Source organism: Gymnodraco acuticeps, unplaced genomic scaffold (assembly GCF_902827175.1).
Source record: "Gymnodraco acuticeps unplaced genomic scaffold, fGymAcu1.1, whole genome shotgun sequence".
NCBI classification, from domain to species: Eukaryota; Metazoa; Chordata; class Actinopteri; order Perciformes; family Bathydraconidae; genus Gymnodraco; species Gymnodraco acuticeps.
The window spans coordinates 304,644-408,213 of record NW_022989892.1 but is presented as its reverse complement, the minus strand read 5'-3'; the positions used below and the strand labels follow the sequence as shown (position 1 = coordinate 408,213).

The following is a 103,570-nucleotide window of genomic DNA, read 5'->3' as shown; positions in this document are numbered from 1 at the left end:
CCTACATGTTGCAGAAAATGCACGTAGGCTACTAGCACATTTATATTGCCTTAAATTGCAGTATAATTTAAGGAGCTTTTTGCTATTTTCTATTTTTAATTTTTCAAATGTCGTTCCACTTTGAAGCTACTAATGCACCCCCACTTATTCCAAAGAAACCCTCGGTCAATTTGGTCCTCAATTTGGCCCGACTGCTGATGAGGAAAACTTTGATCTGACGCAAATGGGAGAAACAAAGATTTGTCAAATATATGCGGGCTGTTGAATGTTAAAATAAGGACAGACAAATTAGAGAACAATCCCTGGTGTGTTACTAAAGTGTTCTGCTCATCATGCAGAGCGTATGAAAGTGCACAAATGTAAATCCGGGGAATATTACAGCCTCATCTCCTGTGCAATTTCACTGTTGCCGACCAGCAGGTAAGCCAGAGCCATGGATTGCAGACTTATTTCTTTGTCATTTGTTCTGAAAAATACGGAAATGGACAGTAGTGCAAAAATGTTGTACAGGTAGACTATCAATTGTGGTATTGGCTTTATGTTTTCCTTTAATCTTCTCTACCTTCCTTTCAATTTTCCATTCCTGTCCTTCACTGGTAAAACTTTGATTGACATACGCAATTAAGTAGAGTCTCCCGTTTATGAATGATTGATTTCCAATGGTAATTGTTCCCCTCTGCAAGTTGCTCGAGGTACAGCAGGCGGTGTGTGTGTGTGTGTGTGGGGGGGAAAGCTTTTAGTCAATACTGAACTATTTGACTGCAAAACAGAATAAGTTAAGCACTTTGAGGGAAAACTGTAATGAAAAGTGAATCAACGGCAATAACACTTTGGAGCACAATTCGGCGTAAAATTGCAAACTTAAATAGCTGCTTTATCTTTTGAAGGACTTACATTCTGTCATGCTTCAGGGGATTGTATAATGTTCCTCACCAGCAAAAGCAGCAGTTTATTAAAATGTGCCACCCAGATGTTCAGAAAGCATCATTTCCTTCATTGCCTCAGTGTTGTGTGTAATTATAACAGTTTTCTCATCTCATGGTGGTTTAAGGACTGCACAGAAGCATTGTTATTTTTCATTTTTATTACCAAGAATACAAAAAAATACCTACATTCACATACCACTTACTGCAGCATGACTGACCACATAGATTTCAAGTAAACGCCACCCAATCAAATTATCAAAATGTTCCTCTACTTCATTCCCAGTTTGCAAAATCCATTTTCTTATCTTTTGGTGTGTGTGATTTCTTTTATGTTTCATCCAAAACGTCTTTTTTGTACATTTGGCACTTAATGCAGATTATAAATGTCTTTGAAGTCCACAGAATTGGAGGATTAAGCCACTTTTGTGTGGTGGCAGAAAAGCAATACAGGACACATCAAGCCTTGTTGTCAGAAATGAAAGTGAAAGCCTCGTTTGAGAATAATGTTGCTTTCCCCGCCTGCTGGGAAAAATCCAGATCCAAAAAAATGGCTTCCTTAACATCCTCATGAATGTATTACTGCTTTATGTTTGGGGAAAGACCAGAGTTACAATACAAAAACAATAATACGATAAACATATCAACCCGAATGGGATTACAGCATCTCCATTTCCTGTGCATGTCATGTGACATTTAGAGAAACGTGTCATCACACAGAATGAAAAACCTTTACATCATGTATGTTACAACATATACGTGATCTTTTGAAGACTCCTTCACATAGCGGCCGTACAAGTACAGTGTTGGTTTGAAGTACCCAAATAAGTTAGCAAAAAATATAAATACAGCACATGGAACAAAGGAATAAATTAAGACCTGCCGCAGATGAAACAAATAAAGATGTATCTCCAATTGCAGGCTTTTGTTTTTCATTTCCCCCCTCAGAGTTATCCTGCCAACTTCAGCTTTTCTGAGTTTTTACTCCTGTGTTGCTGTGAGTAAGGTCTCTCTTGTTTTCATCTCTGGCATAAACCACTCCTCACTTTGAACCAAAGACGGCTCTGACTTTGGGGGGGGGGGGGTCAGGAGGGGGGTTAGCTGTGCTTTGAAGCTGCTCCTCTGTGGGCCTCACAAGGCTGCCATCCAGCCTCAGTCTCTGGGGGAGATTTAAAAGCAGCTCACACTGCTGCTGCGGGCTCTCAGGCCTTCAAGGCTGTGGAGAATCCAGGCAGGAATTCAAGTGCTACAGTAACTGTCATGGATGTGGATGTGAGAGCACACCTGGCTTTATTGTGCACGTGTTTGTGGCACTTCTCTGATGTTGTTGTGTCGGTGTAACTTTTCTCGGAGTTAAAAGGCAATGGTTCTGATGTTCTACCACATCTGAGGAGTGTTCGTCTCCAGCACGCCGTACATCTCGGCAAGTTTTTTAAAGCGTGGCCCCCAGTCGTTGAGATAGTCGTACTCGTGGTCCGTGTTGGACGTCCCCGACTGGAGCGAGCTGAGCGACTCTGCCACCGAACCCTCGCCCTCGTAGGCGTAGGTCTGCAGGGAGTCGTAAGGCGGGGCGCACGCGTCCATGTCGGCGTCCAGGAGCTTGGCCAGCACGTACCCGTGGACGCTGCTGTCCCCCCCGCCCATGACGCACGCCTGAGGGACGTAGCGCGACAGACTCTCGATCTCCGGCAGCATGTCCTGCCTCATCTTGCCCGGGTGGTGGTGCGCCTCTCGTGGGTTCCACATGGCGGCGATGTCGAAGGCCTCGGTGTCCTCCTCGCCGCCACCTTCGTCGTCGTAGCGCACGATGTTCTCGTGGACGTTCTCCTCCTCGTCACACAAGAAGGGCTTCTTACGGTGTGTGCGCAGTGAGAGCATGAGCAGGATCATCACTGGGGAAAGGAAGAAATAAGGAGTTAGCACACAGATGTCACGGAAGATCTTGTGGGTTCACAATTGCACAATGCATTATCATTGATACAACAACCAAAAAAAAAGCATCAATAATATATACTTTCTTTGATTTCAGGAATTTAAGATGAAGCATTGAGTTAAATAAAAATATCATAAACATTTTAATGAAAAACATGTTTGATAAGACATTGCTGGGATAAAAAGTAGGTTTACAAGATTTTAAGTTTCATCCCATCATTCCTCAATGGAGTCACTGCTTGTACAAATGAAGTTTCATGTATGTTTTGACTTTGTAAAAAAGCTTCATTACATGTCCAGCATGAAAAAACATGAATCCAAAATCCATTTTACATTTTTTTGTAGTGTCAAAATGAAAAGCACTGTCTGAGGGCGAGCCTCAGGGCAGCAGTATGTTACAATCCCTGCAGCACTTTGTTTTCCAGTACATGTTTCACTTGTTTTAACCACATAAAAAAACACGATGAAAAAGGGGACTGTGGCAGACTCAATAAACTCCTGCCTTCAAACACAACATTAAAGAGAAAATAATCTCCGTTTGAAAAATGGCGATACCAGAGGAGCTTTAAAAGCCCAGTGTGACATCATCTGCAGGATTAAATATAGCTTCCTTTTTTGCATCCTGCCAAACGTCTTGTGTTCATTAGCACCAGCTGCCCCTTTACTCACCGCCACTGTGAGCTCATTGTTTTAAAGACATAATAATTCAGATTTTATCATTTCCTTTTAAGCTGAAAGATTTAATGCTGTCAGTGAAGTATATTAAGTGACGATTCATTATTTTTATTTGAGTGTGTAGTTGGCTCATTTGGTCGGTGATAAACTTTTACAATCCTCCTTGTCATTTGTTAAATATTTGAATATTTTCAAATTGTGTCCCTCTGTAATAAATAATTGTGGATTTAAATAATAAGTGAGACACTTCCAGCTGTGTCGGATCTACAGGACATCCCCTGCTCTATACAAGACGACTCTGCGGGAGATGTTTTCCAAAATCAGTGCTTCTTCTTATGATTTGAATCGAAACATTGGAAGCTTTATCTTTTTATTTTTGAGTTATGGAAACAATTTCAAATAGGGAAAACAAGGTTCTTAGGACTCAATTATATTAAATTAGTACGATTTATTTGAGCATTTATGTGTTACTTTGTTGGATTTGCCTATTGTGGCATTTTACATTAATTATTCATTTAATTTATTTGAATGTCTTCACTTCTATACATGTTTTCACGGTTAACATTTTTACAAAACCAAAGTAAATCTGCTAATGTCATCTTCATATGACAGACCTTCTATACATGTTTTCACGGTTCAAATGAATAGAATCCAGTGTGATCTTCACATGACAGACTGGCTGCTCTCTGCACTTCCTCTCAGTGTGACTCACCCAGCAAGACGAAGATGCAGGCGAGGATGGCGATGAGCGCCCCCCTGCTGAGGCTGGCCGGCAGGATGTAGGCCTCGGCGGTGCAGGACAGGACGTTTCCGTCGTGGTCGCAGCTGCACACGCGGATGGTCAGCGTGCTCGTGCTACTCTGCACCGGCTGCTCCCCGTCAGAGATGAAGATGGGCAGGTAGAAGACGGTCTGGTCCTGGTGAGACCAGCCCCCCCGCCGCGTCAGGATCCACGCCGTGTTGTCTGGAAAGAGACAAAGAGGTCAGGCAAGGGGTGAGATTACAGGGTTAAAGTTTAGAACTGTGGACAAGCAGAGTCAAGAGGGGTGGGGGTGATGGTGAGAACTCAAGATTTGAGTTGATTTGATCTTATTCGGAGACAGATTGTGTTATCTAAGAATACTTTTAAATCCTGTCTACGGAAATCATCATAAATTCAAATACATTCATAAATCAGAGCAGGGAGTCGATCCTAGACCATATTGGAATCAATTCTCGTGTAGTCAGTCAAATTTGAAAGAAAAGTCCTGTATTGTAGCAACAGGATGATTTTCCACCAGAACAAGCTTTCAGAGTTACTGGTGGTGCAAGGGCATGCTCTTCTACAAGGAGACATCTGTGAGAACTGATGATCTTTTGATGCCACAAAGCAGCGCTATAAATCACACAAGATGGATTTCCTGTCCTCCTTTAACCTGAATGGGTCACGCAGCTGTACAACAGAACACGTGTCTGTGTACCTTGGTTGTCTCTGAGGGTGAAGTTAGGGTTGTTAGCGGCCTCTGGAGCCAGGCTGTAGTAGAAGCGTTGCCCCCCCAGCGGCTCATCGTGATCCACCGCCGTCACCGTCTGGACCAGCTGGATTCATCAAAGAGACACAGTTAGATTACAATTTATAATACATCTTCCTCTTTTTACACTGACATTTTGTCTAATTAGCAGTATTAGCAAAATGTAAAATTTGACGCTTAATTACTTTTGAATACTGTTGGGAGTGTAATCTATTACATTGAATCATATTTTTGAAAATTAGTATACATGCAGTGGTGGAAAATAACCAAGTACATATTTTTTCACTTATTCTCTAAAAATGTCAGATCTATTAAATATATACTTTGAGTTGCTAGTTATTTAACTGATTTCAGATGATCAATACTATAATAATCAACATTTATGATGTGTTATAAGGCTTAAAAAATATAAATATAAAGCTAACCAGTAGTATATACAATAATTCAAATGAAGTATTTAATAGTATAAAGCTCTGTATTTTCACATGTTTAAAATGTACCTCAAACTTGATATCTGGAGAAAATACACTTATTTTCTTTTCCAGCACTTATCAGATGTATCATTGTTCACGCTGTGATATCTCATGTTCTGTACCTGTCCCGCTTTAGCGTTCTCACACACATAAGCCTCCAAGTAGTGCGTCAGCGTGGGAGGATTATCGTTGACATCGAGGACCCTCACAGCCACCGACACACTGGAGATCTTTGTGGGGTTATCTGCAGGAACACACACACACACACACACACTGGTCAGACGCTGTAAGATGCCTTGATGAACTCAGATAAACGACTCTTTTAAGGATCCTGCTGAGCTCGGTGCGCGTCTCCCTTAATCTTCAACTCATTTACAGTGAGCCCGTGGCGCATTAGGCCTCTCACGCTTAGATTACAATTCTATTATTTCCATTACCAATCAGCAATTTGCATATCCTAACCAGCTGTGTAATAAGCAGGAGAATCGCAATTAGTGGGCAGTAACTACTTTCTCAGGTTTCATCACATGATCGATCAATCAATGGCGTGACTTTGGCTCTGGAGGTCGAAGTGGGATATGGCCCGGTGTGTGTTTTCATACTGTATATACATGTGTGTGTTTGAGGGTCAAATATAAGCAATTCAATATCCAGCTCGAGTGAAAGTCAAAATCTGCTGATGTTTTATTAGAGGGAAATTAAATGTGAAAATCTATTTGAGTTAAAGTGCAGAACAAAGCAGTTTGATTAAAGTGTGAATATTGACCGAGCTGAAAATGAGTCCAAATGAACTTGCACCAAGAATGTGAAAATGATGACGTAAAGTAAACTCAATCCTTTTAGAATAACTTCATTTATTGTTCAAATATGCTTACGCCATCCCTTCCTTCCTGTGCCCTCTCTTTCCCTCTTTGTCTCTGTCACATCTTTAATTAACAAAAAAGTTATTTAATTAGTCATTAATTGAATTAAGATCTCCTCTAAGGTGTGTCGAGACAAACAAAGCAAAGGGAGGGTGAAGGTGAGTCTTCCAGCTGTGTCAAATCCACAGGACAACTTCTTCTCTACAGTCTGCGGGAGTTGTTTTCCAAAATCACTGCTTCTTGGTTACAATATGTACCCAACTGTTCATCCTGCCCCAATGAATCTCCTTCTTATCAACTAACTTGTGTCTGAAACTGAAATGACACACTAACAAACACGGTTCTGGGTTTTGCATGGGGAAGCTTGTGTGTGTGTGTGTGTTTGACGTACTCATCTCCATGGCGAGGACGGTGATGTTGTGCCAGCCGATCTCCTCTCGGTCCAGCGAGCGCACCGTCATCAGAGAGCCAGTAGTGAGTTCCACGTAGAAGAACTTCTCGGGGTCGCTCGACTTGTCGATGGAATACCTGATGACACAAAATGACACGTGTCATGTGAAGAGCAGTCTTGTGGTGTTTCTGCAAGCTAGTAATCCTATCTTAGTGGGGGCGAGGCATGCACACACACACTCCAGCATGTGCACCGTGTGTGTATCTGTGAGATAAGACGTCAGGCAGGCATCTTCTGAAGGCACATGAAGAAGAATAGGCTCCAGATAAGGCTTAATCAGAGTATCTGCCACACTGACGGCAGGGAACACACTCCTGCAGCCGCTGCTCATCTCCTGCCACTGTAGGCTAATTTCCAATACATAGTTCTTTCTGAGAGCGACATCCAACACACACACACACACACACACACACACACACACACACACACACGGAATACATATGTCGCTGCTTCACACCAAAACAAAAGCGAGTGGGTTGATTGATACGGAAAGCAATTGTCAGCAACTTTTTTTCAAAGTAACAAAAACAAAATTGGCATCATTGTGAATATTTGTAGACAATTGAGGAAGAAATACTTTTGATGCTCAATGCAATGGGCATATTGCACTATTTCTATTCGAAAAAGTCATATGTTTATGACAAATGCACTTGTTAAAGAACCCATTGCTATTACAATTAATGACTCAGCAAATCGTGAGCACTTTCTCGGATGTAGGTTGTGTTTCCTGGCCTGGATCTCTGCTCACTTCTCACCCCCAGTCCCCACACCTGCTATCCTTAAATCACCCACTAGATGCCCTCACTCCGGCTAGTCACCTGACGTCCCCTCCCACCTGCACACCTGTTCCCCTCATCAGTCCTTTAAAAAACCCTCCCTTTCCCGCACACTTCCGGTTTCCCATGTGATGATGCCTACAGCTGCTGCTAACCTGCTACATGCTCAAGTGCATGGTGAATGCTGTCTTCAGTGAGCTGTGTGAGGCTGACCCTGGATCAGATGGAGGAGGACTTCCCAGAGAGACATTCAGACTGGTAGGGAAAACTACACACTCACTGTGATGGTTGTGTGAGCATTGTGTGTTTGTGCGCTACATGATGTGCTGCTCTCTAATGTTTGCTGCTGGGTTCATATTGTTTCTACTTTGATGTGTTCTTTGCATTGCTTAATTCAGTTTTTGCTTGTGGCTTGTGGTGTCCTGTTGTTGTTTATTGTGGGTTGTACTTGTTTGTATTTAGTTGTCTGAGTTTCTGGTCAATTTTGGTGAGCTACACTGAGGAGCATGGTTGTGTAACACAGTACATTTTAATGGACTTATTTCAGAATTTCATTGTCATTTTTACACAAGTAATTTTCCTTGTGTTGAAGTTTCATTAGAATAACTAATTTTACTCCAGTACAATATCATGGTGCTTGTTTCATGGTGTAATCGTTCTAATTCTGTCTTTTGATCAAAACATTATCATGTTTTTGGTTTTCTTGCTGAATGGGAATACTCTTAAACATAATTAAATCACTAAGATTCACCTTATGGATTTAAGGGACCTTTTTATACAGGATTTCAGTAAACTAAACTACCTTTTTTAAACGACAATTCACCATTAATCGTCATTTATCATATAAGACAAGTATATTTGGCAGGCGAGTGTGTGTTCATATATGCAGGGTTGTTTGCAGTGTGTGTTTCAGACTGTGTGCCGACAGGGAAAAGTCATGACTGGCTCATAGTCGGCTGGCAAGGATCTCCCTGAAGGATCTCTGTTAATATCACTCCTCCTCCTCTGTGTGCATATGGATGTGTCAAACAGCAGTGAAAGTGTGTGTGTGGTCTAGCATTACTATACTTGTGGGGACCTAAATCTGTTTACATAGTCACGTGTGGGGACTGACTTCCCTTATGGGGACAAATTGGAGGTCCCCATGAGGGGAATCATTAATTTTAGGGTGAAGACTTGGTTAGGGTAAGGGTTAGGGTTAGGCATGTGTTGGTTATGGTTAAGGTTAGGATAAGTCTCCAGGAAATGCATGTAAGTCAATGTAATGTCCCCTGAAGTGATGTATACATGGTGTGTGTGTGTGTGTGTGCAGATGCAGATATATCTGCCAGTCATGCTGTAAAGGACAGAAAGATATCAAATGGAAATGAGACAGACGGAGGCTGGAGGTCACCTGCTGCTTGTTGTTCTTATCTGTCATCTCATGTTGCTGCTGCGGTATCTCAGCTCTTTACTGGCACCCTGATCTGATCCCTCAGCTATCTGTCTCTAACTCTCCTCATGCTCCAAACAAATCTATTTCCACTAATTCTCACCCAGAGTACACTGCCAGCTCTGGGGAATTAGCTGCATCAATGTTAGGATTTTCTCTCTTCAGAAAATGAGAGAGTTGACAGTTAATTGTCATCAGCAGAGCTCTGTGAGCATCAAAGAGTTTAGAGCAATTATACATTATAATTGCAGACCTGTCATTTGTCTAATTAAACGGCATCCTTTTCTATTATTACACTCAGGGTAGTTCTTGTGTTTACATTTGTTTTCACACTATTCTTTGTATTTTATGGTACATGTGTGTACTGCTTCTTTGAAATACAGTGATATATAAGATGTATTGACTCTGTAGGGGCGTACAATAGGGATAGGCAAATGTATTTCCTTCTTTAAACATTTGCAGAGCAGATTTTAAATCCAGCATTGTTTGCATCCATGTAGTGTCTGACACCATGTCATCTACATCCATTCCCATTGCACTACTTTACCCCTATTTGAGTCTGTAAAGTGGACAGCTGGGACGGGGGGGGGGGGCTTGTGAAACACGCATTTACCGCCGCAGTCGTTGATTCCTCCACATGATTAATAGCCTAATTAAAGTCTTTATGTCTAATTAGTCTATGAGAGGTGCAGTCTGGACAGTAAACCCACAATGCAACATCTGCTCTGTGTGCCACAAACATACTCTCATAATAATGGAGAGGAGTGGAAGAGATCAGCTTCTCGTGCCTCTGTGTGTGGAGTCATTTACTGGACGTTGAAACGTGTTATTACAATTGTAATGTGTGTCCTCTATCCTATCAGCTGTGTTGATATGGAGCTTGCAAACACATGTTGATAAATGAGGAATGAGATATGTTAAGATGCTGCCCTCTGCTGGTGACTATATAACATCACAGGTACAATCAGTAACAGAAGTTTAATACACACTTGTTGCAAGAACACCCTCTGCGGCTAAATTCTAATAAAAGATTGTACTCACCATTTCTTTAACTTGCATTACAGACTTTTCCATCATGCATTAGGATAAGTGCAGGAAAACATCCACAGTTTTGGCACTTGAATACCCCTATTGACTTTTTATATTTTGTTGTTAGACTTTTGATTAGAAATATTACTGAACACAACCGTATCATTTACATGTTTTGAAAAAGGCAGACCTATTATGCAAATGTTAGGGTTCATATCAGTATTTTGTTCCTCTACTGGGACATGTCTCCATGCTTTAATGTTCAAAAATCTCTTTATTCTTCTCGTACTGCCTGTGCAGTGTTTTCACCCTCTGTCTGAAACCAGAGCCCAGTCTGCTCTGATTAGTTAGCTGGTCGGGTTGTGATTTGTCAACTGTTTAGAGATGTACCGCCCCTTAGTATATCACCTCAAATGTGATGGAACCTTGAGATTTGAGCCTTTGCAGACCATTTACATGCACACAAACCTATGTAACACACGGGTATGGGGGAACCCACAAAGCAAAAATAGGGCCTCTTTAAAACTTAGGAGCATTCCCACACCTGACATGATTTGTGCTGGATTCATCTCTTTGTAGTTTCTTAGTATTATAGACTGTAGACTCAAACAACATGCACATAGTTGGCATTTCACTGCACTGGCTTGAAAGCAACAGAACAGTCGTAAATCAACGAGTGAAGCTGTGGAAACACATGCAGGTCGGTGTTGTTCTCATCCTCCTCACCTCACAGTGTTGTTGGCAGCGTCGGGGTCTCTAGCTGAAATGGTCTTCACCAACGTGCCGATCTCTGTGTCCTCTGACAGCTCCACGTAGTACTCAGGGGATTCAAACTGCGGGGGCTCGTCCACGTCCTCCACGCTCACGTGCACGATGGTGACGTCCTTGAAGGGCCCGCGGTGGCGCAGTGAGGGGTCCAGGTGGGTGTTGGCGCCCTCCACCTTCAGAGTGTAACTAGGTTTGCCCTCAAAGTTCAGTGGCTGGAAAGGGAGCACACGGAAAGGAACATGAAAAATGAGATTTGTCAATATAGATTATTTGAAATGATCTATATCATCTACCTTTGACTTGTAAAACAGCGCAACATTGATTTATTCATGCCTCTACCTTTTTCACTGTGATGATGCCAAAAAGGTTGGTGGGGTCGGTGCTGATGTCAAACTGGTCCCTTCCATCTCCATCAATGATGCTGTACACCATCTCTGCGTTCAGCCCAATGTCCCTGTCCTTGGCCCAGATACGCCCTACCACTGACCCCACGGGGGCGGCCTCTGGGATGCTCATCTGGTACAGCCCTGAAGAAAGAAATAATCATCCTTTTATATATGTTCTATCCTCTAGAGCAGTGGTTCTCAAATGGGGGTACGCGGACCCCTAGGGGTACGTTGGAGTTCTACAGGGGGTACGTGAGATTTATTTTATGTTAATGAAAAAAACCACAAACTTAATGCATTTAAACAAACTACTAATAGTAGATTAACTACTTTATTCAAAGTTTACAGTAATTCTGGATAATAAACGGGGTGCTCTCTTTTCCTCTCCCTCTCCTGACAGCCCGTCAGTCTCGTGCAGCTCGCTGAACCTGTAATAAGTGACCCGACAGTAAAGAATACATATATTTCTTATAACTAGTTTAGCTAGTTCCAGAGTAGATAAACTAGCTAAGTGTGTTCTAACTCTTAGTGTATTTTGCTCCACTCAACGATCCGTCACAGCGGCGGAGCTGTGATCATGCAGAGCTGCGTGTTCTCCGTCAGCAGCAGCTGATCTGATCTATGATCTCTCTCTAGCGTCCGGTTAGACTTCACTCGCGTTTATGTCCAAATCTATCAGATCTAGCTAGTTCTAGCTATTTATATGACTGCCTGTTTATCAAAAGACCTAAACAATAAGCGTTGCTTGGCAACAGCTTGTGGCTTCAAAGTATAGCGCAGCATTATGCATATGTTTATATGAGGGGTCAAAATCCCATGCTCATAACATTTTCTCTTCATTCCCCACGCTCCAAAATAAATAAATATACTAATTGTAGGGAAAGTAACGAAGTTTGGAGTTACACATATTTCAAAACGCAAAGTGTAATAACTGCCGTTGCCTCCCTGTCAGAATGACAAAGCTCCTCAGTGAAGCACAAGCCCATGTTTCACTACATTGTAAGAACAACTTATTAAAAAGATCAGTTCAATGCAACTAATGTCGTCTTAGTGTTATTGCATGATATTAAAATTGGTTTGCCATGAATTTAGTGATGGATTGTTAAAATATTTAAATGTAGCATTGAAGTGTTTCTCAGTTACAATGTTGTTGTTTTAATAAATCAGACACTGATGGTGCAGCACTGTACTGTACCTCTTTTATATAGGCTTTTCTTCCCTAACAAATCGTTTTTGCGCTGATCAGGGGGTACTTGGCTGAAATGTTTTTCCGAAGGGGGTACATTATTGAAAAAAGTTTGAGAACCACTGCTCTAGAGGGAGCCAAACCTCTTCCACCACCTTGCTCTCCACTCAAAATCACTTCCCAGACAGCCTGAAATAAATGGCTCCATAAATGCCTCACAATTGGGTTATATACTGTCTCGTGGGCTGCCTTCAATTTTCATCTACCGTTTAACCTCAAAGAAGAGGTGACAGCTGCACAATTTGTGGCGCTCCCTGCAGTCCGAAGTAAATGCCTCCACATTGTGGTTGACAGAGGGGAATCCCTGAAGCTCAGTGGCGGCGCCAGAGTATTTTTGTTGGGTAATCTATGGTAGGGCTAACCCATACAGTGGTGGGGCTCAAGTCAGTATTTGTAATGCTATATCGCACCCCTTGACAGTGAAACGCCAAGCGTGAGGCTTTTATTAGCTTTTATTAGTCTCCTTTTATCAGCTAAATTACATCGAGAGCAACAGGTGTGAGTTAAACAATACAATAGCCTATTCTGCTAATTCCACGTTGTTACAACATGCTACGCAGCGGCAGAAACAAGAAAAGTTGGCATATAGAATTACACTACAGGCGTCAAAAAATGCTTTCAACGCTTCGCCCATTCATTTGAATGGGGTGACGTAGGATATTTTCAAACTTCGCCGAACTGCATTGTGGGTAGCATGGCAAGGCGTTGCAAGCATCGCGAGCGTCTATCGGCGTCAAAAGTTGAACAATGTTCAACTTTTGAGGCTCGATGCTTGCTCGAAGCTGGCGTCAGCCAATCAAATCCCGTTTTTGCAATTCCCGCCAGTACAAGCGCTAGCCAATCAAACCGCGTGCAAGCTGGGAGAGCCAGACCGCAGTTCATTTCCTCATATTCCAAACGAGAAATTACGGTAGCAAATCACCCGGTTCTTTACGACCAGAACTATTTACCGGGATACAAACCGGAGGAACCAGGCATGGAGGGAGGTGGCAGAGACAGTGGGTGAAACTGGTAGGTTTTCGCCTGTTTGGGGATTTTATATCCAGTTTACTTCGTTTTAACATTGCTATTGCTTTGTATGTCGGGGGCGGGAGATTCATGTGATTGGTTATTGGTCGCGTTGCTCGCAAAAAATCGCCAAGCCTCAGACACGCCCAGCTTCAAGATTTTTTGATGCCTGTAGTGTAGTGCCGTGAGGGAGAGAGAGAGAGAGAGACACAGGTAAACAGAGAGAGACTGACACTGACACAGCACACAACAGGTGGCCTGTGTCTCTATAGTCATACAAAACACTTTACACTATTACAAAATATATTCAAAACTCACTATTCACTCTTCAGGTGGGTCGTGTGACTCTGGCACCTTTTCGACTTTTTGAATGCGAGGGCGTTTAAGAACAAATCTATCCATCCGAAATATACAATTAATCCTAGAAGTTCTGCTGTCTGTCTGCAATTTACTCGGCGCGAGTTTGGGGACTTTTCACTGTGAACGTGACGTATCAGTAATACATGACGCAGCAGACCCAACGTTTCGTTACTCTGATTGGCTGTAGGTCTATTCAACATTTTGATCTGACCGCGGCCGTGCTGATTTCCACACCTTTAGTGTATAAAACTCCCCCACTACTTAGACTATTCCTTGCACCCCTCTAGCATAACCCCGAATGGTCTCAACCGTAGATTTTCGCAATCCGTGTTCTCAACATGCTTACTTTAACATCATTTTTCATGGTAGGGCTAAGCCATTTCTTGGTATGGCTGTAGCCCAGAGTCCTGCATCGGGTCGGGTACCCGCGGGTACCCGACGGGGTGACCCGCAAAAAAGGTGATTCGCAGGTGGTATTTTTTCAAACGCTTTTTTCCGGGTTCGGTTCTGGGTAAAACAAAGATGATGCGGGTAGGGTCGCGGGTGTTGCATAATAAATATATTAAAATAATGATAATTTAGTTTAATGTTTAAATCCTCAGACCTCTCCCCCGCGGGACCGCGCATAATCATAACCTCTGCAGCGCATCAATCTGCTGCTGTGCGCACCACATTCGAAATGGCTGAGGTGAAGCTCTCTAGCGGAGAATACAGCATTTTCAATAACACTTCCTCAAGAGCGAAATCCAACGTCTGGGAGGCTTCTGGTGTCATCCTAGATGGAAAAAATAACCAACATCCCACGCTTTTTGAGACAATCAGAAAATCAGACCCGTGCAGGACTCTGCTGTAGCCTACCCCAGCCATACCCTGGCGCCGCCACTGCTGAAGCTCTTCACAGCCGATCAAAGTTCCATCGAAGTGATGGCGCTAATTGGTGGGGGACTAATGATGGGAATGGGCAGCGGGTGTTTCCCTTTGTCTAGGAGTGGAGCCACCCGTCGGCCAGGAAGAGATGACTGCGGACAGCTAGACAACCCCTGACCTCCGGGGGACGTTAACGAGAGGAGCAGAAATTGGGATAATCAAAGAGACAGCATGGGGCGACTGGTGGCTGAGCGAGGGAGTGGGGGTGTAGGCCAGGGGGTAAATGGTCAGGGACTGGTGACCAAAAGTGGACCGAGGGAGAAGGGCTGAGGGGCTAACGGCTTGAGATAAATGGTGGATAGATACTGTATGTGAAGGAGCCAATTGTCATCTACACAGAACCATGTTTGTTTCTTTGGATTTAGGCGTGGATTAGACAAACTGCAGTCTCGTGTTTTTCTTGCTTGGATGTGTGCCCCACTGCTGCCCTACATGTAGCTGAAACACACTGACAAGTCAAACCACAAGTCGAGTTTAGCCCTGAGACAAAACGGCGTGGTGTTTTTGAAATTAAAGCCAACTCCAGGGTCATGTGAGGCATTTCTTTGGTTTGTGGTGCAATTCAGACTCATGTTAATGAAGTACGCTCTCTGTACTGTATAGTAAACAACACAGGACTCTCTGTACACTCACACATTTGACATTTGAAGGGAATACTCGTGATCATTTTAACCAAGCTGCATTAAAAACAAACCCTGTATGTTCAAAATACCCTACTCTACCTATAAAAAGTGCCATTTGCTTTCTCATAGACTTTGTGCAAAAGGCTAATTAAAGGATTCCTTACATATACAAAAAGCTGCTAACTTGAGCTGTATAATTTGTACTTTAATCAGATTTAGTTAGAGATACATTTTTCAGCTCTGTGATGCATTTAGTCACTTGACTTCTATTGTGATATATCATTCTACATTATAGTCTTACATCCCTGGCTGCACTGTTTCTCCTCTGCTGTGAGAAACTTTTTACATTTCAGCTGTAAGAGTATCAGGAGGGATTAGCCGGGGGGGGGGGGGGGGGGGGGGTTCACGTAAAGCGGGGAGTGAACCAGGGGCAGAGGTGAGAGTGATAAGACAGAACTGCTCTTACTCTGGTCAAACATGGGTGGGTTGTCGTTGATGTCGCCGAGCGTAACGTTGACCGTGGTGGTGCCGGCGAGCCCCCCCAGCTGGCCCCCCATGTCTTTGGCCTGGATGACCACGGTGTAGTTCTCCCTGGTCTCCCTGTCCATGTCTGCCAGGGACACACGGACCACGCCTGAGGGGAAGGAGAGGTTAAGAAAAGGACAAGCAGAGACACATGAGGTGAAGGAAAGGTCACCCGCAGAGAGCTGGTGACTCAGATTAGGGTCATGTGTCCGAGTGATGGTGTCCTGGAATGTCAGCGCTCTCAGTGGAGCAGACAAGAGGCTGCATGAGGGATTTGTAATGAAACTTGTCTGATTTTTAAGTAATTATTATAATCATAGGGTTTCTGGTTTTAAAACACGTTTAAAAAAAAATGGGATTGTGAATCTGTTCCTACAATAAGTCATAAATGTAGACTTAAGTGGTAAAATATACTTATTGATTACTCTTGACGATTATTATATGGAATGTCATATCTGTTATATATGTTTGGATCTCAATCCTAGTCCCGATTTTCCGAATGTCAAGCATTTTATCACACTTTTAGCCTATTTTGTTTACAATTTTGATATATGGTATTATTGGAGGTTATTATCTTACTCTATTAAACTTCTTTCATTTTCTTTAGGGATACAATCATTGCAATTACCTATAATATAGCAACATTTCTGCAGGTAAAAACCTCCATTATATATATGAAATCATGTTAACATGGTTTTACATGAAATATGTGACTGAACTGAAACCAACCACACAATGAAGGATGGCAGTGTGGGTTTGTGCTGTATTTGTTGAGTTTTACATTGTGTTGGCCCCGATAAAAGCCTCAGTGCTGTGCTTACAGCAGCCTCAGGCGGGCTGATTGATAGCTGTAGAGCCACTTGTGTTTCAGTGATGGATGAACCTCCAGCAGCAGCGGTCTGCTGACGGCAACACAACCCCATACTGACATGGAAATAAGGCAGCTGTGGTAAAAAATTGCCCCTGCTTTTGAGAAATAACGGATTTATGGAAGTGTTAGTTTGAGTTATTAACATTATTACCATGTGTTGCGTAGAGATACTTTATTTTTATTGCCACCTTGCTGTTGATATGATATAACTCAACATGGCACTGTTTTCTAAATGATTTGCAGCATTACAAAGTTTATTTGGTTTGTAGTAAACAGACATGTAAAGTCATGGTCGAGTTTTTCTATTTTGAAGGGATTAAACGTGTGAGCATCGTTTTATTTTTGTGAGTGGCTTCCATTCTCATTTTGTCTTCACTTCTATCAGACAGTCACACTTTGAGTTCAGCACATCTCTTGCTGTTGAGTGCTAGTAATATGAGTTATTGCAAGTTGCAACAAAGCCTGTTTCAGACAAGTGTTGGATGGTCTCGTAGCAACGAAAGGAGCCACGCTGTGAGCTGCCATCATTCAGAGCCGCTCGGTAGAGGGGCTTCAAGTGTGGACCGCTAAAAGCAGCCGCCTGTGCAATTACTGGAACAAGTTGGGGAATCATCAGCCGCTATCAGTAGGAGTAAATCCTGAATGTCGGTGGTAGTTTGTCAACTTTATCAGGTCATCTAACATCATTCATGCTCATTAAAAATTCATGAGGAGCTCATGAAATAGTGAAAGAGTAAAGTTTGAAATCCATCAGCCTCTACATGTAATGGATCAAAAACGCTTGTTGCTGTGGTTACGGGAGGCAGCGTGTGGAAAGTCGTACCGGTTTTAGCGTCCACAGAGAAGTAGGGCTGGCCCTCCACGATGCTGTAGACCACCCGAGCACTGTTGCCATACGTGGGGTCGTCGGCGTCCGTTGCAGTCAGCTGGATCACAGATGTTCCTGGGCGAACAAAATGAGGTTACACCAATATCAACATTTACATCAAGATAAATCATTATGGGAGTTTTCCATGTGTGGCTGGAGCTCTCCATGAATTAACAATGCTTCAAAGTAACCACAAAAAGTGTATGAATAGTAGATGGAGAGGCAGCGTTGTTTTGTTCCTCGCTGCAGTTACTCCCTTTTTAAAAACTAAAAGCAGGCGTGCATGGGCAGCAGTTTTGTTTCCGTCTCCATTCATCTGCCTCCCTGCTGCTTACCTATATTGGACATCTCGGGCACAGTCGCCTGGTAGGGCCCATCCAGAAACCTGGGCTCGTTGTCGTTGATGTCCTGGATCTTCACGATGAACTGGGACTCGGGCTCCAGAGGTCTGTCCGTCAGGCGGTTGCGGGCCTGGGCGCGGAGGAGGTACTGGGACTTCACCTCCCGGTCCAGCCTCTGGAGGGCGTGGATGTCCCCCGTGCTGTCGTCGATGGTGAAGGTGGTGCCCGCGCCCTCGCCCGACAGGATGTACTTAATGGAGCCGTCGCCTTTATCCATATCTGAGTGGAGCTGAGAGTGGGACAAAAATGTTTTACTCCACAAGGCATATTCTAAGGGACAGGGTTATTAGTCTTGAATATCATGACAATATCTACAAAGTATATGTGTCACCACAAGTTGACACAAATTAATACATGTGGCGCAGTACCAAAGTATTACAAAATGAGTTTGAGGACATTTAATTAGGGCGCGTCCCCTAATTATAGAACAATGCAGCAACACAGTGATCCGAAACATAAAAGACAACTAGTGGAAAGTTCTTGTCTGTCAAAGTCATATGATCCAGATCCAACTGAACATGTGTTTGGTTGCGATACAGGCCTCAATGTGATAATGCTACTTTTCTGATTTTAGAATTGTAAATATTGTATTTTAGGGAAGTAAGACAAAGAAAAGACATTCAAGCAAATCATTTTGGGCTCTGGCAATTTGGGATGTGCATTTAAAAAAAAATAAAATATATATATATATTTTCTGATACTCTACAGACTAAATCTATCAATTAACTAGAAAAAGTACTGCCATTGGGGGAGTATGTATAATACAGGCTAGATGGGGATATGATACAATGGGAATATGAAGACTGACCCCTAGATTCCACCGGGTCCGTCTGTGGCGTGTTACGGCCGCGCCGCGGCGTCCGCAGGGATCGCGGCCAATCTAGTCAATGGGTGCTATTCCACCAGACGCGCCGCGTTACGGCTCAGAAGCGTCCCAGAAGCGTCTCGCCGCTGGGCTCCGCTCGAAATAGTATTGAAGTCTATTTTTCGACCGTAGTCTTTCAAGTAGGTGGAGAAATGCCAGCGTTCTCCTCCGGTTTACAGGCACTGTGTACATTATATATAATATATATATATATATATATATATATAGAATAGCCTAATTATGATGATGAATGCATTTTTTTAACACTAAAATATAGCAACACATCTTTGATTCATGTCGTTTATAACTGGGATATTACAATTATTATGAACTGTGTCTCAGCAGGAAACCGATGGACTGTCCACTCCAGGTAGGGAATGAGTCCTTACCCCAAGTGAAGGAGTTCAAGTATCTCGGGGTCTTGTTCTCGAGTGAGGGAACAATGGAGCGTGAGATGGGCCGGAGAATCGGAGCAGCGGGAGCGGTACTGCAGTCGCTTTACCGCACCGTTGTGACGAAAAGGGAGCTGAGCCAGAAGGCAAAGCTCTCGGTCTTCCGGGCCATTTTCGTTCCTACCCTCACCTATGGTCATGAAGGATGGGTCATGACCGAAAGAACGAGATCGCGGATACAAGCGGCCGAGATGGGTTTTCTCCGCAGGGTGGCTGGTGTCTCCCTTAGGGATAAGGTGAGAAGTTCGGTCATCAGGGAGGGACTCGGAGTTGAGCCGCTCCTCCTTCGCGTCGAAAGGAGCCAGTTGAGGTGGTTCGGGCACCTAGTTAGGATGCCACCTGGGCGCCTCCCTAGGGAGGTGTTCCAGGCACGTCCAGCTGGGAAGAGACCAAGGGGTAGACCTAGGACCAGGTGGAGGGATTATATCTCTTCGCTGGCCTGGGAGCGCCTTGGGATCCCCCAGTCAGAGCTGGTTGATGTCGCCAGGGAAAAGAAAGTTTGGGGCTCTCTGCTGGAACTGCTACCCCCGCGACCCGACCACGGATAAGCGGGAGAAGATGGATGGATGGATGGATGAACTGTGTCTGTACAAAGTAGCCTGTCCAGTAAATATGCCCAAATCAACAAAAACTGCGAGCCGGCAGGCAAGACGCTCCGCTTCTGAAATGCTTCTGAAACGCGCCCGGTAGGGTATGACGCCGGAGGAGGCCGGACCAAAACCGCGCCGCAGACGGACCCGGTGGAATCTAGGGGTGAGTCACCATTTTAAATTTAATTACATTTAATTCAAGTTCACAGTGCTGGAGTAGAGAGCCAAAACAAAGAACACAACAGAGTGATCATGGGGCATATACTTTCTATTTAGCCGTTCATATGCATTTAATAATCAATTCATGTTTACAATTTGTTTTCTATTCAGTCTTGATGCGCAGAAGTACATTACTTAACCATGATTCCTAATTGAACCAGTGGGTAAATTAGCTTCAGACCCCCAATGGTAGTATGTGGTTATATGTGTCTTAGCTGTAATGTAATCACAGTTTACAGCATGCTTGTTGCCATGGGCCCTGCAGGGCAATCAGCAGCCTTTTGTGGCCTGTAAGTGCAAATGGCTGCCTGTTGATGTGCAATCACTCCTTACTTTCTACTTAAAGTGTGCCTGCGTATGATGAGTACTCACAGCCACCACGCTCACAGATTAAATGCCCCTATTGACGTCTGTCTGCTTTACAATCAACAGGCAACGCACGCAACATAAACCCCCCACTGACTCTTAAAATACACTTTTAAAGATCTAGCCCTCGTTTTGGCCACTAATGCATAGCTAGTGGCCAAAGTTAGTGGAAAGAATCAATACACTTTTCAAACCTTGCTTTTCTGCAACTTTTCCGGATAGAAAACCAAAAAATAACAAGTGGAGTTGAGTGGAAACACAAGTGTTGTGAGACTGCAAAACGTTTGCAGCTACACACCACTCATTGTTGTCATTGTGGTGATAGCCTCAGCAATCTTCACAATACCTATCATTCCCCGAGCAGCCAGACTATACAATTCCTCCTATCTCTTCGGACAACGTGCCCACCTGCGCTCATTCCTTCAAAATGCGGCGCATCCTAGCTCGGTCCAGGATACATTTTTTAATCAACACCCCATTGTAAGTTTCAGCCCCGTGTCTCGGGGTGATTTATCTCGGGCCGCTGCCTTTCCTCCGCCTCATCTGCCTTCTCTGCACTGATCCTTCCTCTTTACTCCAAACCTATGAAAAGAGTTTGACACTCAGGCTATCAATTACCTGCTGCGTCTCAGCTCCGGCCCAAAGCCCAAACCTCCGACATCCCCACAGCTCTGAATACTAAGCTCCTCAACAGTGGAGGGGTAAGGCTGAGAAAAAACCTCTCCAGCACATGTTTCTCCTGCTTTGTCATATTCTATAATGCCTTTCTGCCCTGAGTGGCTCTCTGGGAAATACCCCGGCCTGTCAGTGTCACTTATTTCATTCCGTTTGGAAAAATGAGGGTGGGCGGCTTTAAAGAGAAATGGTGAAGAAACGGTAAATGGGGAAAGAAGAGGTAAGGTGAAAATGATTATGCTACGGAGACTGTAAGCAGATACAGTCCTTTATGCTACAGTGCGTGCAGAAATCTCTCAGGACTTGTTATTCTGCTATCTGGTTGGAGCACTTGACTTTTTGGAATCCATGTTTTTAGGCGGTGGAAAGGAAGTTATTCCAGAACACTAATTAGGGAGGGTTGCTTCATTTCCAAAGGGGAACTTTTTGAAGATGTTTGGTGCAGGGTTTTAAATGTCGATGAGGAACACATAACCTATTCAAACAATTGGAAGATCAGGGCAAGGTATTTTCAAGAATTTAGGAATAGAAAACTAACGCCTCCATATATAAGCACTGAGAGATGTTAAAAGCAATGCTCTGACACCATGCAAGTGAACAGAGACTTTTTCGAAGGGGTTACATCGGCATTTTTTGTGATGTCATGGCAATTTGTGTTGTAAGATTGTTGTCTCACTACTGATGATGACCAACCTTACAACTATTGATCAAATGTTCAATTAACTTTAGCGACTGAGTGATCAAAGTGCTCCTTTGTGAGTATTTCTTGTCTGCTCCTTTCAGAGCATGTCAGTGGATTGCAGGCGAGGAAGGGGGGGCGGGGGGACTGAGTGAAGCCTCGGTTCGACTCAATTAACTCAATAACTGCTGTTTGGCTGTGGTTCAAAGTGGACAGAGGAGAGACTGTCTTCGTATGGACGCAGTGCAGCCAGGGATTACATTGAGAATTTTATTTTTGCCTCTGCCTACCCATGATGTTCTGTTTTGCATTCATGCACTCCACCGAGCAGCAGATGAGCTCCAGGCGGCTGAGCTCTCCTATAGATCTGTTAGTTTGCCCTGTTTGAAATGTACTGGTTGAATCTCTTTGAAACACCTACACCAAAGCACCCTGTACACCAAGTGGACAGAAAAGATTCTCCCCTACCAGGCGAAGAAACCTCTATGCTTTACTTTTCTCCAGGTTATACCTTTAAGTTTACCTTGCACTGCAGATGGACTTTGAGATGAACGATAAACCATCTAGTCAAGTTACTGGTTTGTATTCGGACATTTTAGCATTTTGTATGGAGTTACTGGAATCTTTGGGCGTGCTTACTGTAGGTGAGTGTAGCACGATCAAAAGAGGTGACTGCTTGTCAAAAACAATGGCGGCCCCCAAAGATGTTAGCATAAACTGCAAAAACATATTAGAACAAGTGTCTCTTCATTTAAGCAGGGCAAAGCATGGCACTGAGGGCTTTTCTCCAAGGAAATACCTTCCCCCTTCGGCCAGAGTTTGATTGTTAGATGGGTTATTCATTCAACTGCCAAGTCATTTTTTAAAGTGCCTGCCCTTTACAAACAGTTCTCAATGACTGCTTCTCTTATTGTTCTGTGTTACAAACCATCTGGTGTGCCGGGTCACCTTTTCATGTGTGTATTTATGGCGCATGTTCTTACAGTTCAGCATGTAGGCAACACTGACCTTTCCAATATAAAGTGGTTCCAGACCGGTGTACTCCTCCAGGACAAAAAACTGGTTCCACACCCAGCCTCTCTTCACCCTCTGCAGCAGTGCTGAGCTGCCTGCGTTTTCCTCCTCGGCAGGTCGACCCAGAATGCTGTGGGGCAGAAGGGTCAACATGCAGAGGGCCACAGGGAGCAAGGTGCTGGCAACTGCTGGAAGATGAAATCGCTCTCCCATTGTTAGGCGCGGAGTAGTATTTCAAAAGACCTTTTCCTTTTTCTTCACGAGTGCAGTTGCCTTCTGGGTCTTTCCGGCTACTGTTGCTTTCCTGGAAGAGAAAAGACAAGAACAGATCAGTCTCGGATTTATTTCCTTTTGGACAACGTCATTCTTTTGTCGTAAACTGAGCCCCAGTCTGTGTTGCACTGTTGGATACCTGCGGATGACACATTTTCGTTGTCCTTTCTCCTGCTTCCAGATTAGCACTGAGTTTTTGTTGAGTTACAATGAGCCTTATCACAGCTGAATGTGATGCAAGGTTGAGGAGGTAATATGAGAGATGAAGAAGTGGGGACAACACGTACCCAACAAAACATCGATGTCATGCTGCCACTATAACAAGCCTTCTCACATCAGGTAGTAAATAAACTCTTAGAAGAACTGGTGATGTCAAGGGTGTATGCAACAGTAACGTTTCCAGTGAGGCTTTGGGGGTAATTTGAGGTTTTACAGGAAGTTACATGCTCAAACTTTTACCATTGGAACAATAGTTGGGTATCTTGAACCCTAACCCTAACCCTAAACACACAACAGCTCAACTAAATGAAATACTGTGGGTTAATTAAGTGTTTTTGAACTTCGGAGACAGCAAGGGAAGTCGTTTCCACACGGTTAAGAAGTTAGCGCAACAGTAAACACATAGACAGTGTTAAATATTAACTCGCCCTGAGTACGAATATTTACCAAAAGTTAGTTGTAATGAACGTGCATACCATTTCCTGTTGCTACATTTCCAGAAACGTTCAACAAACTTTTAAATAGAAACATAACTAAAAGCACTTTTTGGAGGCTGCAGGAAAATGATTGCGCACTTTGCAACCACCAGCCTCAGCCCCTCTTCCCCCTCCAGCTTGGGACAATCAGGCCTTTCACATTGAGAAACAAAAAGTGAAACCACAGTCTATGCCTTCCTTCCTCCTCTTCCTGTCATGAGTTTGCGAGCTCCTTCACACCTCCTGTAAAAGGCCCGGGGGTGTGATGTTCTCAGATTGTAGTGTTTCTGTTAACACCCCTGCGCAGCTTTACTCACATCATGTTCTACAAGTTCCCTTCAGCACTACACAGCTCTCATTACGAGTGTACTGTGTTTTTTTTGTCTCTCCATCTCAGGTTTCTGAAAGCCCCTATGGCATTGCCTGAATGTCAGATTTCTTTTTTTAATACAAACATCATAGGAGTCTTTAAGACGTACGGGTTGAATTCCATACATTTAGTTCAGGAAAGGTGACGCATCGATTGAAGCTAATCAATACCTTTTCATATGCAGTGCATGGCACCTACGCTGCCTATTTCCAGCTTGTTTTCATGTATTAGGAGGACGCACGCATCTGCCTGCCTTTCCAGTGTTAACGAGCTCGGGGGGAAATAGGCGGATTTATGGTGAAAAGGCAGAGAAAGGGGGGATAATGAAAAGAAAAGCCAGGGGGCTGTTAGCAGGGGGAGGTGGAAAGTTCGGGAAGAAAAAGAGACTGTTTGACTCATGGGCTGACTTCATTATGTTTTGTAAGAGAGAGTGCATTGTGCTGCTGTGGACACTCTCTGAATCGTCAAACTCAGTTAATCATTGTTGCAAAAGGCACAAAAGGCAGGGAAGGGTGGAGGGCGGGGCTGCATTGTCAGCGGGAGGCTGGGCCAAGTGTGTGTGTGCAGGCATGCATGTGTCTGTGTGTGTGTGTGTTCCTGGGCCTCTTCTGCTACTTGGCAGGACGGGTGACACTTGACCCCGCTGCACCCCTCTTTTCTGCCTATTCAAGCCGCCTGGTTGCGATTATGAAGTGAAATTAGCTCCCTGTTCTTCGCTCACAAATCCCCGGCCTCTCCTCTCAGCTCCTCCCCTCAAAGGTCACAGCTTGCACCCGAGCATTTTGCTCCATTTTGTCATCCCCAATGAGGTGACATGCTACGTAATTGTTCTGGCAAAACACTTCACACATCTTTCTTATGGCCTTTCGCTTGTTTAAAAAAAAAAAGCAGCTGGTGTTTGTTAGCAAGCTGCGAACCAGGCGATGGGAAGATGGAGGGATGAGGTGGAGGAGACATCATATGACACAGCTTAAGGCCAAGGTATTTTCCCACTGGGCTGCAAATCTGTCTTTGAATACAAAGACGGATTTTGACCAATGTATTACACTTCGGATTTGTTGGCGTGAAAGAAGATTAGATCAAAAGAGAAAAATAAACGTTCGATTTTTACGTTGTTTTGAAAAAAGCCTTAAGGGAAATGTGTTTTTGGAGAGGAAGAGGGACATTGAGTGCCAGTGGAAGAGACAGTGACTGTCAGAGGGAGCAGCTTGTATGACCAAATGATGGAGCATATTGTTGAATCGTCTAACTCCAAGTCCACCTGCTGCTCCAACAAACTGACAACTGACTACATCAAACTGCGAGAGGAAAAAATGTATAGCAACTGCTATTTTTTCTTTCAAAGAGAACAGATCTAGGCGGTCTTTCGTCCCGCAAGCCATCAAACTCCTGAATAAATGATGGCTAGGACGCATTGTTTACCCAGCTGGTCTGGCCCTGTCCCCCCTATTTCGCAAATGAGGGCCGATATCTGGTTTTCTTATGTCTGTTGGTTTTAATCTGGGTCTATGTTGTTGTCAGTGATGTATTGTCTTATCTTTTTTAAATGCCTGTGTGATGTGCTGCAACCCATTTTCCCCTCAAATAAACAAATACTATACTATAGTACGACTGACACATCACCACTGATGCACAACAACTCCCCCCTGTAGAGATTAATGAGAATATTACTGTTTGATCACTTATTACCACTCTTGGATGTATGCTGGACTGAAATGTGTTAAAAGTTGGAAAAAAACTTTGGCTTTGTCAAACTTTTTTCCTATTTCAAAAGTAATGAAAATGTTCGCTATTTGCTCAGATAATTAGACGCCCATGCATCTGAGGAGCTTTATTTAATACATTTTAAAAGTGCTTTTTCTGGTTGATGTGAAAGTAAACTTTAGGTTCAGGCATGCTTACATTTTCTATAATTTTATAGACCAAATGAATTATTGATGAGGGAAAATGGTGAATATAATCGTTAGTTCCAGTGCTAATGTTATCGAAACCCCCAAACAGGTCCCATTCAGTGAGTGGGGTTACCGAGGGCCAACTCAGTGTGTGGTACATTACTATGGGATGGTGCTATGTGGAGCATTATTAAGTGTTAATTTCACAGTGGCCATGTCTGTGCCCCACTCACCTCGGCTCTTAAAGGAGGCCTCCCAGACTGTGGAAAAGGTCCTTAAAGACTGGGTGGACCCATGAAAAAGGTTACACCCACCCCGGCAGGGCAAAACGTCACGGGCAATTTGTTAAACACAATTGATTATGCACGCTGGAAGCCACCGAGAAGGCCCTGTATATTTCTGACCCAGACCAGAAGCTGCATAGATTTGTATTTTTAAGCGCCGGCATGAGAAAGTGTCTCTCAATAAGCCGAGCACAATAAGCCGAGCTGGTGCTGTTACAAAATGTAGAAGCGTTTTCTTAAATACAGCTGCTTCCCGGGTGCTGAGCGTGACGTGCCACATTTCTCACCCGACCGTGGTTTTTTACATTTCTAAATGTTTATTTACTTATTTATATGTAATTAAAGTCTGCTGCAGCACAAACTTTGAATAAGCTGTCCCTGCAGTATCCCGTCGGGTATATAAAGCTAGAATAAAATGACCAGGTTTTCTAAAGCAAAAGGTCTATATTCATTGGGCGCCTGCAGCAGAGACCCAGTTTCCTCAGCCGGCTCTCGGGGACCGATGGCAGCCTTCAAAGGCTCTGTCGGGCTCAGGGAGGTGTATTCTGGCCAAACTCTCAAGATCACACTTGTGTGTGGGTGGTGTGTGTGTGTGTGTGTGTGTGTGTGTGTGTGTGTGTGTGTGTGTGTGTGTGTGTGTGTGTGTGTGTGTGTGTGTGTGTGTGTGTGTGTGTGTGTGTGTGTGTGTGTGTGTGTGTGTGTGTGTGTGTGTGTGTGTGTGTGTGTGTGTGTGTGTGTGTGTGTGTGTGTGTGTGTGTGTGTGTGTGTGTGTGTGTGTGTGTGTGTGTGTGTGTGTGTGTGTGTGTGTGGTGTGTGTGTGTGTGTGTGTGTGTGTGTGTGTGTGTGTGTGTGTGTGTGTGTGTGTGTGTGTGTGTGTGTGTGTGTGTGTGTGTGTGTGTGTGTGTGTGTGTGTGTGTGTGTGTATTCCTATTCCTTCCTCCAACGCTGTCCCCCCTCAGGACAGAGACGCCGGCATGGGGCAGGCTTTGAACCTGCTTCTGTCGTGCTCTCTAATTGTGGGGGGGCTCCACGGGCCTCGTGTAGCTGTGTTCGCCTGCGCCGTGACAAGCGCCTCCCTCCCCGCGGCTTGTTTTACTGTAAGGTGTTTTTAATTACTCCTCCCTCCTTTCATTCTATATCTGCCTTTTGTGTTCTTCAGAAGTTTACTCAGCCCTGATATTTGAACCCTACATTTCATCCAGGCTTCTTTTTTTGTGTGCTCTTGTATCATTCAAACTTTCTTATTTAGTTCCCCTTTAATCCTTTCTCTGCTCCCTCTCTGCACATTCAGTTCATTCATCGCTCGTTGGATGCCATAAAAAGGAGCCTTGTCATTTAGGGAGACATTAAATCACACAAACTGGCATTCATCCCAGCCACTGGTGCATGGAAATGATGTCACCATGCACAAGCGTCATCTGGAAAAGTTTGCAATCAGTGTCACCCTGCCACAATTAAACAGCGGTGTCTTGCGGATGGATCCTTTCAAATTAATATCGAACACCATAATCTCCTTTTTTAATTGCAGGGGGTTTTGTCTAGAAGATTTGGATACTTATCCACCACATGGCTGCAGCAGGAGAATCTCTTCCTCAATAAGACCATTTCCTGGATTACCATTATCTTAACCATGGGCACCATCACAGAATCCTGAAAGGTGTGGTTAATATGCAGGACTGTACCCAACCCTAATTGTTCAGAGGATCCATCACTTCTTTTTTCTGACACTGATAATGGCCAGAAGCGCACACGCCAATCTAGTGTCTTATCTGGAGCTTACAAGACAGGCGATATCTTAATGGGTTTTATAGGAGGGGAAGAAAAAATGAATGTTCTCATCTTGAGAGACTAGAACCTTGGCTCGGGCTGAGGGATGAGGTCTGAATGCCAAACAGAGGTCCGTTAAAAGCAGGTAGGCATTCCTCTGCTCCAGCATGACTTGTTTGAAGTAGCGACAGTGCAGACGTGCTGAGAATTGGAGTCACGCTTTGAGTCAGAGCTTCACAAAAGTTTTTTTTTTAATGTGCCACTAAACCCCCTCCCAACAGAGGAGAGGCTCTCTAAATATTCACCGTGACCTACTTCTGACAGCCAGACATGCGATATGTTTGTTCCTGTAAACATTGTTTTTCAATTAACACAAAAACTATCAATTCGGGGCACTAATGAAACAGTGCTCCCGACCTCGTGTCATATTCATCGCAGCACTCCTTCTCCACTAAGAGCTTCAACGCTCAGTTACCGCCAACAAATCCCCAGTCACCCTTAAATCATCCTCACTGTTTACATCTTGGAAGTATTATTTCTCAATGGCTGTTTTTCAAAACCCACCGGTTGAAAGTCAATGATTATTTTCCTTGTGGCAATAAATTCCATGGCTTACCTTTTACTCCTTTTTCTCAGTCCTTCGTTTTTCTTCTTCTCTTCTCGTTTTCTTTTCCCTGCACGCTCTTAAATGTCCCTTGTAAAAGTTGTGAACACTCCTGCCTGCAGTGCATCTGTTTCCCAAAAGTCACCTTGAGTCCATGCTCCCTCTCAGTGTCCTCTTTGTAAAGTTCCCCCTCACTATCTATATAAGTATATTTCTTCTTCTGCTGCCTCTACACTGTCACCACTGCTTCCTGCCTCTCATTGCTGTCTGCACACTCTCATCCCTGGTGTTGGCTTTCTGGAGACCCAATCGTACTGAAGGACCAATTGTCCCTCTCTTTACAATCAGTGGACGGCCTCCCCCACGTCTCTAGTATAATCCAGCTACAACTTCAAGCATGGGAAGGACTGAAAGGAGGTGGAGAAAGGAGAAGAAGAGGAGGGGAGAGCAAGAGTCGTAGTGGGGTAAATTGACAGCGGGGAAAGGGGTTAAATTACAGCACGAGGGGGGTGGAAATCAAAGATGGGGAGAGGAATCAGGCAAGCGAAGGGATGGAGGAATGAGAAGCCATGAGGTGGTGGGGAATTCTCCTGTAAAGGCATTCCATCTTAGGGAATTTGCAAGTGAAAAAAGCGAGGGTGGAAAACTCAGGGGTGTGTGACGGCTTGGAGTGTGTGTGGAAATTGAGGGTCCTTGGATCACTGACCAGCGAAGTAGAAAACGAGTGTGTGCGGTGGGGTGGATGGGGGGGAAATCGCCTTCTCTCTGACGGCGGCCAACCTGCCCTAATGCATTTTAATGAGTCGGTGTTGTACACGGCTGGACATGTAGAGGGATTTATGGGCATACAAGATTAAGCTTTAAACTGCATTATATTCCGCTGCTGGCCCAGTCAGAGTCAAAGCAATTAGTTTTTCAAATTGGCAAAAAAGATCCGGAGAAATTTGGCGCACGCCAAAACACAAAGCTCGGCGAAAGATTAGTCATGGTCACGGAGATCTGATCCCTGTTTAGTGCGGAGCGAGAAAATAGCAGTGTTTCATTTAAGCAATCATGGAATTAATGCAGCAAAAAGAGGTTTTCAGAGTGGAGTCTCTTGCATATTTTCCTCATGAGGAGAAAGTGAAATCATATTGTAGGTGTACTCAACCACGTTCAAACAGAAATGAGAATATATTACACCGAAGAAAAAGTGTTCCAGGCTGCTGCTCGAGTTCTTATTTTGTTTATCTTTTCATTACATAGTCTAAGCTGTTTACATACTATATTTATAGACGGAATAAAGTGAGGGAAATATCGGCAACAGTAGTAAACTTTTGTTTCCCAACGCCAATTTGGAGGACTTTGACTCTCCTTAATCTTTGACTGATCCTTAATCTTCCTGACAGAGTAATTTGGTTTGTTGTCCGGCTCTAAAAATACAGATGAAGGCTGTTGTCAGCCAGATGGTCAAAAGGTTGTACTTCTCCATCGGTTCAATATGTTATTTCTCTCTCCCACTCTGTCCCTTTCAATATGTCTACTTTCTCATTTGGCAGGTCATTATTCTTACCACTGCCGCCCCTCCTTCCCAACTGCCTTCCCCGTGGTCTTTGTCTCTTTGAAGACCTGACTGGTTAGCGCCCCAACCAATCTGTCAGCAAATGCTTGACTGGACCCCCAGAAAAAAAAAGACAGGGGCTCCCCCCCTTTGTCGGGGCGGGCCGCGGAAAAGGATGGCATTCAGACCCATTGAACAGCACCTTCCATCACTGTGGCAGAGCTGAGGATAATAATTGGCAGAACAAATTGAGGCTATAGGGCTTATGGAGGGGCCTTTTGCCTGTTTAAAAGTCTGTTATGGTGGTAGACGTCTGGAAAACAGGTCCCTTTGGGTCCCTTCACAAAGGCCCAGATCCGCCGTAGAAATAGATTGGATACAGTTATTTTCTTCATGTTGCTGGACTTTGGTTTTGTGATAAAATGCAGGATGTTATAGGGACACGGTGCTTTCACGCATCCGATCAAGTACGCCTACTCAAGGTTTAGGGTTGTAGGTTTGTAAAGCCGTGACGTGTTCGGTCACCTCAGAGTACCTTGTACCGACACAGCAGACTGTTCACGGCTTTCATTAGGCTAACAGATTTCATGGATATTAGAGTTACATTTCCTCTCTGGACAAGTATCTTCTCAATTACCATTTCATTACCACTTCATTAATCAGTCTTACATTATCGTCTTATTCGCTAATTTTTCCCTTAAGCAATACTTTTTTGACTTAAGTGTCTGCTTGCTCTTAATCAAGTATATCGATGCAAATTGAAGGTGGAGGTAAATAATAAAATAAATAAGCAGAGGTAAGCAGGCATTTAATTAAATATTTTTTATATTATAAGACCTTTTGATTTGCATGACTTAGAAAACACAACATTTCAATTTGTTGCAATAACTCCAACTCCAGTACTGCAACAAAAGTTTCTCATTGGTCTGGTTTTATAACAAGCTAAGTAGAACGCGGTCCCACAGAGACATCTCAAAGGTCTGTGAAAGCTGAATAAACACTCCTGACTCTCTCTCCCAAGATTGAAAGTTAAAAATGCTCTTAAAAGTGCTGTGCCTCTGATAGACAATTAAACATAATGACAACAGTTATGGGCACCGGACTTGATGAAAAATGCAGCCCAGGAAGGTAATCCCCTTTTTCTCCGTCTGCCCTTCCTTACCCTCACTCATCATGTAACAGCCTTCAGACGGAACAACCTAAACAAAAATGTCAGTCAGTCTCATGGAGTGTATCACTTTGTCACCACAACCACCGCTAGGGGAAAGCATGAAAGAGGGTTAGGTTTCAGAAGAAGGAGATGAGAGAGCGCCGGAGAGAAGGAGCAAAGCCTCCATGTCATCTAAGATAAGAGGAGCAGCTCTCTTCCCTTCTGCACCAGATTAAAAACGGCATGGGGCAGAACAAGCCTGAGTACAAAGAGCTCCTCTGTGTCTTTGGGGTGTGCAGTCAAGCCTTTTCATGTCAGATTTTTGGCTACAGGTCGAAACAAAGACACATTAGATGTAGGAATGTATTTGTGGTGGGAGATGTACACGTACAAGCAGGATTTGTATACAACTGAAGAAGTAACCTTTACAGCAATTGGTAGAAAAGACAAACGTGAGATGTTTGGTCTGAATTGTGAGAGATCAGAATTGGCACAGGGTCAGAAGAGTGAACTGTGACATTAACCACCTGGCACCATATGGCTTCCTGTTGTAGTACGCTCTTATCTCCGACAAGCTGTGTCTTTCAAGATCCCATATTTCCTGGTGACCTTTTTCACTGTTCCCCCCCTCGCGTGTCTGAGCTACGGCACTTCGCCAGGGTTTTGACTTTCACTCCGTTGGTTCAACTTTGCCATCCGTGCACAGACGCTCCACCGTGACAAGAGGCGGCATTCTGTTGGGATAAAAGGCTCCCCGGGCTGTTTGATGTGGTATTCCAGCGGGGATAGGCAGGGACTTGGCCTTGATGAGCTGACAGGAGCCAAGGAAGACGTGGGGCCTCTGAGCAGCGGGACCACAAACCTCAGGCCTCCGTTGATATTTACCCCTCCCTTTTCTGTCATTCCCCATAACCCCTCCTTTCCGCTCCGTCCCTGTCTGTGCTGCTGAATGCGAAATGAAAGTAACTTTTGAAGTAGCAATTAAGGGGGAGGTGCACATGTGCTGCGACTGATGCCAGATACAAACACAAATGCACACAGAACATGAAACGCCTGAATTATGAATGACCTGTCTGCGATTTGATTCCAGCTTAATTATTTACATATAGCCAACTAAAATAATTGTATAAAATGAAACCTGTTTCTACAAATGAAGTTTTATCCCATTCCGTAGTATTTAAACTCACACAGTGGCAGCTTTTTTAAAACTAAATCAAACAAATACATGGTTCAAAAGGGCTGCATGCCCCGTAGTGAATGCACGCATCTCATATCAGCAGGTTCGGTTGACTCTTCTTCTCTAACCCCCCCCCCCCCCCCCCCCTTTTTCAGAGTCACTAAAACAAGTAGGGCGAGTGTGCACGCTCCATTACACATTTGGTATGCGTGGGGTGTATGCAGAGGCAACCACGTCGAACCAGAAACAAATACACACAGGATAATTGTCTCCTTTGTCGGTTCCTGTGTGTTTGTAGTTCCACACTGATCCAGTGATCAGAGGAAGAAACAGTTCAGCGGGGGTTTAAACAACACCGTCCGCCACTCGCCTTCAAATAAACCTGGCTTATCACAGTGGAAAAAACAGTGGTTCCTTTCAAAGCTACGTGCGGGCAAAAGTTTTCTTTTCCAACTCAATTCAAACAGAGGAAAGGAATATGAGTTATGGCCTGAGAGAGGATGCTGTATTTGTTTCATTAAAGTTGTCTCCTAACTTTTGCGACACTCTACATTAAGCTGTTGCCCTCTTGGCCAATTACTCTTTAACTACTGGTGCATGAAGAAATGTAATTAGGATGGTTATATAGTCCTTCCTCCACCTGCAGTCGGACACACAATGTTTGCAACAGCATGCTCCGATGAATTGTGAGGAGAAAATATATTTTTTTCCTGTCACCTGGCAACTAAAAGCCTCAAAGGACCTGTTAATCTCAAAGGTCTTAGATCAACAAAACCTTTGCTTTGCAGATAGTTTTATTCGAACAAATCCACTATCTGGGGCTCAAAAAAAAGTATTTGACTGTATCCTTTTAAACCCTTTTTACCAAAGAACAAAATCTTGAACACGGTCCAAAGAACTTCCTCCTCTGTTCACTTAGGAGATATTGTAAAGGCTCTCTTGTTGCTGACTTCACAATGTACGGCAGATAAAAGGGGTCTATGTTTATATCATGTGTGGCTTTGTAAGCACTAGCCTGTCTCTGTGCGACCTTATGCGAGTGTACACCAGGACAAACAAGAGAGCATAAGCATTAAACATCCCGTTTGAACACAAGATGATCAGGAACAAGACAGATGTAGAGAAAAAAGAAAAAAAACAGAATGCTGGCATAGAATATAACTCAAACCAATCAGTTATGTCGAAGAAACGTACCAATGTTGCAATTGTTCCGACAGCCCAGCCATTATCCCTAAATCCCAATTTTTTAGAAAATGTGTCCCATAGGACCAAAAACCCATTTGCCCGTTATTCCAAAAACAAATGCCCATTGTTCCCTGCAACAAACCCAGGGCAAATGATTGTGCAAAGTTACAACACATACTCTGCCTCTGATTGGTTTACCCATAGTTCTACCCCCACACTTACCGATCTCCTTCCTTGTGCCAAACTTATCAACAAAGGCAGGAAGTTCTAACCAATTAGAGGCAGAGTTCTTCAAACCACATCACACAGTCATGGTTACACATCTTTGGAAGTCCAAAGAACTTCTATTGAGACTTTCAGTATCTTTAACAACGTCGAAAGCTATATGAGTTGCTGAGATATCATTGTCTGGACTACTCTTATCCTTAGACTTTTGTGGCAAAAAAAAAACGCTTTTGTCCTTTGAAATCGGAAATATATTTCAGATGTAGGTTTCTTGGGAACACTTATGCAGATTTCTTACATTTGCACTGATGTCTTGTACACAATGTGCCTCTTATTTTCTTCCAAATGATTCATGATTTGTATTTCATGATAGTCAGAATGGTGGAACTTTAAATCACATTTCTTGCACTTTTGATGCCTGAGAAGGAATTCATAGCCACAGTTTGTTTTTTACTTTAACACACTTTCAAGTGCATTGATAACTCCTTATGTTGTTTCTTAGCAAATCAAGAGCTGATTGTATTGTTACACTGCTATTGGAGGGACATAAGTAGATGCAGTGAAGAAAGAGGCAATACAATGCTTTTTTCAGGGTGAAATCTGGCATCTGTTTTCCTCGCTGATTTAATAATGTTCCTATTAACACACTGGGGTTGCAACACAGGGGACTTATTTGAAATCATCTCACTGTCTGACTGCTCTGATGACTCTACCGCTGTGTTCAGTCCCACAGAGCGGTGACTGCTGCTGAAATCCGGAGGCGTCTGAGAAATGTCGCCATTAGTTATTTCTAAAAGAGAGTCATTTGTGTGCCGGGTAGACGGGCTGACAGAAACAATCCCAATAATGTGAAGACATTTGACGAAAGTAAAAGGAATCAGGCCGACTCTCCTAATGTCAGAATGAATTGCCATCACTGCCGCAGAGGCTCTGAATGAGGTTTTGAAGATGTGACACTTCTGGGTCTGATTTGGGCAAATTGAATCAGAATTCATTTCCCATGCACAAAAGGGGATAATGTGATACCTCCACATTCCCCGAATTGACATCTGCAATAAAGTAGAGATGCTGTAGCCAGGAAGTCAGAGTGACATGAAATATTAGGAGCACCATATCTGTTTGTCGGAGTACTTCAGTTCAGAACTGGAAAGAGTGACCAAGTGCATTCATGCAGTGCTTGTTGCAAGAACATCCCACTTTTTACTTCCTAATATGGGTACAATTGTTAAAGAAAACAAGGTCAGCAAGTAGTTTGTGTTAAACTCCATTACATTTATATTCTGCAACAGAGCCATGGTAATATTCTAATTGAAAATGTTTCGTTTTTGATGATCTTAGTTGGGTTTAGTTCTCACCTTTCTGCAGTGATATGGAAGTGTACTCCAGGGTATGCTCAGGAAACAATGTGGGACAGGACCAGTTAATCCAAATTTGTACCCAAAATGTTCTGTTTTTGTTTTAAAAATGTGGTTATCAAGACATTGTAGATGTTGGTTTAAAACCTGTTGCACAATTTTTCTCGTTGGACGTCTTCAAAGCAATGTCGTCCCCATGATAGGTAATTATTTTGTGAATTCATAAATTCGAAAAATAAGTTTTGCAACAGACCTGAAACTGTGAAATACTAGTTTGTTGGTCTTCTACATAGTGAAGAACCATCTGTGGCAGTAGATTTTAATTGGACAAATCCTAAACACATTTCCCAGATGGACACACTATAACAGGTAAGAGCAGATAGAACTATTCAATAAAACAAACTGGAAAAAAATCATTACCACCAGTCCTCTGAAACTCTTCAGTTCTTTGGCTCTTCCCACTGAGCTTTAACTCAATCAATGAGATTATTTCCGCCACCAGAGCAGCTCTGTCTCCTTGTAGCCAAAACTGGAATGTGCTCACAGGTTCAATTCCCTCTACAGCCTGCAGACGTCCATCAACAGCCATGTGCACTGTCAAAGCGTCCTTGAGCGAGACTCCAAATCCCAACCTGTTCAGTCATGCAATATGATTCACCACAATCTTTGCAGGATTTCATTATTTCCACCGCTGATATTATGAAGATTAAAAAAACAAAAAAACACTGAAGCTGTAGTGCTGTTCCCTCTCAAAGGAAACAAGGGAGATTTGGGCTGAGTGGATCTGAGGACAGCTGAACCTGCGCTAGTATCTTTGTGTACAGAGTAGGCCAGACTAAGCTCTGCGGCGTGATTCAAGGCGACGCACCAGCAGAGACGAGGAGGAGCAATTGACAGAGCTTTTGTTACATCTTTAATTACAGACCTTGTGTTTGTCTTGTTCAAAGGACGGGCCTTTGGGAGAGGCAGCTCTCTGAGTCTGCTCTGCTCCTGTTTCTGCCAAATGAATGGCCCGACCTCACATCTCCCCAGGATTTATCCTCATCCAACAAAATGCATGGATGGAGAGGAAGTGTTGAATTTTTATTAGCGTGTACACCTGCTTCAGTGCATTTTGCAAGAAACAAACCTGTCATCCTTCACATGCGGAGAGTGAGGATGTCTGCGAAAGGCAAGCGCTGCACGCAGAGTACATGAAGCGTGAAGTGTACCTGGGAAGCGAGGAAGGAGAAGGCGCTCCGTTCGATGCCCGTTGCTTTAACATACCCTCCCCCCCTCCTTCTCAGCAGTGTGCACAGATATGCCTGGCAGGTACAGGTATGGGCTCTGCGCTGCTGCCGCTGCTGCCACTGAGATCAACGGCTGTGTCAAAGGAGATGATCCACGGCTAATATGCAGCTGTCTGACCTTATTACCTTTAGTGGCAGGGCCAGGCTGCTGCATCCCCAGAGAGCTCCTCGGATTCTTCAAAGTGCTCCTCAGGCGCACACTGCACTCTGCAGGCCTCTGTGAATTGACAGCGAGAAATTGACACCATGGATTTGAGCTGAGTCGATCCGGGTTGATGTTGGTGAGCTGATGTGTGGCATGCCAATCGGCCTCTCAGCCTTCATTAAAAGGTTAGCCTTTTAGCAGTTGTCGAAGCAGGCAATTGCTAAATTCGTTAGCTTTGTTAGCTTGTGAGATTAAAACAAAATGTCCAGGGAAAATATGTTCTAGCTAAAAAAAGTGAATGGTGATTGAGGTACAAGATTATTTCAACAAAATCACTCTATAAAGGTTTAGTTAGCCAAATGGACCTGTTTAAACAAACACATTAGCTGTATTACCTCTAGTGGCATATAGCCAGGGAGATAATTGGTGGTATTTTGGTGTCACAGAATAAAAAAATGAAAACAAATAAATCAACAGCAGCTCAATTCATGGATTAACCTGCTGGATAGGCCAGGAGCATGACTTATTTTATACTGAAACAATGCCTGATCCAAGGATTATAGTAATTTAACCATACCAAAATGATGCCAAACTCAAGGTTTATTAGCCTGCCAGAGAAATAAGAAATGCGGAGTATAGGTGGAATACAAATATCTGATATAGTAAAGAAACATTTTCCGTCTTTCTGTCTTTCTCTCTCTGCTAGATCTTGTTACGCTGAAAATTGGCTACATGCTAAGAAGCATTGTCACACGTCCAACACTGATGGCTCAAAAGGTGTCGGTGTCGAGATCTTGTTACGGGAGGTATGATCTATTCATAACAGCCTGTCCTATAGTGAGCGGCTCGGGTAGATTTCTGCTGCTGGTGACAGATAAGTGGGTGGCTGCCTTTGAGCAGGAGTCAGCTCACATCCAGCTCTGAGTTAGAGAGGGACTCAAGTGTAGCTCCACAGAAGTGTAAAGTTCGATTTTGGGGGACCAGATTGTAATAGATTACTACAAATGTAATGCTCTTATTTTCTTCTTACAATATATCAGAAAGTGTGTTTCAATATCCTGTACTTGCTCACACACATTTTAATGGTTATTTGACGGACATCTATCTACTCCTCTCTGAAACTGCTCATGTTTCATGTGTGCAACCTAATTCTAAAATGTTCTTCAGGTTAAAGTACTACACATGCTTCTCTATTGTTTTTCCACATGTGTGTGTAACTACTTACAGTAATATTAGAGCTGTAAGTGCTGTCATAAGGCTTCAGTGCAACTGACATGGTTTTCCCGTGGCAAGATATTACTGTGGCTCGCCAACGTGCACTGATTTATGGCGCAACATTATAAGTTATACATCATTTTTCTATATCATTATGTGGCAAATGTTACGAACATCATATAAAGAACACACTGATAAAGAAATACACTTTGTTTTGTTGAAGTCAAATGTGTAAAACAAAAGTTTGAATGAATACAATGTTCTGACCAACTTGAAATATAAATGCATTTACACATAAACTATAATCCACTATTAATTGTTAAAACAAGTGTTATTGATGATATCCATATTACATGTTTGTATAGTGGTCACTTTAGAAATTCTGAAATTACACATCTTTTTCAACTCTAATTATTCTACCAATTCTGTAATGAGAAAGATTTAAGAATGAATGAGGGCGAACGTGAGAGCTAATAAAGTTCTCTATGAAGAATTAGTAAAGGTGTTGATGAAGAAATGCCATGGAAACCAGCTAATTATTGGATAGATAGAGAACTGGTGTCAGAGCCAGAGGGTTGCAGATTCGTAACCAGCCAGTGAATTCTCAGTCGTAAACGGATGATAAAAAAACATCCTCGAGGTCTTCTGAAGCAGCTTTCATTCCTGATGCTATAAAGCAGCCAGCAGGAGAGAACTGTACTTGTGATGGCCATCTTCCAGATATTTGTGTACTGTGAACTGCAAAGAAATGGCAAGCAATGTTCCCGTAACTTTCCCAAAAATAGTACAGGTGGAAAAAAGGCTAAAGGACAGTAGTGATTGATGAAATGGTGAATTATGCCCCGTAAGCAAAAGTCCTAAAAGCAACAAGTCATAAACTGAGAAAAATAGAAACAAAATGAGAATAATACAATACAAATCTCAGATTTAAAAGAGTAGCAGGAACCAGAACACGATGAAAACAGGCTACCATAATATGAACAGAAGATTTTGAGTTTTAGCTAAAGGTGATTGGACATTCTCTAATTCCTTGGTTTTAGTTTAATCTTATGCCGGCTCTGAGAGTAATAAGCAATTACCGTGTGTTTATCCCCACAACTCACAGACAACTAATCTGCACTCAACAGCCAGGGCCAAACATAATGAAATTAATTGTGAGCATTAAGGCTATGCAACTGGCAGAGAAAGGTAGAAATGTAATGATCCACTTTGAGACAGAAACCTGCCCGAGTTTCCCGTCTCATTGTGAGACTCTAACTATTATGCTTTTTCTCTTTCTTGCTCTGTAGTTCTTTCTCGATGGGAACATCACCCGCTGGTGTTGCTGCAAAAAAGAAAAAAGTATTCCAGCTTTGATCCACATCCACCTCCATCATTTTATGGCTGGCATACAATTGACAAGAAACTCAAAAAGATTGTATTTATGTTTGATTACTTCCAGCTAATTATTTTTGACCTGGTTTTAGGGAAATAAGATTATAAAACTCAATTTAAAAATAAATGATTCGTCCATAATGGGATTATAATGTGCTGTCCTGCAAGCAGGCTATGCTACATTGCACTGATGGGGTAATCTATCATCAGATGGAGAGTAGCCATTGAAATGCAGTTTAAGTTGCAGAAGAATAATGAAGAAACCATGTGAAGGGAGTTTAGAATAATACTAGTTTCGCTTATTTTAAGTATTTATCATTTGTGACTTAAAATCCATCCGAATAAGGTGCATAACACATTTGGTTTGCTAATTTACTCTCATATTAAAGCAATATACAAGGCCTTCTTGCTATTGAACAGAGTGAATTAAAGTGCAGCAAACCTTAAACGGACGTTGACAGAAAGAAAACATTTCAATTAAGTTGTTTATCTCCTGACCAGAGTTCAATTTGAAATGTTTTTGTAGCAATTTTCACTTAAAATCACCAACATAAGCCATTAATCACAGCCCTGACATATTGTGCCATTTTGTAGTTATTTTGGCAATTGTTGAGTCCATGTTGTGTCCACCCATAGACTGTATTGAAAATATTGTATAAAATATAAGTCTTTTTGATGTCACCCATAGGTTGATGAAGAGTTATGTGACACTCAAAGTTGGCAGATTTAGCCGTTGCGATATAGATCAGCAGCTGGCAGCAAAATCATTCAACCTTTAAAAACCCAAATTGTCCTCAATTAAATAGTAAATAGGGTCAAACCGATGAAAATCGAAGATGTTTGAATTAAAAGTGTATCTGCTGTAGCTTCTGTGTCTTGTTAACAGGAGCTTGTTTTTTTCCTCCACCACATCCCTGGTGGCCGTGGTCAGTTAACACCAGCAGGACAAACCCTCTCCTGTTACCGCCAGTCCCTGGAGCGTTTGGCCTGGTTGTCATGGGAGACAGGATGTAGCAGCCTTGTATTACAGCGGGTAGCGATTGTGCTGAAACATGACTCTGCCTTCAATGGCCATTGTTCTCATTCCTCACACCTTGCTCTGGTGGGAGAGAAGCGCCTCGGGGAGGTGGATTCCACTTTCACCTGTGCGCTTGTTCTCAGGGATATAACTAGTGCCTGTTCGGCCTGAAACGAACATCTCCCACTCACATTCACTCGTACTCTACACCTGCTCACACACACACTCGCAAATCACACACTTCTCTGATCTCTCCACATCTACCTTTGGGCCATCGTGATCTTTGCAGAAAACACGCATATTTCACACCTGTCTGACGAGAATTCTGACGCTAACTCATTTGCAGAGGCTCCAACCTCCGTCTTCCTCAAAAGGCCTGTTTTGAGGCGATGTGGAGCGTGGCGGCCTGTTTGACCCTGATGGATGAAATCTGGGCTGGTTTGGGGTGTTAATGGTCTCTCTGACAGCGTGAGGACACTAAGCAGCGCTAATGGCCCTTTTTCACTGGTTTACTTTGCATTAACACAAAAAACACACATGCTCACTCCACAGTCATGTTAAATCATTTTCCAGGGCTTACAGTTATTGACTGGGGGTCAAAGTGTAAAGAGGGTCTCAACATGAAATGTATGAATAAGGACCGGCACACACACATATTGGAGTGTGTGTGTGTGTCAATGGCATGGTGAGTCAGCTGTGTAACTGCACATAATCAGATGCAAGCCTGGTATTGACTTGTGCATAAATAAAGAGAAAGGGCAGGCGTCTTTTGAAATAAACCGAGAATGCAGTTTCCCATTAACTTGCTTGTGTGAATGCATCTCCACACAAGGATACAAAAGCTCACTGCTCTTTGCTTTCCCCCTCAGAGGACAGGGAGAAGCGAGGAGAGAGAGTGAGTAGGTGATTGAATTAATTATGTTTTATCACCTTTTAGCCGATTGAAGTCTACCCTACTCCCTTCAGACAGCTTGTGTTTGTGTCTTCGCGGCGCCAAATGGATCGGGCCTGTCACCCAGTGCAGCACTGCCATCTCTGTTGTCAGAGACTTGGACTTTTGGATCTGAGCGCTCAGGCTGTGTTGTCAGTTGGTGTCTCTGCTGTGTTTGTGTTTTTGTTTTTTTCCATCTTCCATTTCTTTGTCTGTTTCTCAGTAATTCATCTCCATCAAAAAAGGAGCCCTGGGGCCTGCAGTGCATTTCTCACACAGTGAATGATGGGAAGGATTTCTAAAGCCCTGCATGTCTGTCAAGAAAGGTGTGTTGCTACTAGTGTTGTTTACCGAATCAGGTGTGAGTCAATACTGTATGACCAAAAAAAACCATCATTATTTGTATTGAATATTCTATAATTAGCATAAGTGTTCAAAGCCCAAACTGACATCCTCAAGTTGCTATAATATCCAAAACCCCAATATTTTTAAGTTATAATGATGTAAAACTTAGAATATTGCATTTAGCATCACTGTACTTTCACCCTATATCAGTGCATTGTATTCTCACCTACATGACTTGCATCCATCCACCTCCCTGTGTATGTGTTCTCTGTGGCACTGTGATAAACACATGTCGAGACTTCTGTGCGTCAATACGATCGATCGGCTGATGGATCACGCCTGGAGATAAATTACACACTGCCGACAATTAGCTAAACAGGCATTGATCCGTGAACAGCTAACCAGAGAGAAGGGGAGCCTAAGTCAACAAAACCTGACTCGTGAGTGCACAGATTGCAAAACAGAGAGGAAGAAAAGCTGTAAAAAAAAAGTTTCATAGATTTATTGTAGGGGAAGCAGGAAGCCACCCTCGTAGATGACATCTTCCTAACACATGTGACACATCCCAGGTCCCAAACAACAGAATTCCTCGGTTGCTCTGCATGCTAAGGTTTGACATATGGGTTCCCGCAAGATATTGTTTACAAAGAGCTGCTGGGAGCTGGTGTCTGCATGCTGCATAATTCAAACCGAGGATATTTCTCCTTTTGCATACTGCTCAGAGGATTTGCCTCTTTCATGTGGCTCACTGCACTTTTGCAAATACAGGCTTTACAGTAATTACCTACACACCTACAGCATGTGCATAGCTTTGACTCCAAGGCTATTTAGTTATTATTTTAAAATGACAGACTATGCTTGATTTTCTTAGTGTGATGTCTGTAGGCATATGTATGACACTTTTCCTCTCCTTGTTCAGACAGGAATGCAATTACTAAAGACTGTGGTCATGGAAACGGTCTGATTAGTAAATTAATATGCAGTACAAACTTTACACTATTAGTCGGAAGCATGAAATCTGGACACACCATGACTTAAAGTTCCTGAAAGCTATGATTTTGATAGTGTTTTAACCATAGTTTTAACCCAACAACCTCCCAAGTGTCATCATGTTTTGATTCAAATGTTGCTACATACTGATTGGTGCACTCATGCATGGGACATGACCAGACCCCGCCCACTTGAAACCTGCTTGAAACCATGAGAAAAGTACAGACACAAATCTCTTGTGTGGAATCCCATTGAAAGAAGATATTTTATGGACTTGCTGTTGTTATTTCTCCTGTTTGTTACACATAACTTTTCATACAAGAGCTGTTGACTGTTGTAAAAGTCATTCGTCCCCTGAGGATGTTCTTCATTCACATTATTTCGTGCTGCCCACCTATCCGCCTGTGCGTGGCACTCGTAATCACAGTAAAGCGAACCCTCCTGGGTATTATTATGACAATGACATTTGCCAATGGAAGGGCATGCAATCACAATAGATGTTTCCATTGCAGTAAAAATGATTTATAGCAGCTCTCATGGAAATGATGATCCAGAGAGGGCATGTTAGCGAAGGAGGATAATAGCACCCCCGTGCACGGCGGCCGACCCATCCACCATGGAGTGTGGAGCTCAGCCTTGACTGGCTCACAAACCCGGCTCCCCCCCCCGGATGACTGAGCCTCTTGGCCTTCACAAAGTCTATTTCTCCCTCAGATAAACGCTGCTATAAATAAAATAGTACAAAGCCAATCACCTCACTGTTTAAAGAGACGTGCCACCTTCCCACACACGGGACCGTTTGTTTGATCTAATCTGTAGTTTGGTCTGGGACCGTTGGTCTGCTGTTGGCCTGACTGACTGTTGGAGCCTGCTGCTGCTGTGTTTGTTAGGAGACCGAGGCCAGGCTGTGGGTGGCATTTGCCATCGGAGGATATTCAGTGCTGTAGACCAGATGGCCGTCAACCTCGTGTTGATCTTGGAGCGGGGTCTTGCCAAGACCGCTTTCCCCCCACAGCGAAATAAGAAGAATCGAGATGTTAAACATGCGCCCTTCCCCGAGCTGCTGGCCTCAGTGTACCGCAGAGGGATTACGTTTGTATCTGGCGGGGCAGCAGGAGCTGGTACAGGCTGTAATAGAGCCCAAAGGGAATAAGGCTGGCACAGTGATAGGATTCAACAAAATGACAACCACAGGCCCAAGGGTGCCATCTACTTTCTTCATATTATTGAAGAATATTTTTTTTACTCGCTTCTTGTTCGTGGCAAGTTCACTTCTTTCTCTTACAGCATATACTTCTACATCCTCTTTTAGTTTTATGTCTTAATAGGTCAACATCTTAAAAAGAGTTACCTACAATGCAACCTGTTGTCTCTGGCTAAAATATTGGCATTATTTGAAGGTATTCACTTTTTTGCTAGATGAGAGGATCAATACCACTCATATTTGTCCAGTAAAACATGCGATCTTTTCATTTAACCCTCAGCAATAGTGAAGCACACTTGTTTAATTTTGAACCTACTTAAACTTTTCCTTCATAGATCATGGAGAAAAGACTCTTGCTAAAGAAAGACATCTGGTCCAAGTAAACGACATAATCCTGGAAGGTCAGCCATGAGTATTATCTTATCTCCGAAACGTCTGGCAAAATTATCTTTAAATTCCACACAAGCTCCAGCCTATGAGGGGCTTTACTCTCCTCCCTGAGGCTCTGCCTTGGCTAACCGGTGCTGCAAATAATTTTCATTGAAATGTAGCTAAATACAGCCGGAAAGGTCACTAGATTACTCATGTCCCATGCTTATTTGCATATCTGTTACGCAATCAAAACCGCCTCAAAACTCACCTCTTCAACTCTGTATCCATAAGCCCCCCCCCCTCAACCAACTTCCTCCTGACTGCTTTTCTGTTTTGTTTTGTTTCTTTGTGGCTTTGTTTTTGTTTTGTTTGTCTCCCCTCCCTCCCAAATGTAAAGCGTCTTTGGGTTCAAGAAAAGCGCTATAGAAATAAAATGTATTATTATAATTATTAATCATAATCTAATTATAAAAAGGATGGACTGGCTGTTAGTATTTTCCAAGCCTTCATCATCTCTACAGTATATTCAAATCGAGTTAGAGGTGGAACTGAGGATCTAGAACATTGAATAAACACTTGAAGTTATAAAAACAGAATGGGAAAACCTTGAATTTGGAAGTGTTGTCCTGATTTGGGACCGTCAACAATTCTGAATATGTTTGTATGGAGTAGTAGAAGTAAACACGTGTCTTACAAATCCTTTGTTTGGGAAGGATACAACCCAAACACGTGGTAGCTCAGCTCACCGTCTGCAACTTCCTGCCAACATCCATTAATTAAAAACTTTTGGAAACTTTCGAAAGAAGAATGTGTTTACGCCACAATGAGCAAGTCTCAGAAAAAAAGTTGTTAAACTAACAATGTGTAACTGAACACCTGGGAGGAAAAAAATGAAAGCGAAGCACCGTAACAATACATCTGCCTCTTCAGATCCTCCACTGCTGTCCAACCGTGATTACATCTTGACTCCTAATTTACTCCTCTGTCTAGCTCCCTCTCCACACTACTGCATTGAACGCCATTTCACTTCCAAAAAGTTAGTTTGGTGTGTCACTGAGCCTCCTGAATTAGACACGAGTACGCTGCTTTGCCCTCCAATTGCGATCCTTCACCGTAACTCCAGAGCCTATCGTCCTGCCCGCTCCAAGTACCCCTCATTACATGTAATTCCCCCTGCTCCTGGCGACAGAGCCCGTGTGAAGCCGTGGCTGTAGGATGCACTCTAATGTTGACCTGCGCATCTTAACGCCAGGTATTTCCCATCCCTGAGAGGCGCGGCTGTGCTCCTCTGATGCTGCGTCTAATCTATCTGGTCATTTGAAGCTTACTCTGCTGCAGAGGAGCAGAATCTCCCATCTCCTGCCTCCTGTCATGTCTCATGCGAGGTGGGGAGGGAGAATATTGGGTCGCAATCCCTTCTCAGCATGTCTGAAATGGAGTAAGGCTGAGGGGATGGCGAATGGATAAAAACAGCTCAGGAGCAGAATGCTGCGATAAATTCTCTGATCCTCGTCTGTGGGGTGTTTCACTGGCAGACGTGCCTCATCTCTAATTTAGCTTTGGACATCCATTCAGGATGCTTCTTGCATCGTGACACTGAAGGTAATAAAGATCAATAAGAATAGGCCGACAGAAGGTTAAAATACATATGATTACAACATGTATATCTATTCTCCTAATGCATAAGGATAATATTTCATTTAATTTAACAAATATGTTTGTTTAATTAGTTTAATTGATGCATTTTTGGAAGATGAATACTACTACTACTACTACTACTACTACTACTACTACTACTACTACTACTACTACTACTACTACTACTACTACTACTACTACTACTACTACTACTACTACTACTACTACTACTACTACTACTACTACTACTACTACTACTACTACTACTACTACTACTACTACTACTACTACTACTACTACTACTACTACTACTACTAATTATAAAAAGTCATACAAATTCAATTAATATTGCTCAATTCTATCTAAAATATATGAAATAATCTATTCAGGAAAATGATAAAAGACAAATTAAAGAATGTATTAATCTAATTGATTAATTATTATTATTATGTGACGCAGCATCCACACGGCGGCGTACGTTGAAGCTTGCCGGCGGGCGTGTCTGAAACTCGACCAACAACCAATCACATGAATCTCCCGCCCCGGACACACAAGCACGCGGTTTGATTGGCTAGAGCTTGTACTGGGATTTGATTGGCTGACGCTTCCGTCGAAGCTTCAAAAGTTGAACATTTCTCAACTTTTGAAGCGAGCAACGCGAAGCACAATGCAGTTCGGCAAAGCGTGACGGCACCCCATTCAAAGCGAATGGGCAGAAGCGTTGAAGCTTCAACGCACGCCGCCGTGTGGACGGGCCGTGAGAATCTTCCTCCTCGGTCCATCCCTCTGTACCCATGTCTCTCTCAGTGAGATCTGCAGACGTTGACTCCTAGACTTTAAGCTTTTCACATTTCCTCCACATCTCACTGCTGCTGGTCTAAAGATCAGCATTTGAGTGAAATGCGCACTTGTAGTGATTGTTCCCGCTTTGCAAACGTACGTCAAACTTCTCTTAATATTTAGCTTCCTCTCTGTACTTGTGAACTCCTCCCCTCTCCCATCCAACATGTGCATACATCAGCACAAAGCACAGTGTTTCTGAAGCTGGTTTTGTTGTTGTTGTTCTCCGTGGAGGAAAAAGATGAAGAGGCAGAGCAGATGTCAGGATTGATAGCAAGCTTATCTAAACATCATTGATTTCACACGTTCTTACCGGGGCCAGCACAGGTTGGTTTCCTCCTCCAATGCCAAAGCATTTCACAGAGTAGCCAGGAAACTTGTCAGAGTGGATAATACTGATAAGAAGACACAAAAAAGCTGTCCGCCCACACCTTTCCCACTACCCTTCAATACATTTTTAAAAAGACGAGAGAAGGTTACTTTCCACTTTTGAAGCAGGACTCATCGGCGTGCATGTGAAAAGGAAAATAAGTGAACATGGAGCAGAGGAACAAAATATAATTGGCGTCCAGCTCTAAAACCCTGTGTGGACTGCACTCCTGCTTCTGTTAGTGTTTGACCTCCCCATTTAAGATGCTCCATCTAGGTACGTGTATACCTACTGAAGCGTGAAAGCCGTCTGAGGCAGCGTGTTAGACAGACAAAAGAGAGAGGGGTGCAAACAAGGAAAACGAAAAAGGATAATGGAAGGAGATGCACCGAAGGAGACCTGTTAAAAACTAAACCCATTTCAAAAAACTGTTCAATTTAGCAGCAATTTAACTCTTTCTCAAAACAAGAACATATCCTTCCATCCGGATTTGATAAGATTACTGAATGCTACATGAGATAATACCACTTTGTTTCAAGAAAACAACTGTAGCTGCATTTCAAATCCCCTGGCAGATTGTTTTACTCATTCTTAAGTGATGCAGTCTTTGTTTTCTGATTTCACAAAATGATCCTCGATTAAAGCAACAAGTACTTTGCTAGGTGCTGAGATGTATGGCTCCTGACAGCCACATTGTTCAAATGTAACATTGGAGGCAGCTGCAATGTGCTGCAAAGGGTATAAACAGTTCCTTTTATGTAATTTCAGGCCATTTTGTATGAAACCCTCCAAGTCACTGATGTTTTATGGAAGTTATCAAATGTCTTTCCTGTTTAAAATGCTGCTAGTGCCAACACGGAAGAATAAATAAAAGGGCGTTTAAAAGATATGAATAGAATGGGCATTGCACCATGAGGTGAATATGTCAGGTATGTTTTTGCACATTTGTATTGATCGCTAAGGTAAGTTATCCCCTCCTGAAAAAAAAATCACGGTTTTGTTTTATGGAGTGCAGAACGTAGTGAACCAACGCGCACCAGAGCACAAAGCCATCATCTAAATTTGGCTCTGTTTAGACAAAAGTCAAATGGCCTCTGAGTGTATCTGTGCCTCCTCACCTCACACCCAATAACTCTCCCCTCTGGAGGTCCGGCTAAATCCCCCCCCCCCCCCCTCACCCTATTGGTTATTTATCATTCCTCTGCTCAGATGATGTATTCAGCACGGGAGCGCTCGTAGCCAAATGCCAAGGATTGCCTCTGCCTGACTGTTGTGTTTACTTGCTGCTCCCGTACCCCCTGTGACACATCCCCGTCTCTAAAGTGCAGCTTTGATGGCACATTTGTTCAACATGACAATGCGGGTTCTCTGCCCCGAGGCAAGCTAAAAGAAGCCTGTACACGCATCACCCCGTGCAGGCGCACCAGTGTTTGCACACACATGCATTTATGATTACTTAGCTTCAGGTGTCCGCTGGCTGAGCTGCTGTTATCCTGCTCATTCAGGTGATTTGTACAGGAACACAAGAACGATGAGTGTTCTTATTTGACTTCCTCCAAGGTCATTACATCTATGAATAGTTTATAGTGTTCACATATTATAGATACAAAAACTCACCTGTCAACATGAGCGCCCTGTTTATTAAATATTGCCTTCCTGATGCAGCACAACATGTCTCTCAGCATTCCCCGTTTATTATGGGGTTGAAGCAAGATTCACCAACATTTCTCCTCCGAAATGCACCCAGGACTCCGAATCCATTAGTGGTTATCACCTCAATCACACCAGGGAAAGAGAGGCAATCTTCTGAGCAGGGGGGGGGGGTGTGCGTGAGGAGGACACAGCTTGGTAGGGGGGGGGGGGCGAGCTCTCACAGGGTTAAGAGAGGCAGGACATGCTCCACAGAGAGAGTCACTCAGCCTTATTGTGTGGACTAAATCAGAAACTATTGCCGGCCCATCCATCTCTCTCAGCTGGCACTATAGGTGGAGTTACTTTAGTGTGATTGTGCGTGCCTTCGTGTGCGATTGTGTTGTTGTGTGGAAGTGGGAAGAAAGAACAGGGAAAGGAAGGGGGGGGGGGTGGTGAGGAAGAGTCTTAAAAGCCTTAAGCTTTGCTTCCTGTCTCCTGCAATCCACCGCTCCCAATGAATCACCATCACTGCTGTTTTAGCCCGATTACTTTTCTTCCACTGCTCCACAACTTATTTAATTTCTACATGAGGCACCAGCGAGAACCATTTTATGCTTCTCTTCACAGGGAAAAATAACAAATAACCAGGAAATTAGACAATCTTGTTGTTACAATTTCTTTTTTTGTTACAATTTGCTGGAGCATACAACTAATATTAACTTCAGATGCATGAACACTGTTGTTTCTTTGTGAGTAACACTTCACTATTTAGATCAGTTTAAGCATTTAGCTGTGGTGACATTTTACGCATGTTGACATTTGCACCGTTTTTGGATTGTTGACCCTTTCACAGGCTTTTAAATGGACACTGCATTGGTCAAATCTGCAGCCTTTTCACTTTTCTCCAACCTTTACACCACCTTGCCACCGGCTGTTAATTTCGCCTAATCTGCAGGCAGGTCAGGAAAGCACAGAGTTATGACTGATTGCTCACTGGACCTTAATTTCCTTTCAGTGGTGGTGGAGACACGTCAATTATAAACTTAAATAGCCTAACTTTAAAAAGTGACCACCACTTCAGTTGATTGCATGAGCTTTCCATTGTTTTTAAGAGACGTTCCCGGTGTATTATAATTGCCTCTGTAATATGCAGAGCCTTTTATCCCGCTCATAAAAGCCAGCCACATTAATCACGGTTGTATTGGTGTTGGTGAGCTATACGAGATGATTGGGACAATAAGTGGTGCGTGTCTTTGAGAGATGCGAGCCTCGGAACGTGTCAGCCAAACTAAGTTCCCAACCATTAAATGTTATGACACTGTACTCCCATTAACATTCTGGATATTAATCATATCAGAGGCCTTGGAGGACGGGAAAGAGACGAGTGCCAAACTATTCTGTGAAGTTCATTCTTCGGTGTCACTCTCGCTTCTCCGGTAATTGTGGAGCAGGTCATATATGGAAAAAGGAGAAGGGAGGAATAAATAGATTCCTCGAAAACATGGCAGGTTTAATTTGTTAGCTTGGATACAAATTGGCTGGTGAGGAAAACAAACGACGGTTACAGGGGCTGATGGTACCAATTCGACAGGGGAAGATTGAGGAGCTGTTCTAGAGATAGCTCACGTCTCCATAAATCATGTTGACAATTGACTTGAACTGCAAGAGGAGGAGGTCTCTCATAAAGCCAGCCTGAGCAGCCCTGATATAGGACGTCTCCCTCCCACATCCCAGAAATAGAACGACAGCTTGATGCATCGAGGATGGCCTCTGATGGCTGACTAAAACACTCTCTCCACACTCATTTAAAGTGCTAATCTGATTTCTTTTTAATTCAATTTTGGCGCCACCTTCGGTATTTGTTACTATCGCCGTTGTGTTCCTTTCCAACAATCACTTATCAAACCGTGTTGGCGTGATCCATTCGGTTTCCTGTTGATGAAGATTACGTTTATGCAGAGAGGGATCTTTTTTGTCCGCGATGCACTACTGCAAATATATGAAACGCTAATTCATCACCTGTAAACAACCTGACTCCAGCGAGGGAGATTAATAACTCTTATTTACTGGCTTTAAGTTTAATCTTTTTCTATTTACATACAAAAAAACGACTTGTGTGTTGCTCTTTAACATGCAGTGCTTCAATTTTTACTGACAACCTCCTCCTTTTGAGTTTGAATGAGCTTAATGTAAGTTGCTTTTGGAAAAATCTGTAAAACTGAGTTTGAACCTCGGATTAAAGAAGTCTACTAAATCTGGATGGACAGTCGGATTGCAATACATAATACCACTGGATGTTGGCAGTTTAATAGGGAAAGCCTTATGTCAATGTAACAAACATTAGTGCAACACTAGCAAAAGCATTAGCTAACTCGATAATGCTAACGGTGTAATTGTACCTTTATATTAAAAACTACCTTCAAGTGTTTCGGCATTTAATAAGCTAAGGATGTATGACTCAAACTGCATTTCCTGGATCACGTTTCATCCTTTAACAAGCACATTGGTTTGATCACGATTTAACAAACTTCTTGCAAAGTAATTACGGTTCACTCACCACACCTATTACCCCTGGATATGAAGCTTTGCCAGCTTATGATAAGCAAAACTAAATATGTTCTCCTGGCTATTAGGAGTTCCTTCCTCTTACTCTACGGTGTAATCTCTCTCATCTCACTGCCTCTCATCTTTCGAACACACCTCTGGTTGTAGTGCAGATTTATTTACAATACTGTACATGCAATATGAGCCATGACCTGTTGATAGGATCAGAAAATGTGATGAGATAACTAAAAGTAGAACTTTGATATGCAGCATGACTATTACAGGAAGCAGTAATGTGATTACAGAGCTCTCTAATCCATTACTTTCAATGGAATTGTCTACATACATGCCGAACATGTCGTATCACTTCTCACTGTGTTTTCTCTGTATGTGTATTACTACTGTGCCACCCAGTCGAGTGTGTAAGCTTCTCCCTCTCCCTCACTGCCTCCTCGGCGGCGGCTCAGGGAGCTTGTGTTCATGTGGGTTTAACCAGATGTTGATTCAACCACTGAACAGATGACGGACTCAGCCAGCAGCCGAGGAGACAAATCCACAGTCCAACACTCAGCAGGTTTCACTGCCTGCTTTGTTTATATACGTCTCTTTCTCACACCGCATGAATGTTCTTCCAGCTTGGCACATTGGCATGGATCATCTACAAACAGAACCACACAGTCGCTCTCTTCCTCTTGGGTTCAAATTCTCCATAATAAAGCACCCAGATATTGTTCTAAACTGTATTAAATTAAACAAGTATTATCTTGAACTGTATTGAAGTGAACATGTATTATTTGGGACTGTTTAAAGTAATCCTATATATATAAACCTTCTTACTTACACTCCATGACCCAGAGACCCTGACACACACATACACCTCCTGTCTCCATGCAGCACACACACATAAACTCCTTAACCCAGATATCAACACACACACACATACGCCTCCGCTTATCGGCACACACACACACACACATACACTTCCCCTCACTAAACACACACACATGTTCTTTTTCCAAGGTTCTTTCTGGGGCGAATAATCCCAAGCACCAATATATCTGTGTACAATGTTTGATTGTTTTAAAAGAATAGTTTGTGTGAAACCTTCCCTGGGAAATTAAAGGAGTTGGGTCCGGTGGAAGATAAGAAGTGGATCTCCGCCCCAAATATGTCCATATATACTGTTGTTTCTTCATGCAAAATGCCCCCTGTTTCTGACTGGCTGGTCCCGATATCTGTATCGCACGGCAGTAGAGCGGGGAGCCCGGAGTGCTCTGTTTCAGGGCACTCTGTATTTCGTATTGTGTTTTTTACTGTATTAAAATCAGATTATTGTTATAACTTTTATGCCGGTGTTTTGAACTCCTTTTATAAAATCTGACCAGGCTCATCTAAAGGACGGCGCGGAGCAGAGGTGGGCTTTAAGCCACCACTATTGTGTTTGCTCCTACAATAACTGTCTTTTTTTAGGAGATGAAAGTTGGAAATTATGATTTCAAATCGGAAGTAAACAAAAAAAAGTGTAGTACGTGTTGTTAAGTTTTACTATATGGAGCGGTGTTATTGCAGGGAATAAACGGCGCTGTACTGAAGTGCTTTCCTCCTGTAGTAATTTATTCTAGTTAAACATCCATAAAAACAAATTCATCCAGCAACGCAGAAAGTGTAAAGCTGTCGCTGGTGTAATGACACATTGCAGAGTCTACTTGGCAAATAAAACATGAAGGTGTGAACTCCTTTTCTCAAATATGGGTTCTCATAAATATGTGGCCTAAAACTCCTATTACGAAACAAACGGAACATAATTACTGTTATTTTAGACGTTTTTGGTTTGTCCGCTCTCCAGAGAGTTAATAGCAAGGGATTTGTTTTTGTGTAGTTCAGAATCTCAAACCGTAAACTCACCCAGCCTGCAGCACTTTCCCAGATGTTATCTAATCTTTGAAATACTACCTTGTCGTCCGCAGAAAAAGTCCATCCTAAAACACTTACACCTCTCTGCTGAACATCTATCTGTTGTTGTTCAGTGGTATGTGTTTTTTTAATGAAATACCCAAGCCACAGGCGCATCTGATAGCAACATTTCCAGCCATCAGAAGCATCAAACAGAGAAAAATCCATTGTCAGACAGAGCAATTTCTCAAACAACAGTGGGTTCAGTAGACCACGATGACATACCGCTACAGGACATGAGCGCACTACACGACTCCCATCTTTTCTCCACCGTAGCTCACATGTAACCCACAGCTCCTGTCTGCCACTTTTCAAAAACATTTTCTGGGAAATGTCACAAATGACAAACTGAAGTTGACTACACAAACCAGGAGGAGAGGAAGTGTATACCTGAAAAAGAAAGCCCCACACATCCTATCTGAAATGCTTTGACAGAGAAAATGTCAAATTTCCTTTTAAATAATCAACAAGTCCTCCCATTCACAACTCTGAAAACATTTGCTATTCACATCACATGCCAAGTCTGTAAAACAGGTTCATTCGCTCTCACTCACTATGCTCATTCTCCTTGAAATAAATCAAGAGAGGAAACTGAGGCACATTCATTATGAATGCATTCCTATTCTTGTATGTGCGCTGTGCAGCCTCCCTTCTCCTTGTGCTTAATTTGCGTCTGGCTCTTCAAATATTTAAAGGTAGGATTGGAGAATTAAAGTGACTGCAAACATGGATCCCATGGCCCACTTGACAAGGTGAGGAAGATTGTTGTACAAGACAGGCACTTACTCAAACATATGGCCACGGGAGCTAACGGAAGTTAAGAATGGAGGCTAAAACCATTGGGTGTCTCCTGCTGGCAGTGCTCCATACACCTAACATATATATATCAAACAATTATTTTTAGGGGAAACTAGATATTAAACGAAAACCAGTAGGCAAATCATTTCTTAATTTGCGCCTAGTAGAGTATTACATATCACCAAATTACAGCCCTTGATACTAACATTAAGGTCATGCAATTTAAATGTAATGCTTATTAGGCAAAATATACATTATCTTAAGCAGACTCAGTAGTTACTTTTACATTTTTTAAACACTTTTAACGTGAAAGTTCATGATTTGGGTTTTGAGACACTTTATTTTAACTTCTCTCAATGAACCTGTTCCCAGCAGTTGTTTTCTTCCAAAAAAGGTCCAGTTAACCCCTGTACGTTACCTGTCCTGCACTAAATGGCAGACATACAGTATAGAGTAAGTGCAAACCAGGCAAACATAGTGGAACAGCAGATAAGAGATAGATATTTTTCCAAGATGGCAGAAACTGTGCATATGTAATGTCGCAAACTGAAAACCCATGAGTTTCGACTATACCTCGGCAATTAAACTCTTGAAAAAAGCACTTTAAAAAGTCTATTTAGGCCTTGTAACTCATTCACCATGCACGTATAATGGTATGACCTGCTTGAATTTAATATAGTATCTGCACTTTCCTTGTTGTTTGGAGTTTGAGTCTTGATGGTTTTTTAACTTATTGTAAGTCGCGTTTGGATAAAAAGGTCGGCTAAATGAAACGCAATGTGGTATAGACCAAACAAGAGCAAAAAGTAAAATTAGTAATGTACTGAAAAGTGTAGAAAAACAACCCAATCTCCTGTATTTATAAAGAGGCAACTGTTAGCTTGCATGTATGATTTGCCAACGTTATAAAGTGATCTCATTATGTATCATGAGGTTGTGCTAATTCTTCAAATAATGACTTTGCGTCCTACATCAAATCCATTTAGCTTAAGCCTTCAGACACATCTATTGATCTGCAAACGATCAAAACCATGCTTGCTGGGAAATGGTAACAGGTTTTCCACAAGTTAGATTTTTAGGTCTACCACATGAGACACTTAAACTTCCTCAGGAGACACATGAGACCCTAAATATCGCACAAAGACGAATTGATCCACCTTTCTGACTGGGAATTCCCGTAGACAGACGATACGGAACTCTTGCTGCGGTTATTTCCTCTCTCCACTCCTCTTCTACATCTTCCATTCTGTCTCATGTACGCACCTTGGATGAACAAGAGGACACAGGTAATGATATTTCAAAGAGAGGGCGGAGCGGTGTTGAAGTGTTTGTTTTCAGAGGAGTTTTGATTCCGGATGAAGGGGGGGATTGCTTTTGAGTGAGATCAAACAACTCCTGTGTGTGTGTATCTGTATGGTATGTGCCCCGCCCCCAGCACTCCCACCCATCACAGCTACATGGCATCACTGATGTCGGCCCGTCAAACAGCCTGCATGAACGCAAGGGACTCAGCGCGAGCGAATACATGCATTTTGATTGGAGCTCAGCAACATGTATCATTCATATGCAAGAAAATATAATGTCATCACAACAAAATCAATCATAAATCCTTAGTTTCTTTTTCTTTTTTGTATCATATATACAAATGAATATGACACAAGAGGAACAACCAAACATCTTTTTATTTTATTAAGCCTGCATTAACTCATTTTGGGAACATTTGGGGGTCCGTTATAAACACTATTGCCAACTTGTATTATATTGATTTGGCAAATGTTTTATCAAACTGTTTTTTAATTGCAGTGGATATGAGAAACTTTAACATGGATTTGGAGTAGTATTTGTCTTTACCAAATGTTCAGGGATTTATTTATGTATTTGTTTACGTATTCTTGCCTTTTTTAGCAGGGCAGGCAGTATACATACATAGGGGGGTTTTGTAGCCAATTATCTGCAAAGTGTGGCAAGAAAAATAATTGTTGGAAATGTGAACTAAGAAGACAGGGGGCTTAACAAAGCATTGAAGCTCCTAGTCAAATGATAATTCCCTTTGACTTGATCCCTACAACCCGTTTCACATAACATATTGTCATTTTCATAATTATTAGTATAACATATTGATTGTAGCTGCTTTATACTGTAAGCCCCAGAGTTGTTGATTTAGCAGATCATTTCAACACTTTACAGAATAATGGGTGAGGCTGTAAGTCAGTTTGATGGTTGTGAAGTAGAGTTTGGCCGGGATGGATCAGTCAAAAGTATTTTATTTCCAGTACTGGAAGGCAAAACATGTATTCTGAAGAGTTTTGCTTTCACCTCAAACAACCAGCAATTCTTCAGTGTCTCCGCAAACAGCGGGAAAGAAACAGATGTGAGACTTCTCTTTTCTGCCTCTGTCTTCTTTGTCTACATGACTCTCACTCTATTGATCGGATGCTTCGGGATATGGGAGAAAAATGATGTTTGAGGATACAGCTCAGACAAAAGCTTCCCAGCCAATCAGAGAGCAAACTGTATCCTACAGTGCAACATGTCTCCGAAACTTGAGTCACACATCCTCCAAGAGCTCCAAAAAAGAAACCTCATTACACATCAGTCAGATGACTGTCATGGCGAGACACTCTCACTTCCCTCACAGCTGCAGTGGATGCGGGTGATAACTGCAGTAGGGGCCCCTGTGTAATGTGTAAAGTGTGCGGGTATATGTGTGTTTGTGTGCATAAGCAGAGCCAACACTCGGCACCTGATCTCTTGCTTCTCTTTCATCCCGGCGTCTGTGGCAGGCTGCCACAGGCACACATCATTTAACCCACTACACCTGTTGGGACGAATTTGATACCTGACAATAATGGATTGGAGTTCAAGGGAGGGGAACGCGGACAGGAAACTTTTTCCAGAGGTCATATTTCATGAGCAATCTGCGCTGATGCATATCCCCTCCCCCCTGCTTTCAGAGGTTATGGACAAAGAAACACACACACACACAAACACGTGCTCCAGAGGCAGGTTACACATCAAGCCTCGACATGAAAGGAGGAGAAACTCAAAACCCGTTACTGCATGAGCACACATGATCTCAGAAAATACATATTGAATGCTTTTAATGATGTTTCAAAAATAGGCTTTTTATTTTCATGTTCTGGTTTGTGTTGAATAGCAGATGTAGGATCCACCTATCTCTATCATTGGGTGACAGTGGCTGCTCATTGATTGGACCCATGCTTGAGTGTCTTTTGTTATTTGGGTGTACAGCGTTTTGAGTTGTCCTTGGGTCACATTTGGACAGGGTCTGACTGTCCTTGAATTGCGTTTCATTTTTTTCTGATTGTCCCTAGCACTTATCCTTTTACATTTTGGTGGATTGGGATTGGGTTTCAGATCGTGAGAAACATATTTGACCATAAAGATCTTTAGTGTGGGCTTAGGATATTCACACGTCGTACTACAAAGACAGATGCTCTCAAAAATGCATACATAACCTGAATTACATTATCTGAAACAACAGATGATTTCTGTCGGGGCTGTTCCAAAGCGCAGTGGACAGAGTGATGAAAAGTAGCCTTATACTGCGTGCTGCTGCAGAGTACAGAAACCTAATGGATCTCTGGGTCAGATTTATAGCCGCTCATCCCCTCCATTGCTATAGGAGAGAACAAGTTGACTGGAGCTCACCGACTCCAGAGACTATAATTCATTTCTCCCCTCTGCACTCCGTTTTATTCCGCCAGAGCACATTCGTGAGTATTGGACTCCTTCTTTGGGCCAATAAAACGTAATCACTGTCTGCCAGAACCAAGGTCACACAGTATTCCTTATGCAAAGTGATGATTATTTTGGCCTCGGCTGAAGGTCGATTAGCTGTTTATTTTACGCCTATGCCCGAGAGATGGATTGTTACAAATGAAATAGATGATGTTTGGTTTTCATGTAATTACCGACCTTCGTTTGCACTTATATTTTCGGTGCTCTAATCCAGATTGTGATAACTGAGTAGGTAGCGTGTTTGAACAGGTTGACAGTGAGCACATATTCTGTCGCATGAATTAAGCTGGTGACATTTCAATAGAGGGACAGCTTCCTCAACTTTTGCTTTCCATCGTCCCATCCTATTGCACCATGTATGGACAGTTTCTCCCTGAGTTTAAAAGTCCAGCAATTGCGATATTGCAGTGCTGAAATACAGCTTGTTTTTGACCAATTTGAACCATGAGGTCCAATTACAATGTGTAGAGAAGTCATTAAGCTCAGGAAATATGCATAAGCTTAATTTCTTTTTTAGTGTATGCATCAATTACGCAATATGGGGCTGAACTTGGAACATGGTGTCCAGTTCCCTTAATACTGCCATGATGCTGCCGATTGGACGTAAGAGAGCTTTTTAACAGCAGAGCTTTAGACTTGTCAGAGTAAGAAAAAGGTGGAACTAATGAATTGAACGATGGCTCAGTTTCATTAAATGTACCAGCAAGCTATTCCAGTGCCTCCCTAATGTCAAATTCAGCCATCACTAATCTTGGGCTATTAAACACACCTGTGCTTTTATTCTGCATGGAAAGCAGGAGGCTTCGGCTTTACATCATGACCATTTGCAAACCTTTGGTGATGTAAATAAAGTGCAAGAGATTTTAGATTGCTTTAATGTTTACCCATGTGCAAGCTAGGTAGCCTCCTAATGATTAGCATGAGACACTAACCAAATATGGTTAGACACATGCATTTAGTCTCAATGAAGCTAACAGTGGCACTTCAGGATCTGAACTCAGATATGAAGTGCGTTATAAATTAAACCCATTATTAGTATTAAGATTTCTGATTTGATCTTTGTTTCAACAAGGAACATTTTTATCTGTCAACATTGTTTTTCTATCAAGACCACACACCTGCTTGGGTGAGCTGAGAGCTGTCTTTTTTTAATAGGAAATCCCCATTGTTCAGTGAAAACTAATGAGGTCCACAGTGTGTAACAGTTAAATTAAGTTAGGTGTGTGCTTTGACTGCTCTGCTGTCCACAGTGAGGACTACAGAGAGGGAGGCAGCTCTTCTCCCGGATCTGCTTGATTTGTGAATAGATTTTTTCTACATGTGGCCTTGAATGTTTGAAATTTCCTTCTCAAAACCTCGTCGGAGCAGTACGGGGGGAAAAGGACCAGGGAGAATCAATTTGAATTAATTTCAGAGATGATGTGTTCATGTCTGTTACTTTTAAACAACTCTCATTTTGAATGCATATATTGCCTTAGAGTCAGTAAGTCCTGGTAAAGAAAGAATGAAGTGAGAACATGATGGCTTTCTTCAATTCAAGAGGGAATGTTTCACTGTCTGAGTTTAGGAGTTGTAGACGCAGCCTAATTAAATGAAAACCTGCATCTTCTGGGCACCGAGGAATTAGTTCCGACTAACTCACTAACAATGGTCCGTGCACACTTATTGTAGTGTATTTACTGTGAGGTTTTGCCGGTGTTTAAAAACCCACGATGCCACAGGAATTGACTTATTTCTGGCTTTATATGTTGGATAAGGTGGAGGAGTTGTATTAGCGGTGATGTTGCTGACACTTTAAATGACTGTGGTATTATTTACTGCCTCATTGTATTTGTCTGCCATGCGCCTTTTGTGGTGCTAAACAGATGCTTCTAAAAAAAAAGTGCTGACCAGGACTCATTGTAATTGAGTGCACAACATACATTATATTATTAAAGTTGCTTATATTTATAATCCTTTCCACAGTTAGGGACGGAATATAAATTATATGTATGTTATGATCGGTAAAGATTGGATTGAAAGAGACTCAACTTACTGAGTGTCCCAATAGTATGAATTGAGATGTTCTAATGTACGATCCATTACTTTCTATTAAAGGGGCCCCTGTGCCGGCCAGCTAACCAATCAGAGCAGACTGGGCTCTGGTTTCAAACAGAGGGTGAACAGAGGTGCTGCAGCACAGGAAGTATGAGAAAAATAAAGAGCTTTTTGAACATTAAAGCATGGAGACACGTCCCAGTAGAGACACTGAATACAAATATGAACCTGAAAATTAGCATAATAGGGCATAGAAAAGAAAGTTAAGGAATAGAAATAGGATTTTATGGGAAAAATAAAAAATGTTGTTTGTCATTGGTTCAATCAAAAAAACATGAAATTCAATTTGTTTCAGTTTCAAACAATACTTATTACATACACCATTTCTATTATATAGCATCTTCACACTTTCCATTGTGGACAAACAACAAAGTCAAGGGTGAGATTCTTCAGCGTGACACAAGCATAACACTAACCAAATCCACCAGAAGTATGCATTGTAGTGTTCAGCTTGTGTTGAAGTGGCTACAAGCGCCCCAAGGTCAGTCAATCCATCAACAGCTCCCAGCTCCAACAAAAGGATTCGCTCTGTTACAAAACACTATGAGGCTGCTTCGTGTTCAGAAAACATGTGTCTCCTTGTCACACCAGGTGTCTAGTTCAGCTATATGTTTCTAACCAGAGGGTATTTTTCACCATGGTGACCTCCACTCTCGGTGTCGCGTATCACTAGGAAAATGTGCCGCATAATGATCAAATGAGCCAAAACCAGTTTTTCAAAGGAACAAAAGCTAATTTGAGGTAATATGACACCGGCCCCGGCTAACACGTAACAAGACAGTTGGACAAGCTCTAACACACTTCCTCTGACACCTGGTCTGATGGACCTGACAATCTTTCCCAGACCACAACAATGGCGACAGGGTCTTTGTTATTCTTGGGGCTCTCAAAGGCGCCTTCTGGTAGCACATAAAGGACCATCAGGCACCAGTCCCTGCAGCCATTCAATTAACAATTTACTGTGCTATTGATTTCACCGCAAAAGACGTGTCTCACATCCTGCTGACAAAAAGGAGCCTTTTACCAGCCTTTAACCTAAAGAGATGATGACTTTGAAAGATTTGTTCAGTGAACACAAACAAAACACCCTTAAATCAAGCTTTTTACAACTTCAGTCACCCCTCTGAAAATGTAGCTTTTGCAATTTCTGTGTGACATTAAAACTGCGAAAAGTCAACCTGATTTCACACCGTGCCAAAATCCCCCAAATTCCCACAACGCCGGCAAAGTCACAGAGTTTTGCTCTATTAAATCTCCTTCGACACTCAAAGGCATAAAGACTGATGCTCCAAGGTTGATACACTTCATGTTTGGGGACAGCCAAAAGCAGACCTTTTAATATAAATCCTACCCATATATGTTTAATATTCACTGCAGAGCTTTACAGAACATAGCTGTTGATGCAACATGAGTCGAGCTGATTATAGGGCCAATTGACACCATCATGGAAGTGAGAGGGGAGGAGCAGACGGGGGAGAGTGAGTGTCAGCCGGAGAGTTAGTGGAGAGGGACTTGGTGGAGGAAAGCACGACCAGGAGAGAGTACATGTAGATGCTTAATGAATTCGGTCACAGCTCAGCACAATGAAATCTTTATCCGTGGGGGGATGAGGCAGGGGACTTGGCAGAGCCCCGGCGTAACTCGGCGGGGGTGAAAAATAGAAATCCCACTGTCCCTTGTTGGCTCTCCCTCATGTCAGCTGCCGTGGTTACTGAGTTGACTGCCAGCGAGCCCCGACACTCCGGTCCTCCATCCCTCCTCTTTTACTCTATCTGTCCAACTCTCCTTCACACTCGGGTATTTCTTTTCAACCTCTCCCCCTGTTCATTTGAACTCCCCGTTTCTCCCACAGATCTCCGTCTTTATTCTCAGCTCATCTTCTTGTGTTTTTTTTCCCTCCTCTCACAACTCTATTTGACTTCACACTGTTGTCACACCGCTTGCACCGCATGCTGCTCAGTCAAATAAATCAAGTGAAAATTGCTGCACAGAGTCAATAAATAATCTTCAGGACAGCAACTCATACATAAGGAGAAGACTTACCGTATAACAGGTTGTTCTGATCATTATTTGAAACAAATCACTGTATATGTTGGAGGCATTTCATTTTAACCCAGATTTAAGTTGTCACAGTATTTTTATCAGATGCATATAAGCAATACAATAAATAGTAAACAATTCAATCTTACCTTTAAAGCCCTAGATTGTAGATTTTCAGAGAAACTTCTCCCTTGCAGCCGATGGAAATTTCTGCAGTTTTCTCACTTTTTTTCTTCTTCTTGTGTATTTCTGTCTCAGTCTTTCCAGTGGAGGTTATCGTCTGGGTTTTGTAGAGAAGTCCAGCTGACCCCTTTGCAAAAGAGGGAAAAAAAAGACCAGAGAGCAAGAGCTGGCACCTCCTGATCAACTCTGCTCCTTCAAGCACTCGGGGTGAGAGAAGTGTGAGACAAAGTAATCTTCAGGTGGAATTGTAAGACTTCCTCCCTTCCTCCGTCCTCTCCCTCTCTCTCTCTCCTCCCTCCCTGCGCTCGCTCTACCTGCTCAGAGCGTTGTGTTGGAGCTCACTTCAGCAGCTGCCTCTCAGCTCTCCCTCTTGTGTCTGAGCGCTGTGCTGTTGCTCCATCCATTCCCCTCCTTTCTCTCTCTGCGTCCCTGCCTCTCCCTTCCTCCTTCCATCCCTCCACGGCTCATGAATGTTTAGACACGCCAATTGTAGCTGAAAGGCACCGAATTAACCCTGCAAAACTCAAAGTATACTCTTTCGCTTGGCTCACTTTCCCCCAGTTTTCCTTTAGTCAGACCCCTTTCACTGCGTATGTAACCCTCCTGAATGGTACAATCAGTTCTTTTTAGGGGGAGTGATAGTCCATTAACTTTGTGGTCCCTGCTCTCCCCTGTACTTTATCAACAGACTGTCTGAAACAGGGATTATGGTCTAACATCCATGGTGAACGTGCAATCAGGGATGCTGCGCACATCAGCACACATTATGAGTCAAATTGGCTCATAAAATAATTATGAGCAAAGCGAGAAACGCGTATGATGAATAAGTAAATATTTACCACCCTCCTCTCTTGGTTATTTAATGATTAATTGTCCTTAAACAAGTCTAATTGGAGATATTGAGCCATTGGAAAACAGATCAAAGTCATCCGGTGACAGTAAACTGGTCGAATCCCCAGAGGCTGTGGAGCGTTTCCGGTGAGCTCAGTGACCCGAGAGATATCAATGCGTCACCAAAAGAAAGTTTGTGTCAGTAAATGTTGGATTTAGGACTGCCTCAAAACGGCCAATTTCATCTTCCTTTCAATAGAAACACAATCAGTCCACAATTGTAGCTGTCAATAACTCTCAATATTGCCCTATGTTTCAGCTGCTCCTATTTCTATTGTTGGTAGGAATAGGGAATAGCTGATAGTACATCTTATGACAACATTTTGTATACAAATAACATTAGAGTATTCGTCCTTTTTATAAACTTAAACATCCTTTTTAAAAATCATGTGTCAACCTCCCAAAGAAACACCAATACTTGTTTTAGCTCTGTTTTGGTCCCCACCACCTCTAATCAACTTAGCCAATTAGCTTTTTGCTAGAAAAAAACCTGCGATCTGTTGCACAAAATTAAGCCATGTGACCAATCGGAGTGAAACAAAAACATAACATTTGCTAGCTGGAAACTAAACAATGTGCTAAAAGTGCTAAAACTCCAAAGGTCGCTGCATTGCTAATTTATTAATATTGATCATAGCAGTTCAAAAGTTGATTTCTGAAAGTGTCAGGTCATGGGTTAGCTCCTGTAAGAATCCACTTTATAATAGCCTGTAAAACTGCTGTGTGAAGACTTCACAGCACTTCTATTACAAATTAGAGCCAAATACGGTTTTGCAAATGCCAGTCGTCAGCGGTATTAGTTTAAGGTTAATGCCTAAAGAAGTAAAAAAAAAGTTGCTTGTAGAGTTTGGCTGAGCTGGATGGAGATGATTCACAATCTGTGCACATCACATCTCTTCTGTTTAGGCTTAGGGCTAATTCTGAATAATTAACTGCATTGGTATCGATCTTGTGGAAGTCACGCTGTTACTAACACAGCTTGCCGTATGTTGACTTGACGTCACACATCTGTCTAGCAGTGTGATCCATCATCGAGTATACGGAGATGTTTAAAAAAATCACATAAACTGTATTCAATACAATCCTTGAAAGGTTTTTTATTGTCTTTTATCCTCTATAAAACAGCCTGTTGTGAAAGTGATCAATGAAAACAAGCTGCAAGTCTTCAGTCAATCTAGGTCTGAATCAAGAATGGTGTCTTTTACTTAATCTTCTCTAATAAAAAAGTGAATCTTTGAAAAAAAACGACAACAATTAGCATGAAATCTGGCTGGGAATCATCTCTACAGCTATATGAGTTCCTGCTGTCCTCCAGAGGGCCAATGTGATTATGGTAACAAGGAAGCCATCTGCATCATGGCAAATTACTGCACAGTGCATACACAAATTAATCAGCATAAGTGAAAGATACAAAATGGTAACTTGTGAAAAGCAAAAACAAGTTTCCAGGTGTTTCAGCTGACTAACAACAGGTCAGGATAGTATATATTTTTAGCATTCCCACAAAGCGCTATGCTAGAAAAAACCTTATATTGCACTTTAAGAACAACTTGGAGACAGCTGAAGAGTGCTGCTGCTTCCATGATGGTCTTCGGAGTAAGTTGTTTCAGGTCTGGATTGACACACACACACACACACACACACACACGCACGCACACACACACACACACACACACACACACACACACACACACACACACACACACACACACACACACACACACACACACACACACACACACACACACACATACACATACACATACACATACACGCATACACACACACACACACACACACAGCGCAAGTGTGTGTGATTGATTTCTTTGGTTTATCCCCAGGCGATGAGAAAGTTTGCATGTCTCGCTCCCTAAACCTATAAATCACATTGATCAGCAAGGATAACAAGGCCATACCTACACATCCCCGGAGAAAGAGAGATGAGAAAACAATTTGAGGAGCATGGTAACAGACTGAGACAGAGATGAACCAAAAGTAAGACCTAGATAGACACACAGGCAATGAAGAATGAAGGGGAAATGAGGATGATGCTCATGAGCTGTTAGGGAAATAAATCGTTAAATATAGGGCAGAGCATTTTTTCTTCTTTCATATCTTCTCCACACTTTGCTGACATTTTGTGGAAACCCTATAAACAAAGGCTTGTCTCGATAGTATTTCTGTGAAGATATGTTGTACATACTGTATGCAATTGAGGCCCCTATTATGCTTTTTTGGGTTGTCCCCTTTCCTGTAGTGTGTTTATAGGTTTTTGTTAGGGATGCTCCGATCGATCGGTCACCGATCGATATCGGCCGATACTCACTCTCTACCGATCGATCGGTGCTCTCTAAACATGCCGATCGCGAGAGCCGATCGCATGACGTAAAATACATGACACTTTTCTCTGTGTGCGGCAAAACAAGCTCGCCAAAATGGCTTCACCGGTCTGGCATTATTTTAAGGTGTCCGAAAAAGACAGTAAAATGTATGCAACGTGTGTGAAGCAGAAATCCTGCTGCTCCGCCCGCCGGACCGGTAAGCGGAGCGAAACACACAAGAGTTAGACCTAACACACTTAGCTATTTGATCTACCTCTGGAACAAGCTAAACTAGTTATTATAAATATATTTATTCTTCACTGTCGGGTCACTCATTACTGGATCAGAGAGAGAGAGAGAGAGGAAAAGAGAGCGCTTCCGCTAATTTCTCCCGTGTTATTATCCAAAGTGAATTTAAACTTGAATAATGTACATCATTTGAATGTAATAATTAAGTTGATTGTTGTTTGTGGAAGCTCCAGTGAATGAGCCCCATTAACTGAGTTTAAACATCACTTTAAATGGAAGATTTAAAGCAGGGGTGGCAAACATACGGCCCGCGGGCCGGATCCGGCCCGGAAGGCATTCCAGCTTGGCCCACGGAGCTGAAGGATTTTGCTAAGTAGGCTACTGTATGAGAGGAGGGAAAAAAAACTGCTATTTTGAATCCTTCCACTAGTGGGCGCACTACCGCACCGGTACCAGTGAGAGCGCAGCCAGACTGTAAAAAAAGTGATGAGTAAGAGTAGTGATTGCAGTCAATAACCTCTGACACTCTCATCCCCAAATGTCTCTGTCAAAAAAGAGAAAAGTGGACACGGAGTGCCGAGTTTTCCAAGAAAAATGGACCGCATCCTATTTTTTTACAGAGGTAAATGGAAAACCTGTATGCTTGGTGTGTTCGCAGCAAGTTGCTGTGCCCAAAGAATATAATATTCGCCGCCATTATGAGACTCACCATGGAGAGAAATACGACTGCTTGCAAGGACAACGGAGAAAAGAAAAGATAAATGACCTGCTATCAGGTCTAAAGAAACAACAGGCCGTTTTTACCCGGAGCCGAGATATAAGTGACGCAGCCGTGAAAGCCAGCTATCTCATTGCTAACGAAATAGCATCAGCCTCAAAGCCATACTCTGAGGGTGAGTTTGTGAAAACATGCATGCTGAAGGCTGCAGAAATCGTGTGTCCTGAGAAGCGACAGGCTTTTTCCAACATTAGTCTAACGAGGAATACAGTGAAGGATAGGATTGCCGATCTTTCAGCAGATTTGGATAGCCAGAAAAAAATAAAAGTCAAGTCATTCGTAGCATTTTCAGTTGCAATCGATGAGAGCACTGACATTACAGATGTTGCTCAACTGGCCATATTCATTCGTGGTGTAGATGAGACTTTGACGGTCACCGAAGAGTTCCTTGAGTTGGTTCCTATGACAGACACCACTAAAGCGGATGACATTTTTAGCGCTCTCGTTGAAGCACTGGACAGGGTCGGAGTGGACTGGACCCGTGCTGTCAGTCTGGCTACAGACGGCGCACCATCAATGATCGGGAAAAAAGCAGGTGTTGCTACGAAATTCAGGGAGAAAGTACAAGCAGCAAATGGAGGAGATCGTTTTTGGACATTCCACTGTATTTTGCACCAGGAGGCATTGTGTTGCAAGACGTTAAAAATGGATCACGTCATGAAAGTGGTTGTCCAAACTGTTAATTTCATCCGAGCCAGAGGGCTGAATCACCGTCAGTTCGACAGCCTCCTCAGTGATAAAGACATCACCTGTAGCCTACCATATCACACTGAAGTAAGGTGGTTGAGCCGAGGTGCCGTGCTGAAGCGTTTTTCTGATCTACGCGAGGAAATTGGACAGTTCATGGAGAAAAAGGGTAAGCCAGTGCATGAATTAAAAAACCCAGAATGGCTGCAGGACCTTGCATTTATGGTGGATATTTCAGAGCACTTGAATAATCTGAATATAACGATGCAAGGTCGCAAAAAAGTTGTCACAGAATATTATGACAGCATACGCGCATTTAAGTTGAAGCTGGCTTTGTGGGAGACACAGCTGTCAAGTGGTGACCCTGCTCATTTCCCTCATCTAAGAAATGTGCATATGACCGGAGTTACTGCTGACATGAGTCGGTACAAAGACAACATTACGGAATTGCTGCGGGAGTTTGAGCGGCGGTTTCAGGTCTTTGGTGAGCTTGAGACAGAGTTTGCAGTGTTTCGCTCGCCATTTGCAGTTAAGGCTGCGGATCTGCCCGTCGACATACAACTTGAGATAATCGACTTACAATGTGATCAGGATTTAAAGGACAAATTTGCCTCATCGGACTTGGGCACATTTTATCGGTATCTTTTGCCAGGATACCCCAAATTGACAGCCCTGGCAGCAAAAGTTTTGAGCATGTTTGGGACCACCTACCTTTGTGAACAGGTTTTCTCTGTAATGAACATTACTAAAACAAAGCTGCGCTCAAGACTCACACACAAGTGCCTGAATGAACTCATTAAATTGGCTGCTAGTCAGGATTTTAAGCCTGATATTGATGCCATTGTGAGGGCTAAAAGATGTCAAGTTTCAGGAGCAAATTAATCAGTGACGTGAAAATAAGAACCTACTGAAATATTTGAACATGTTATATTATTATGTCATAGAACATTGTGTATTATAATGTCAATCAGCAGCTGCATTAGGCAAACAATAGTTTGATTTGATGTGGCACTGCCCAACTTCTTTTTAAAATATAGAAATGTTATATCTTCAAGGCAAGGGGGGTAACTCAAACTCCTCACTTAATAGCTCCCACGTTTTTATTTGTATTTTGTGGTGAGTCAGTTCAGGTGGAAACTGTGATCTGTTGTAAAGAACATATGTGTAGCACTTGAAATTGCACTTGTTTTTTCTTAATAAATGTCAGTTTGTTCATAACGTTTTGCGTCTCATTACATGTGGACATTTTCCGAATGTACTTGTAGCCTACTTATTTGCACTTAAACAGAAATATTGTCGTTATAGGGCCTGTGGGTTATTATGCTATGATTTTACTGGTCCGGCCCACTTTAGATCAAAGTGGGCAGTATGTGGCCCCTTAACTGAAATGAGTTTGCCACCCCTGATTTAAAGTGATGTTTAAATCTTCCATTTAGGCCCCGCCCACTCGATCGGATCGGCGATCGGTATCGGCCGATACTGATTCCGGCGATCGGCCCCGAAATTGGCGATCGGAGCATCCCTAGTTGTTGTGCATGTAAATGGTCTGCAAAGGCTAAATTCCCAACACATTGTACATGATAGGCTAAGGGGCGGGACATCTCTAAGCAGTTGACCAATGATCACATTTTCTAACAGAAGTTAGGATTCCATTCTTTTTCGTTGTGAATCAGCCATTTGTCAATCTCAAATCTAAATGTTGGGATTTGGAAACACATTTTCTACCAGTCTAAATTAAAATCTGCTTCTATAATTCAGCCATTTTCAGATAGTATCCTAGACCTCTGAATGAAATGATATTTTTCAGTGACTTCATGGGTCTGTTGTCCTGTGCTCACTGTTTCCTCAATTGGAAGAAAACATTGATTTATTGATATTATGTGCCAGAGCTGGACTCCATTCTAAATAGAAATAGATAAAAGCATGAATGAGACACATATATACATATTCCTGTAAGTCGACTTAGAGAGATAACAACTGGTCAATTAACATCTCTTTGATTGACATGAGAACTGAAGGTGTATCTTCTGTATTTGATGTCAAAAGGAAAGTAGTGGCTGACATGAAGGAAGGATCTGCAGTGTGCGAACAATTATTTCAACCCAGTCTCACGGCATTTCGTGTTCACCAACACGATTTTTAATCTATTGATTCGTGTTCACCAACACGATTTCCCCCTTTTTTTCGTGTTGCACAGCACGATTTTAAAAGCAATGTATTTCTACTGGTAATGACGTTTTTGTTTGTGTCGGCTGCCCTTAAAGGCAATGTGAGCGTCCATTCTCATTGGATAATGGAGAATTGTACACCCGGAAGTAAATATTCCCCTTACTGTCGATTGATTTTACAGTGATATCTGCACTACTTATCGACTAAAAAACACCAGATTATCCTTGTTAATTACACAACATTGATTGGTTTAAATTGTGTGCAATGCTTTTGTATTTTTCCCCTTCGATTCGGAGAAACAAATATTTTTTCGGAGTAAAGGATGGCAGAAGACACTACACTACCCAGAATCCCCAGCTATCGTTTGGACTACACCATGTGCTCTGTTTGAGAAACCCCGTTTTTTTTCACCATTCATTCCAATGGCTGGCGTCTATGTCACGTGATCTTCAAATTTCTCCCTGCAGAAAAAAAAACATGGCCGAACTTCGTTTTATTCTCGGTGGAAAATGCCTATTTTAAAGTTAGTTTGGCCATTAAAATGCGTTTTGATGTAATTTGATGCGAGAAATATGAGTTGTTATTTCAGATTATGTGTGCAGTGGATGTACATGATCTTTAGTTTGCTAGTTATTACGAAGATTACTTCAGGAAGTTTTCATTGTTACCAAGGTGGTTGCTAGGGACGCTGCTATCGATATTATTTGTTATGTTGTGTAAACATAAGCGTTTTAGCTCCTGTGTTGTTAATATTGACGCCATTTCCTTTATGAAGTAAAGCAGCCTCCCTGTCTGTGTCCTCGCGCTGTCCTCACATCCCCGGACCCCCAGACTCGGAGGAGCACAGGGATGTCAGTATTGTTTGTGAAGCAGGGTATAGAAAGTAGCTACATTATTGAAATGAAAATACTATTTATTTACTTTTACAAACAGTGAGCAGCTGGGCAGCTGCAGCATATGTATTGCAGGACATGTGTAAGCGTGCAAGCCAGGGGCGTCGCCTGGACCTGAAAACATTAGGGGCTTAGCCCACAGTGGCGGCGGCGCTAAAGTGGCATTTTTTACTGCAACACTCCCCACACGCACATACACGGTACAACCGCGACTGTTACAATTAAGGCTCGTGGGGGGCGGACCTCACCTCCTCTAGGGGGGTCCGGGGGCATGTTCCCCCGGGAAGATTTTTTTTTAAATATTGAAGTTAAAAGCATCAATCTGGTGCACTTTGAGAGCAACATTAGGAGATCTATGGATACATCTCTCAACACCCATATGAAACAGAACTGTAAACAGATTTACTTTTTCTTTATGGATATTTTACAAATCACTCCCCTTTTAAACTGTATTCTTGTTGTACTGCCATATAGTATTTCATAACTGTTTTTCCTTTATTCTCTTATTTTTTTTATAACGATAGGCCTAATGATCATATGAAGGTGTGCCGCGGAAATAATCTTTTGAATAATTTGTGACCAAACCGTTTGAGACCCACAGAGATAACTTAGACTAAAGTTAACTATCTAAACACTCAGAGAGTCCTTTGTTTAGCTCACCTGAGTCTCTCAGTCTGAGAGGAGAGGACTCTCCTCCAGCTTGTTGTGGAACAAACAGCTCCTTATGTCCGTTAGTGCAGCTAGCTAACCAGATGCTAACAACACGGTCCCTGCTAGCACCGGTCCCTCTCTCCCTCTATCACACTAAATGCGCTATGCCACACACACACATAGCCGAGCTTGAATGACACAAGCACACGTTGATTTCCATTCAACTCTCTGATTGGTCTGGTGTCATGCCTCTGTTGCATTCACTGAACACGGGAAATTACAGTCCTGCCGTCCTCTCTTGTGTCATGATGAGGTTCACGTAAAGCATGGTTAATGTATTATATTATTGAGGGAGAATTGTCCGGGGCTACAGAAAAAACATTCGGGGCTAAAGCCCTGGATGCCCAGGCCAGGCGACGCCACTGGTGCAAGTGTCTTTGAGTTGGCTGTATAGGCTATACATATAATGTATTATTATTATTATTATTAGGCTATGTCCTATGTGTTGGACATGTGTGGTTGGACTCTGTCTCACAGGCAGGTTGCAGTGTAACATCAGAGGAGACTGGGCCAATTGTACATTCTCAAACTGCACCACTTAGAACTAACTAAACAATGCATAGATTATTTTTATATAATTGTATTCAATAACTGTAAGAAATTAAACAGTATGAAGTGATTTGTAAATAGGAATACAGATTTGACTTAATGTTTTCATAAATATTTTTTTCTCCCAGTTTGACTTATTTTTACCCTCTCAAAGAACTGGAATCGAGAACCAAAAATAACCGGAATCAAAAAGCAGAACCGGAATCGTTAAAATCCAAACGATATCCAACCCTATGTGTGATGCAGTAAAATCTTACCGCTCACTTACGTTAGCGGTGTTGTAAAAACCGTGGGAAAATGTAAAATACGATGACGAAGAAGAAGATTCCAGTGGCCCCAATTTTTGTCCATTCTGGACAAGTGAAAAATGTCTTCGGACAAGTAAATTGCCAAACTCACTTGTCCATGGACAAGTACTCTCTAAAAACTTTTTCTCACACTGATCTGATTGTGTGTTCTCTGATCTTTTGTAAATGAATTCTATTGTAAAGTTATGTCTCTTGTGTTGCATCTCCTGATCACCAAGAGGAAAGTTATATCATATCTGATACATATTGTAGTATCTGAATTTTTTTTATTCGCAGACACCTCCTTTGAGACGACGCAGATGCGACTAAAATACATTTAATTACATAGCCTCATGGTGTTCTACAATTTCCCATTGATCGTCCACAGTACATGGATACAGCTGTTTCCTGGAAGTATATGTTGAGGGAACACTGTGTGCTATAGCCGAATCTCCAGTGAGTATTGACAAGTGTGTACAATCCCTGTAAAGCATCAACAGGAGATAATGATAGAAAACAGTGAAGTAAGAATAAAAAAACAATGATTGAAGTAAATCCTCAATATTCTGGACCACTGGTAAATGTCAAATGTGAATGATAGTGAGTGACAGCAGCAGCTTCCTAATTGTCAGCTATACCTCTATTCTGGTGACGGTTTCCTTTCTTTGTGACTAGCTGGCGAGTTGACGGTGGCTTTTGTACTGCGGTCCAGAAAACTGCCATTTGTGCTGTGATGGACATGTGCAATGGAGGCTGGTCCTGGCTGTCTGATTCATTATTCAGGTCCTTGTAACTGTAAGAAGCTGTGGGAAAAAAAGAAAGGACTGGACCTGTCAGGCTGATTCTTCACTGGCTGTGAAGGCTTTCAGTTTGTACTCAGATCAAGAAATACACAATATAAAGTTTGAAATAGGCTATCAATGAAAAGCACTCACATTTAAATTACAGTAGCAGCATTTGTGAAGCTGATAAATGCCCCAGAACAGCTTATAATGGATGTCAAACGGCCAATGCAGCTTTTTTACACATTCTGAAATGTGTACAGTTTTACACAATTGTATGAGGAATATGAAAGAACAGCCTTGTACTCAGAAGATGAAAAAGAACAGTTGTGAAGTGCCAGAAACAAGTGAGCCACCAGGGTAACAAATATGATAAATTAGATTTTGGAGGCACTCACTATTCTATATTGAATCAGTGCAAACACAACTGTCACATAAAGTTTGTCATACTTTGAAATAGCAAACAAGGCTCCGCCGTGAAAGCCCTGCTGTAAATTGTTGATATGGTCTGGCTGGGAAACAACAATGGCACAAATTATTCAAATGACAAACAGAATGTATCTGCAAAGGTGTTCGTGAATCTGTCAACATCATGCAAGATTGATGTGTTGTTTTTGTTTTGGCAGCAGAGGTGACATAAAAAGGGGCTCGACCAATTTCTTTGAGGACAGTTTGTCGCAGTGACGTGCGGTGAGGTTCATGGCTGGTGAGGCACTAGGCTTGTTTGAGACGCGTTGCGGCTCGCCTCGAAAGTAGACGAGAGTAGCCGATCGCAGCCGGGGGAGGTCTCAAAAAGCTCGCCTGAAGTCGGACAGCTCGGAGTCGACTTCGTCTTCTTCTTCTTCTTCTCTCGGTTTTTTGGCGGATTGCAAACAACTTTGAGGTGCATACCGCCACCTCCGGAGTCGGCTTGACTCGGTTTGCATTTATAAAGAATGCACACATGTGTTTAATCGTTAATGTCAGATATGTACTAAGTAAATACATGTGTTCCTGCTCAAGATTAGATTCAACTTTATTGTTATTGCACATATTACAGGTACTGAGACAACAAAATGCAGTTTAGCTTCTAACCAGGTGCAACAAGCAGTAAAGTGAAAAGTAATGTACACAATCTATAGAATAAAATATAGAATGAATTGAATGATGAATAAACAGTGAGGGGTATGAATACTAGATATACACAGCAGCCTGAGAGCAGTATGAACAGTGTGTATGAATATGCTAAGATATATAAAGTATGAAACGGTAAGCAGTGCAAGTATAGTATAACATATATGGATATTAATTTAATGATGATAAATATTGTGGAACAATGATGAAAAATGGGAATGGATGTGGCGACGTAAAACTGACACAAAACAACAACAAACTTTTGCCGAGCCAATTGGAGAGTTTCATCAGCAGCACGTGGTAAAAACCACCAATGAGCGCTCAGCTCGAGATACCAGCGAGTCGTTTCCCATCAATTTTGCTTCCGCAGCCCGTGGAGAGGAACTGCGCCGCCTCGCTCTCAAGGCTGCGGGCGTCTTTGTCCCGCGAGATTTCAACGTCTCATGTAGGCGGGCCTCCAGAGCAAGTCGGACAAAATGACTAACCATCATGCAACGCACGAGCAAGACGTTGATCGAAATTGCGCAGGTCTGCGTCGGTCTCGCTTGTCTCAAACAAGCCTACCGACTCTTTCAGAGTCAGATTTACAAATATTATATTTTGACCTTAATCGAAATATTCGGTTATTTTCAAAAGCTTTTTTAGTCTGATGCTTCAATTCATTTTAAACAGACCGTTCAACAAAAGGATAGGCCTACCCACAATTTAAATATTGGATTGTTCTTTCTTAGTAAGATTCCATTTTCATTACCAATGTGGTCTTACCTTGACTTGAAGATGAAGTCCATGCTATCCTTCTGGACAACAATCTCTATTACTTTTTTGTAAAAGTCCTCCTTATCTTCCTCTAGTTTCAAAAGTCTAGTTGTTGTTCGCGTCTATACCGTCTCTGCGTAGAATAACAGTAGCAACAAGGACCTGTGGGCTCACGTGCGCCCCCTTCAGTGCGGCAGAGGTTATGGCTGCCTCCCCTGGTGCTTTTTTCATTGCCGTTGTACGGCGAGCCTAAATATCATATATACGTGAAATAAGTTATTTAGAGACTATGGATGGCGAGGATAAATGTAATAAAGGGATCTACAAACATTACATTGGTGACATACAGTGAGATGGTGCAGGCATGCGCTTAGGGCCCGCTTTCCAGCCAGTTTCTGTGAGGTGACGCATTCTGAGGTGAGGCAGATCTCATCTGTGCCTCACCTTACCACACAGTAACTGGCTTGAGCGCGCTCACAAAATAAGTGCCCGCGCTAAATTAGTGCCCGCGCTCCAGCCAGTTACTGTGGGCTTACGAGAGGCAGAGCTCGTCCCTGCCTCACTTCTCATCGCGCCCCGTAGTTGTAGCGGAGCTCGGCAAATTTGCTGATTTTGACTATAAAAAGCGATTGGAATCATACAGAAATCACATTTACAACACAGATCAGTGGAGACATTTTATTATTATTACTATTTAGTTTTTCTTTAGTTGTTTTTCCGTTACATTGGAGTATGACAGGTGAGGCTCTGCCTCCCCTGCCTCCCCCGACTGCACGTCGCTGGTTTGTCGCCATTTCCTCGGTTCCCATTTTCCAGCAGATTGTCTTGTCTTGGACGGATGAATAATTTGGATGCAGAGCCGCTTGCTTGTACACTGAGAAAAGAGAGGAGCACTTTGTTGAGGGATGGGTTGCTTGAAAAGGTCCCCGAGTGGACATCTTGGACGGCTGGAGGATCAGAGATAATCCGAGCTGAAGTTTTGATCATGACCTGATTCTACTCGCAATCGTGATGTGCAATAACCTGCCAGTCAGCAAGCAAATTAAGTAGACCAGTAACACAGAGATTACATTACGCTGTGTAAAGCGCACATATTTTCTATATAGTATGTCTATTTTATTTATGTGTATAGTAAGTCTTTATATTTTAAACACACACTTTATCTTTAATTTTATCAGCACCACGTCACTATTATTTATTTATATGTACAATTTTAGCAAGTTTTTACATTGTCCCGCTCCTGTAAGACAGTACAACGAAATTTCGTTTTAATAGTACACTCTGTGTCTTGTTGAAATGACAATAAAGCAGTGGCGACTGGCGAACCGTGTCTATCACAACTGGACCTTCTGTAGACTAGACACACACACCCCCCCCCCCGTCGGCGGCATTATAATGTCCGTCTTTTCACTGAATTGTTGTCTTGAAAAGGGTACTCACAACAACTTCATCTTCACCTGTTGCACTTGTCATTTCAACGTTAAAAACAATAACACGGCATGAATTGCTTCGTCGCACTCATCTAGATCCTCTGTCTCGAGCCAGTTAACTAGCGGGCCTTCTAGAATACCCTGGAACCGAGAGGAACTCTGAAAGAATACGCCCATTGGCTACAAATCAATATATGATTGGTTGATCAAACTGTCAGTCCAAACGTACGCTCTCATTCAGTCCAACGGCCAGGGCATTCTATCAAGGATGTAGAACATAGATATATATGATGTAGAATGTATGTAGATGATGTAGATATAGAATACCTTGGTTGAAGGATGTTCTACCCAGAGACCCAGAACAAGATCTGATTGGTTGCTTTCTTTTCTAACACAAAACCACTGAAATGCGTAGTGCATGGTCCGAGAAGGACAAACAAATCAACGTAACACTGTAATATTACAGATCAACATTGTTGAGACTAACGCGTTAAAAAGTAACGCGTTGGCAGTAACTAGTACTCTGACGCATTACTTTTTAAATTCAGTAACTCAGTTACCGTTACTACATGGTGCGTTACTCCGTTAGTTTTTTTTATATAGTCAACAGCCAGGCGAACAGAGATGAGAACTGTACTTAAGTACAGTACTTGAGTAAATGTACTTCCTAGATACTTCCTGTGTCACATGCGGAGACGGGCTGTGGGCGTGTTTGTGTTGTTTACTAACAAGACTATCATGGCGGCGGCGGAGCTCAAGTCTAGTTTCGCCACCTGGAGATATTCTCACTATTTCACTTTTGTCGAGCACAAAGAAAAGAACGTTTTAGTTAAATGTAAGTTGTGTCTTGGCGGGTCAAAGATCTTATCTACTGCCCAAACCAGTAATTCAAATCTGTTGAAACATCTGCAAAAACAACATGCTGGGACGAAGCTAGTAGCTAAGACCACAGAGACTCAGCCGACGCCACTCCACCTCCACCTAAGCAACAGCGGCTGGATTTTAACCAAGGGACTGCTAGCCAGGGAAAAGTCGATAAAGCCATGCACGGTATGTTTTAGAACAGATGCAGGCTATTGCTACAGTGGAGTCACCCGCTTTCAGGGAGCTAGTTAGCATGACAGCATGTCCGGGCGGCACACGGCATATGGGACGGAAAACTTGTTCCAACTACCTGGAGAAAGAATATACAAAAATGGAAAGCCAGCTAATATCGATGCAATCCAGATTGCATATAATGCATGTCAAGTTGATCAACAGATTGTATTATTCTCCAATGCAATAACAGTACTGAAATGAAGGCTATAAGGGCATTAATGGGAGCCCTTTTTATAAGTAACTAATACGTTACTTTTCACAGTAACGCATTACTTTTTTTAAACTGGTAAAGTAACTGAGTTACTTTTTACATGAAGTAACTAGTAATGGTAACTAGTTACTGGTTTTCAGTAACTAGCACAACACTGCAGATCAACAACACAGATACGATTCTAATTTATTCATTTTATATACATTTTATTTATATAATTAAATCGATTTTTTGTTTGTTTTATCTGAGTGTTCCCGGGTATTCTCTGAATACCTTGAAGGCCCTGACGGTTCGCCACTGCAATAAAGTACGTCTAAGTCTAAATGAACCAGATTGCCTTTTTTTTTATCTAGCCGAATTCTGTCAGTCTGCTCCAAATATCGCAGCATGACTGAGGGAATGTGTGTTTGTGCCTCGGCGTGTTTGTGTATTTATTTATATGATGGACCCCTGGCAGAAGCTGCTGTCTCACCACGGGGACCGTCTCTCTCCTCTGCAGCCATGAGATGTGTGAAATGTGAGAGTGATCCATACATGCTGTGCACACGAGGATGCAAATCAAATATCTAAAAACTATTGGAAAAAATGTTGCGCGGTGGATCAGATGTACTAGATAGAACAGCCGACCACAGCAGATGGGGAGAAGTTTTAGAGATTTGTCTTTTTATTTCACACACAAAGACAGAACTGCAAGTATTATCCCTTCTTGTCTCTTTAGATATCTTTTTTATTTGATGTATCTCAGATTAAAGATGTACATGTTTACTGATATCTGACTACTAAAGAGTTAGAGGAAACACAAACCCTTGTGTTATTCCAGCTCATGAGTTTGCTAATATGTTCACTGCAGCTTAAATGATATCAACTTTCTGCATGAAGTGGTCATCTCTTTCATGTTAACCTTTTCAACCCAATCATTGATCAAGTCAACGTCTCAACGGAGGCTGTAAATACTTTATAGTTTGCTTTAAATCGATTTTTTCATTTAAAAAATCTATTTAAAGTTGCCCTATTATGCTCATTTTCAGGTATTTGTATGTTGTGCTCCACTGTGACATGTCTCCATGCTTTAATGTTCAAAAAGCTCTTAATTGTTCTCATAGTGCCTGTGCTGCAGCAGCTCTTTTCACCCTCCGTCTGAAACCAGTCTGCTCTGATTGGCTAGTTGGCCAGCTCTGTTTTGATTGGATAACCGCTTAGAGATGTGCTACCCCTTATCAAGTACAATGTGTTAGAGGGCTAGCCAATAGAAGCGCAAGTGTATGTTGCAGAACTTTCAGACAGTTGGGAGTGTGTGGGAAAGAAACTATAGGATTTTAGCATTTGCAAATGATTTACATGCACACAAACCTACACTATAACACACTACAGAAATGGGAAAACCCCCCCAAAAAGCATAATAGGGCCTCCTTAAAAACTGTTCAAATGTCCTTTTCAGCTTTACTCCTAGCAACAGATAACTATCGCTTGGCATTCATTAGCAGACACAAATAACTATATGAACTTCTCATTTATCCATGCGTCATTATAGAACAAATAACTGATTGAGATTCAGATTGTGATTGCCCCCCCCCTCAGCCTCCCAGTGTTTTCCAAACTGGCAGAGCAGGTGTTGAACTTTGGGTGCTTTGCACAGGGGAATAGGAAGTAATCTGTTATTGGGTCACTCCAGCAGTTAACAGATTGTGTGGATATTAGCTGTACATATTTCAAGAGGACAGTTTTTCTTAATGGATGCCCAGATGTGATGGATTCATGCATATTTTTATGCTCCGAGGTAATTTCTACTAACATTTTTATCCCCAGTGTTGCATAGTCTGCTTTTCTTTCTTTTCCAAGTGTAATATACTTTCCAGGGAAACACATGAAACATGAAACACATCCATAGAGCTACTTTATAGACTTATCTTTCCTTTACAAGCTAGGAAAGTATATCGTTAAATGTCAATGTACACAAAAGCATCAATAACAATAGTTTTACCATCTGCTGTTAGAGTGCTCTGAGCCTCTGTGGTTAGTAGTGCTTTTTAAAACATTGTCTATCTGTGTTACTTCTACTCCCCCAGCTCAGTTGATTTTCCAATGATCTTTTCCTCCTCTTGTTAAAAAGCCTCTTTTTTTGGCACGTTTTGGCTTTCTGGTGTGTTTTCTGATTTTCACGCCATGATTCAAGGCTAACCTCGCGGCCCCGCTGCTGATTAGCTGACCGCAGCCCGGGGTGGGGATTAGTCTCGGGATTGATTGTTGTGCTTCCAGAATGCTTTGAGTGATCAAATAAATTGTTTCCTAGTTTAATTTAGCTTCTACTGCCATTACGTGACATAATCCAGGCTACGATGCACTGTAATTCGTAACTATACCTTGAATAATACAAGTTTATGTGAACCAGGAAGTATAACACCGGAGGTCAGCGTGGCGGATGGGTTCAAAAACAAAGCATTAATGTACTTAAAACTTTGAATTTTTTTTTATTTGACTTCCATACTTAACAGCTTTTCTGCAGTTATAAGCCAAAATACAATCTCTTTACGTGTAAAAGGAAAATATCGGTAACCCCATCTTAGTATCAAAATATTAAAAAAGTGTAACCTTGCAACTTTGCTCACCACTGAAAACCATCAAAATGTGCTGAACATCTATCTATAATACACATATTTTATCCATATTTATCCTGCTAGTAATCCCCATTGTTTCAAAATGTATCTTATATTTTATAAAACTGTAAAGGAATACAGTAACCTCTTTTTGTATCCTGTTAAATGTAATCCATTACTACTCAATCCTGACCACAAGGATTTCATAAGAAATCATTCTAACCATTTTATAAATTGCAAAATCATGGCTGATAAATCTTGTACAGAATGTATGTGATGTGCAGCTTAACCCCAGGAGAGGGACATCCATTTATTATGTGTGTTTTTTGCAATGGTACAGATCGTGCTCACAGCTGGCTGCACTCAGCTGGGCTCAACAGTCAGACGTGTCCGAGTGGCTCCTTCTGCCAATGTCTCCACTGGGGAAAACAGCACTGCGTTGGACTGTGAGCAAAACAAGCGCCAGGGGGGTGCATGTATAAAATGGGAGGGCAAGTATGTACATCTGCCTCTTCCTCCCAAGGGAGAAGGAGGGAGGTTAGCCTAGTTTTCACCTCCATCAGGACACTAAAGAGTCAGGAGAGTTTATTTAGTTTGATTTATTTCTGTCAGAAAGTATGCAGGTAGTAGTTTATAGGCAACAGAAAAAAGTGATTGGAGATATACGTGTATCAGGTTTGACTGAAAAAACAACAAAGAATGTACTGTGTCAAGTGTCAACTGTAATTATTCCCTGAGAGGAATATTTGTGTTTTTTCCTCCAGTAATTATTTGTAAACTCCTCTCACTTCTCCTTCCCATTGTGGAAGATTGACAGGGAAAATAAAGTGCCTGTTATTGCGATGCGGCGTAACATTTCCAAGAGAAGCCGGAATCTTTTGCAATTAGAACAAATGTCAACCGGGGAGGAAGAGATTAAAAAAAAGCAGCTAATTGAAAACATAAAATCATTCCTCAATTATTTCTGGAAGGAAACGCATCATACAGGTTGTGGAGGGAAATTATTTTAATAATTTGCATCATTAGGCAGGAGGAAAGGAATGCTGTGCTGTGTTCACTGACATAGCTCCCATGGAAATGTGTGCTTTCCTCAGCAGGGTGCCAGATGAACAACCCCTCCAGTTTTACATTGTTCTCATCCATCCACTGTGGGATTAGACTGTGCTCTATATTACAGACGATACAATGTACATCATATAAAATACACATAATATTAGAAGAGTTGGGAATATTCCTGCCAAGATAGATGTGTCTGCAGTGGCGGTTCTAGACCAATTTGACTGGAGGGGGCCAGTTATTTTCTGAGGGGGGCACAATAAATGCAGGACGAAAAAGAGAACTAGACAGTATGAAGTAATTGCGCATAAGAAAACAATGCAATACAGTTATTGGTATTTGTTTCAGTACACTTATTTATTTCAGATATATCTTATAGTTATTACTGTTAGCTTCAGCTTAAGTTATAGTACAATTTTTGCACTAACACCATATCATATTTATATAAAAATAAAGGCAATGAACAGTTACATCTCTACTTTACATCTAGAATTACACGGATACAATAGTTTAAATCACCTTCAATTATCGTGGTAGTCTCTCGAAACGTAGGTTTCAATCAGTCTTTCTTGGATGCAACAGCCTCTGATGATCCAAGATGAAAAGTGTTTGTTTTTCGCGCGCTTCAGCCGGACAGTGAAAGTGAGTGCACCGCTCTAATGGGTCCGACTAGAATGACGAATAAAGTTAGTAACGTCTATTCCGTCATTCAATAAATCGTGTAATAAATCATACATTTTTTTCACTTTTTTCACTTTTCATTTTTAGGGGGGCCACAGGGGGGTCAGAGGGCAGTGTTAGGGGGGCACTGGCCCCCCCTGCCCCCCCTAGAACTGCCCCTGTGTGTCTGCATCTTGAAATTACCACAGCCATCAGAGGATAACATTTTCATGCCCTAATAAACACGCTGGGTTTTTGTACAGAGCCCCCCTCCCAGTAAAGCGTCACTCCCAACTGTTAAGAATCCAATCCATAAAAAGCAATCTTCTTACATCTTCCATTGCCTGTCTGAGTGAACAAGGCGGTCACCTATGGAAGAAAAGAAAATGACTGCATGTGCACAATCAGCCTGATGGAGACATCAGATTTCATTGTGTGCACACACACTAATGTCAGCATGTACACTCACTGTGAAGGCATAACATAAGTCTTATGATGAGTTGCTGTGAGTCTATCAAAAAGCCTTAGATTTGGAAATGAAATGAAAAACGTGCGACTCTGAGGCTGAAGTTGTCTCCAGCCAATTGTCTCTTTTTTAGGCTGAGTGGAGACGCATGTGACCGCCCTGAGTATGGCTGGGTACACCTAATGTTGTGCAAATGTATCTTACATTTTCGAGATACTGTGTCACAGGTGACCTTTCACGGAAAAGAATAATCAGCTTGTTTTTTTACTTTTGGATTCGGCTGACATTTCCTTGTATCAGTCAGATAGCTTTTGACATAAAAGCCAAGAGAACATCTGCAGGGACCTTTTTCACTGTTGTAGAGAGGAGGAAATTAATAATGATGAGAGGAAACGGAGGCTGTTTAATAGCAAATACCAGGTGAGGTGTGACCTGTCTTCGGCAGACTTTCACAATTCACAGAAGACATCATAATAACAAGGTTTTCTAAAAACAAACATAGGGAAAAACAAAGGCAGTCTCTATTACACAGTTGCTTCTCTTATTATCAGATACCTCAACTCAGGAAGTGTACAAATAACAAACATGTATTTGTTTTGGTGTTACACAAAGCTAGATCTAACACTTCCTTTTTTACAAAGGTGAACAAAAGTATTTTCCGACCAATTGAAACATTAAAATATTGCAGTATAAAAATAAAGGTGTTGGGTTAGGGTGCTTTTACATTCAGTTTTGGCCGCATTTAGCCCCAAAACAAAGATTTTCACATTTTAAAAGGACCCTTTGTCACAGTGTAGAATGGCCATCAATGTCGTTGGTTTAAAGGTGGAGAAAACAATTACACATCATAAAGATAGGAAAGCAAAAGCGCACACACACACACTGACAATGTGGACGTTACCCTGTAGCTCTCTTTGAAGTTCCATCATGGCAACCACAGATTCAGGAGGAAAACTACTTCCAACTTGAATAGAGGCAAATATCTCTCAAATAAACGTTCAAAAATACTGAGAATCATTCCTCGGGGATTACAAATGTTCATACGATACGATACGATATTACTTTATTGTCAGATCAAGTCTGAAATTTGACTTGCGTCACAGCAGCTCCATGTCCAACATCAACAGACAAATATGCATACACAAGTACATGAAACACAAACATTTAACATAACAGCACAATCAGTGAGAGAAAAACATGCTCAAAGAGCCTTCAGCGTGCATTTGGTCTGGGATTTAGCTCTGTATTTACTGTGAGGACTGACTGATGCACAAAGGAGTGCTTCAGTCTGACTTTATTGAATCGTGGGACCCTGTATCTCCGATTAGATGGTAGCAGTTCATATTCACTGTTCAGAACATGGTTTGGGTCGGAGATGATGTTGTTGGACAGCCTCACTAGGTTGTTATGATAGGCTGAGTCATAGAGTCTCATACTATCATACTGATAACAAAAGCATAAAGTGTGGGAAAACATTTGCCTATTAACCAAATGTCATTCACATTGAAACCTTCAAGAAGAAATGGTATCGTTGAAACAAAACATTAAGAATTTGACCTATGATTAACTTAAGTTCATTTGTTTTTCAAATATCTTTGTCATCCCAATAAGATTTTTTTTGAATGCTCATGATTTTTAGCATAGCTTCGTTAAGTTCCCTCTGCCAACAGGTGCAATCACCAGGGTGATTAAAAACACCTGTGCAGGCACACCATCATTTCCCACTGGATATTGGACACATCAAACAACGGCACAGCTAAATTATAGTGAAAAACTAACAAAAAACAAATGCCTGCTGAAATGATCCATTGTCCAACTAGAAATACTCATTCAATTCAAAGTACATTGTAGAAATAGCTCGGCGGCGGCCGGTTTCAGAGTAGTTCATTAGCGATAGCGCCAGCTAAGCTACGTGTGGTTGCCTGGGGACTGCCCATTGTTCGGATGGCCCATTACTCCTTAACCACAATAACCTGAAGAATCTCCCATTGGACCCAAAGCCCATTTGTCCATAATCCCATTGTGGAGAACACAAAACCTCACTGAGAGGCAAAGTCTCTCCCTTACTATTAGCACAGCATCACACCTGGCATTGAGGTGCTCCTTTGTTCCCTGCATAACCCTTACACTCATGTTGTTACAGCACCTGGATCGACCCAAAACGGTAACAAAACATTGTATTTGTAATAGCAATGTGTGTATTTTAAATCACTGACTATATGTGGTTGAGTAATCCTTCCTTTTACGTTATTAAATATCATGTTGGACTCTAAATTCTGTTCATTTGATAAAGCAAATAAAGTGAGAGCATGAAAGGCTTCTCAACAAATCTCAGGAGTAACATTTCCTGTTTGGAAGCACTTTAAGTGTCTAACAAAGTAATCAGAGGACACAGCACTACCTTGGGGGCTGAAGAGCTGCAACGTGAGGATCCTGCCGATGAAAGCTCTCCTCAGATGAAACTAGATTCCAGGTTAATGCACCACGAAGACTTTCCCCGTGCATGGGGAGGTTAATGTGACATGACAAGGTGCTCGGATGGGAGGGGGAGGTTCTGGGGGTATGTATGGCCTTTTGGTGATGATCGGCTCCGTCAGCTTTCCAGGCTACCTTGTAGTCGACATCCAGGAAGGAGCAGAGTTACACTGATTGGCTTGGGCTTTTCAGCCTGCTACCTTTCTCCGTCTCCAAGCATCATAAGAAAACACACTTTGAGTCCATTTGGGTGGAAGCGACATGAGAAATTGGAGCAGATGTTATTTGCTACAATAAGTGATGCTGTGGAATACTGTGTGGTAAAGGAGGAGTTGCTTTACCTCCATTAGGATGTAAAAAAGAACAATGAATACACTTGTAAGCTCTGTGAGTGCTTAGACTGAAGTGCTTTCAGATACAGTTCATCTATTGGCCACCAGGTGCTTTGGAAATCTGTATTAATGTTAGTGGAAAAACTCAACTTTTCTCCAGGGCTATTCCAGAGATATTTGTTTTCTGTGAGTAGTGGGAAGGGCAACCCCTTCACTTTTTCAAATGTGTCTCTTGTAGCCATTTGTAAAAGTTAATATACTACGAGGAGCTATTAAAGCTGCATTAATTGATGATTGACCACTGTGGGGCAGCAGAACAAATGTTAACACAACCTTTAACTCATCATTTTGTATGGTGAACGTGTGTTTTAGCAACACAGCATTTATTTAAGATGTTTTTCTGGCAATCTGATTAATGTATATATAAAGTTTGTTACATTTTATCTCCCGTTCGGTCCTGATAAAAAATAATTAGCTATGTGTAATTGAACTGTGTGTTGTTTCGTTAAGTGCTCGGGAGGCAGCGTATAGTGTTTTTTTTACTTCTTAACTTTGTAGCTAAAACAGCTTCCTGCTGTACCAAAAGTATGACATTGCTGGACATATTGGACATTAGTTATGTTAGCCACTAGTTATGCTATATTTATGTCTTTAGCTTTTAAACAACATTCACGTTAATGTATGCAAGTCCTTATTACAACTCCAAAACTAATTTATTTCTTAAAGATTCACCATATCAGAGTTTGGGTTAAAAAAGACACATATATTGACCTCCATGGACTTCCATTGTTAACTGGCATTTAATCCAAATGTAATGTTGATATGCAGTGTGCTTTGATTCTCACACAAACAAAGACAAACATGGGAATCTGTCCCATGAAAACCTTATTATTGTCATTAATATTATTATGATTATAACAGCAGACCAAGAGTATTATTTGGTGTTAAACCTGAGTCATGTTCAGGTAGAAACTTCTTATGCTCCATCCAAATGTTCCCTCATTACTCCAGAAGCGGATATTTCCTCTGCGGTCCATATTTAAAAGCATTAGCCACAAATAATCAGTGCTTTACAGTAATTTAGTTCAGTTTGGGAATCCCTTGGCTCTCTGTTGAAAAGGCCTGCTGCTAAACAGTCGGCTGGTAGATTACAAATCACAAGTAATAGGAGGAGGGGGGGGGTAATGCCAACAATGAGCTGCTAGCAGGAGCCACACAACACTCTGTCAATGTTTGGCATAATAATTCATATAGAGTGGGAGGAAATGTCAAACTCTAAATAATTAACAGTAGCTCCCCAACCAGCACAGATGTTGTCCTTTTTTTTTTTTTTTTAAAGGCAGTGTAATTCTTTTGTTTGATTGAAAATAAATTATGAGAGGAGAGGGAACCTAATTGAAGTTGCTTTTCTCTTGATTTCTTCGACTTAAGCTCACACGTCGGGGACCTTGAAGCTGTGATCAAAATGCCAGAGGCGGCATTGTTGGAAGACAAAAGGACTCTGAGGAGAGAGGAGCGAAGGGGGTGGGGGGGGGGGGGGGGGATCTGGCAGACCTCTGTTTTCATTTATAAGAAAATTAAGAAGTGAAAAAACCCCACCTGCAAGATGTGGAATTCAATGTGATACAATAGCATTTTTTTTCATTTTTTTTAAGTTGATTTCCTGCAACAGAAAACTATGAAAAGGTTCTCCTGGGAGATTCAGCTGCTATTATGTGGTTATAATAAACATAGTTACACTTTCTCCACTAAGGAAACATGTCGTAAGGATCTTCTTCACAGTCAAGGTGAAGGCTTATTCTTCATTAGGAATAATAACAGTTATTCATTTAAAATCCGAAAATTGTTATTCCTTTAGTTTGGTTAAGCCAATGCCTCACTGGCTAAGGTGCCTTCACTAAACTACAACATGAACCCAGTATTGTCTCAATGAATGAGGAAAGTCGCCATTATTCCTATTCGTTCTTACTCAAAAGAACCCATAAATACAAGATTTAGAAAAGTTTTGTTGAGTAAAACATTCATTTATATAACATATATTTGTTTTAGTATAGAAACATATTTATATAGCAACATACAGATGTGGATAATATGTAAAATCATGTATTTATTCATTCAGTTATTCTAGCTCACTACAGTGTAGGTGAAGCAGATTGTTCAGGGCTGTAATAGAAAATCAACTCAACTCCTGCTGAGGCGAGCTCTCTTCCATTTTTAGCATTTGTTTCTTAAACCAGATGGAAGTAATGTTGAATTGATCAGGAATATTATATATTCTGAGTCACAAGCCACAAGTAAAAATGTCTAAGACAACTAATCAATCCACAGGGACTATTTTCAGCGGCGGATTAATCCACAAATTGTTGTTGTACTGACAATTTAAGGCTGTATGACAGTGTATGTGGTATATAATCGAAAAGAAACAACAGTGTGTGTATTGGAAAATAATGTTTAAATGTATATATATCTTTTTTTTTAACCCAGGACATTACAGGCTGATTCCAGTCTTTATGCTAAGCTAGGCTAACTCTGTCCACTTCCAGCTCCATATTTAATAAGCACAGAAATAAGATTGATACAGTGCTCTCATTGAACTCGAGAATACAAATAAAAATACAGTTAAAAATGGAATGGGCTTATTTTTTGAAGGAGAGCACTTACTAACAAGGCCAGTGCAATATCACACATCAGCAAATCTGTTTTTTACATTTACAAAGTATTATTGCTAGAGAGATGAAGGACGACATGCAACACAGAAATAGGGATGTTGTAAACCTGCAGGCCAACAAGGAAACTACTTTTACAACATGATTAGCTTCAGCCTTGCTCTGCCAGATGTTACACACAGTACTCGCTATTTCAGGATCTGTATATAGAACATCCACCTACTCAGAGGTGGGCATATGCTCCTCACCTGTTATCATGCACCACTGCACCTGTGGTTCAGGAACATGTACACTCAGGCAGCGAAACATTACTGTGCTTTGTGCAGTCACACAAATAACCTGTTGGTATTTAACATTCTGGCTCTACATGTAAAGCGTCGCCTGTACTGACACTTTAAATGGTATGTTATTAGTCATTAATTGACAGATAGTTACACAAACAGCTTTTACTATTCATTATATCAGACTTGTTTGTCCTCTTGTGCCAGAGCAACGTGTTCCATTTGTACTGCATCCAATAATGACCTCGATCTAACTAAGGCATGTTTGTGTGAATGCATTTTGAATATGAATTCATCCTGAATGGTTTTTCAGTTCCCTCCTGCTGCTTTTTGCAAAAGTAAATGTCAGATAAGACAACCATTTGCGCCATATGATTAGAAGTCACTTTAATATCACCTTCACCGAAAGCAAAGCCTTAATTGATACCATCAGGTGGTCTGAGAAGTCATTCTGACACATCTTTCAGTGACAGAGCTATTTACCATCCTCTTTACAGTGGGTCGCAGCGGAGGCAAAATGTTCCGCCCGTTGCTCTGCCAACACTGTGAAGGATCATTTCCCTTACACACAACGGAAGGTTTGAATCTGACCGTTCATTTCTCTTGTCCGTGTAATTACACTCTTCAGGGAGACGCCTACATCCCCACTGGCCTCTTTGGTGTGATAAGTTCAGAAGAGCTGCTTGGTAAAACATGGATTCCGTCATGCTGTCAGTAATCAGGCTCTGAAAATCCAAAATTGTCTACAATCACAAGACTGGAAGGAAGGAAAACCAGATAACAGTCGGCCATAATCAATTTATCGCAACTTTTATGTTTTTTTTGTCTCTATACCTGTTCATCTGTGCCCTTAAACTGATCCTTTTCGTCCGCCTGGTTACTGTTGAGTGCGATGAGCAGGAGAAACAAATCTGAAAGTAAACATATTTCTATTCAATACAGAAATAGACAGGACAGCAAGGAGCAATGGCTGAGTGTACTTGTGATGCCTTGAAAACAAGAACTCATTTACATATTGAGTGGAATTCTATTATAACATCCCGTTTTTGAGAACCTAATGCTTTGTACTCACAACACTTCCCTCACATATGCATAATTTAAATATACATTTGACTTTATTCCCCTGCTGCTGGGCCATGTTGATATTGTTTGAGTGGAAGTATTAAGGAGAATTTTGATAAAAAGCACATGAAAGTGTATACATGCTGCAAAACTGGACCCAAAACAAACATTATAATCAGGGAGTTGCATTTTTTTGCAACCAACCCTGAGAACAATGGGTATTTGTGTTTTGGGTGAAAAGTTTAAGGGGAAATCAAGAGCTTTATCAGGATAATGACAAGAGAATACACAAACTTACACTTTAAAATGTAGACCCACTTTAGAATTACAGATGTGCTTCAAATTGTATTTATTTTCTGTATTTATATATGTTTTAGTTTTTTCATGGTTTCAATAAAATGCATATCTAATCAAAAGAGACATCTTCTTGAGAGAGACCCTTTTCCCTTTCCTGTAGTGTGTTATAGGGGTTTTAGTGCATGTAAATGGTCTGCAAAGGCTACAAATTGAGTTTGTCTCCCACACACCTGTCTGAAACGCCTCCATTGGACTCCTTTGTTGACTTCCACTCGCGCTTCTATTGGCTAGTGCTCAAAGAAATTGCACGTGATAGGCCTCGGGGTGGGATGTCAGCAGTTGAAATACAGCACAATACAAATATGAACCTGAACATATCTAAATATGGCCCCTTTAAAGGCTCCTGATCTTTTGGTTTGGACTTACAGTTTTGATACATTCACATACAATTTAAGACAATGTCAAGGGGCTGAAAAACGCGTCGAAGACTAATTAGCTCAGATTTCCTTAAATCTATTGTTTAACCTAAGACTCCTGCCAGTGAAATCAATCTTCTTAATCCCCATGATGAATTAACAACACACTGTTAAACTAATGTGGTCATTGATTGAGCCGATCATCTCCTTTATTAGCCCTATCTGTAAATCAACACCCCTTGCACTTATGATGGCTATAAAAACAATGTAGTACCAGGACTGAGGAGCCACAGCAGTGTTGGGATAAATCAGTTTTGAGTCAGATTTTGAGCCTGCGTGAGTTTTATGTTTCTCTCGTGTGTCGTTACAAGAATAAGTGCGGGCTCAGACAGATGCCGCCATTACTGCGTACCATGTGTCCTCGTGACGGGGCGTAAAACCCACCCGCCTCTCCTCATGATTCTCTCAAGGAATAAATGAACCTGAGGACTGTAATTAAGTTCAGGCTGCCACGTAGGAAGAGAACCCTTAGTAAAAGCAATAACACACATTATGATCTCCATAAATCTGCATTTTGCCATTTCATAACGCTACAGGAATTTAATTAACAACAAGAGAGAAACTTCCTCAGGAGGACATTTTGGGATTTTAGCCTTTGCAGACCATTTACATGCACACAAACCTATATAACACACTACAGGAAATGGAAAACCCCCAAAAGCAAAGCCCTTTTAAGATTTAGAAACGTGTGTAATTGAACAAAAAGCCTCTGATTCGTTAATTGATAAAACCTTTTAAGCTGCTACATTCAGCTATACAACACAATGCGATGAATATATGCACCCTAATGTCAGAGGCCGTTTCAAACCACCCCGGTATTAATTAATGTTTTCCCGTTTTGCGTGTTTTATCCTGATGGCGGCTGGTATTCAGTGGACGGAACATTTATAAATAATGAAGTGCATGCATCCCACTTTTTTGAATATGTGAGGGGCTGCGGGGATTCTTATTATTCCTATTGTCTGTTGGCGCTCACCTCACAGAGAGTGTCGTTTTTTTAATGAGGCACACATGATATTCTCCAGGTCTTTTTCTCCTCTTGTACATCTTTTGGGGCATGCATTAAAGAAGCTTAACACAAATAAGACTCCGCTGCCGCCGCCTCCTCAGGGGCTTCTCTCTCTTCCTCCACCCTGGCTCTTATGTGTTTTTAAAATCTGTTTTTCATGATTCTGAGGCCATTACGCTCACAATAGCAGAAGTGGAACAACAAGATGTGGAAAATGTTCATTCTACGCTGATGAGATGCATATGTGCCTTAAAATCAGCCCTAATGTTTTCTCACTTTGCAAATCCTCCACAACTCTTTGTTTCCCTCCTAACATGATTATCCCCACATTTTAATGATTTATTTTGTGTTCTTATGGCTCTCTGTGTTGCTCCACTGCCAAACCTGATGCAACTGTTTGTCCTAAAAAAATACTCGCCATCAGAGAGAGAATACACATTTGACTTTAAGAGATATGATGCAACAACACACTCTCACTCCCTAAGCGTCCAGGAGCGACGTTTGGTCAGTGTCCGTGGCGTCCAGTTGTGACGCTCCTAGGCTCCTTCAGCGTCATAAAGGGACGCAAATAGCTTTCAACTGATTGCAATGTATTCCCATCTGCGGCGGGATTTGACGCTCATGGAAGTACGGCATTCGTTTGTGTCGGCTGCCCTTAAAGGAAATGTGAGCGTCCATTCCCATTGGATAACGGAGAATTGTACACCCGGAAGTAAGTATTCCTCTTACTGTCGATTGATTTTACAGTGATATCTGCACTACTCATCGACTAAAAAACACCAGATTATCCTTGTTAATTACACAACATTGATTGGTTTAAATTGTGTGCAATGCTTTTGTATTTTTCCCCTTCGATTCGGAGAAACAAATATTTTTTCTGAGTAAAGGATGGCAAAAGACACTACACTACCCAGAATCCCCAGCTATCGTTTGGACTACACCATGTGCTCTGTTTGACAAACCTCGTGATAGTCCTCAAGCTCTGTGATTGGAGAGTGTGCTCCGAGGGTTACACCGAGCCTCGAACAGCACTTGAAATGGGATGGAACCATGCATGGCAGACTGTCCAAAACTGGATTTGAACGGGTCCACCGCGTCCCCCCCTCCCCCACCCTGTCCCCAGAACTACACATGCTGGCTATTCTGTTTCGCAACATGTTCTCTATCTATGGCACGTCTCTACTGGGAGTTGTAGTTTTAAAAGACGTTTTCGTATTTCCCATAATAAGAAGTTGCCAGTATTAAACTGTGTACATCCCTGGAGGTTTAGGGGATAGGAAACATTCAAATTTAAAACATATAATTAATAAATGGGTGAAAATTGCTTGTGCCCATAATGGGCAGCATTAATATATATACACACATGCCAGCTAAGGTCAGAAGAGCTTTATTTAACAGCTGGTCTTATGTTTGTGACCCCTGTTGTTAATTGATAACATTACATTACATTAATTGATAAGCCTGAAACATGCACTTGTCAAGGTTCAGAGGCAAATTTTGCAAATATGGCAGTAGCCATCGATCAGCTTAAGATAAGATATACTTTATTGATCCCAAGTTGGAACATTTGCGTTACATCAGCATGTGTTACAGTTGTAAATATGCAGTAGTGTTTATTTGTAAATCATTTAGTATAATCACACAAATTCTGGGTTTTATATTTAACAATTCTGTGTTCTTTATTGATTGATTGTTCAATACCTGATAAGGTCGGAGATGAAATATCTACATACATCTTATAAGAGTATAATACATTATGTATAATATCAGTTAAAATAAGTGCTTCAACATAGTTAACATTGCTGGAGGTATGCACAAATATTGATAGATGTCTTGTAATGCACTATTGAGGAACCTGCGACCCAAGTTTTTCATTCAATGCATAACTACACCATAGTTGAAATCTTGAAAAGGGATGTGCAAAATAGTCATTATATACAGTCTTTAATTAACTATTAGTAGAGAATAACGAGTAATGAATATACTTTATAGGGATCCTATTAATATCTAATAATAAAAATAATGAAATTCAATAACATGCTTTAACCACTAGGTGTCCCTTTATATCAGCTGTGCACCTTTATGGTGTAAATACAGCCTATCTACCAATTGGATCAAATATAAAAGTCAGCCGAATTAGTGTTGATACTGCAAGGAGACGTATTGTGTGAAAAGAAATGTAAGATGTTGTTTAATGGCTGATATATTTATGATCCACGTCACGTTTTCAGTTCCTCATGTTTGTCTAGAAGTCTTCTCATCAGGGCTCTATAAATACAGAACTACGGCAGATATGTAATATTTAATACAGCCGAACCGTGTATTACAATGCCGTTATGTGATGACTTCCAAAGAGAAAAGCAAGCACACTCGGAATAAAGTATTATTATTTTAAAAAAAAAATGTTTTCGGTCTGTTTCCGGTATTTGTTAATGACGATGTGCTGTGAGATGTGAGACTGGAATTGCATAGAGGAAAATAACGTAGGCTATCTTTAGATGCGGATTTTGTTAAACTAATATGTTTGCGCTGTGGACCAACACTATACATTGACGGGGAAGGGGGTAGCAATAAAGATAACACCATTAAACAGTTACACAACATAACAAAAATAATATCGATAGCAGCGTCCCTAGCAACCACCTTGGTAACAATGAAAACGTCGCGATTTCCTGAAGTAATCTTCGTAATAACTAGAAAACTAAAGATCATGTACATCCACTGCACACATAATCTGAAATAACAACTCATATTTCTTGCATCAAATGACATCAAAACGCATTTTAATGGCCAAACTAACTTTAAAATAGGCATTTTCCACCGAGAATAAAACGAAGTTCGGCCATGTTTTCTTTTTCTGCAGGGAGAAATTTGAAGATCACGTGACATAGACGCCAGCCATTGGAATGAATGGTGAAAAAAAACAGGGTTTGTCAAACAGAGCACATGGTGTAGTCCAAACGATAGCTGGGGATTCTGGGTAGTGTAGTGTCTTTTGCCATCCTTTACTCCGAAAACATATTTGTTTCTTCGAATCGAAGGGGAAAAATACAAAAGCATTGCACACAATTTAAACCAATCAATGTTGTGTAATTAACAAGGATAATCTGGTGTTTTTTAGTCGATGAGTAGTGCAGATATCACTGTAAAATCAATCGACAGTAAGAGGAATACTTACTTCCGGGTGTACAATTCTCCATTATCCAATGGGAATGGACGCTCACATTGCCTTTTAAGGGCAGCCGACACAAACGAATGCCGTGCTTCCATGAGCGTCAAATCCCGCCGCAGATGGGAATACATTGCAATCAGTTGAAAGCTATTTGCGTCCCTTTATGAAGCTGAAGGAGCCTAGGAGCGTCACAACTGGACGCCACGGACACTGACCAAACGTCGCTCCTGGACGCTTAGGGAGTGAGAGTGTGTTGGATGCAACGCTATTGTTTCCCTTTGAAGGGAAATCTGATTCAAATGATCTCACAATACTTTTTTTTTAGCTGGATAAGCAGCGGCATGTTCATTGTTGAAACACAGTTCTGTGCTGCTGCTTCAAATGAATGAGAACCTCTTTCTTTTCTTGAAACCAAATGTCCTTTAATCGGTGCCTTTCCTCGCTTGTTATCTTGTTCGCAGCATACTTCATGATCCGCCGCAGATACTGGAGACACAATTGCAAAAGAAGATGTTGACTTTTTTAGATTAATGCCACTGGTTAAAAAAATACTTTCATTTTAACTTATTTTTGCCATTATTTTTTCCAGTTAGCAGGAAATGGTTTAACAATTAGACTGGAAATGGCATTAGGCTTCTTTACCATTACTTTTATGTATTGCAGAGACTACAATGAATTATCGGCATCAGATAGAACATTTTCACGTTCAATAGATTATTTTTAGAAATATAACAAAAGGAAATCATATTAAGACATTTTTTTTTTTTTAACCCTGTTGTTAAAACACTTTTACTAGGCTGTAAGCTAGTTATCCGGGCGTGCTACAACTGTAGTTTGAGGCAGATTTCCCCTTTTTTTCATTTTACCCATCCATAAACTCCTCATTGCTTTATAGCCTGCTTCCTTCCTTCCACATGGATTTGGTTCATAAGTCTGGCAGGGAGCAGCCTCTCTGGCAGGCTGCTGTTCTGAGCTGAGACATGGAGGTCTGGGCCTGTGATAATCCCGGTCCAAATGACCTCCTTTTTGTGCAAACAAATCCCACCGATAGGGCCAACTCGGAACTCGATGAAGAACCACAGGCGGCAGATTTCTCCGACTAAAACCTTATATGAGAAGGAGAACTGGAAGGACATGAAAGAACTAGCCTGCATCCTCACTCTCCTTCCTACATCCTTCCCCATTTTCCTATCTGCTCCCTCCTCCCTTCTCTCTCTTCCCCTGGAGTGTTTGCCCAACGTCTTTTAATTTGAGGTATGTCATGACTGTCTCAGCTCTGCAGTGTTCAGAAAGCTCTTCAGAATCTTATGAATACCCGTGTTAATGCTCTTTAACGAGATCCACAAGCACTACCTCAGACATGTAGAGAAAGAAAGTGTCTCGGAGAGCAAACTGCACCACATCAAACAACAGCTCACAGCATGAGGACTAACAGGCCGGCTTTCTGGCGTTTGCCTGCTGACATATTTTCATAATTCATCAGTCATGATTAGTAATTGGATTCAAAATGATTTTTATTGTTGGATTTGGAAAGAAATCAATGTTGACTGATTTCACCGCCGCCCATTTCAATCTGATTTGCAGTCACCAATTGTTGACACTCGCTGTTAATAAAATGCTTAGAAGAATAGATGTTGATTATAAACAAATTGCAAACACAAAATCACTCAATGTGTCCTTGTTAACCTTTTATTTATCTGAGAAGACGGGGAACATGTTGATGAGTATTATCCCCCAGTGAACACAGTTTTGATTTTACAAGCAACGTGTTGTGGTGTCCAAAACTATTGTTCAGGATTTGTTTTGAATCAAAGCACCTAATACTTTCAATGACGCTGATTTTTAAGTTGTATTCATTATTCAAACCTTATTTCTAATACAACTGTAGGGCTTCAGTAATACAGAATATAAAAGAAGCTTTTACTTTAAAAACCCAGGCTACCGTACAGACTCCTCTTTACTTGTGAGTTATTGGAAAGCAACAACTCACAAAAGCTGTCTCCAAATTTCACACCCAATCTGAGCAGTATTAGAGTGGATTCAACATGAGAAAAAGGTCAGTGTGCACTCTCAGATTGATTGGATTTTGAGAGTGCACACCTACTGTCTATTTGTGATCCTGCGCATGCATGATGCATGAGGTTCCTGTGTTCCTTTCACAGGACTGGTAAACAAAAAAACGTATAAACTAAGAATATAACAAAAAAGACAAGATGAAAATCTGAAATACATAGCAGAATGTAGGTTCTTCTTTTACACAGCACTTCCTCAAGTACAGTTGTTGAGATACGTGCAGTTTACTGTGCTGTACATTCATTTGACAGCTTAGACGTAAGATACTCTGCAGTGTGAAAAGTCATTAGAGTTAAAGATAGCTCCACTTTCACCATCTGCACAATTAATGGACTAATTCTCAAAATGGCATAAATACTACTTTTAGTTTTGGTACTTTAATTTGTTGGTAATACTTTTGTTCCTTTAGAAACGATATGTGACAGTTACTATTATCAGTATTTCTACACTTTGCAGTTACTCAAGTACTTATTCCACCCCTGTCCTTACACTGCGCTACACTAAGAGTCTGAGTCAGCCTAGTGAGCAGTTCCACTGTGTTTTGTGCCTTGTTCAAAAGTCAACTGATTATCCACCTCAGGGGAAGTAGGGAGCGTTACACACTACCTAGCCTGGCCTGCTTTTTCCCAGATGGTTCAGCCTTTAAACAGCGACCTGGTGTTCTGGGCGCTCAGCAGACGTTGGTAATCTGCAGCCTCCCTGGCCGGGCTCCACTCACTCTGCCTCTGCTGAGACTGTGTCCTCGGACTCAAAAAGGTTTATTGCCTTTCTCTCAGTACACTGAGTTCTTAGGTGAAGCTACAAACAAAGTCCTTTTGATTATTACAGTCACTATCATGCGTTTATGGGGCCTCTTGTGAATGATCCCCTCTGAATGCTTTTGATTCATCATGGCTCTAAACATTAGATTAATCCCTGCTTCGGCAAGCAGCCTGCCAATTACTTTTAGGGTCAACCGTAATCAGCACAACACTGTGGTGCTATTGTGTGGTGGAGATGAGAAGCGTGTCATTGAACAGGACAATAGAGAATCTGACTGAATGACCAAATCAGGATGACTGCCCTTAAGGAAAGGTTCTATAGAGTCAAACTAATGTCCAGGTCACAAAGAAAATGTCCTAAACCCAGCTGGACCATAAAGCCCGGTCTGGAGGCTGTTCTGTGCCACAAACGGCTTCATAAATGATGACTGGGTTATTATAAGTCCGGCACAGCTGAAACAAGCATTTTTGTTTGATTTAGACAAGCCCAGTCTGTCCAAGCTCAGAAAAATGAGGCTCACCAAGTCCTGGGAGTGATGCTGGCGAGAACTAATGAGGGATTGAATTAGGGGGAAAACAGAGAGAATGAACTGGAAGAGAAGTCACTTTTACCATTTACTCCCATCCATACAGACAACTCAGTTTCTTAACTAGATTAATTACAGGAGCGATAAAGACATACAGTATACATTTCTCAGTATAAATGACTGATTCCAGCTTTTTAAAAGTAATATTTTGTTTCTCAGTTTAAAATAATTGTAAACAGAATATACGTGATTTGTGAACTGTTTGTTGGACAAAATAAGCCTTTTGCAGCTATCTTAGGAAAGTTGGCAACATTTTTTCCCCACAGTGAAATTTCCTATGTGTTTAAATGAATGATATCAGCTGTTATGTGATCTTTTGGTTTCTTGTGTCTGACGGCCATTGTTGCCCTTTCACGCACTGCGAACAGCTTAGTTTACAGACCTGCCCTTTGCAGCAAAGATTTAGGAACTCCTGTTGTCTGATCCCAGGTTGAGTCTGCGGCTCAGAGTCTTTCCGGCTGTGAAGGAAAGACTCTGAAGGAGGCACATTGCTCAAAAATAAGACTGGAAGATTGACTTTTTATTTCTTTCAATGGATTGTCTTACATGATCCAGAACATTCAGTTTGATTATACCTAGCTCTTGTCCAGTCGGTTGTTGGCAGCCAGAAGATAAAATCATAGTGTAATCTTTGCTTTACCAGTTGTACGATTTAAATCATAAAAGTCAACATTACAAGTGAGTATGGGAGACGTTATACCTAAACCTCTCTGAAAACAGAGCAAACAGAAATATATTGCACTGTGTCATGAGAGGGAGAGTGTCATTTCATAATCCATTTCATCCCGGTGTCAGTGCAGAGACCATGGCAGAGCTAAAGTTCATCTCAGGTTTACAACGTTCCCTCCTCTCTGACAACTCTCTGCAGAACCCAGCTCTCTCCATTCAACATTTCATCCAGACGTGACTTCTTCCTTCTCAAGATTCAATATTCAAAGGCTTTATTGTCATATGCACAATAGCTACAGTGTATTGATGGGAATAACTGAGTCCCGGGCTTCGCCAACAAAGCAAAGTACATTTATATAAGCCATAAAACAATAACAATAGTGCAAGTAGAAACAGAAATAGAAATGAAATGCGAAAGAATGATGTCAAAGTAGATGTTGTCATGTAAAATGCAACACCGCATAGATCTAACTGCCTTTGGGAAAGGGCAAGAGACCATTGTGAATGATTAATTAATTAAGTTGTAATTAACACATAGAGGAGGTTTGTGACAAGTGAACATCTCATAAAAAAAAATCTATACATGCAATAGCTGCCATCATGGCTGCCATGTGTAGCTTTAGTTGTTATTTGTTTGGTATTTCCTAACAGTTAATTGCTTACAATATAAAGTTCCTCGAATATCTCCCTATTTTAAATGTTTCTGAAATAATTAGTTGATTTTTATGTTTTTTATTTGCAGTTATTAATTTCCCATAAGTTTCTGATGTTCTCACACGATCGCTTTGAAGGGAATCTAATTCTGTGAATATGCAAATGTCTTTATTTGTGTACTCTCACATCTCCAGTCAGAGCTCACCGTAGTTTGGACGTGCTCTGCTAACCGTGCTAAATGAGCTCTGTGTTTAAAACATGATGGTTCTATTATGAAAATGTCCTTTCATCTCTTTTAAGAGAAGTAATTTTACTAATGAGCCTCTGGCTGAATTACAATTGACAACTGCCATAGACCAGGTGTTTTCCTGCATTTGAATTTCATAATGGTTGCTGGATAGATGGTTGCTTAAAGCACATATTCAAATGCTGAGTGTGTGAAGATGAAGGACCAGCTTTGGCACCAGCTGCCTGGCACTCCGGCCCCTGATTAAGGCACCGGGGGCGACATGTCAGCTTGAAATACTACGCCCTGGGTTAGCATGTTTTGAGACCAACAGCTCCAGTTAAAACCCCAGCTGGATCATGACTTTACTCAATGTGTGATGGAGTGGGCAAGAGAGGGCAGCAAAAGAAGCAATCCCAGGCACGCCATCTGCAATGCCAATAAATAATGGGGGGTGCAAAGGAGCCTGGGTGATGGCTGACTGTATTTACTCTCTGCTCTTCTCGACAGCTCAGTGAATGTGGTGTTCTTCTTCTTCTTTTTAAACTCTCTTGCCTGCAGAGGGGCAATTAAAGAAGCCCATGCTCGGTTATAGACTCAGTGAATGAGTATGGAATACTGATGAGAAGTGATGCCAATCTTAACAGAGTTTCACTGCGGACACCTGCATTGATTTGTTTCTGTTCTACCTTTTTTTTGGCCGACTGGATGAAAAAAAGGCTCCACCAGTTGACAGGCTGATGGAAAAAATAGAACATTTGGGTGAGAAATATACAGAGATAAAGTGCTGGGCTGAGAATGTGTTTGCCCAGAAAGATGTGAGACATTACAGCATTGCATTCACATTATGTTTACTGAAGCTGGGGTCATAAATAAAGACTAATGCAGAGACAGGGTTGGGGCTCAAAGCATTACATCATCAATTCTGAATCCAGTGTCAAAGCTAGGCCTCTCTAACATAGTGCCATACCCCTATTTCTATCCTTGCAGTTGTTGGACCCACATGGCAGCAGACCCATTTAATTTCATCAGACTTAAATCAACTGGACCTCTCACTTTCCCTAACCCAGGCAAGGTTGTTCCAATCGTAAAATGCTGATTTAAAGAAGTGTTTAAATGGCTCTGACGTTGATCACACATCTTGTAACCAAATTGCTTTGGAAGACTCTACATGGAGATGTGGGGCCCAAGGGGTAAATTGTTGTCTACCAATCAGATGGGCAGTGGTTTTATCCCCAGCCCCTGCAGTGCACATGTCGATAGCAAGATACTGAACATGAAGGGGACCTATAATGGTTATTTTCAGGTTCATTTTTGTGATGTTTCCATGATTTTATGTTCATAAACTGCTTTATTTGTCTCATACTGCCTGTGCTGCAGCACCTCTGTTCACTCTGTCTGAAACCAGAGCCCAGTCTGCTCTGATTGGTTAGCTTGCCATGGCTCTGTTGTAATTGGTCAACCGCTTAGAGATGTCCCGCCCCTTAGCGTTCAATGTTTTGGAGCACTAGCCAATAGAAGCGCAAGTGTTATGTAGGGATGTCACTATGTTAAGGAAGTTAACAAAGGAATCCATTGGAGGAGTTTCAGGCAGGGGGAGAGAAACTCTTCTGGAGTGAAAACAGGCATTTTAGTCTTTGCAGACCATTTACATGCATGAAAACCTATATAACACACTACAGGAAATTAGTTGAATCATAATAAGGGCCCTGTAATGTGTTGTTAGAACCGTAAAAAAAACTCCATGTCTTGGAAACGTTCACTTCTAAACGAACGTATCTTGGTGTTAAAATAAACATCCAGTTAGGCTTTACTGAGGGTAAAACCAATGACGTTAAACCAAATAGCTACACTGCACTCAGTTTAATTTGCACTCTTTCTTTCTTTCTAAGTTGACAGCAGTTGAAACTTGAACAATGTGAGGAATAATTGCCAGCTTCAAGGTTCCCACTTCTCCCTCCTCATCTTGACTTGAGGAGCCGTCTCCAATGTAGAAGGAAGATGCGAGGTAATTAACAAAGATGGTGGAGACTCTCCGGGGACAAACACCTCTTGCATAGCCAATGAACATCAAGCGTAGCATCTTAGGTGAGCTTGCTGGGATCTCGGAAAGAGGCTCAGCATCGGCTATAATTGGACTTGAGAGGGTCACCACGGTGCCGCTGCACTGTTGGAAACTACTTATGAAGATCTGGACAATTTAACTTGCTCCCTCCTGTGGAAAGATGTTTCCTCAGAGTTCAGACACTACCTGTTTGACTTTCTGTTCCCTGTGTGTCTGATTGAGCTAATCAAATGCACATGTTTTGCATGGACAGGTAGTCGACATTTACTTGCAAAACCTTAAGTATTATTGCAAAGAAGTGCTTTTCTTAACAAGCATCCCTGGCTTAAAAACAAATGACAGAGAATCATCGATGGAGCCATGCAGTTAGCGCTGCGAAAATGCTTCATGATCATACATCTTGTAAACTGTTAAATACACATTGATTAAAAGCGCAGTACTTGTGTAAACGTATTTGCGCTGGGAATGTTGTACAGACAGGATACAGACAGGATCCAAACATCCTCTAATACATGATGTCATTCTGAAACACAGCCGGAAGCTACTTCAGGCTTCTTCTGAACTTCCTGCAGAACTCAATTGAACACGACTCCACCACTAACTCAGTTAAGAAGTCATGCCACGGTGCACTGTTTGTTAAATCAATTGTCAATGTAAAATAATAGTTGATATACTGCAGTGTGTTGTAAAGGCAACATCAATACTACACTGGTTACTGCGAGCAGCCCATAAGCATGTTTCATCATGCCGTCATCTCCTCCTTCTCTGACACTGAACATACATTTGATGCGAATCTTATTTTCCCGTAAGATGGACTGCCCTTGATATCACAAAGACTGTAATTTTGGAACAATTCGATGCAATTTTATACAAAGTACAGAAAGCTTTTGGCATGACAGCTTGATTCTAGTGCTTGAAGGCAGGATAGTTTACTCTCTGATGAGAACATGCTGCCATGTTTTTATTTCTATGTATTTTTGACTTCTTGGCTATTTCTCACTGCCCTGAATTCCCTGCTGCCTCTAGACAGAGTCATTCTTGGTGACATTTGTCAGAGATGACAAATGTCTTTAATTAATAATCTATTATCTACTAAGTCCACAGCATTCTCTGGCTGTTTTCCAACACGATGAAATTGGGTGACAGTCATTTCGCTAATTGAAAGTAATTTCAGCTGACTAAAAAAACATATGTGTGCGCCTCGTTTTGTCTCGCATCCCTCTTGTATTGTGTTGTTGAAAGACAGAACAGTTGTTGATGGATTTGACAACAGCCTAAATGAGCATATTAAGTGCACAAAAAACATTTATATGAGGATAGACTTGAGTATTTGTGAGATTAGTTTGCTGTAGCTCTATTTTCGTCTTAAGGATTTATATAAGTTATAGAGACACTTGGACATGTCTTATAGGAATATTTCTAACTCTCCATAAAGGGGCCCTAAAGCTAATTTTCAGTTTCATTTTTGTTTTTTGTGTCTCTACTGGGACATGTCTCCATGCTATAATGTTCAAAAAGCTCTTTATTTTTCTCATACTGTCTGTGCTGCAGCACCTCTTTTCACCCTCTGTCTGAAACCAGAGCCCTGTCTGCTCTGATTGGGTAGCTGGCCGGCTCTGTTGTGATTGGTCAACCAAATGTTCTGCCCCTTAGCCTAGCCGCGTGCAATGTGTTGAAACACTAGATGATAGAAGGGGAGTGTTACATGGTGATGTCAATGGAGGTGTTTCAGACACTTGGGAATTTAGCTTTTGGAGGCCATTTACATGCACACAAACATACAGCACACTACAGGAAAGGGAACCCCCCCCCCAAACAAATAGGGGCCCCTTTAAACAGCTTTTTAGCTTTAATATGATCTAATTTCTTTAAAATGTCTTCACAATCAGAAAGACTTACTTTGCAAGGTCTTTCTCAGTGAAAGAACACTGTTGTAGATTTAGCTCCAGTGACTTAAAAAATAAATCTTTTTGAATTATTAAATGACTTTACTGAAACTGGTTTGGGCACAAAGCAAACACTCAAAAGTGCATCAAAGACACCTACAGTAACCTCCAGTGTTTATACCAGCACTGTCAGTTTGATGGCTACAAACTAATGTTGGTAGAAGTCTTTGTGGGCGTCTGTGTGCTCTAGTCTCTCGCTCAAACCTATTAAAGACAAACACAGGTGAATAAGCAAACAGTAAATCTCATTATTTTGTCACACCTAAAGTTTTCTTAGACTTCAAAAGGCTTTATTTCACTGCATATTTATGTAAACAGTGAAAAGTTGCCTGTCAGATTATTGTAGATTCTAAAGATTGGTTAACTTTTTTCTAGCTTGTTATCTGATGTCACCAGAACAGAATGAATGGGGGACAGACGCTGCTCTGAAAGGCTTTGCAGATGACAGTAAAAGACCACCAACCAAGAGCTAAGTCATTTTGATGTGTGATATTTATCATGTTCTTAGTGTGGCGGCACACCATGGCAAAGAGGAAGGAACAGCCTCAGAAGAAGTGATATTTTGGTGAGATATGAAGAACTATCGGCTCATAACCATGCTGAGATACATCGCCACTCTCAGATGGCAACCGAGCTAGCTGTTTGGATTTAGCCTGAGGGCGAATCCCGTCTTTTTTGAGAGTGCTTCTCATCCTAAATCTTTGTTGGGAAGTTATATGGACTCACAGAGAGGCGTGGGGGCTCTGTATCGGTGCCCGTCAATTTCCTTCACCCTATTTTGTAGTAGTGGAACATATTGACAACAGGATGCTGTTAATAAACAACAATGCTCCCATTACCTTAGCTACATTTCTGTTTTGATAGTCTTTTTACTGGAGCATGCTTGGTGTAGTTCCTTGGTGCCATTAATCCCTTCGGTACACCTTGGACTGATATTGAGGGTAAACACACTC

The 103,570-nt window shown here is 41.8% G+C and overlaps 1 protein-coding gene across 2 annotated transcripts; it reads right to left on the bottom strand.

The window, feature by feature from the left end:
- Nucleotides 1–1,064: 1,064 nt before the first annotated feature.
- On the bottom strand, nucleotides 1,065–62,520 carry LOC117537826 (cadherin-20-like). Of its 2 annotated transcripts, none has more exons than XM_034203215.1 (12): nucleotides 62,132–62,520; nucleotides 22,903–23,212; nucleotides 17,983–18,277; nucleotides 17,603–17,722; nucleotides 15,850–16,017; nucleotides 11,173–11,360; nucleotides 10,792–11,045; nucleotides 6,769–6,905; nucleotides 5,637–5,758; nucleotides 4,991–5,108; nucleotides 4,243–4,494; nucleotides 1,065–2,815 (listed from the first exon to the last, which is right to left on the bottom strand). In XM_034203215.1, the coding sequence occupies exons 2-12, from the start codon at nucleotides 23,119–23,121 to the stop codon at nucleotides 2,301–2,303; spliced, it is 2,388 nt and encodes a 795-aa protein (XP_034059106.1). In that variant the 5' UTR covers nucleotides 23,122–23,212; nucleotides 62,132–62,520; the 3' UTR covers nucleotides 1,065–2,300. The 2 variants fall into 2 exon arrangements, with proteins under 2 accessions (XP_034059106.1, XP_034059096.1); XM_034203205.1 differs by lacking the exon at nucleotides 62,132–62,520 and adding an exon at nucleotides 28,806–29,212.
- Between the last annotated feature and the right edge of the window lie 41,050 nt (nucleotides 62,521–103,570).

Coding starts and splice junctions, on each gene's coding strand:
- LOC117537826 (XM_034203215.1), bottom strand. CDS start 23,121: ATGGGAGAGCGATTTCATCTTCCAGCAGTTGCCAGCACCTTGCTCCCT. Junction 18,278..22,902: donor AACCACTTTATATTGGAAAG/GTCAGTGTTGCC, acceptor TCCCACTCTCAG/CTCCACTCAGATATGGATAA. Junction 6,906..10,791: donor GCTGCCAACAACACTGTGAG/GTGAGGAGGATG, acceptor TTGTGTCATCAG/GTATTCCATCGACAAGTCGA.